Genomic DNA, 144,179 nt, shown 5'->3' with positions numbered 1-144,179 from the left:
CAGGGGTATGGAGGTTTCAGGTGGAACAGAGCGGAGGGGCTTGCCTGAGGAGAGGTCGTGGACAGATCGGTAGGATAGTGAGGGTATCCTGGCTGCTGAGCAATGTGGACATATCTTGGGAATACGTGCTGTGAGAGACCAGCCCCCCTCTAACTCAAGACCTGCTCCAGTTGAACCTGAAACCTTCCTCAGCCCTGACCCCTGGGGTGGGGAATGTACCTCTCCAATTGCTGCCAGCAGTCACAGGCTCTCCAGAGGTGCCTGGGGAGGCTTCCTCCATCACTGATGCCAGGGCTGGGGCCGGTTGGCACAGCCAGATTGGTGGCTGTTCTGGGAGGACGGGCCTGGTGTATGGAGGTGGGGCACAGATTGCACTCCATTGATGGTGAGACAATGGACTGCCTCGTGCCTAACACCGTGTCTCCACTCGCCTACCCCAACCCTAAGGGGAGCCGTGGAAAAGCCCCAATGCCTCCGACTGACTGGTCAGGTTTGTCAGGGCACCCGCAGTCTGTCCTGTCATCCTCAGGGAGAAGGGAAGGGCTGGGTGGCATCTCTTCATCTCTGAAGATCCTAACAAAGAGCAGCCAGACAGTGCGCACCGTGGAGGAGGGGATCTAGTCTCCATCAATGCCTAGCATCCATGAGGATTCAGGGGAATTCACTCAGCTTCCTTGACTTGGTGGACCTCTGTGGAGAACCTTCATCCAGTGCCTTCACCTGGAGGTCTGGAGGCTCTCAGATCAACTGTCTGTACGTCTGAGCAGTTTACATCTCCCGTGTCTCCATACGGCTAATTTCATCCACGGACCTGGTACCGGCAGAGCTCAGCCCACTGCCTCCATGTGCGGGATCCCTGTAGTAGCATCTCAATATGTGGTTGCTGAAGGACATAGAAACATAGAAAATAGGTGCAGGACAAGGCCATTCGGCCCTTCGAGCCTGCACCGCCATTTATTATGATCATGGTTGATCATCCAACTCAGAACCCCGCCCCAGCCTTCCCTCCATACCCCCTGACCCCCGTAGCCACAAGGGCCATATCTAACTCCCTCTTAAACACAGCCAATGAACTGGCCTCAACTGTTTCCTGTGGCAGAGAATTCCACAGATTCACCACTCTCTGTGTGAAGAAGTTGTTCCTAATCTCGGTCCTAAAAGGCTTCCTCTCTATCCTCAAACTGTGGCCCCTCGTTCTGGACTTCCCCAACATCGGGAACAATCTTCCTGCATCTAGCCTGTCCAATCCCTTTAGGATTTTATACGTTTCAATCAGATCCCCCCTCAATCTTCTAAATTCCAACGAGTACAAGCCCAGTTCATCCAGTCTTTCTTCATATGAAAGTCCTGCCATCCCAGGAATCAATCTGGTGAACCTTCTTTGTACTCCCTCTATGGCAAGAATGTCTTTCCTCAGATTAGGGGACCAAAACTGCACCAATACTCCAGGTGTGGTCTCACCAAGGCCTTGTACAACTGCAGTAGTACCTCCCTGCTCCTGTACTCGAATCCTCTCGCTATAAATGCCAGCATACCATTCGCCTTTTTCACCGCCTGCTGTACCTGCATGCCCACTTTCAATGACTGGTGTATAATGAAACCCAGGTCTTGTTGCACCTCCCCTTTTCCTAATCGGCCACCATTCAGATAATAATCTGTTTTCCTATTTTTGCCACCAAAGTGGATAACTTCACATTTATCCACACTAAATTGCATCTGCCATGAATTTGCCCACTCACCCAACCTATCCAAGTCACCCTGCACCCTCTTAGCATCCTCCTCACAGCTAACACTGCCACCCAGCTTCGTGTCATCCGCAAACTTGGAGATGCTGCATTTAATTCCCTCATCCAAGTCATTAATATATATTGTAAACAACTGGGGTCCCAGCACTGAGCCTTGCGGTACCCCACTAGTCACCGCCTGCCATTCTGAAAAGGTCCCGTTTATCCCCACTCTTTGCTTCCTGTCTGCTAACCAATTCTCCACCCACACCAATACCTTACCCCCAATAACGTGTGCTCTAAGTTTGCACACTAATCTCCTGTGTGGGACCTTGTCAAAAGCCTTTTGAAAATCCAAATATACCACATCCACTGGTTCTCCCCTATCCACTCTACAAGTTACATCCTCAAAAAATTCTATGAGATTCGTCAGACATGATTTTCCTTTCACAAATCCATGCTGACTTTGTCCGATGATTTCACTGCTTTCCAAAGTGCTGTTATCACATCCTTGATAACTGACTCCAGCAGTTTCCCCACCACCGACGTTAGGCTAACCGGTCTATAATTCCCCGGTTTCTCTCTCCCTCCTTTTTTAAAAAGTGGGGTTACATTAGCCACCCTCCAATCCTCAGGAACTAGTCCAGAATCTAATGAGTTTTGAAAAATTATCACTAATGCATCCAGGAGGGCTGAAGGTTCTGGGCTGATGGTTTCAACTGCTGAGCTGTAATCGATAAATGACAACCTGACGTATATTTTTCAGTTGTCCAAGTACTGGACCCGATGGACTATACCCCAGAGTTCCGAAAGAGGTGGTGGATAGATTATGGAGACATTAATAATGATATTTCAGGAATCACTAGATTCTGGAATGGTTGTGAAGGGTTGAAAAATTGCAAATGTCACCCCATTCTTTCAGCAGAGAGGGAAGGAAATCATAGGCTAGTTAGCATCTGACTTCAGTGGTTGGGAAGATGTTGGAGTCAATTATTTTAAGGATCAGGTTTGGAAGCACATGTTAAGGTAGGACAAAGTCAGCATGGTTTCCTTGGGGGGAAATCTGTTGGAGTTCTTTGAGGAAATAACAAACAGGACGGACAAAGAAGAGTCAGTGGATGTTGCTTACTTGGGTTTTCAGAAGGCCTTTGACAAGGAGGACAAAGAGTCAAGAACAGGAAAACAGATTATTATCAGAATGGTGGCCGATTAGGAAAAGGGGAGGTGCAACGAGATCTGGGTGTCATTATACACCAGTCATTGAAAGTGGGCATGCAGGTACAGCAGGTGGTGAAAAAGGCGAATGGTATGCTGGCATTCATAGCAAGAGGATTCGAGTACAGAAGCAAGGAGGTACTACTGCAGTTGTACAAGGCCTTGGTGAGACCACACCTGGAGTATTGGTGCAGTTTTGGTCCCCTAATCTGAGGAAAGACATTCTTGCCATAGAGGGAGTACAAAGAAGGTTCACCAGATTGATTCCTGGGATGGCAGGACTTTCATATGATGAAAAACTGGATCGACTAGGCTTATACTTGCTGGAATTTAGAAGATTGAGGGGGGATATTATTGAAACGTACAAAATTCTAAAGGGATTGAACAGGCTAGATGCAGGAAGATTGTTCCCGATGTTGGGGAAGTCCAGAACGAGGGGTCACAGTTTCAGGATAAAGGGGAAGCCTTTTAGGACCGAGATGAGGAAAAACTTCTTCACACAGAGAGTGGTGAATCTGTGGAATTCTCTGCCACAGGAAACAGTTGAGGCCAGTTCATTGGCTATATTTAAGAGGGAGTTAGATATGGCCCTTGTAGCTAAAGGGATCAGGGGGTATGGAGGGAAGGCTGGTACAGGGTTCTGAGTTGGATGATCAGCCATGATCGTACTGAATGGCGGTGCAGGCTCGAAGGGCCGAATGGCCTACTCCTGCACCTATTTTCTATGTTTCTATGTTTCTATAAGCCACACATGTGGCTGCTAACAATCTAGGAGCCTATGGCATTACAGGAAAGATGCTAGCATGGATAGAAGATTGGCTGATTGCAGAAAGTAAAGACTGGGAATAAAGAGGGCTTAATCTTGTTAATTGGTGTTCTGTACGGTTTGGTATTGGAACCACTTCCTTTCATGCTATTTGTAAATGTTTAGGATGATTGACTTGATGGTTTGGTGACCATCTGCAGATGATACAAAGATAGGTGGAGCGGGTAGTGTTGACAAAGCAAGGTGTCTGGGAAGGAATTAGACAGATTTGGAAAATGGGCAGAGAAGTGGCAGACAGAATATAGCATAGGGAAGTGTATGGTCATTGGAATAAAGGTGTGGACTATTTTCTAAATGGGGCTAAAATTCAAAAATTAGGTGCAAATGGACTTGAGAATCCTTGGGCAGGATTCCTTAAAGGTTAACTTGCAGGTTGAGTTGGTAGTGGGGAAAGCAAATGAAATGTTACATTCATTTTGAAAGGACTAGAATGAAGGAGAAAGTATGTGATGCTGAGGATTACATTTAGCAAGGTATTTGACAAGGTCCCCCATGAGAGACTCATCCAGAAAGTCATGAGGCATGGGATCAGTGGAGCCTTGGCTGTCTGGATAAAAAATTGGCTTGCAGGAAGAAAGCAGAGGGTAGTAGTGGAAGGAAAGTATTCTGCCTGGAGGTCGGTGACTCATGGAGTGCCGCAAGGATCTGTCCTGGGACCCCTGCTCTTTGTGATTTTTATAAATGACCTGGATGAAGAGGCAGAAGGATGGGTGAGTAAGTTTGCGGATGACATGAAGATTGGAGGAGTTGTGGATGGAGCTGTAGGTTGTTGAAGGTTACAAGAGGATATAGACAGGATGCAGAGTTGGGCAGAAAAGTGGCAGATGGAGTTCAATCTGGATAAGTGTGAGGTGATGCATTTTAGAAGGACAAACCAGAAGGCTGAGTACAGGGTTAATGGTCGGTTACTTAAGAATGTGGGTGAACAGAGGGACCTTGGGGTTCAAATCCATACATCCCTCAAGGTCACTGCACAGGTTGATAGGATAGTTAAGAAGGCCTATGGGATGCTAGGCTTCATTAATAGGGGGATTCTACAAATCTCTGGTGAAATCACACTTTAGAGTATTGTGTTCAATTCTGCTCACCTCATTATAGGAAGGATGTGGAAGCTGTGGAGAGGGTGCAGAGAAGATTTACCAGGATGTTGCCTGGATTGGAAAACAAGTCTTATGAGGCAAGGTTAGCAGAGCTGGAACTTTTCTCTTTGGAGCATAGGAGGATGAGAGGGGACTTGATAGAGGTCTACAAGATTATGAGAGGCATAGATAGGGTGGATAGCCAGTACCTGTTTCCCAGGGCACGAATAGCAAACACCAGAGGGCATATGCACAAAGTTAAGGGAGGGAGATATAGGGGAGACACCAGGGGTAAGTTTTTTTACACAGAGGGTTGTGGGTGCCTGGAATGACTTGCGAGGGATGGTGGTGGAGGCTAAAACATTCGGGGTATTTAAGAGCCTCTTGGACAGGTACATGGATGAAAGAAAAATACAAGGTTACGGGGTAGTGTGGGTTTAGTACTTTTTTTTAGGAATATATGGGTCAGCACAACATCGAGGGCCGAAGGGCCTGTACTGTGGTGTTCTAGTGTTCTGATGATTTATAAGGCATTGGTCAGACTGCACTTGGAGTATTGTGAGCAGTTCTGGGCCTCTTATCTACGAAAAGAAGTGGGGGCAGTGGAGAGGGTCCAGGAGATGTCCACGAGAATTATTCCAGAGATGAAAGAGTTAATGTATGAGGAATATTTGATGGTTCTGGGCCTGTACTCACTGGCGTTTAGAAGAATGGTGGTGATAGGGGGGGAATCTTATCGATACCTTTTGAATATTGAAATGCCTGTTTAGAGTAAGAGTGAAAAGTGGTAGAGGTGGGTATAATTATAATGTTTAAAAAGCATTTGGACAACAAATGAGCTAAGTATTGTTGAATTTGGATGAAGGGCTTCTTTCAGTGCTGCCGACCTCCATAACCATGATAGTGTTAGATGCGCCTATCACAGAGATTCGATAAGCTGAGTACAATGCTCATCTGAGGGGTATTGGCAGGGAAGGAAGATGGACTGATGTGGGGCGGGGGGGGATTGTCGGAAGGGACTGAGCGGGGATTAACGATGTGGGTATGAAGGGATGTGAGAGGTGATTGGAGGTTTTGGGGGGGGTGTTACATAAGTGCAAACAAGGATGACATTGGAGTAGTATGATTAGAAGTTTTTACTGAGTTGGTGCAACACGGGACAAATTACAATGGTGTTACGAATTACGGAGCTGTAAGCAGAGCCCGCCGAGATGACATGTGTGCTTGAAAGCCCATGTGAAAAGCGTGGGCCGTCTGCACATAGGAGGCCCGATCGATCCACAACACAATTAATCAGCTGCATGCCCACTTGTAACATTCTTGCAATCAGTTCATCCCTGCCTTCTACTGATGAGAACCGCAGGGGAAGGGGATCTCAAGCCAAGTCAAGTCGCTTTTATTGTCAGTTCAACCATAACTGCTGGTACAATACACCGTAAAAATGAAACAATGTTCCTCCAGGACCCTGGTGCTACGTGAAACAACACAAAACTACACTAGACCTCAGGCCTACACGGGACTACATAAAGTGCAAAGAACAGTGCAAGACAGTACAATAATTAATAAACAAGACAATAGGCACAATAAAGGACAAATTATAATATAATAATAAATGATGAAATGTAAATGTAAGCAATGTAAACACGAGGATGCTGGAAATTCAAGCAACACACATCAAAGTTGCTGGTGAACGCAGCAGGCCAGGCAGCATCTCTAGGAAGAGGTACAGTCGACGTTTCAGGCTGAGACCCTTCGTCAGGACTAACTGAAGGAAGAGTGAGTAAGGGATTTGAAAGTGGGAGGGGGAGGGGGAGATCCAAAATGATAGGAGAAGACAGGAGGGGGAAGGATGGAGCCAAGAGCTGGACAGGTGATTGGCAAAGGGATACGAGAGGATCATGGGACAGGAGGTCCGGGAAGAAAGAAAAGGGGGAGGGGGGCAACCCAGAGGATGCGCAAGAGGTATAGTCAGAGGGACAGAGGGAGAAAAAGGAGAGAGAGAGAAAAAAGGGAAAGTTAAAAAAAAAATCATAAAAAATAAATAAATACATACATACATACATACATAAGGAAGGGATGGGGTACGAGGGGGAGGTGGGGCATGCCATCAGGTTGGAGGCTACCCAGACGGAATATAAGGTGTTGTTCCTCCAACCTGAGTGTGGCTTCATCTTTACAGTAGAGGAGGCCGTGGATAGACATGTCAGAATGGGAATGCGATGTGGAATTAAAATGTGTGGCCACTGGGAGATCCTGCTTTCTCTGGCCGACAGAGCGTAGGTGTTGAGCAAAGCGGTCTCCCAGTCTGCATCGGGTCTCGCCAATATATAAAAGGCCACATCGGGAGCACCGGACGCAGTATATCACCCCAGCCGACTCACAGGTGAAGTGTTGCCTCACCTGGAAGGACTGTTTGGGGCCCTGAATGGTGGTGAGGGAGGAAGTGTAAGGGCATGTGTAGCAATTGTTCCGCTTACAAGGATAAGTGCCAGGAGGGAGATCAGTGGGGAGGGATGGGGGGGACAAATGGACAAGGGAGTCGCGTAGGGAGCGATCCCTGCGGAATGCAGAGAGGGGGGAGGGAAAGATGTGCTTAGTGGTGGGATCCCGTTGGAGGTGGCGGAAGTTACGGAGAATAATATGTTGGACCCGGAGGCTGGTGGGGTGGTAGGTGAGGACCAGGGGAACCCTATTCCTATTGGGGTGGCGGGAAGATGGGGTGAGAGCAGATGTGCGTGAAATGGGAGAGATGCGTTTGAGAGCAGAGTTGATGGTTGATGAACAATGTTTTAGCAGGAATTGAGAAAGAAATGAGCAAAAATTGTAAAGGAAGTGGGGTGGTGTTTAGCTGAGTGTGAGTGTGTGTGTGTGTGTGTGTGTGTGTGTGTGTGTGTATATGAGACTAGACTCTGGGAATTGAGAAGTCTAATGGCTTGGGGGAAATTCAAGCACCACACACAAAATACTGGTGGAACACAGCAGGCCAAGCAGCATCTATAGGAAGGGGTGCAGTCGACATTTCGGGCCAAGACCCTTCGTCAGGACTAACTGAAAGAAAAGACAGTAAAAGAGATGGTTAGCCAATTTCCCCCAGGATCAATAAAGTATGACTACGACCATGACTATGACTATGAAGAAACTGTTGCACAGTCTGGTTGTGAGAGCCCGAATGCTTCGGTTCCTTTTGCCAGATAGCAGGAGGGAGAAGAGTTTGTGTGAGGGGTGCTTGGGGTCCTTCACAATGCTGTTGGCTTTACGGGTGCAGCGTGTGGTGTAAGTGTCTGTGATGGCGGGAAGAGAGACCCAGATGAGCTTCTCAGCTGACCTCACTATCCGCTGCGATCCGAGACGGTGCAATTCCCAAACCAGGCAGTGATGCAGCTGCTCAGGATGCTCTCGATACAACCTCTGTAGAATGTGGTGAGGATGGGGGGTGGGAGATGGACTTTTCTCAGCCTTCGCAGGAAGTAGAGACACTGCTGGGCTTTCTTTGCTATGGAGCTGGTGTTCAGGGACCAGGTGAGATTCTCCGCCAGGTGAACACCAAGAAATTTGGTGCTCTTAACGATCTCAATGGAGGAGTCGTCGATGTTCAGCGGAGAGTGGTCACTCTGTGCTCTCCTGAAGTCAACAACCGTCTATTCCTGACGAAGGGTCTCGGCCCAAAACGTCGACTGTACCTCTTCCTAGAGATGCTGCCTGGCCTGCTGCCTTCACCAGCAACTTTGATGTGTGTTGCTTGAATTTCCAGCATCTGCAGAATTCCTCGTGTAACCATCTCTCTTATTATCTCTTCTTTCAGTTACTCCTGACGAAGGGTCTCGGCCCGAAATGTCGACTGTACCTCTTGCACCAGCATTTTATGTGTGTTGCTTGAATTTCCAGCATCTGCAGATTTCTTCGTGTTTGCATTTCTTTTGTTTTGTTCACATTCAGATACAGGTACAAGCCCTGGGGGGCCCCCCGTGCTCAGTCTGATGGTGTTGGAGATGCTGCTCCCGATCCGGACTGACTGAGGTCTCCCAGTCAGGAAGTCTAGGATCCAGTTGCAGAGAGAGGTGTTCAGGCCCAGCAGGCTCAGCTTTCCAATCAGTTTCTGAGGAATGATTGTGTTGAATGCTGAACTGAAGTCTATGAACAGCGTTCGAACGTATGTGTCTTTTTTGTCCAGGTGGGTTAGGGCCGGGTGGAGGGTGATGGCAATGGCATCATCTGTTGAATGGTTGGGACGGTACGCGAACTGCAGGGGGTCCAGTGAGGGGGGCAGCAGGGTCTTGATGTGCCTCATGATGAGCCTCTCGAAACACTTCATGGTGATGGATGTGAATGCAACGGGATGGTAGTCATTGAGGCAGGACTTTGAAGACTTCTTCGGCACGGGGACGATGGTGGCAGCCTTGAAGCACGTAGGAACGATGGCACTGCTCAGGGAGATGTTGAAGATGTTAGTGAGAATCTCTGCTAGCTGGTCTGCACATCCTCTGAGCATTCTGCCAGGAATATTGTCTGGTCCAGCAGCCTTCCGTGGGTTGACCCTGCACAGGGTTCTCCTCACATCGGCCACGGTAAGACATAGCACCTGGTCATTTGGAGGAGAGGTGGTCTTCCTCGCCGCCACGTTATTTTCTGCCTCAAAACGAGCATAGAAGGTGTTCAATGCGTCTGGGAGGGAGGCATCAACAGCACAGGCAGGTGGTGTTGTCTTGTAGTTGGTGATGACCTGAATGCCCTTCCACGTACGCCACGTGTCGCCGCTGTCCTGGAAGTGGCTGTGGATTCGCTGGGCGTGTGCACGCTTTGCCTCTCTGATGGCCCGGGACAGTCTGGCCCTCGCTGTTGTTAGGGCTGCCTTGTCGCCTGCTCTGAAGGTGGAGTCTCGGGTCCTCAGCAGCGCACACACCTCCGCGGTCATCCATGGCTTCTGGTTAGCGCATGTAGTGATGGTCTTGGCCACAATGACGTCATCGATGCACTTGCTGATGTAGCTAGTCACTGATGCCGTGTACCCCTCTAAATTGGTAGAGTCGCCATTGGTTGCAGCCTCCCTGAACATGTGCCAGTCAGTGTGCTCAAAGCAGTCTTGAAGAGCAGAGAAGGCTCCCGCTGGCCAGGTTTTCACCTGCTTCTGAACTGGTCTGGAGCGCCTGACGAGCGATCTGTATGCTGGGATTATCATAACAGAGATGTGGTCTGAGTAACCGAGGTGGGAGCAGGGCTCCATCCAGTGCGCGTCGGGGACGTTTGTATCTGTGAGGTAAGCTGAGAAATTGCTGAAATGTCGGCCCCATTTAGACCTGGTCAACTGTCTGATGTACCCTGGTGAACCGCTGCGGGGCACAGATGAAGGGCAGTCTCTCTGTGCCTTCCTGGGTAGCCGACATTGAGGGTATTGGGCTGTGAATCTCCTCTTAATGAAATGTCCATCAGTGTCGGAGCTTTAACACAATAGCCGATTGATGCAGGAACTGATTGCAATGGGCTGACTAGTGTTAGGAATGAGCATAACTGTGCCAGGTTTTGGTAACATAGGAACTCTTTTATAGCTTCTGCGGATGGAGGCCCATTTGGTGATTTTGAAGCCCAACTAATCGACTGAGTTGTAAAAAAGCATTTTTTACTCTTTAGCATAAAGCTGACACCGCGCCCCCCCCCCCCGAACAGGAAAGTACTGCGTCTGTTGCAAGGCCACAATTTATCTGATGGGCTCCGGAGGGATGGAGGGGTGATTGAAGAAGACTGAGATACAATTTTGGGGTGGCAGAGTTTCCTCTGGTCTGGATGGAGTGGATCCATCGATCCTGTGTCACTGGGAGTGTGAGTGTGCGATTAATCATGGATTCATCTCTCTCCTCATATTGCAGAGCCTGGACTGTTGAGAGCGGGTCTCAGAGCTTTAGCTGACGCCTTTAGTGCTGTCAGGCGCTTTCTGGGAAGTCTTTTCAGCTGCAGGAGATAGAAGGAGGTGAGAGGGGAGACGGGATCTGTGGGTCGAGGGGAAAGAAGGTGCAGTTAGACAGAAGGAGGGATCAGTACCGGGCAGGAAAAGGTGGCTGAGGGAGAGGGGAGAGTTGGGCTGGGTGTCAAGGGGGGGTGAAAGGTCGGGGGGGGGAGTGTAAAATAGGGGCAGGTAGGAGAAAGAGGAGAGAATCGGGAAATAGGGACGAGGGTCATGGGATTGGGTGCTGGGAGCAGGGAGGGGTTGGAGAAGATGGGCAGGGGCTGGGGACAGGATTGGCAGGGGTAAAGATGAAGAAGGTTTAGGGGACTGGAGAATGGGAGACAGATTGGGGGATAGCGTAGAGACAGGTGATGGGGAGGAGAGACGGTGGGGAGAGGGGAAAAGGTATGGAAGAACTAGGAAGAAGGTATTGGGGAGGGGGAATAGGTTAAAATGATGGGGGAGTGGGGAAATGGGGGACACAGGGGATGGGGGAGTGGGGAAAGGGGGGGACAGACAGGGGATGGGGAGTGGGGAAAGGGGGGACAGATGGGGATGGGGAGCGAGGAAAGGGGACAGACAGGGGATGGGGGAGTGGGGAAAGGGGGACAGACAGGGGATGGGGGAGCAGGGAAAGGGGGGACAGACAGGGGGTGGGGGAGCAGGGAAAGGGGGGACAGACGGGATGGGGGAGCGAGAAAGGGGGAGAGACAGGGGATGGGGAGCGAGAAAGGGGGAGAGACAGGGGGTGGGGGAGCGGGGAAAGGGGGGACAGACAGGGGGTGGGGGATCGGGGACAGACAGTATGGGGGAGCAGGGAAAGGGGGACAGACAGGGGATGGGGGAGTGGGGAAAGGGGGGAGAGACAGGGGATGGGGGAGTGGGGAAAGGCGGGACAGACAGGGGATGGGGTGTGGGGAAAGGGGGGACAGACAGGGGGATGGGAGGGATCTGGGGAGTGATTGGGGAAAAAGGGAGGGAGGAATGAAAACTTGGGAGAAAGTCTGCCTTTCTGTCATTGAGAAATGTTTGTTGGAGCGGGCAGGTGTGGTGTGACTGACAAACTCTGATCAGTAACACTCCGTGTCCCACAGGAACCTCAGCCTTTAACATTCAGGCAATTAGAACCAATTTCCCCCGCGATCAATAAAGTATGACTATGACTATGACTATGACTTAGAACAACATTGGCGATGACAGAGGGGTGAGCAGGTAGATTGGGAGAGGACCAGCAATCCCATGAGGGACAATCCAGCTCAGAGAACCACTCCACTCCCCTCTATTGAAACAACGAGGACCTCTCCACAGACCCAGTTAGTGGGGAATGGGAAATGGGAAATGGGACACATCCCAGCTGTAGAAGGAGGGATTCGGGAGTGGTTTTCTTTCCCACTGGAAATGCTGTGAGTTTTGACATTCCCATTCCCAGATTTTTGATCCACTGTATCCCACAGAATCTGGCCTCCATTCACTCCTCCCTCCCTCCCTCTCACCTCCTCTTCCTCGCCATACATTCTGACACCCCAATTCTGCAATTCCCCCTCCTGCACCTACACTCCTTCTCCTGCTACATCTGCACTCATCCACCCTCCCCTAAACTCCTCCTACAGCCTCTCTCCTCCTCCCCTATGCCCCCAGTTTTCTTCATCATCCATTCCACTACCTCTCCTCTTCCTCCATTCCACCACCTCCTCTTCCTACCCCTTCTCCCCCATTCCTCCCCTCCTGCTCCTTCATCCTCCTCCCCATTGACTTCCTGCCCCAGTCTCCTCTGTTCTCATCCATCATCTTTCTCCCCATCATCCTCCACCCCCTCATTTTCCTCCCCTCTTCCCCTTTCCTTTCCCACAATTCCACCTTCTCCCATTCCCCTCTTCACTGTCTGTCCCTCCTCCCTTTCTTCACTTGTCTGCCTCATTAACCCCTTCTCCTCGTCCCCTCTTCCTCCCCCTCATTCTCTACCTCCTCATCACTCAACTCCTTTTCTTCCCCTCCCTTCCTTCCTCTCTTCCTGAAACTTCCCCACATCACTCCCCCACAGCCCGCGTTACTCCCCCACAGCCCGCGTTACTCTCCCACACCATTTTACTTCCCAGAGGAAATTTCCAGAGATTGGAGATGAGAGAGGAACTCATGGAAAATCCAGGGAGATACCAGCCGGGTTTCGGACGTGGTGAAGGGTCCTGGGACTCCTCTTCCTGGACTGTGGGGCTGAGTTTCAGATTGTTGATATTTTACACACTTTGGCATACAGAAACCAATTAAAGTTTCACTCAATAGTTAAAGATTACTTTTTTTTTTACTTTGTAGCTGTGTCCTGCAATCATTGGCACTCACCTCCAAGCTGAAGCGACTGTGGACTCACTCTCAGGGACACAGCTGTTATATTCTGTGTATTATTTGCTTATTTTTTCACCGTTTGCATGATTTCTTTTTTTTAAACAAATTGGGTTTTTGATGGTCTTTGTTTTGTGGGTTTTTTAAGTGGGTTTCTTTGTTTCACGGCTGCCTACTGGCAGACAAATCTGAAGGTTGTATACAGTATACATATGTTTATAATGCTCTGGTTCATGTCTTTACTGTGATGCTGCAGGTATTTCATTTAGCCGCTCTGTAAGGACAGTTTGTTCTGCTTTCAGCCTGTTTGGGTTATTGTTGAAGATAAGGGACGATGAGGATTGTGTGCTGTCCAATTAGGATAGGGGAACTGGATGGGGGGAGGGTTTTTTGGTGAGGGGCATTAAGGTTGGGCTTGGGGCTGTTGTTTGGCAGGAGGTGAAGAGAGCAGATGCTGGAGAGAAGAGGTCGTAGGGTTTGACTGGGTGCAGGACCATGATTTGTCGAAGCCAGGTGCCAAAATTGATGGAGGATCGATGAATATCAGTGAAATGTTGACCTCTAACTTGTGCACGTTGGACTGTTTAATTAAAATGGGCCCTTTTCTTTCCTAACCCTCGAGTTAAGATTCATAAATATAATTCCTTTAATCTCATGCTGTGTGCTGTCTATTATTTCATGGCACTAATTTATAACAGGATAGCAAAGGACACAGCATCCACCCAAACGGGGGGTTTTGGGGTGGGAGCGAGCCGTCCCAATCTCCCAGGTTTGTCTTCCCCAGCCTTACACAGCCAAGGAAACTGGGGATTTCACGTACTTTGATAGGAAATATGCTTTGAACTTTGTACAGTACTTGAAAACATCAAGTGATACAGTGACATTCATAATTTGCGTCAATGACTAACACTGCCTGAGGATGTGCTGGGGGCAGCCCGCAAGTATCGCCATGCTGCTTTTCGACAGCATGAAACCCCTAAGCTGTTTGTCTTTGGGTGTGGGAGGAAACACACACGAGAACATTAAGGGAGTGGCGGATGTGAATCCCGGCATTGTAAACTGTTACACTCCCTGCTACACGTCCGTGCTGCCCTCTGCACCACAGTTGCCACTCCCAGTCTGAGAGCCTATTGACAGAGTGTTTGACATTAATGTGGGCACGTTACTCAGCTGTGCACTGTCACACATCAAGCGTCTCAGGCAGCATCTGTGGAGAGAGACAAAGTATTAACGTTTCAGGTTCCACACCCTTCGACTGAATCTCTTCGCACACGCTGACTGACGAGCCTCGGGCTTCCAGTGTTTCCTGCCTTAGCTTCAGATTTCCAGCTCAATCAATTGCTTGATATTTACTGACCGAGTCTGTCAGTTTTATAATAAAAATTCGAAATCGGCCTTGTCTCAAACTATTGTGTTGTTGGACAAATGTGGAGCTGGAGGGGATTACAGAGATAGGGAGGAGTGTAGGGACTGGAGGGGGTTGCAGAGACAGGGAGGGGTGTAGGGGTCAGAGGGTGTTACAGAGACAGGGAGGGGTGTAGAGGTCAGAGGGGGTTACAGAGACAGGGAGGGGTGTAGGGGCCGGAGGGGGTTACAGAGACAGGGAGGGGTGTAGGGACCGCAGGGGGTTACAGAGACAGGGAGGAGTGTAGGGGTCAGAGGGGATTACAGAGACAGGGAGGGGTGTAGGGGCTGGAAGGAGTTACAGAGACAGGGAGGGGTGTAGGGGCCGGAAGGGGTTACAGAGACAGGGAGGGGTGTAGGGGATGGAGGGGGTTACAGAGACAGGGAAGGGTGTAGGGGCCAGAGGGGGTTACAGAGACAGGGAGGAGTGTAGGGGTCAGAGGGGATTACAGAGACAGGGAGGGGTGTAGGGGCTGGAAGGAGTTACAGAGACAGGGAGGGGTGTAGGGGCCGGAAGGGGTTACAGAGACAGGGAGGGGTGTAGGGGATGGAGGGGGTTACAGAGACAGGGAAGGGTGTAGGGGCCAGAGGGGGTTACAGAGACAGGGAGGGGTGTAGGGGCCATAGGGGGTTACAGAGACAGGGAGGGGTGCAGGGACTGGAGGGGTTACAGAGACAGGGAGGGGTGTAGGGATCAGAGGGGGTTACAGAGACAGGGAGGGGTGTAGGGGTCAGAGGGGGTTGCAGAGACAGGGAGGGGTGTAGGGGTCAGAGGGGATTACAGAGACTTTGAGGGGTGTAGGGATCAGAGGGGGTTACAGAGACAGGGAGGGGTGTAGGGGTCAGAGGGGGTTACAGAGACAGGGAGGGGTGTAGGGGTCAGAGGGGATTACAGAGACAGGGAGGGGTGTAGGGGCCGGAAGGGGTTACAGAGACAGGGAGGGGTGCAGGGACTGGAGGGGGTTACAGAGACAGGGAGGGGTGCAGGGACTGGAGGGGGTTACAGAGACAGGGAGGGGTGTAGAGATCAGAGTGGGTTACAGAGACAGGGAGGGTTGTAGGGGCCGGTGGGGGTTACAGAGACAGGGAGGGGTATGGGGGCCAGAGTGGGTTACAGAGACAGGGAGGGGTGAAGGGGCCAGAAGGGGTTACAGAGACAGGGAGGGGTATGGGGGCCAGAGTGGGTTACAGAGACAGGGAGGGGTGTAGGGGCCGGAGGGGGTGCCAATCTCGCACGGTGAAGCAGATACGGACAGAGTACAGAGAAGATAGTCAGAGGACAGAGCCGGTGGGACCTGGTCAAATGGATGGTTTGCACCTGAACTGGAGCGGGACAATACCTTTGCAGAAAGGTTTGCTGCTGCATTTCTGGGACATTCGGACTAGAATCGCAGAGTTTGGGAACCAAAGGGCCAAGTCAGCGGTGAAGTAGTTATGAGTTGTAAACACAAAATAATCTGCAGATGCTGGGGTCAAAGCAACACTCACAACACGCTGGAGGAACTCAGCAGGTCAGGCAGCATCCGTGGAAACGATCAGTCAACGTTTCAGGCCGGAACCCTTCGTCAGGACTGAAGAGGGAAGGGGCAGAGGCCCTATAAAGAAGGTGGGGGAGGGTGGGAAGGAGAAGGCTGGTAGGTTCCAGGTGAAAAACCAGTAAGGGGAAAGATAAAGGGGTGGGGGAGGGGAGGCAGGGAGGTGACAGGCAGGAAAGGTGAAGAAGGAATAGGGGGAAACACAATGGGTAGTAGAAGAAGGCAGAACCATGAGGGAGGTGATAGGCAGCTGGGGGAGGGTGCAGAGTGAAATAGGGATTAGGGAAGGGAGGGGGAGGGAATTACCGGAAGTTGGAGAATTCTATGTTCATAGCAAGGGGCTGGAGACTACCTAGATGGTATATGAGGTGTTGCTCCTCCAACCTGAGTTTAGCCTCATCATGGCAGTAGAGGAGGCCATGCATGGACATATCTGAATTGGAGTGGGAAGCAGGGGTGGGGACAGGAGCAGACTGACAGCCAGGGGAAAACACACAAAAATACAGAGTTCAGCTGGAGGTACTGTCAATAACACCCCCTGCCCCCGCCACGGATGCCTCCTGGTATCACAGCAAGTAGAGCTGGGTGCTGGCGATGAAAGACCCTGACGAGGGAGGAGTCCAGGATGTTATGAGCGGGAACCCAGCACCTCTCCTCAGGACCGTAGCCCTTCCAGTCCACAAGGTACTGGAGACCATGGCGATGAACGTCCAGCAGTCAACGCATCATGAAGGCCTCTGACCCATCGATGAACCATGGCGGGTGGTTTGGAGACGGGACACAGGGGGTGGCTCATGAAAGGCTTGATGCAGGACACATGGAAGGTGGGATGAATGCAGTGGAGAGTGGAGGGGAATTTGAGATGGGTGGCACCAGGGCTGATGACTTCAGCAGTGGGAAAGGGGCCGATGAAGCAGGGGGTGAGCTTGCAGGAATCCACCTGGAGGGGCAGGTCTCGGGTTGAAAGCCACACACACTGTCCCTCATGGTAACGTGGGGTCTTGCAGCGATGGCGGTCAGCTTGACGCTTGATCCTGGCAGGGGCACGGAGAAGGGCAGAGCAAGTGTGCCTCCATGTCCACAGACAACAGCGGATGAATGCCTTGGCAGATGGAACGCCAACCTCCTCCTCCTGGGCAGGAAACAGTGGAGGTTGGTAGCCAAGGCAGCACTCGAAGGGGGACAGACCAGTGGATGAGGACGGATGAGAGTTTATGGCGTACTTGGCCCAGGGTAGCTGCTGACTCCACACGAAGGGGTTCTGCGAGTCCAGACACCACAATAGTCTTCAACTGTTGGTTGGCCCACTCGGTCTAGCCATTGTTCTGTGGGTAGAATCCTGAAGACAGATTCAGAGGCACCCAGAAGATTACAGAATGCCCTCCAGGATGTGAATTGACAGCCCCTGTCTGACACAACATCAACACGTAAACTATGTAATTTTAATTTTAAAACACACAGTACTAGTAATTGGGCTGTTTCTTTGACAGAGGGGAGTTTAGGTGAAGGAATGAAGTGTACAGACTTGGAGAAACGATCAGGTACGGTGAGAATGGTGCAAGCTGCTCGACAGAGCGAGGCAGCCCCTAGTCAATGCTCTACTAACCGTGTTTATGTTCCCAGCTCTGTCCACTCATAAGTGTTGTAGTGGGGCCATTCTTCCCATTTGAGAGATTTGAGTCTTTAGGTGAGCTGATACCGTCAATCTTCTCGTTGTCCTCCAAAATCCTTTAAAAGTCACCAACTGTGATCACAACAAAGGGGACCGTTTTTCTGTGGTGGAGCTATCAACCCAGGCAAGGGTGGACACATGGACAACTCCCCACCAGTCAATCCCTTTTCTCACTGCAAGCGCCACTGATCGATCCTCCTAAAACCCACTCTTTCTGTGGGGACAACAAAGCTCATTCAGTGTCCAAAACATATGCCTGAGGTCTGTATCATCTGACCTCCCATTTATCTCACTGTACTGGATACCAACTGTCATTCAAATTACTCCTCCTTCCTTTGTCTGTGTAAGAAATGTACAAGCAGGCAAATGTCCTTGGAAGTATAAACACGCTGCCGAAAAATCATAACATTGATTGTCATCAAATAACACTGCCCTCGGTCACCATAGCAACTTACAAGCTCCAAACTCAGCAGAAATCCAAAAGTTACTCCCAGTGTCTTAAAGTGACAGTCCAAAAGTTAATCTTTCTCTCTTTCCAAAACAACATGTTGGTGTTAAATACTTCTCTCTCTCTTTTCAAAAACACAGTTCCAAGGGTAATCCAGGACCCCATCACACCCGCTTCCTTCAGAGAAAAAAAAGTTGTTTTGATGAATGCGAAATTTTTTTTTGTCTAAATGTAAATTACAGAGTTCGAAACAATACATGTATGATCATCAGATGACAGAGCAAAATGTGTACAATTTCCAACTTAACATCAGGATAAACAGTCAGCTATAATATTGTCAATATCTTTCACATTTGATTTTTAAGTCACATTCTTGCAAGATCAGACTCCTATTAACAAGCTTCTATTCTTATCCTTCATCTTAGTTAGAAACACCGACAGATTATGATCAGTGTAAACCACAAGTGGTCTCTGGGCAACAGAAAGAGTTTGAGGTCTCTGAACATAGACCTCAAAATGTTGTAAGGCCAGAATAAGTGCTAATAATTCCTTTTCAACAGTTGAAAAATTTTTCTGGTGTACATTAAAGTTCTTTGAGAAATAAGTTACTGGATGTTCAATGTCATTCACACCCTTCTGTAACAATACCGCCCCAGCAGCTTCGTCACTATCGCCTGTTGTTATAGAAAATGGCTTTGAAAAATCAGGTGCTTTGAGCACAGGATGATAACACAGGATGGTTTCCAGATGTTCAAATGCCTCCTGGCAAAGGTCATTCCATACAAATCTTTCACATTTCCCCAGGAGTTTTGTTAGGGGGAGAGCGATGTCAGCCAAGTTCCTACAAACTTTATGATAATACCCAACCATTCCCAAAAACCTTCTCAAAGCTTTCTTGCCGGTCGGAACAGGAACCTCAGCAATAGTTTGAACCTTGGCCTGTATGGGAGCCGGTTGGCCCTGGCCTGCCACATGGCCAAGGTAAATAACTGTGGCGTGGCCAAATGCACTTTTAGTGAGGTTCACAGTAAGATTGGCCTTGGAAAGTCTGTCAAACGGTTTTTCTACCACTGCAATATGCTCTTCCCACGTGTCATTCCAGACCACTAAATCATCGTTACAAGCCCCTGTGTTTTCTCAACCTCTAATCACAGAATTGATCATTCTTTGAAATGTCCCTGGAGCAGTTTTCATCCCGAAGTGTAAAACATTTTATTCATACGGTCTAGACAGTATCACAAATGCTGATATCTCTTTAGCCCTCTCTGTTGAAGGAATACCCCAGTATCCTTTTAACAACTCAATCTTTATAGGGTATTTAGCCTACCCCACTTTATCAATACAGTCATCCATTCTCTTTCCTGGTTCTCCCTTGTTTCTAATTTCTTCTTCAACCAATTTACTTTTCTCAAAGTTCACTCTGTGAAGATGCTGTTTCATAGGCTGGGCTGAATTTATAATGACCTGATGCACTGCACCTGCACACCATTTCAAAATGTCGGAAAATAAATCTCCATGCTTGCCAATTTGTTCTTTCACTTGTTTTTTGCGGTGTAGGGACTAACTGATGGACCTTATCAGTAATATTTTTCAAAACAATGGAATTCTGACATCTTGGTGAGACTAGATTCAGTGGGTAAACATGTTTTTTCATCCCATTATCAGATTCCACGACTCCATTTTGTTCCAGCACAATTCTCCCAGGTGCCATTCTAATGAACATGTGTTTTATTTTAATTCAACCATTCTGTAAACTTTCCTTTGCAAGGTCACAAATCTTATTAAATCCTTTCCAGAGTTCTAAAACATAATTAAGCACACTGACACATGTTTCCATATCAGACCATAGTCCTCCGAGTAGGGTCAAACGTCCTTTTGGCCTGTAACTGAATACAGGTTCCAACAAACTACCCTCCAATGGCTTTTGAATCGAATCTCCAACAATAAATAAGAGGAGTGGAACCCCCTCAGCCCAATTTTTCACACCACACGTTTTAATCATGGTCTTTAGAGTGGAGTTGAACCATTCCAAGGCTCCCTTGGACTCTGTGTGATATGCAGATGACACCATGTGCTTAGCTTCCAATTCTCTATCTATCCCCTGGAATGTTCTCAAAGTAAAGTTACTGCCCTGAACAAATTGAATTTCTTTGGGCAGACATACCAGTGTGACAAACTTACTGAATGACTTCACCACAGACTTGACCCTAAGGTTTTCAAAAGACATGGCTTCAGGGAACTAGACTCAGCACACACAATTGTTAACACATACTGATAACCAGCTGCAGTCTTTGGTAATGGGCCTACACAATCCGCTAGGACTGTAGAAAAAGGTTCACCAAAAGCAGGTATCGGTTTAAGATGTGTTACCTGAAGAACCTGATTAGATTTCCCCTCAACTTGACAGGTATGGCAAGTCCTGTAAAAATTCACTTCATCCTTTCCTAAACTAGGCCAGTAAAATTCCTTCATAATCCTGTTCACTGTCTTCCTCGCTCCATAATGTCAACCTAAAGGCATACTGTGAGCCATGTTTAAAATTTCAGCCCTGTAAACTTTTGGAACCACCATGTAATGTTCAATAACCCAATCCACACTTGCAAGCACAGTGGCTGGTCGCCACTTCCTCATTAACACCCCATTTTAAAGGTAATATCCCATTGACTCTCTCTGAACCTCCTCTCCTGTGAGAGCTATCTCCTTTAAAGCCACCATTTCAGAATCTCGCTTCTGTTCCTCTATAAATTCCTTATTCAATAACGACAAACTTTCCCTATACACCTTACTCTCATCAGCATTACTACCCTCTAAGTCCTGCAAAAATCTGGAAGGTAGAAAAGTCTGTGACACATCATAATTTAAACCTCTGGTTTTCCCTTCATAGGCCCTAACAGGCTGCCTAACCATACTTTGATTATCTGTGCATGTGGAATAAACATCAGTCTTTCTGTGTGAATTCTCAGCAGCGACTTTGCTCATCAATTGAACAGCTATATCAACCTCATCTTGGAGAGGTGTCAACATTCCTCCATTGTTTACTAAACTTAGCACCATCACCAGGCTTATGAGAACCATGTATACATTGTGGAAGAGACCAAACAATCCCTCCATCTGATTGCGACCTTCACTTTGACTTGATCCATAACAACTTCCACCCCAAAACCATAATAAATCTCCTTCTTCACAACAGCATAACCTTGCAGGTGTGTACCTCCAAATGTCCAAACAAAATTCAACAGAGTAGCACATCCTTTCTCAGCAGGCCTTCATCCTGCAAGCAGGGTCAAAGGTCGTGCAACCAATCAAACCTTTTCCAGCACTTTATCCAAAAGTCCAGGGACAGCACTTTTCCCATTATTCTCAGTAACACTCACCTCACCAATTTTCACCTCATCACTAACTTTTAAAACACTGTCTAATACAAGTCACTGAGAATCCTCACATTCCACTGGTGTCAAAGTTAACCCCTTATTCACTGAACCAAGATCATCTGACACAAAAAACTGCATTCCTTTTCTACTAAGTCAGACACCTCAGACTTTAACTGAGCTTCAACACAAGGTTCAGAACCCTGTGAATTCACAGGTACTTCAACAACCTGAACACAGGCAACTGGGACAGCTGCCTCTTCTGGGCTGTCATCACTTGTCCCAGTTTCAAATTTAAGCTCACCCCGAACCTCCCAGCTATTCTCTAGGTAACTTTCATCTAGAGTAAACTCAACCTTGTGGGCTAAAACCTCTTCATCTGCTTCCTTAACAGGGTGGCGGCATCCTCTGTATCCAGGTATGCCCTTACATCATCAGGAGCACAACTTTTAAATTCATCACACAAAACAAACCCTTCCGAGCTGTAAAAATCATCAGGGTCCGACACTAAACCTCTCAGTTACCACATGTTCCCTTTAAACTGTCTCTGTCTTTCTGCTTCTCTAGCCTCACGGATCCTCCGCTCTTCTGCTTCATCAGCCTCGAGCTGTTTTAATTGCAATTTCAATTTCCACTGAACCTCAGCATGTACCTTACCTTCAGCAAACAACTCTAACGCCTCCTCATCAAATGTTCCCTTATCTATAAAATGCTGGGGTGTTATCGTCTGTATCTGGGCTCTCCTCATTATAGTGTCACCTCTAGTCTAACTTTTGATCAATTCCCAACAGCACAACCCTCGTAGCATCATCCAACGCTTCCGGAACTGGTTCCAACATAACCTCCTCAACACTAACATCCATTTCTGCTGTATTTCCACACAACCAAATCAAAAGGGATTTTCCCCCAATCAATTCAAACCAGTCTCCCACAATTTGTTCATATCACGGACACAGGCCCCAATTTTATCACGTACCCCATGATGGGTTAAAGAACCAGCAGAGATAGAAAACACTTTGGAGTCCAATATTGCTATAAACTAATAATATTTATTAGTAACTACACAATACAGTAATATAAATGTAGATACATCAAACAGGTTAGCAATAATTATATATACAAGTAAGTGTGGAAAAATATATGAAAAACCAAGCTTCTTCAAGTCTAGGGATAAATAGATAGTCTTACGATGATGAGTAAAGTTCAGTTCAGTTCTTGGTGTTGAGTTGAGTAGTGATAGAGAGAAAGAGGGGGAGAGATTTGAGTCTTCAGGTGAGCTGACGCAGTCGATCTTCTCGTTGTCCTCCAAAATCCTTTAAAAGTCACTGACTCTGATCACAACAAAGGGGACCATTTTTGTGGTGGAGCTATCAACCCAGGCAAGGGTGGACACATGGACAGCTCCCCACCAGTCAATCCCTTTTCTCACTGCAAGAGCCACTGATCGATCCTCCAAAAACCCACTCTTTCTGTGGGCATAACAATGCTCATTCAGTGTCCAAAACATGTGTCTGAGGTCTATATCATCTGACCTCCTATTTATCTCACCATACTGAGTACGAACTGTCATTCAAATAACTCCTCCTTCCTTTGTCTGTGTAAGAAATGTACAAGCAGGCAAATGTCCTTGGAAGTATAAACACGCTGCCGAAAAATCATAACATTGATTGTCCATCAAATAACACTGCCCTCGGTCACCATAGCAACTTACGAGCTCCAAACTCAACAGAAATCCAAAAGTTACTCCCAGTGTCTTAAAGTGACAGTCCAAAAGTTAGTTTTCGTCTCTCTCTCTCTTTTTCCAAAACAACATGTCAGTGTTAAATACCTCTCCCTCCCTCTTTTCGAAAGCAGTTCATAGGGGTAATCCAGGACCCCATCATAGGCATTCCGGAGAGCAAGTTTGGTGAAAATTGAAGCTCCTTGCAGTAGTTCAAATGTTGAGGTCATGAGTGGAAGAGGGAAACGGTTCTTTAACAGTGACTTCATTCAGTCCCCGGTAATCAATGCATGGATGCAAGGAGCTGTCCTTCTTTTCAACAAAGAACAAACCGGCACCAGCAGGGGAGGAAGACGGCCGGATGATGCCTGCAGCCAGAGACTCTTGAATGTACTTATTCATGGCTTCTGTTTCAGGTACAGACAGGGAATACAGGCAACCCCTTAAAGGAGATGTGCCAGGCAAGAGGTCAATGACACAATCATATGGACGATGAGGTGGCAGGGAAGTGGCCTGGGACTTGCTGAACACAGCCTTGAGGTTTATGTATTCAGGAAGGATGGCACTAAGGTCTTGATTTCCTTGGGGGGATCTGGGCTTGGGCCCGCCGGCTGGTAGCATAGTGGCATCAGCACCAGACTTCAGAGCGAAGGCTCCCGAGTTCAAATCCAGTCAGCTCCTGGGTTGAGCGTCGAGCTAGCAACTCGACCTCATAAAAATAAGAAAGTCTACTCAAAACAACGCCATCAAGACAGCATCCCGATGACTCCACTCGGAGTTAAGGTCTTTCTTTTTCTTCTCCTTCTGGGCTTGGAGACAAGGGAATCGGAGCATGGCGGAAGCAGCGGGAGTGACAGAATGAGCTCCAGCCTACAAACTTGTGGCTGAGCCAGTCAATGTGGGGATTGTGTCTGACTAACCAGGGATGGTCCAGGACAATGGGAGCTTGAAGAGAGTCAATAACATAAAGGGTTAACTGTTCATGATGGTTGCTGAATAAACTGAGACTCACATGGGGTGATGTTAGCCAGTCTTTGACCATTCAAGGTGTTGGGCATTAATGGTGACTTGAGAGCAGATGTGGGTAGTCCCCACTGGGCAGCCAAGTTGGAATCGATAAAACACCCCTCCGCACCGGAATCAACCAAGACAAAGTCTGCTCGCCAGTGGACGCCCCACTCCGGAGGAGGAGATATGACAGTGAGTGGTATCAAGGAGGCCGGAAAAAGGATCACACCCACCTGAATAATTTTCTGGAGGCGGCAGATGGGGCTCTTGGACAGGAGGAGCATGTGAGGACATAGAGGGCAGGGCAGAAGATGCAGTCGCAGAATGTTGATGGGTGCTCTGGGACAGCTGGAGTGACTGAGTCTGGGCCACAAGATTGGCAGAAAGTGACTCCACTGCCCTGAACACGGAGTCCAGCTGGTTCTGGTGTCTCCCCAGCATCACTACCTGTTGTTCCAGGCAGCTGTCAGACGATCAGGGTCTGTTGGATCCATTCTGGCCAGATTGTACTGTCAGGACACTGGAGCAGGGATCCAATTGCAGACTCAATGATATTAATTGAGTAACAAATCCCAAGGTGCAAACAAAGTCACATCAAAGTTCAGACAGAGATCAAAACATCCACAGAAATCCAAAAATCAGAATCAAGAAACAGGCAGAGGCGATATTCAGACAGACAGAGTCCAGATACCAATTCTGGAAAGCCTCAGGAAACTTCACTGGTACAATCTGGCCATAAACAGGTGAAAACACAAGACTGAAATACACTGAGCAATAAACAGAGAGGCAGATGATAGGTGGAGCACAATGAGACACGTTCCATCAAGACAGGTAATAATGAGAAACAGGTGAGAGACGGAGTACTCAGTAATACAGGGGCCGGAGTAGAGCAGGAGCAGGGACAGGAGCACATAGCAATACAAAACCACAGACTGACAGCTAGGGGGAAACACACAGAAAGACAGAGTTCAACTGGAGGTACTGACAACTTTGTAGGTGGGAGGCCATCAAAAGTGAAATATTGAGAGTACAGAATCTAAATGTTCCTGTTGGAATAATGGCAGGGCTACCAGGTTTAGGAAACCTTGGTGGTTGGTGGATATTGAGGATCTGGTAAAGAAAAAGAAGTAGATGCCTATCAGGTTAAGGCATTTATAATCAAATGAGGCACTTTAGAATAAGAGTCTATTTGATCTGAGCTCTTAAGGGAGAAAACTTACGAGAATCTTCAGGAGGGGTAAATCTGGACATGAGGCTGTTGTTGCAGACAAGTTGAATGAGAATCCTAAGGGTTTCTGTGGCTACCATCAACTTCATCATGATGTGCTGTGTCACATCACGTGGGACCCGTGATCATGGCTGTTTGACCATGATTGTTCTTGGGAAATTTTTCTACCAAAGTGGTTTGCCATTGCCTTCTTCCTGGCAGTGTCTTTACAAGACTGATGGTCCCAGCCATTATCAGTACTCTTCAGCGACTGTCTGCCTGGAGTAAGTGGCCGTATAACCAGGACTTGTGATATGCACCAGTTGCTCATACGACCATCCACCACCTTCTCCCGTCGCTTCACCTGACCCTGATCGGAGTCTAAGCACGTGCTACATCTTGCCCAAGATTGACATGCAGACTAGCAGAGGGAAGGAATCTTACATCTCCTTTGGGAGAGATGTGGATCCACTCCACCACTCGTCTCCACCCTATCCACCCATCTAAAGCCAAATTAAGAGCAAAAAGATATCAAGGGATTACATCTATGCATAGAGCCAAAAGAGAGCATGGCAATCTTATATGTTTTTTTTTCAACTGCATTTACTGAGGAGACAGACGCAGAGCTGATAGAACTGAAGCAAAAGAGTCGTGAAGTCTTGGACCATATCCGGATTACCAAAGAGGAGGCTCTGGCAGGCTTGGGGAGAAGTAAGGTGGATAAATTCTCAGGGCTTAACCAGGTGTCTCTTGGACCATGTCAGAGGAAGTGCTGAAATTGCAGGACCTTAGCAGAGGTTTAAAACATCTTTAGCAATGGGTCTGGGCCATAGACGAGAGGATAGCTAATGTCCCATTGTTCAAGAACGGCTCTAGGAATAAGTTAGGATAATTACAGGCTGGTGAGCCAGAAGTGAGTTTTGGATTAATTATTGTTTGGGATTCTACAGAACAGGATCTTAAAGTGTATAGAAAGGCAGAAACTGAATAGGGGTAATCAATGTGGCTTTGTGCATGGTAGGGTGTGTCGAAGCAGTCAATCAATCTAATAGAGTTTTAAGATGATTGATGAACGAAAGATGGTAGGTATTGTCTACATGGACTTTAGCAAGACCCTTGACAAAGTCCTGTGTGGGAGGCTGCTCAAGAAGGTTCAGTCGCTTGGCATTCAGGATGAGGTAGTAAATTTGATTTGGCTTTAGCTTCGCAGGAGAAGCCAGAGAGTTGTGGTAGATGGATGCCTCTCTGATGGAGGCTGGTGACTAGTGGAGTGCTGGGTCCTTTGTTGTTTGTCATACGTGTCAATGATCTGGATGATAATGTAGTTAACTGGATCAGCAAATTTATAGATGACACCAACAAGAGGCACAGTGGACCGCAAAGATTGCTACCAAAGCTTGCAAAGTCATCAGGCAAATGGACTGAAAATGACAATGCAGACAAGTGTAAGGTGTTACACTCTGACAGGACAAACCAGGGAGACTTACACGGTGAATGGTGGGGCACTGAGGAAGGTGGTAGAACAGAGGGATCAAGGAATACAGATCCATAATTCCTTAAGAGTGGCGTCACAGGCAGATAGGTTTGTAAGTAGAGCTTTCAGCACATTGGCCTTCATAAATCAATGTATTCTGAGTACAGCAGTTGGGGTGTTAGTTGAGGTTGTATAAGATTACCTACCTTCAAGAAGGATACCAATAAATAAGAGAGTACAAAGACAAGTTACAAGGATGTTGCTGGGACCAGAGGAGCTGAGTTATAGCTTCAGTTTGAATAGGTTAGAATTTGATCCACTGGAGTGCAAGGGAATGAGGGGAGGTATCATAGACATATACACAATTATGAGGAACAGAGATAGAGTGAATGCATTCAAGCTATTTCCCCAGAGGATGGGTGAAACTAAAACTAGAGGTCAGGTTTGAGGTGAAAGATAAAATGTTTAAGGGGATACGGAGGAGGCGCTTCTCCACTCGGAGGGTGGAGCGAGAGTGGAACCATCTACCAGTAGAAATGTTAGATGCAAGAGTAATTGTCACATTCAGGAGAAATTTTGATAGGTGCATGGACACAAAAGGTTGGAGAGGTCCTGGTGCAGATAGATGGGACTGGACAGAGAACAGGCTGGCATCTACTAGAAGGGTCAAAGGGCCTGTTTCTGTACTGTAGTGCTCTATAACTCCATCATGTTGGAGAGTATGAGCAGTGAGTAAGATGTGCAAGTCGTCCAGCCTGTGCAGACTGAACTGGAAATACAACAAGGAGCCACCTGCCAGCAGAGGAAGATGCAGTGGAGCCCTTGCAAACCCACGCCATGGAGTTTTGAATTGTATTAATTCCTCAGTGTTACTAACTAATGGGAAAATACTTCATGGTGGTTGGCATCGATCTATCTTGAAGGATAATGGGTGATGATGACCATCATCATCATCGCAAGCCTGGGTGGAAGACATAGAGGTATGAACTGTTGAGTGAACTTGCCTTTTCTCCTTGGAGAGATGAAGGATGAGAGCATTGATCATGTGGATAGTCAGAGGCTTTTTCCCAGGGCTGAAATGGTTAACATGAGGGGGGCATTGTTTTAAGGTGCTTGGACGTAGGTACAGAGGGGATGGCAAAGACAAGTTTTTCCACGCAGAGAGTGGTGAGTACGTGGAATGCACTGCCAGCAAAGGTGGTGGAGGCGGATACAATAGTGTCTTTTAAGAGACTCTTAAATAAGTACATGGCACTTAGAAAAATAGAGGGCTATGCAGTAAGGAAATTCTAGGCGGTTTCTAGAGTGGGTTACATGGTTGGCACAACATTGTGGGCTGAAGGGCCTGTAATGTTCTATGTTCTAAGAGTCAGAAATGACAAGTAGTCTTAATTCCAAGATTTCAGTTAATTCTAAGAACATACAAATACTAAGTAAACTGAATAAACAGCTGAGGAATGATGCTAGAAGGTAAATTAACATACAAAGACAAAAGATAGAAACGAAGCCAAGGTGGCGCCTCTGAAAAGCCAACAGACAAGATGAGGAGATTTCCTTAGATACAGAATAAACTAGCTAATAGGATATAATAAATCAGCTTCTCTGAGATTGGAAAGTTCCCAGTGGTGACATAGGTCCCCCTATTACTGCTGTGTCTTTGCAAATACATATCATACGTGGTGCCAAGGGGATTCATTGCTCTAGAATGAATAGATCCATAATTCACACTTCCTCTCCCTTTAGATTAATGTAATATCAAACTCTATATGTACAAGACATTCGATTTCCCTTTCATAAACCCATACTCAAATAAACACGCTTTCACAATAGCAGTCCATATCTAACTTCACAGTTCTAAAGATTCAGTCTTTTGGGTGGTGCTGGACTGTGCAGTGGCATCAGGTCTGGCAGGTGTCCTGTCAAAAACAGCGTTCTCTGTTATCGGTGTCATGTTGCTTTCAGTGACATCATCATCACTGAGAGATAAGTCTGATGGCTCTAAAGTGTCCACCTTGTTGGATGAGTGGACTCAGGTGTGTTCTCTGGCTGAAAATCCAGTATCTAGTTTATATGACATCTCCATATCTCATCTCCAACATCCACTGTGGTCCAGTTCTTGTAGCTATCCTACTGAGTGTCCACTTGTTTTCTCAGTAATCACCCATCCAACCGCAAAGCTCCTTGCTGAGTCACTTGGCAACTGGTTGAACTGTTTATTCTGCACTTCCTTCCATAGATCTGGTTTCAGCAGGTCTACGCGAGATCTTAGATTCCTGCTCAGAAACAGCATTGCAGGTGTTTGATTTGTCATTGCATGAACGGAGTTCCGATACACAAAAAAGGAAGTTGTCCACTTTGTGCTGTAGAGAAATGTCCTCCTTGTCCATCATTTATTGGACTTCTTGAATAAGCCTTTCAGCTAAACCATTTGTTGCTGGATGGCGAGGAGCTGACCTGAAATGTCTGATAGAGTTTTCTTCATGAACATTCGGATCTCGAGAGAGAATTTGTAGAATGTCTGCGAGATGGCTTTTTAGAACAGCTTGTTGTTGAGCCCACTAGGGGATCGGCTGTACTGGATTGGGTATTGTGTAATGAACCGGAGGTGATTAGAGAGATTGAGGTGAAGGAACCCTTAGGAGGCAGTGATCATAACATGATTGAGTTCACTGTGAAATTTGAAAAAGAGAAGCTGAAATCTGATGTGTCGGTATTTCAGTGGAGTAAAGCAGATTATAGTGGCATGAGAGAGGAACTGGCCAAAGTTGACTGGAAAGAGACACTGGTGGGAAAGACGGCAGAGCAGCAGTGGCTGGAGTTCATGCGAGAAGTGAGGAAGGTGCAAGACAGGTATATTCCAAAAAAGAAGAAATTTTCGAATGGAAAAAGGATGCAACTGTGGTTGACAAGAGAAGTCAAAGCCAAAGTTAAAGCAAAGGAGAGGGCATACAAGGAAGCAAAAATAAGTGGGAAGACAGAGGATTGAGAAGTTTTTAAAAGCTTACAAAAGGAAACTAAGAAGGTCATTAAGAGGGAAAATATTAACTATGAAAGGAAGCTAGCAAATAATATCAAAGAGGATACTAAAAGTTTTTTCAAGTATATAAAGAGTAAAAGACAGGTGAGAGTAGATATAGAACCAATAGAGGCTGGAGAAATTGTAATGGCAGATAAGGAGATGGCAGAGAAACTGAACAAGTATTTTGCATCAGTCTTCACTGAGAAAAACATCAGCAGTAGACCGGACACTCAAGGGTGGCAGGGAAGAGAAGTGCGCGCAGTCACAATTACGACAGAGAAAGTACTCAGGAAGCTGAATAGTCTAAAGGTAGATAAATCTCCTGGACCAGATGGAATGCACCCGCGTGTTCTGAAGGAAGTAGCTGTGGAGATTGCGGAGGCATTAGCGATGATCTTTCAAAAGTCGATAGATTCTGGCATGGTTCCGGAGGACTGGAAGATTGCAAATGTCACTCCGCTATTTAAGAAGGGGGAAAGGAAGCAAAAAGGAAATTATAGACCTGTTAGCCTCTCATCGGTGGTTGGGAAGTTGTTGGAGTCGATTGTCAAGGATGAGGTTACGGAGTACCTGGAGGCATATGACAAGATAGGCAGAACTCAGCATGGTTTCCTTAAAGGAAAATCCTGCCTGACAAACCTTGTTTCTTTTTGTATCTCCGAATTTGTTACTAGCAACTGGTCCACCAATGCCGTGTGAATCACAGTATGAAGACTTGTATTCTTCAGTTGCCAACAGTGGAAAATGAGACAAGCCATCAGCATTGCTATGTTTCTATGTAGTAAGAGTGGGCTCCGAGGAACCGTGCCCAACATTGTAATTGGGTAGCAGTCACCACTGGAATCCCTTCCAGGGATTGAAAATGGACGCAAGGTGCTGCTGGTCTGTCACTAGTGTAAACTTTTGTCCATAGGGGTAATGGTGGAACTTCTTCATTCCCCATAATAGACTACAGGCCTCTTGGTTAATCTATGCGTTAATCTTGGTTAATCTAGGCATTCTGTGCCAGTAACTGAGTGTGTGAAGGGACAGTGTACCCCATGACTGGGTGTGGGGGACAGTGTACCCCAGTGACTGGGTGTGTGGGGGTCAGTGTACCCCGGTGACTGGGTGTGTGAGAGACAGTGTACCCCGGTGACCGGGTGTGTGGGGGTCAGTGTACCTCAGTTACAGTGTGTTTGGGGATACAGTGGGTGGGGACTCTGGCATTACCACCTTCTTTTTCTGTTTGTGTTTTGGGCTGTATGCCCTGTTCCGGCTCAGCTCTAGGTTTCCATATGTGGGTTCTGTTGCCATCAGGGCTGTCAATCTCACCATTCCTTCTTCACTCTCGACAGACTCTCTCTCCTCTCTCCAACATCCCGTTCCTTCCTTTGTCCAGGATCCATCGCACCCACCAGGCTATCTCTCTCAAATTCCATAGCCCCCTGGCCCACTCAACACCCACACTTGCTGGACCCCCACTCCCCTTAATATTGTCCCTTCGGGCTCCATCTCCCTCCTTTCACATCCTCCCGACTTCTGTTCAAACTTTCTTCCCCACAGAATGCTTATTCCCCTTCTCCCCTTTTCTACGTAACCCATGCCCTCCCCAGGTGCTTCCACATCCTCCTGCCCCATCACACCTCTTCTCTTCCGCCTCCTCAGGCCTGCTGTTCTCGCTCAACACACCCCACCCAAGCTTCCACCATTCATTCCCCCACCTCCTTAAAATTCTATCTTTCACCAACACTCACCATTCCCAAACTCGATCAATCATTCCGCACCAGTGCCTCCTCTAATCTCCCCACACTCATCCCACTCTGGGACACCTACACAAGCCTCAGTCTCCACCTCTGCATCCCTCATTCGCCCTCACCCCACACTCAACTTCTCTGCCCCTATCCTGAGACTTTCCCCTTGCCCCTCAGCTACCCACCAAATTGTTTCTCCCTTTGTCATTCCCTCCCCTACTCTTTTTCCTCCCCTCCACCTCGCTCCCACTTCCATCCCCATTGACTCTTCCACCCTCCTGATCACCCCTCCCCCTCACACGCTCTTCATTCCTCATAAACCCTCCTACTGTCCTTAGATCTCTCCCCTCACACTCACACAATCTTCCCTCTTCATAGACCCTGCACCGACATAGTCCCTGAACATTCTTCCCTCATAGACCCTCCTACCCTCCTCGCCTCCTCTCCCCTCGTCATCTCTTCCCTCTTCATAGGCTCTCCTACCATCCACACAATCTTCTCCATGGACCTCTTACCCTCCACACCACCTCTCCCCTTATCATTCCTTTCCTCTTCATAGACTCTCCTACCGCCACAGCACCTCTCCTCTCACACACTCCTCTCACTACCCTCCTCACCATCTATCCCCCTTGCACACCCAGAGACCTCATACCCTCTTTATTCTATCCAACTGCCCAGCGATTCAACCGTTGCTAACCCCCACACAGGACCTTTTCTATTCAGCTCCTGCCTCCACCTCTCACCCTGCTGCCCTCTGCCCCTCTACCCTCTACCCCATCATCGCCTGCTCTCTTATCAATCCTCTCCTCTCAAACTAACCTCCTTCTCTGTCAGACCCCTCTCCCGCCTTAAGCTATCCTCAGCCCTCATGTGCGGCACCTTGTCAAAGGCCTTCTGAAAATACACACCCTGATCTTCGTTTACCCACCCTGATCTTCATCGTTTACCCACCCTGATCTTCATTGTTTACCCACCATGAACTTCATCATTTACCCACCCTGAACTTCATTGTTTACCCAACCTGATCTTCATTGTTTGCCCACCCTGATCTTCATCGTTTATCTGCCCTGTACTTCATCGCTGCCCTGCCCTGTACTTTATCAATTCGTTACCTGCCCTGCACTCTCTGGGTAGATTTTATACTTTATTCTGCATTCTGTAATTGTTTTGCCTTATTCTACCCCAGTCCACTGAGTAATGATTTGATCTGTGTGAACAGTGTGCAAGAGAAACTTTTCACTATGACAACAATAAATCCTTTCCTCACCCTTCAGGTCAGACAGTTTCTGCTGCAGGAAGTTCCCACATGTGCTTTCCCCTCTTTCCCAACCACTGCCTGTGCTCCTCTACAACTCTTCGCCGTGTCCTGTTTACGGCCTTGTATCCCGTAAGTTCTCTCCAGTTCCATGTCTTTTGTCACCCCTGTGAGTGTTCGCCTGTACTTTCTACACCTGAGCGAGACCCAGTCCAGACCGGCTCTGAATCTGGCCCATTCTATTCAGTCAGTCCCTCCATCTCCATTCACCTCCCAGATAACCACTCCCCAGTGCTCGAGATATCTTCCTTTCCCTTATTCATGGTTCCCCTCCACCACAGCTGATGGGACCCTCATTTCTGTCTGTTACATTTCCTCCACGTGCCCTTTCCCACATGGAAGTAATTCTGCACATCAGCCTCACCAACTCCACAGAGAGGGTGGGGGTGGGGGTGTGGGGACATATAATATGGGTTGAATCGCTTCTCTGTGGAGGCAGTGTGGCTGATGTGCAGAATTACTTCCAACCCATATTATATGTCCCCACACCCATCCTCTCCTCTTCAAACAACCTCTCCCCACACCACACACACCACCCTGTCCTCTCCCCACACCCCACACACCTTGTTTCTCCCAGCACCTTCTCTCCTTGCCTCCTGTTTATGTCTGTCCCACTGTTACATTCTGGCTATTTAGTCAGTGTGTACCCAAGCCTGGTGCTGCCACGTCACACCAGACTGAGACCAGGAGACCAGCTCTGGACACAGGCAGTCAGTGGTGTTCAGCAAACAGGGACCTCTGTCTGTCCTTGGCCATTAATTGGGGGTATTTCAGGAACCGGTGAAACCCCGGCCCCTCCATGGTGCCTCACTCACTGTACACCCCCAGTTGCACTATTTTTGTATTTTCAATTGCTGAACCTGTTGCTTTGAAAATCGCAGTATCATAACCAGAGTCCTCTGGGATGTGTGGGGTCCATAACTAGATCACAGATTTCCAGACTGAAGTTCTCGAGATCCGTCGCTTGAACTCCTCAGTACTGAAGTAGGTAACTTCCCCCTTCGAGTATGTCACTATCTCACTGCTGGGCAATATCTATCTCCACACAAGCAGACCAGTGTCCGGTCCAAATGGGATCCCGAGATGAAAGGAGACCAAATGTCCCCGAGCTCCGTTCACAGTGGTAGGGGAATGCCCAGACCCAGCTGAGGAGACAGTCAGCAGATCAGCTCAGTGACCGGTGGATAGTCATAGTCATAGTCATAGTCATAGTCATAGTCATAGTCATATTTTATTGATCCCAAGGGAAATTGGCTTTCGTTACAGTTCCACCAACCAAGAATATAGCAATATAAAACCATAAATAATTAAATAGTAATATGTAAATTATGCCAGGAAATAAGTCCAGGACCAGCCTATTGGCTCAGGGTGTCTGACCCTCCAAGGGAGGAGTTGTAAAGTTTGATGGCCACAGGCAGGAATGACTTCCTATGATGCTCTGTGTTGCACCTCGGTGGAATGAGTCTCTGGCTGAATGTACTCCTGTGCCCAACCAGTACATTATGTAGTGGATGGGAGACATTGTCCAAGATGGCATGCAACTTGGACAGCATCCTCTTTTCAGACACCACAGTCAGAGAGTCCAGTTCCATCCCCACAACATCACTGGCCTTACGAATGAGTTTGTTGATTCAGCTGGTGTCTGCTACCCTCAGCCTGCTGCCCCAGCACACAACAGCAAACATGATAGCACTGGCCACTACAGACTCATAAAACATCCTCAGCATTGTCAGACAGATGTTAAAGGACCTCAGTCTCCTCAGGAAATAGAGACGGTTCTGACCCTTCTTGTAGACAGCCTCAGTATTCTTTGACCAGTCCAGTTTATTGCCAATTCGTATCCCCAAGTATCTGTAATCCTCCACCATGTCCATACTGACCCCCTGGATGGAAACAGGGGTCACCGGTGCCTTAGCTCTCCTCAGGTCCACCACCAGCTCCTTAGTCTTTTTCACATTAAGCTGCAGATAATTCTACTCACACCATGTGACAAAGTTTCCTACCGTAGCCCTGTACTCAACCTCATCTCCCTTGCTGATGCATCCAACTGTGGCAGAGTCATCAGAAAACTTCTGAAGATAGCAAGACTCTGTGCTGTAGTTGAAGTCCGAGGTGTAAATGGTAAAGAGAAAGGGAGACAAGACAGTCCCCTGTGGAGCCCCAGTGCTGCTGATCACTCTGTCGGACACACAGTGTTGCAAACACACGTACTGTGGTCTGCCAGTCAGGTAATCAAGAATCCATGACACCAGGAAAGCATCCACCTGCATCGCTGTCAGCTTCTCCCCCAGCAGAGCAGGGCGGATGGTGCTGAAGGCACTGGAGAAGTCAAAAAACATGACACTCACAGTGCTCGCTGGCTTGTCCAGGTGGGCGTAGACACGGTTCAGCAGGTAGACGATGCCATCCTCAACTCCTAGTCGGGGCTGGTAGGCGAACTGGAGGGGATCTAAGTGTGGCCTAACCATAGGCCGGAGCAGCTCCAGAACAAGTCTCTCCAGCGTCTTCATGATGAATCGGAGCCAAGACAATCATTGTTTCAGGAGCAGGCCATGCAGTCCATCATCTGGCTCCCGTCCCTGTGAGAGACCTGGTCCACATTTCCTACAAGTCTTCCTAACCCAGACCACATCCTCCCTCCCAAGGTGACTTGCTATATTGTTTGACTCATGTCTCCTACCTCCTGTGACAGGCTGTGAAGGGGTCCCAGTGAATGTCTTGTTGTGAGTCCTCATCGCTACCTCAGGACCCAGTGTGGAGAAGGTGCATGCAACAGCCCAGTGTAGAAAATTTTATGCAGGTTTCTGGTGTCCCAACAGAGTTGGTTTTCACTGTATGCAGAGTACGAGAGGTTTGTGGAGATTTGATGGTGGAGGCTATCGACCATTGAGCCCTGTTACAGTCCTTGAACTATTAGTGAAGGCTGTCTTCTTCCTAGAGTCTAAGCAGGTGGTGTCCCTAGTCCTGAGCAAGAAGCTCACTGTGGGCAGAACCTTACTGCCAGTGGATCCAGTGGAGGCCCCCATGCTGTGTGTTATCTCTTCCATTGGCACCCTCTTCCTTCCCGGTGAGCTCAGCCCCACAACCCATCTCTCAAGTCCAGGTTGCCATATCCACGAGAGCATCCCACCATGTCGCGCCTTCCTCACCTCACCCTTCCACTCAGTGGAGAAGGAGAGGGTTCAGTGAGAAGCATGGAGCTGATGGCCTCTGTCACAGATCCGGAGGGAACAGGCTACTCCATCTGTGCCTGCTACTTGGCTCTTATTCTCACCATGGGAGGACCAACCAAAGGTCAGCCCAGAAGGAGGCCATCGACTGGACCTTCCACCAACATTCACAGGGCTAGCAGCTACCCTACTCTACACCTCGAGAGGCAAGACCCCAGAGACGGATTTGCTGATCATGGCTCAGAGATTTCTTTGGTAGTCTATTATCACATCTTGGGAACAGCTCTGCTGTGTGAGACGGTCATTGATAACTTTGTGCAGCTGACACCAGCTCGCTATCCTATGCACCAATTACAAGATGTTTGCCTGTGCTCACTGCTGATCCACATGAGCTGCTACAACCAGCTCATACACAGTCCTAGAACAACATTCTTCTGAGCTGGAACCTAACCCCACCACTTCCCCAGAACCTACCCACCCCACACCACTTCCACCTTCTCCACAGCCTGATTCTCCTTCCCCAGAGAGCTGCTGTGCCTGTTCACTTTCTTTTCTTTGACCCAGGAAACTCATGGAAAGCTTAACTCATGGAGTAGTGAAGGCACTGGATTCAAATCAATTGGGGGTTCGAACCATGTTCACAGGGGATTCCCACTACCTCAGCTGTTACTCACAGGATAGGCTGAAAGGCACCAACTTGGGGGCACCATGGACGTCTTGCAATTAGCGTAATGCTATTATAGTTCAGGGTGTTGGAGTTCGGAATTCAATCCCACTGTCCTCTGTAAGGAATCTGTACATCCTCCTCTTGGGATGTGTAGGCTTCCTCCAGCTGCCCTGGTTTCCTCCCAAACAGGTACCAGTAGGTGAAATGGTCATTGTAAATTGTGCCATGATTGGTTCGGGTTAGATCAGGGGTTGTTGGGGTTTTCCTGGGCTGGCAGGGACGGTTCTGCATTGTACCTCAGTCAGTAAACTGAACAACTACATCACAACTACCTGATTGGGTTCCTGCCGACATTCGGATTTGGGCAGACTTTGTGGCCGCGTTTTGTACCCATTTTCAGATCATGTTTCTCACAACATAGGAAGTGGCTATTCGGCCCATCGAGTCTGTGCCAAATGTCAGGGGAAATCCTATTATTTACATTCTTGCTGTTATTTCTATTTAATTCTGTTAAATCTGAATGAGCTCACTGGAAAAGTTATAAAACTATTGTGGAACACCTAAAGGAAGTGAAATAAAACTGTGTTTATTTTTTACTTATTTAATGGTACAGTGTGGAGTCCGCCCTTTGAGCGATGCCACCCCAGGAATTCCAGTACCCCAATTAACCCCCGCCTAATGACAGGACAATTGACAATGACCAACTAACCTAGCCAGTTCATCTTCGGACTGTGGGAGGAAACCAGAGCAGACAAGGAAAATCCACAGGGACTCATGTGGGGACCTACAAACTCTGGAGCTGTAATCCTTGAAGGGCAGTGGTGCAGGGACATATAGAGCTGAGGTCACAGCCATGATTATATTAAATTGGCCAGCTGGTTTGAAGGGTCGAGTTGCCTGCTCTATGAAGCTTAGTCAGAGTTTCACAAGGACGACTGGGCTCCAGACCGCATCTCCTCCTTGCTGATGATCAACAAGGGTGCACCTCAGGGGTGTGTGCTTAGCCCTCTGCTCTACTCTCTCTATACCCATGACAGTGTGGCTAGGCATAGCTCAAACACCATCTATAAACTTGCTGATGATACAACCATTGTTGTTAGAATCTCAGATGGAGATGAGAGGGTGTACAGGAGTGAGATGTGCCAACTGGTGAAGTGGCTTCGCAGCAACAACCTGGCACTCAACGTCATTAAGATGAAGGAGCTGATTGTGGACTTCAGGAAGGGTAAGATGAAGGAACACATACCAATCCTCACAGAGGGATCAGAAGTGGGGAGAGTGAGCAACTTCAAGTTCCTGGGTGTCAAGATCTCCGAGGACCTAATCTGGTCCCAACATATTGATGCAGCTATAAAGAAGGCAAGACAGTGACTATACTTCATCAGGAGTTTGAAGAGATTTGGTATGTCAACAAAAACATTCAAAATCTTCTATAGATGTACCATAGAGAGCATTCTGACAGGTTGCATCACTCTCTGGTATGGAGGGGCTACTTCACAGGGCCAAAAGAAGCTGCAGAAGGTTGCAAATCTAGTCAGCTCCAACTTGGGTACTAGCCTACAAAGTAAGGTAGGGACATGTTTGGCACAGCTTTGTGGGCCGAAGGGCCTGCATAGTGTTGTATGTTTTCTGTTTCTATGTTTCTATCTTCAAGGAACGGTGTCTCAGAAAGGCAACGCCCATTATTAAGGACCTCCAGCACCCAGGGCATGCCCTTTTCTCACCATCAGAATCCTGAAGGCACACACTCATCGATTCAGAAGCAGCTTTTTCCCCTCTGCATTGAATCAATGAACAATACCTCACTTTTTAAATATAATTTCTGTTTTGCGTGAATTTTAATCTATTGAATATACATATACTATAAAGTTATTTATTTATTTAATCTTCTATATTATCATTGATTGCAGTAACCTGCTGCTGCTAAGTTAACACACTTCACAACACATGCCAGTGATAATAAACCTGATTCTGATTTTGAATTTGACTTCTACATGGAGATGTGGCATACCTAGCCAATCTGTATGACATAATGAACATTCTCAATATGAAATGCAGGAGAGAATTTCAATTTAATCCAGGCAAAATATGTGGTGTCCAGTTTCATAAGAAAATTGGAAATATATAAGCAAAACATTGATGAATGTTCTCTCAGTTTCCCTGCATGGAAAGTATGCCACTCTCTTTCACAGATGGTGATTTGCAAGAGTACTGCTTACACCTGCAGTCACCAAAGAAGGATTTTCAGATTCATTTCAAGAACTTGAATGATCTGAAAATTCTAGACTGGGTAATTAACCCATTTCTTTGCAAGGTGGAAGAACAAGAAGAGAGCTTGCAAGAAGAAATTAATGAAATTCAGAATGATGAAAAAGCAAAAATGCATTTCAAAAATGTCAGCTTTTCTCATATGTGGGTCACAGTCATACGAAGTTTCCTGGTCTTTGGAAAAGAGCCAAACTGCTCTTCATTGCATTTCCATCCTCCTACCTTGTTGAAAGAGGCTTCAGTGCAGTGAATTACATAGTCACAGAAAACAGAAAAAGGCTTGAACATTGCTATGCCAAGGGCATAGGGCTGCACAACTTGAACCAAATATTTCAACTCTCACTAAAAACCATTAAGGTCAATGATCATATTGATATAGAAGCTGCTGTACAGCACACAGTACTGTGTAAGCTAGGTTTAGGGACAAATAAAAAATTAAAACTGAATTTTTTTTTCACGTTAGAAGAAGGTAGACATGTTTTTACACTATGGGGGCACCAGAAAGTATTCTTGCCTCAGAGGGGCATTGGTGAGTATGAGGTGCTTTAGGGGGATGTTGGCACATATGAAAGTTCTTTAGGGGAGCATTAAGCTAAAAAAGGTTGGAAACACTGCTCTATACTGTTGGGTCTTAGTTATTTTCGATCCCTGGTTTATTTTAGGAGTTCAAGAATGAACGATTGTTCATTTTAAAGTTTAAACAATGAGACAAAGCACATGAAACGGATTGAGGAGCTGAGAAGCAAAGCAGAGACTAAAGAGATTTTATAGGTTCAATATCCTCCGAGAGGACCACAAGCACCTCGTCATTTGGAGGTTTGTGTGCCTCATTGTCTCACAGTCCTCCAGGTTCAGAGGTTCAGCTCAGGACTGACAGTGGTACAGAAACAGCAATGAAGAATCCTTCTACAACTGTGTGCAACAGTATTCCTGACTCTGCACCTGGGACTTGCAAAACTGACAGTAGTGAAAACCGAGCTACTGACAACATGAAGGAAGCCCTGAACACCGCCACAGATGAAGAATCTTCATTGCACTCAAAATGCCGGTGACATAATGGGCAGTAGAGAGGTAGATTCAACATAAAGGTGGTGCCTTTGAACAAATCTATCACCTTTATACTCCAGGTTGCAGAAGTTCCTTAGATAAAAATAAGCCAACACAATTACCTCACGTGGGTAATGTGTCAACATTTAACCAATTTCAAAGGTTTCAAAGGTACATTTAATGTCAGAGAAATGTATACAATGTACATCCTGAAATGCTTTTTCTTCGCAAACATCCACGAAAACAGAGGAGTGTCCCAAAGAATGAGCAACAGTTAAATATTAGAACCCCAAAGCCCCCCACAGTTCTCCTCCCTCCCGTCCATAAGCGGCAGCAAGCAACAATCCCCCTCCCCCCACCAGCAAAAAAATGTATCAGCACCCTTATACAAAAATGTGATTAAAAATTGTTGAAGGGTTTCAGCCTGAAACATCCACTGCACTCCTAGATGCTGCCTGGCCTGCTGAATTCCGGCAGCATTTTGTGTGTGTTGTTCAGATTTCCAGCATTTGCAGATTTTCTCTTGTTTGTAAAAATTAAAAGGTGTGGTGGTGGTATCCGTTAGTCTCGCGAGACCATGGATCTGCGCCTGGAAAGTCTTGTTTCAGTCTGTGTTAGAGCAGCGTCTGTTGTGGCTGTAGAGGCCCACACGGGAGTGACAGTCTCGGCTGCAGTGACTGCACTTGAAGGCGCTGACCTCCAGTGTTGTCTTGGTGCTGTTTTTCTGACGAGTGCGCTTTTCTTCAGCAGCAAGCCTCAGCTTCTCTTCTCCTCTTTTCAGACCTCTGCGCAGTTCCAGCCTCCAGTGAGAGTGATCGCTTGCGATGTCCTCCCACCTCTCGACGTTCATTTTCAGTGACTTCATGTCTCTCTTGTAAGCGTCTTTGAAACGAAGATGGAGCCGCCCTTGTGCTCTCTTACCGGAGGCCAGTTCCCCGTACAGCAGGTCTTTTGGGATCCTCCTATCTGACATGCGGTGTACGTGGCCCAGCCAGCGGAGACGGCGTTGTTGGAGCAGGGTGAAGAGGCTGGGTATCTGGGTGCGGGCCAGGACCTCATTGTTGGTGACTCGGTCAGTCCACGTAATGTCCAGGATGCGTCTCAGGCTGCCAAGGTGGAAGGCGTTGAGACGCTGCTCTTGTCTGTAGTAGAGGCTCCAGGTCTCGCTGCCGTAAAGCAGTGTGCTGAGGACACAGGCCCTGTAGACTGCAACCTTGGTGTGCGTCATCAACTTTCTGTTCTCCCAGACTCTCTGTGTCAGCCTGGCGAATGTTGAGGCTGCTCGTCCAATCCATCTGTTGATCTCGGGGTCTAGGGAGAGACTGTCCATGATGGTGGAGCCAAGGTATGTAAACTTGTGAACTACCTTCAGCTCGTAGTTTTTGATGGTAATGGCAGGGGGGTGCTCAATGCCCTGGCCCAACACGTTGGTCTTCTTCAGGCTGATGGTCAAGCTGAAGTCCTGGCAGGCTCTTGAGAAGCTGTCCATGAGGTATTGCAGTTGCTCTTCAGAGTGTGTTGCCAGTGCCGCGTCATCTGCAAACAACATGTCCCTGATGAGTACTTCACAAACTTTGGTTTTCACCCTCAGCCGGGACAGACTGAACAGCCTCCCGTCCGATCTGGTGTGGAGGTAGACACCACCAATTGATGTTCCAAAGGCGTGCTTCAGCATGACTGTGAAGAAGATGCCAAACAGGGTGGGGCAAGCACACAGCCCTGCTTCACACCGCTGCGGATGTTGAAGGCCTCCGAAGAAGAGCCGTCGAACTGAACAACACCCTTCATGTCTGTGTGGAATGATCGAACTATCCTGAGGAGCCTCGCGGGACAACCAATCCTGGCGAGGATTTTGGACAGGCCACCTCTGCTCACAAGGTCGCAGGCCTTCGTGAGGTCAATGAAAGCGATATAGAGTGGTTGTCTTTGCTCTCTGCATTTCTCTTGTAGCTGTCGAAGGGAGAAGATCATGTCGATTGTGGAGCGTTCTGACCTGAAACCGCACTGAGACTCGGGATATACCCTTTCGGCTATTTTCTGCAGACTGTTCAGGACCACGTGGGCGAAGACCTTCCCAACGATGCTCAGCAAGGAGATTCCCCTGTAGCTGATACAGTCGCTTCTGTCCCCTTTGTTCTTATATATGGTGACAATGTTGCAGTCTCTCATGTCTTGCAGCACTGCCCCCTCTATCCAGCACTGGCACAGTAGTTCATACAGGTGGTTTAGCAGGACGCTCTTTGTGCATTTGATGGCCTCTGGTGGAATGCCATCCAATCCTGGTGCCTTCCCAGTGGGCAGGCTGTCGATGGCTTTACTCAGCTCTTCAGCAGTTGGCAATGCATCAAGTTCCTCCATGACAGGCAGACATTCCACGGCGTCTAGCGCGCTGTCCGAGATGCTGTTTTCTCTGGAGAAGAGTTCAGAGTAATGCTCCCCCCATCTCTCCACCTGCTTGCCTTTGTCATTGATGGTCTCGCCTGTTGTGGTTTTCAATGGTGCTGTCTTGCTCTGGGTTGGCCCGATGGCTTTCTTGATCCCCTGGTACACTCCCTGGATGTTGCCTGTGTCAAATGATGACTGAATGTTTTCGCATAGTTGTAGCCAGTAGTCATTTGCACAGCGTCTGGCTGTTTCCTGGGCCTTACTTCTCGCTGTCCTTAGCGCTGGCAGTGTTGCCTGGGTGGGGTGGCGTTTGTGCTCTAGTAGTGCAACACGCGTCACCTCGATGACTTCACCTCGATGAGCTTACTTGAGCTCGCTTCAAACCAGTCCTGTTTCTTGCCCCTTTTCTTCCCGAAGGTCTTGAGTGCAGTGCTGTGGATAGTGTCCCTGAGAGAGTCCCATCTCTGCTGAGCATCTCCTTCTGGTGGGTCTGCAAGGAGACCACCCTCCAGTGACTCGATGAACTCTGCAGCTTTGTCTGGGTGTTGTGTCTTACTGGCATCGATGCGCTGCTTGCCTGGAGGCATCTTCTTCAGCCGAAGTCTGATCTTGCAGCAAACGCAGAGTGACCCATGTCGCAGTCGGCACTCTGAAAGGAGCGAGTCATGAGCACGTTTCTCAGGTGACGGTGTCCTGTGACTAGCTGGTGCCAGTGTTTGGAGCGGGAATGCCGTCAGGACACTTTGTGCTGAGCTTTGGTCTGGAAGTAGGTGTTGGTGACACACAACTCAAGGAGCATGCAAAGCTCGAGCAGTTGTTGCCCGTCGTCATTAATGTTGCCAATCCCTTACCGCCCCCGGCAGCTTGGCCAGGAGTCGTGGTCGGCACCCACTCTGGCATTGAAGTCGCCAAGTAGCAGCAACTGTTCCTGACTTGGGATCTCCAAGGTATATGAAACTGCTATACTTCCTTCTGTCAGTGTGTGGAGACAAACCACCACAAACTGCAACAAATATGACTGTTAAAGATACAAATTGTTAAAAATGTAAAATTATGATCGTATAAAAGATACTATTAAAACTATTGGTGAACGCAGCAGGCCAAGCAGCATCTATAGGAAGAGGCGCAGTCGACGTTTCAGGCCGAGACCCTTCGTCAGGACTAACTGAAGGAAGAGTGAGTAAGGGATTTGAAAGCTGGAGGGGGAGGGGGAGGGATGGAGCCAAGAGCTGGACAGGTGATAGGCAAAAGGGATATGAGAGGATCATGGGACAGGAGGTCCGGGAAGAAAGAGAAGTGGGGGGCGACCCAGAGGATGGGCAAGGGGTATATTCAGAGGGACAGAAGGAGAAAAAGGAGAGTGAGAGAAAGAATGTGTGCATAAAAATGAGTAACAGATGGGGTACGAGGGGGAGGTGGGGCCTTAGCGGAAGTTAGAGAAGTCGATGTTCATGCCATCAGGTTGGAGGCTACCCAGACGGAATATAAGGTGCTGTTCCTCCAACCTGAGTGTGGCTTCATCTTTACAGTAGAGGAGGCCGTGGATAGACATGTCAGAATGGGAATGGGATGTGGAATTAAAATGTGTGGCCACTGGGAGATCCTGCTTTCTCTGGCCGACAGAGCGTAGGTGTTCAGCAAAGCGGTATCCCAGTCTGCGTCGGGTCTCGCCAATATATAGAAGGCCACGTCAGGAGCACCGGACACAGTATATCACCCCAGCCGACTCACAGGTGAAGTGTTGCCTCACCTGGAAGGACTGTTTGGGGCCCTGAATGGTGGTGAGGGAGGAAGTGTAAGGGCATGTGTAGCACTTGTTCCGCTTACACGGATAAGTGCCAGGAGGGAGATCAGTGGGGAGGGATGGGGGGGACGAATGGACAAGGGAGTCGCGTAGGGAGCGATCCCTGCGGAATGCAGAGAGAGGGGTGGAGGGAAAGATGTGCTTAGTGGTGGGATCCGGTTGGAGGTGGCGGAAGTTACGGAGAATAATATGTTGGACCCGGAGGCTGGTGGGGTGGTAGGTGAGGACCAGGGGAACCCTATTCCTAGTGGGGATGCCCTTACGTGCACTTACACTTCCTCCCTTACCCCCATTCAGGGCCCCAAACAGTCCTTCCAGGTGAGGCATCACTTCACCTGTGAGTCGGCTGGGGTGATATACTGCGTCCGGTGCTCCCGATATGGCCTTTTATATATTGGCGACCCGACGCAGACTGGGAGATCGTTTCGCTGAACACCTACCCTCTGTCGGCCAGAGAAAGCAGGATCTCCGAGTGGCCACACATTTTAATTCCACATCCCATTCCCATTCTGACATGTCTATCCACGGCCTCCTCTACTGTAAAGATGAAGCCACACTCAGGTTGGAGGAACAACACCTTATATTCCGTCTGGGTAGCCTCCAACCTGATGGCATGAACATTGACTTCTCTAACTTCCGCTAAGGCCCCACCTCCCCCTCGTACCCCATCTGTTACTCATTTTTATGCACACATTCTTTCTCTCACTCTCCTTTTTCTCCCTCTGTCCCTCTGAATATACCTCTTGCCCATCCTCTGGGTCACCCCCCGCCCCCGTCTTTCTTCCCGGACCTCCTGTCCCATGATCCCCTCGTATCCCCTTTTGCCTATCACCTGTCCAGCTCTTGGCTCTATCCCTCCCCCTCCTGTCTTCTCCTATCATTTTGCATCTCCCCCTCCCCCTCCAGCTTTCAAATCCCTTACTCACTCTTCCTTCAGTTAGTCCTGACGAAGGGTCTCGGCCTGAAACGTCGACTGCGCCTCTTCCTATAGATGCTGCTTGGCCTGCTGCGTTCACCAGCAACTTTGATGTATGTTGCTTGAATTTCCAGCATCTGCAGAATTCCTGTTGTTTGCTATTAAAACTATTATTTTAGTCTTTCATTAAATCAACCAATATTTTATAAATGTATAAGTATATTAAAAAAAAGATTCCAACAACACATACCAATGTCTCTCAGTCTCTCTCTCTTCTCTCATCTCTCTCTCTCAGGGAGATAGAGTCATAGAGTCATATATTCATGGAAAAATACTGCACAGAAACAGCCCCTTGGCCCATCTACTCCATGCTGTACAATTTAAGTTGCCTACTCCCATCAACCTGTTGCCGGACCACAGCCCTACATACCCCTACCATCGTGTACCGAAACAAAATTCTGTTAAATGTTGAAATCAAGCTCACATGCACTAGTTGTGTTGGCCACTCGTTCCACACTCTCACAACCCTCTGAGTGAAGAAGTTTCTCCTCCTGTCCCCCTTATACTTTTCACCTTTTACCTTTGACCCACGACCTCCAGTTGCAGTCCCACCCAACTCAGTGAAAAAAGCCTACTTGCGTTTACCCTAGATGTATCACTCAGAATTGTGTATACCACTGTCAAATCTCCGCTTAATCTTCTATGTTCCAAGGAATAAAGTCCTAACCTATTCAATCTTCCTTTTCATCTCAGGTCTTCCAGACCTGCCAGTCTCCTTGTAAATTTTCTCTGCACTCTTTCAACCTTGTTTACATCTTTCCTGTAGGTAGGTGACCAAAACTGTGCACAATACTCCAAATTAGGCCTCACCAATGTCTTACACAACTTCAACATAATATCCCATCTCCTGTACTCAATACTTTGATCTATAAAGGCCAAAGTTCCAAAAGCTTTCTTTATGACCCAATTAGCCTGTGATGCCACTTTCAATGAATTATAGACCTGTATTGCTAGATCTCGTTGTTCTACCACACTGTGCAGTCCCTATCGCTCACTCTGTAAGACCTATTCTCATCTGTCCTACTGAAGTGTAAAACCTCGCACTTGTCTGCATTAAATTCCATCTGCCAATTTTCAACCCATTTTTCCAGCTGGTCCAGATCCTGTTGCAAGCCATGATAGCCTTCCTCACTGTCCACTACACCCCAAATCTTAGTGTCATCTGAAAATGTGCTGATCCAGTTGACCTCATTATCATCCAGATCATTGATACAGATGACAAACAATAAAGGACTCAGCACTGATCCCTCTGGCATTCCACTAATCAAAGGCCTCCACTCTGTGGCTTCTCCCACAAAGCCAATGTCTCGTTTAATTTACTACCTCATCTTAAATATCAAGTGACTGAACCTTCTTAACCAACCCCCCACGTGGGACCTTGTCAAATGCCTTACTTAAGTCCATGCTGGCAACATCCATTGCGTTTCCTTCATCAATTTTCCTGGTAACCTCCTCAAAATACTCAATAAGTGTGTCTAGGGACCAAGGCGAGGATAGTTGAAACCCAAGTGCTGGAGTGTCCAAGAAATGAATGGAGACTGAAATAAAGACTGGGCTCTAAACTAGATGAAAATCCAAAACTGAGCTGAAAATTAAGCACCAAACTTCAGTAAATATTAAAACCTTGGCACCAAAACGTTGCTGTCAGTTAGCGAGGTGGATCTTTAAGAGGCTGTACTAACTATTTATATTTAGAGTGAGAGCTTCTAAACCCCAGGAGCTGGTGTGGTCGGTGCACGTCTTAACAACGTCTGGTTAGACACGATCTACCACGCACAAAGCTTTGCTGACTATCCTTAATCAGTCCATGTCTATCTAAATACTTATATATCTGGTCCATTGGAATACCTTGCAATAACTTTCCCACTACTGAATGTCAGACTCACTGGCCTAAAATTTCATGGTTATTTTTAGAACCTTTCTTAAACAGCAGAACAACACTGGCTTGCATCTAATCCTTGGATATGTCACCTGTCACTAAAGATGTTTTAAATATATCTACTAGGATGCCAGTAATTTCTGAATCATCCAGCCTGGATTGATTCTGTATCAGGGTCCAGATATTCTCATTGTAACATGTCATCCCACCTTTTTCAGTGCCTCTGGCAAACTTAGAGTGCTACAGGTGAGATATCACTGGAACAGGGTGCTGCAGGTGAGATATCACTGGAACAGGGTGCTACAGGTGAGATATCACTGGAACAGAGTGCTACATGTGAGATATCACTGGAACAGGGTGCTACAGGTGAGATATCACTGGAACAGAGTGCTACATGTGAGATACCACTGGAACAGAGTGCTACAGGTGAGATACCACTGGAAGAGAGTGCTCCAGGTGAGATATCACTGGAACAGGGTGCTACAGGTGAGATATCACTGGAATAGAGTGTTACACATGAGATATCACTGGAACAGAGTGCTACAGGTGAGCTATCACTGGAACAGAGTGCTACAGGTGAGATACCACTGGAACAGAGTTCTACAGGTGAGATACCACTAGAAGAGAGTGCTACAGGTGAGATATCACTGGAACAGGGTGCTACAGGTGAGATACCACTGGAACAGAGTTCTACAGGTGAGATATCACTGGAACAGGGTGCTACAGGTGACCGTGAGCGTGTTAAGGAACTGGATTGCAGCTGGATGACCTTTGACTTGTTAGGGAAAGTGAAGCAGTGATTGACAGGAGCTACAGGGAGGTAGTCATCCCTTGGCTACAAGAGAGAGAAAAGGAAGGGCATAGTTAGAAGTTTAACATCAAAGGGTATACTTTGTATTGGAAGGACAGGTGGGAAGGCAAAGGCGGTGCTGTGGCTCTGTTGGTAAGAGATGGAATTACATCTTTAGAAAGAGGTGACATTGGGTCAGAGAATGTTGAATCTTTGTGGGTGGAGTTAAGAAACTGCAAGGGTAAAAGAAAATTAAAGTAATCATATATAGGCTTCCAAATAGTAGCCAATATGTGGGTTGAGATTGCAAAGGGAGCTGGAAAAGGCATGTAATAAGGGTAATGACACAGTTGTGATGGTGGACTTCAATATGCAAGGGCATTGGAAAATCAGGTTGGTGTTGGATCACAAAAGAGGGAATTTATTGAATGCCTATGAAATGGCTTTTGCAAGCAGCTTGTGCTTGAGCCTACTCGGGGAAAGGTTATCTTAGATTGGGTGTTGTGTAATAACCCAAGTCTTATTAGCGAACTTAATGTAAAGGAACCCTTAGGAGACAGTGATCATAACACGATTGAAATCATTCTGCAGTTTGAGAGGGAGAAGCATCAGTTACATGTATCTGTATCGCAATGGAATAAAGGGAATTACAGAGGCATGAGAGAGGAGCTTGCCCAAGTGGATTGGAGGAGGATACTGATTGCGGAATAGAGATGGCTGAAGTTTCTGGGAATATTTCATAAAGCACAGGATAGATTTGTCCCATAGAAGAAGTTCTCAAATGGCAGAGCTAGACAACTGTGGCTGACAAAGGAAGTTAAGGACTGCATAAAAGTCAAGGAAAGGGCATATAAGGCAGCAAAAGTAAGTGGGAAGTTGGATGGTTGGGAAGTTTTTAAATTCCAACAGAAAGGAACTAGAAAAGCAGTAAGAAGAGAAAAGATGAAATATGAGGTCAAACTAGCCAATAATATAAAGCAGGATTCCTGCGTGTATAAAAAGTAAAAGGAAGGTGAGAGGAAAAGGAAGAAGAGTAATGGATGCCTCCAGTCTGTCCCACAATCTCTCTGACCCCCGACCATCAGGCAAGAGGCACCATAGCTTAAGAACAAGGACAGTTAGGATGGGAAACAGCTTCTTCCTCCAGAACTCCCTGCCACCACTTTATGCTACATGTCAATCTTCTGGAACATTACCTCTTATTTGTTGATTTATCAGTGGTAATACTACTTTTTATATTTTATGTCAGTTATATGTATTATGTTGTGCCCCTTGATCTGGAGGAACATTGTTTTGTGTGTCTGCATGCATGTATAGGATTGAAGGACAATAAACTTGAACTTGAGAAATGGCAGATGGAGTTCAAGTGTTTTATTTGGAAAGTCAAATCTGAAGGAAGAATACAAGGGCAATGGCAGTGTGGAGGAGAGAGGAATCTTGGGGACCACAGATCCCTCAAAGTTCTGCGTAAGTTGATAGGTTTGTTAAGAGTGCATATGGTGTGTTAGCAGATTGAGCTCAACAGCTGCAAGGTATCGTAGCAGCTCTATAAAACCCTGGTTAGAGCACACGTGGAATATTGTGTTCAGTTCTGGTCGCCTCATTATGGGAAGGATGTGGAAGCTTTAGAGAGGGTGCAGAGGAGATTTACCAGGATGCTGTTTGGATTAGAGAGCATATTTTATGAGGATAGGTTAAGTGAGCTAGGGCCTCTCTCTTTGGGATGAAGGATGATGGAAAGTGGCTTAACAGAGATGTACAAGATGATAAAAGGCATTGATTGAGTGGATAGCTAGGGACTTTATCCCAGTGCAGAAATGGCTAATACAGGAAGGTGTAATTTGAAGGTGATTTGGAGAAAAGTGGTGTATAGGGAGCAATATCAGAGAGTAATGGGGGCATGGAAAATTACTTCAGGGATGGTAGTGGAAACAGGTACATGAGGGGCAGTTAAGAATCTTTTTAATGGGCGCATGGATGACAGAAAAATGGAGGATTTTGTAGGAGGGAATGGTTAGATTGATTGCGGAATAGGTTAAAGGTTTGGCACAATAGCTTGGGCCAAAGGGCATGTCATTATCCAATCCTCATTGAGGATCAGAGCTGGAGAGAGTGAGTAATTTCAAGCTCCTGGCTGCCAATCTCTGAGGATCTAATCTGGTCCCAGCACATCGATGCAGCTATAAAGAAGGTAAGACAGTGGCTATATTCCATTAGGACTTTGAGGAAATTTGGTTTGTCACCTAAAACACTGAAAACTTCTATAGTTGTACCTTGGAGAGCATTCTGACAGGCTGCATCACTGTCTGGTATGGGGGGGGTGTGGGGAAGTACTGCACAGGATCAAAAGAATTTACAAATTGGTCATCTCCATCTTGGATACTAGCTTCTGTACTTTCCAAGACATATTCAGAAAGTTGCATCCATTATTAAGGATACCCATCACCCCAAACAGGCCCTTTTCTCACTGTTACCATCAGGTAGGAGGTACAGAAGCCTGAAGCCACACACTCAGTGATTCAGGAACAGCTTCTTTTCTTCTGCCATCTGATTTGTGAGTGGACATTCAACCCATGAACATTACCTCACTTTTTTATTATTTCTGTTTTTGCACTATTTTTGATCTAACTATTTAATATATATATATATATATATATATATATATATATATAAAATACAGTGTTGGCACATGGTCAAATGGTTAAGGCATTCGTCTAGCGATCTGAAGGTCGCTAGTTCGAGCCTTGGCTGAGGCAGCGTGTTGTGTCCCTGAGCAAGGCACTTATTCACACATTGCTCTGTGACGACACCAGTTCCAAGCTGTATGGGTCTTAATGCCCTTCCCTTGGACAACATCGGTGGCGTGGAGAGGGGAGACTTGCAGCATGGGCAAATGCTGGTCTTCCATACAACCTTGCCCAGGCCTGTGCACTGGAAACCTTCCAAGGCGCAAATCCATGGTCTCATGAGACTAATGGATGTCTATATATATATATATTATACCTACCTTAATTGATTTACATCTTTCTTTTTCTCTCTATTTTATCGTGTATTGCATTGTACTGCTGCTGCTAAGTTAGCATGTTTTACAACTCATGCCAGTGATAGTAAACCTGATTTTGGTTATCGACATCAACATCGACATCACCATCATCATGATGAACCATGTCGTATAACATTGCCAATCATGGTGTTACATTTGCTGACCAGGATTGTCCTTGGCAAATATTTTGACCTAAACGGTTTGCCATTGCCTTCTTCTAAGTAGTGTCTTTACAAGTTGGGTGAACTCAGCCATTATCAATGCCCTTCAGAGATTGTCTGCCCAGTGTCAGTGGTCGCATAGTCAGGACTTGTGATATACACCAGCTGCTCATATGATCATCCACAACCTCCTCCCAGAGCTTCACGTGACCCTGACTGAGGGCTGAACAGGTGCTACACCTTGCCCAAGGGTGATCTATAGGCTTGCAGATGAAAGTGGCACCTTACATCTCCTTTGGTAGAGCCATAGCTCCAACCTGCCACCCTAAAGGATCTGCACTGTGCTGTAATATTCTATGATCTATGACATGGAGGATCTGTGGTTCCCCGTGGAAAGCTCATACAGAAAGTCATGAGGCATAGAGCCCACTGAAACCTGAATTGCAGAAGGTGCTTGGGAAACTGAAAGATCTGAAGGTAGATATGTCACCTGCACCGGATAGTCTACACTCCAGGGTCCTGAAAGAGGTGGGTCAAGAGATTGTGAAGGCATTAGTAATGATCGTTTCAGGATTGAGAGATTCTAGCATGGTTGCAGAGGACTGGAAAATTGCAAATGTCTTTCCACTCTTCAAAAAGGGAGAGAGGCAGAGGAAATACTGTGTACGTCAGTGCTCTAGTTCTTGTAGCTATCCTACCAGATGTCCACTTGTCTTCTTGGTAACCACGTGCTAGGGCTTCCTATCCAAACTCAAAGCTACTAGCTGATTCACTTGATAACTGGCTAAATTTTTTATTCTGTACTTCCTTCTGCAAATCTGGTTTCAGGTGATCTATGCGAGATCTCAGTTTCCTGCTCATGAACAGCATTGCAGTTATTTGACTTGTTAGATAGATAGCTAGATAGATAGACTGATCCTGAGGGAAATTGGGTTTCATTACAGTTGCACCAACCAAGAATAGAGTATAAATATAGCAATATAAAATCATAAATAATTAAATAATAATATGTTTATGCCAGATGGAAATAAGTCCAGGACCAGCCTATTAGCTCAAAGTGTCTGACCCTCCAAGGGAGGAGTTGTAAAGTTTGATAGCCACAGGCAGGAATGACTTCCTATGACGCTCTGTGCTGCATCTCGGTGGAATGAGTCTCTGGCTGAATGTACTCCTGTGCCCAACCGGTCCATTATGTGGTGGATGGGAGACATTGTACAAGATGGCATGCAACTTGGACAGCATCCTCTTTTCAGACACCACCGTCAGAGAGTCCAGTTCCATCCCCGCAACATCACTGGCCTTACGAATGAGTTTGTTGATTCTGTTGGTGTCTGCTGCCCTCAGCCTGCTGCCCCAGCACACAACAGCAAACATGATCGCACTGACCACCACGGACTCGTAGAGCATTCTCAGCATCGTCCAGCAGATGTTAAAGGACCTCAGTCTCCTCAGGAAATAGAGACGGCTCTGACCCTTCTTGTAGACAGCCTCAGTGTTCTTTGACCAGTCCGGTTTATTATCAATTCGTATCCCCAGGTATTTGTAATCCTCCACCATGTCCACACTGACCCCCTGGATGGAAACAGGGGTCACCACCTTAGCTCTCCTCAGGTCTACCACCAGCTCCTTAGTCTTTTTCACATTAAGCTGCAGATAATTCTGCTCACACCATGTGACAAAGTTTCCTACCGTAGCCCTGTACTCAGCCTCATCTCCCTTGCTGATGCATCCAACTGTGGCAGAGTCATGAGAAAACTTCTGAAGATGACAAGACTCTGTGCAGTAGCTGAAGTAGTTGTTGTGGCATGTATAGAGTTCTGATACACAAAAAAGAAGTTGTCCACCTCATGCTGTAGAGGAATGTCTTCCTTGTCCATTGCTTTAATGGACTTCTTGAGGGTTTTGATAAACCTTTCAGCTAACCCATTCATTGCTGGGTGGTGAGGAGCTGACTTTCAATGTTTGATGCCATTTTTCTTCATGAACAGTCCAAACTTTTCTGACAGGTATTGTGGTCTGTGTCACTCACAGTTTGTTCTGGTATTCAATTTCTGGTGAATATAGTCTTCAAAGTCTTCTCCGTGGATTGTCACATTGTTGCGATGGAGAAGCTTGTGTGGTCCTGAGATCCCAAGAGGAAGAAATCTCAGGAAATCCAACAACTAGCAGACGCCAATGACACTCAAGGCTTTTTCAATGCAACTAAAGCTATTTTTGGCCCAACCACTTACGGTCATGCCCCTCTCATGTTCAACCATCCTGAAGAACAATGCTGATATCAATTCTAGATGGAGGGAGCACTTTGAAGATCTTCTAAATCAAACCGTCTCATTTGACAGGAATGTGATTAACAACATTCCAAAACAGCCCGTTGATGACTCCCTAAGCAAAATACCAACACTTGAAGAAGTCAAGGAAACAATCAAAACCTTAAAAACCAACAAGGCCTCTGGACACAATGGAATACCAGCCAGGGTCTACAAAATTGGAGGTTACCCGCTTCATTATCAACTGCATCAACTTCTCATCAAGATCTGGATAAATGAAGACGTACCAGCAGACTTTAGAGACTCAGCAATCGTTACCATCTACAAAAGGAAAGGCGATCAATCCGAATGTGGAAACTATCATGGAATTTCCCTGTTAGCAACAGCAGGAAAGATCCTCACCCGCATCATGAATAGCTGGCTCAAGCCTTTAGCTGAGAAGATCCTTCCAGAGACACAAGCCAGTTTTAGACCATCACATGAAGCAATCGACATGATCTTCACAATGCGACAACTACAAGAAAAATGTCGTGAACAACTTCAACCTTTGTACATGGCATTCATCGACCTCATCAAAGCCTTTGACTTGGGATCAAGGGAACTCCTATGGGATGTCCTATCCACCTATGGATGCCCTGAAAAGTACATTCGAATTCTGAGACTCCTCCACGATGGCATGCTTGCCGCAGTCATGGTCAGCAATAGTAACTGTGAGACTTTTCAAGTTAGATCAGGAGTAAAACAGGGATGCATGATTGCCCCAACTTCGTTCACCATCTTCATTGCGAAAATCATCCACAGTACCAAGGATGATCTGTGCCCAGGAATTGAAATTGTCTGCAGACAAATGGCAGACTTTTCAACCTTGCCCGTCTCAAGTCCAAAAACAAGACATCCATGAGTTCCCTCATCGAGTTCCAATACGCAGATGACAACAGTGTTGCAGCTCTCTCAGAAAACCACCGACAACAGATTCTGACTGCCTTCAACCATGCGTACACGAAACTTGGACTTGCCATCAAATCCAAGAAGACTCACGTCATCTACCAACCATCACCAATTGAGACAAATCGGATAGAACCATCAATTCAACTTGGTGACACCGCCCTGGAAAACGTGGACCATTTTCCATATCTTGGAAGTCACCTCTCCTCCGATGTCGACCTTAATGACGAGATCCAACATCGTCTTACATGCAACACTCACAACACGCTGGAGGAACTCAGCAGGTCGGGCAGCATCCGTGGAAACAATCAGTCAATGTTTTGGACTGGAACCCTCGTCAGGACTGAAGAGGGAAGGGGCAGAGGCCCTATAAAGAAGGTGGGGGGAGGGTGAGAAGGAGAAGGCTGGTAGGTTCCAGGTGAAAAACCAGTAAGGGGAAAGATAAAGGGGTGGGGGAGGGGAGGCAGGGAGGTGATAGGCAGGAAAGGTGAAGAAGGAATAGGGGAAACACAATGGGTTGTAGAAGGAGGCAGAACCATGAGGGAGGTGACAGGCAGCTGGGGGAGGGGGCAGAGAGAAATAGGGATTGGGGAAGGGAGGGGGAGGGAATTACCGGAAGTTGGAGAATTCAATGTTCATACCAAAGGGCTGGAGACTACCTAAACGGTATATGAGGTGTTGCTCCTCCAACCGGAGTTTAGCCTCATCATGGCAGTAGAGGAGGCCATGTATGGACATACCTGAATGGGAATGGGAAGCAGAGTTGAAGTGGGTGGCAACAGGGAGACCCTGTCTGTTGTGGGGACGGAGCGGAGGTGCTCGACGAAGCGGTCCCCCAATCTGCGTTGGGTTTCACCGATGTACAAGAGGCTGCACCGGGAGCACCAGATGCAAAAGGACATCTCATTTCCAAGGCATCTCAAATGTCCTCCTTCTTTAAGGATCATGGTTTCCCTTCTACCATCATCTCCCTTCTGATCATTTCCACGGATGCTGCCTGACCTTCTGAGTTCCTCCAGCGTGTTGTGAGTGTTGCTTTGACCCCATCATCTGCAGAGTATTTTGTGTAAACGATCGTCTTAAATGCGCTGGAACAGCTTTTGGACGTCTCCAAACAAGAGTCTTTCATGACTGTGACATCCGAACAGACAGCAAAATGTTAGTGTACAAAGCAGTGGTAATCCCAACACTCCTGTATGTATTAGAAACCTGGACAACATACCGACGACATCTGAAGGCACTTGAAGAGTTCCATCAATGCTGTCTTCGAAATATCTTAAATATCAGCTGGTAAGATAGAAGAACCAACGTCAGCGTGCTAAATGAAGCAAAGACAGCAAGCATTGAAGCCTACGTCATCAAGAACCAACTAAGATGGAGCAGTCATGTTGTTGGATGAAAGATGAGCGTCTGCCGAAACAAATCTTCTACTCCCAGCTTAAAGAAGGCAAACGTAAAAGAGGCGGACAACAGAAGAGATTCAAAGACGTCTTAAAAGCCAACATGAAGAAATGTAACATCGACATCAACAGTTGGGAAACCAATGCCAAGGACAGGAAACTCCGGCAAGCCATCATCTGAGAAGGAACAGCAACTTTCCAAGTCAGCAGATGTGCAGAATTAGAAGAAAATGGAAAGAGAGGCAGCAACAACCAAAGCACGATCTGCCATCTGGAACTACCTGTCCTGAATGCGGAAGAACTTTCAAAGCCAAGATTGGACTCATAAGCCACTTGAGAGCCCATAAATAGATCAATGGAATGAAGACCACCAACTCGACCTCGAGGGATAGCCACGACGATGAGTCTTCAAAGTGGACGCAGTTTTTTCTGAGGTGTTTGACTTAATTGAAATAAACTCCAGCCACTCCAAATGAGCATCCACTGCAATCAGAAACACGGAGTCCATGAATGGCCCAGCAAAGTCAATATGTACTCTTTGCCATGGTGATGATGGCCACTCCCACAGGTGTTAACAGTGGTCTGGAATAGGTCAGTACTGAGGATCTGTTCCGAGGTGAAAACATCAGTCAAAGTTCCATGCAGGGGTGGAAGTGTTGAGGCCTGGGTTAGGTCAGCTATGATTCTATTCAGCATCAGAATAGGGTTAAGGTGCCTGGTGGCCAAAGCCTGTTCCTATTTCCAACTGTGTTCCTTCGTGTGAGAAAGACAAGAGAACAAAGAGAGAGACAGACAGACAGAAGAGGGAGAGACAGCAGAGAGAGAGAGAGCCGGAGGTGGACAGAAGTGGACAGAGAGATCTTGGAAGCAAATTAAAGACAGAAAGAGAGACATGAGAGATGCCGGCAGAAACTGGGTGCATGAGGAAGACTGAGAAAGAGAGAGCAAGATGGACAGAGAGGTTAACGCAAATAGTAAGAGTGTGTCACTGCGATGCATTTCTGACATTCCTGGATGTGTACTTGCCATGTGTGGAAGTGTTGCCCAAATCCCCCATCCCAGAGTATTACATGGGTTTGAACTGGGACAGGGAGAGTGTGTGTGTCACTGCGTGGGCATGTGTAACACTCATGTGATAGGTAGCTGACTTCTAGAGCCCGCACCCCGGCAGGGCCTGTGAGGCTGTGTTACTCTGCTTGTGTGTGACTGTTACCTGTATATTTTGCGAGCACCCACCTTGTTGGTGTCTCATCACAGTGACTCCTGATGCCTCCTGGCCCATGGAACCAAGACGTCTCAGGATCCCAAAACTACAAACTGTACGGGGATCTGACTGTAATTTGGTAAATTGGTTTATTATTATTACGTGCACTGAGATGCATTGAAAGGTTTGTTTTGCTTGCCATCTAGACAGATCTTTTCATTACAGAATTGCACTGATATAGTCCAAGAGAAAGCAATAATTGAGCGCAGAATCAAGTGTTACACTTACAGAGAAAGTGCAGTGTAGGCAGATAACAGCTGCAAACCCATTCTGAGGTGAAGAGTCCATCTTATCACAGTAGGGACCATTCAATAGTTTGATAACAGTGGGATAGAAACTGTCTTTGAGCCTGATGGTATACACATCATGAAAATGATTCTGGGATCATCAGGAAAACGATTCCAGGATTGAAGGGCTCATCATGTGAGGAGCATGTGATGGCTCTGGGCCAGTACTCACTAGGATCCAGAAGAATGAGGGGTGACCTCATTGAAACCTATCTAATGTTGAAAGGCCTTGATAGAGCGGATGTGGAGAGGATGTTTCCTTTGGTGTAAGAACAGATGTTTCATTTGGTGTATTCAGCCTCAGAATAGGGGAACATACTTTATACTTTATACTTTATTGTCACCAAACAATTGATACTAGAACGTACAATCATCACAACGATATTTGATTCCGCGCTTCACACTCCCTGGATTACAAATATTAAATATTGAAGATATTAAAAATAGTTAAGATTAGTAAATATTAAAAATTTAACTTATAAATCATAAATAGAAAATAGAAAAATGGGAAGTAAGGTAGTGCAAAAAAACCGAGAGGCAGGTCCAGATATTTGGAGGGTACGGCCCAGATCCGGGTCAGGATCCGTTCAGCAGTCTTATCACAGTTGGAAAGAAGCTGTTCCCAGATCTGGCCGTACGAGTCTTCAAGCTCCTGAGCCTTCTCCCGGAGGGAAGAGGGACGAAAAGTGTGTTGGCTGGGTGGGTCGTGTCCTTGGTTATGCTGGCAGCACTGTTCCGACAGTGAGTCCACAGATGGAAGATTGGTTTGTGTGATGTGCTGCGCCATGTTCACGATCTTCTGCAGCTTCTTTCGGTCTTGGACAGGACAACTTCCATACCAGGTTATGATGCACCCTAGAAGAATGCTTTCTACGGTCATCTACAAAAATCAGTGAGGGTTTTAGAGGACAGGCCAAATTTCTTTAGTTTTCTCAGTCTGGTGGGCCTTCTTGGCAGGGAACTCTGCTTGGTTGGACCAAGTCAGGTCATTTGTGATATTGACCCTGAGGAACTTAAAGCTTTTGACCTGTTCCACTTGTGCACCACCGATGTAAATTGGATCATGTGGTCCGCTACTCCTTCTGAAGTCAACAACCAATTCCTTCGTCTTGCTGATGTTGAGGGATAGGTTACTGTCTTCGCATTATGTCACCAGGTTCTTAATTTCCTCTCTGTACTCAAACTCATCATTACCCGAGATACGGCCTACAATTGTTGTGTCATCAGCAAACTTATATATTGAGTTTGATGGAAACTTGGCTACACAATCATGGGTGTACAGTGAGTACAGCAGGGGGCTGAGTACACAGCCTTGTCGGGCACTAGTGCTCCGAGTGATTGTAGAGGAGAGCTTGTCCCCTATTTTTACAGCCTGGGTCCTGTCTGTGAGGAAGTTGAAGATCCAACTGCAGATCTGAGTGCTAAGGCCCAGGTTCAGGAGCTTAGGAATCAGATTATTTGGAACGATGGTATTAAAGACAGAGCTGTAGTCAATGAAAAGGAACCTTACATATGCGTCTTTATTCTCCAGGTGTTCTAAGGAGGAACGTAGGGCCAGAGAGATGGCATCTGCCATTGACCTGTTGCTCCGGTAGGCGAATTGCGAAGAGTTGAGGTTGACCGGTAGGCTGTGGTTGATGTGTGCATTAACCAATCTCTCGAAGCACTTCATAGCAATTGATGTCAGAGCCACAGGTCGATAGTCATTCAGACATGCCACCTTGCTCTTCTTCGGTACTGGGATTATTGTTGCCTTCTTAAAACACGTGGGGATCTTAGACTAAAGCAAGGAGCAGCTGAAGATGTCAGAAAACACTCCAGCTAGCTCGCTTGCACAGGCCCGTAGAACCCGTCCTGGGACGCCATCTGGGCCCGTCGCCTTCCTGGATTTATCTTTAGGAAGGCCCTTCTAACGTCCTCCTCGGTGACGATGAATCTCGATGCCACCAGGTCCGGTTCATCCGGAGGGAGCGGGACGCTCCTCTTCTGTTTGAATCTTGCGCAGAATACATTAAGTTCGTCAGGAAGAGAAGCGCCACAGTTATTGATATTCCCAGCCTTTTCTCTGCACCCAGTGATCTCATTTAGACCCTGCCATAGTCTACTGGCATCACTTTGGTTAGCCTGGGCTTCCAACTTGGCTCGATATTGCCTCTTGGCGCCCTTAATGGCTTTCCGGAGTTCACGCCTTGATTTCATGTAGAACTGGTATCCCCGGACTGAAAGGGACTTGACCTCATAATTCATCCAAGGTTTCCGGTTAGGGAATACCCAGATTGTCTTGCGAGACACACAGTCCTCTGTGCATTTCCAGATAAAGTCCGTGACAGCTGAGGCATACTCATTGAGGTTAGCTGCTGAGTCCTTGAATACTAACCAGTCCACCGATTCAAAGCAGTCACGGAGGACCTCATCCGTTTCCTCCATCCAACGCGACACCACTTTTGACACCGTGACCTCCCGCTTCAGTTTCTGTTTGTAAGCCGGGAGGAGGAGTACAGCCTGATGGTCCGATTTTCCGAAGTGAGGTCGTGGGACGGAACAGTAGGCATCCTTGACTGCTGTGTAGCAATGGTCAAGTATATTCGGGCCTCTAGTGGGGCAGGAGACATGTTGGTATAACTTTGGGAGCGCCTTTCTGAGGTTGGCCTGGTTAAAGTCCCCGGCTGTAATGAGCAAATCCTCCGGCTGCCTGGTCTCAAGTTCACTGATGATGGTGTACAGTATGTTCAGAGCACACTCCACATCCGCCTGGGGGGAATGTAGACCGCTGTCAGTATGACCGAGGTGAATTCCCGTGGCAGATAGTAGGGACGACACTTCACCGACAGGTGTTCCAGGTCTGGGCTGCAGGAGCTTGTCAGTGCCACTGTGTCCGAGCACCACGCAGTATTGATCAGTAGGCAGACACCACCTCCCCTCGTCTTGCCCGAAGATGCCGTGCGGTCCATCCGATGGATTGAAAATCCCTCCGGTCGGATGGCACAGTCGGGGGTGGCGGGGAGAGCCAGGTCTCGGTGAAACAGAATACACAGCAGTTCTGCATCTCCCTGCAGTAGGTGAGTCTCCCTTTAAGATCATCCACCTTGTTCTCTATGGCTTTCACATTAGCTAGTAGGATGGTGGGCATAGGGACCCTGAAGCCCCTCAGCTTCAATCTGATCAGCAGCCCAGCTAGAATGGAGATAAGGAGGAATTTTTATAACCAGAGAATGGTGAATCTGTGGAATTCGTTGCCACAGGCAGCTGTGGAGCCCAGGTCATTAGTTATATTGAAGGCAGAGGTTGATAAATTCTTGATTAGTCAGGGTATGAAGGGTTACTGGGAGAAGGCAGGGGATTGGGGCTGGAAGGATAATAGATGAAATGATGGAGCAGACTTGATGGGCCAAATGGCCTAATTCTGATCCTTTATCTTATGATCTTATGCTTTCAGGCTTTTGTATCTTCTCTCTGGTGGGAGGAGGGAGAAGGAAGAATGCTTGGGTGGGAGGGACTTTGATTATGCTAGCTGCATTATGGAGGCAGTGTGAAGTGTAGAAAGTGTCCGTGGAGGGGAAGCTGGTTTCTGAAATGTGCTAAGCTGTGACCACAATTCTTTGCAGTTTCTTGTGGTCAGGAACAGTTGCCATACATAGCTGTGGTGCTTCTAGATCAGATGTTCTTGATGGTGCCTTGATAAACACTGCAGAAGGTCAAAGGCAACGTGGTCAGTTTCTTCAGCCTCCTGAGGAAATGTCTTTTTCTGACCATGGTGTATATGTGGTTGGACCAGGGCAATGAGTAATGTTCACTCCTAGGACAAGGGGATCCCAATCCTCTCAACTTCAACCATATTGTTATAAAGAGGAGCGTGTGCAATTCCCAACGTCCATGACCAACTTATTTATTTTGATGACATGGTGGAAAAGTCTGTTGTCATGACAGCAGGTGACCAGACTTTTCTCTTATCCCTATCTAGCCCTTCTCTAATCCAGCCTCATGGTGTCACAGGTCCTTTAACAGCAAATGAAAGATGACAGGCAATGGGTAGAACAAGGAGCTACAGCCAGTAGTGCCGGAGTTCTCAGTTAGTCTCTCCCGGTGACGCTGTCCCATAAGGAGAGATGAAGCAAACTGGAACTGTCCCCTCTGCAGTTTTAGAGGAATGAGAGGTGATCTCACTGAGACTCCTTACAGAGCTTAACAGGCTGGGTGAGGGGAGGATGTTTCCTCTGGCTGAGATGTCGAGAGCCAGTGGTCTCACTCTCAGAATGAGTGCCTGCCCATTCAGGGCAGAAAATGGGAAGAAAGCTCTTCACTGGTGGGTGGGGGAGAAGAGAATTCGGTTCTCCAGGAATGATGCGTCAAATGACCTTTTCCTGTTTGCAATGTTCTTATTTGGGGTTGTGGTGGTCCTTTCACAGAAGTACTGTGATCAGAGAGCTCTCTCATTTTCAGCATTGTGGTTTTCCGATTGAGTCTGCTGCTGAACACTGGCTCTAGCTGCACTGCCCCACCATACACTGAACTCAGGAGCAGGCTTCACACCAACACAACATGAAATCCAGTCCTCGAGAAAGATGAACACTGGGCAACTGCTAATATGTTTTGTTGGCTGACTCGTGTTACGAGAATACACATAAAATTAAGATGTTTGCTGGCCTGGGCTAGCATCAGTGGCATCAGCAGTTGGTCTGCCACCTGCCCTCAGGGGAAGGAGAGATAAGGAACAATGGAGCAGCGTCTGGAGATGTGTAATGAAGGGACGGGGGAGAGAGAGCTGTCTGGAGCGGCTCCCCCTTTGAACCCTGAACTGTTTGAAGTGATGGACGGGCGATACCCCAGCAGGGGGATAAAAAGGGACAGGTTCGCTAAGGCAGGACACACACGCCACCCGAGGTAACGAGACCCTGGAAGCGGTGCGCCTCTCACGAGTGGGTGAGAAGTATCAGATAACCACAAGGGTGTGAAGGTACGATCAGCGGGAACCCGGTGTGTGTCCGCCCTGCCTGGGTGCCGGGTTCACTGCAGAGGATCGACCGCATCTGGAGGAGGAGTCACAGTCGGTGACCTCAGGTGACATCACCAAGGACCCGCCCAAATGCTGTTTGTGAGCCATCTCGCTGGTCTGTGAGTGAAGCCGTTCTGAATGATCAGTTGTTCCTATTCGATCTTTCTCTTCCCCCACGTTGTCCATCGCCATGGCAACGATTACTGCAAATTGAACTACTAAACTGGACTGAACTTTGGGTCACTTTGAAATTTGGTCATTTACCCCTAGACAACGATAGAGCTTGATTGATGCTGTTATCTTAATTCTGTGCACATGTGTGTTTATCATCGCTGAACTGTTGCATTTATTATCCTTTCGATTACTGTGTTGCTTGTTTCTTTAATAAAACTTTCTTAGTTCTAGTACTCCAGACTCCAACTCAGTGATCCATTTCTGCTGGTTTGGCAACCCAGTTACGGGGTACGTAACACTCGCTTAACCTCTGCCGGTGAGTTTTAATAAGAGAGAATCTTTGTGTCTTACCTCTGTCTCGCCAAAGCCTCTGTTACTTTACGAAATGGAACATTTCTGGACTCCTCATTCAGGGAGAACAGAGGTTAGAGTGAAGCCACCTCTACACTGTCCCATCGCACACTCCTGGGGTCAGATACAGAGTGAAACTCCCACTACACTGTCCCATCACACACTCCTGGGGTCAGATACAGAGTGAAACTCCCTCTACACTGTCCCATCACACACTCCTGGGGTCAGATACAGAGTGAATCTCCCTCTACACTGTCCCATCACACATCTAGCATACACTGCATGTGAGCAAAATAGGTTTTTGGACGTGATAAATGACAAGAGGATCCGTCTGTAAACACAGAACTAGCTAGACTACTGTTAGTTTAACTCAGGAAACAGATGCACACTGTTGAAGTGGTAGAGAAGGCGGCCTTTAACCCTCCAGAACGTAGGAAATTAATTGATCCAGAGATGTTACAAAGGAAAGGATCATGATGTTGGACTCGAAGGTCGGAGGAATAAACTGTGGACCAGGGGTTGTGGGGCAAGAGCAGGAGGAGATGGGATAATAGGCAACTCCCTGTCACTGGTCTCTCTGTCTCACCTCCCCCTCTCCCACTCTCCCCTTTTCCCCCGTCTCCTCACCACCCATCCCTCTCTCTCTGCCTCCACTCTCTCTCTCTCTCTATCTCCCCTCCCCGGCTCCCACTCTCCCTCTCCCCCTTCCCCTTCCCCTCTCCCCCTCCCCCTCCCTCTCCCTCTGCCACTCTCCCCTTCCCCTTTCCCCCTCTCCTCCTCTCCCATCCCTCCCTCCCTCCCCCCTCTCTCTCTTTATCTCTCTCTTTCTCACTCACTCCCTCTCCCTTTCTCTCCCTTCCCCACTCCCCTCTCCACATCTCCCCTGCTCCGCCTCTCCCCCTTTGGTGTTTTTCTCCAGGAAGGAAGGTACAACTTCAGTTTTCGTTCTTCAAATGTTAACCACTTCCGGCTCACTTCCTTAACCCTCAGAGCCAGCTCATGCCATAAACCTTCAGTAGCTTGTTCAGATTTAGAATGGTTTCATTTTGAAATATTTCTTGCGTTAAAGAAGAATTCTGTCAAGTTATGGTCACTCTTTTGAAAGGAGCTTACACAAGATTTTTAATGGATCCTTCTGGAAGATCATATCCCGAGCTTGGTCCTCAATATACAGTTCCAAAAAGCCACACTGCACACACTCCAGGAATTCTCCTTCTACACATTTAATTTGAGCAGATTACAGTCACCTTCAGTCCAGGGTATGACTCTAAACTGCAACCGGTGATGAGGCTCTGATTGGGAACTTTCAGAGCTTTGGGGAAAGTGGAGTTACCCCTCAGTCATTCATTGCTCCCAGGGCCGCTCTGACCCAGAACGGTAGCACCTGCAAGAGTTCCTGCTCAGGATACGAGCGAAGGCCAACGGCAAATCCAGCAGGTTCAATAACTGAACTTATGACAGAGAAGCTACGACCTCAAATGTCAACGGCTATAGTATAGGGGGATGAACATTTGGGAAGAGAAATGGCAATTTCTTTAGTTCGCCCAACAGTAGGCAATAGCAAACCACCGTTGCTAGCTATTAGGTTTTCTAGAATCTATTTGCTAAGAAAACCATGGTCAAACTCACAAAATGTATCACACAACAACAGCGTCAAGAGGATCTTCAAGACAATTCTGAAGATGCTTCGCTCGGTAGGGTTGATTCTGGTCAGCTGGGGATCCCCGACCGTTATCAAGCTACTGCTCATAAAATTAAAGTAACACAAAAGAACATTATTGCCACTTGGAATGTAAGAACCCTGTATCAAGCAGGAAGATTGGACAATGTGATAAATGAAATGGAAAGACTAAAAATTAATATCATGGGAATTAGCGAAGTTCGTTGGATAGCTACTGGAACATGGCAGATTAGAAATAAAACACTGGTTTATTCTTGTGGAACATCCCATACTAATGAAGTAGGAATTCTTATGGATGAAAACATGGCAAAAAGTATTTTAGGACATTGGGCAATATCAGAAAGAATGCTTCTTGTTAGATTCAGAGGACAACCATTTGATTTAGCAATTATACAGGTATATGCACCAACAACAGATGGAACAAATGAAGATATAGATAAATTCTATGAAGAGCTTGAACAAGCAAAGAATGGATGCAAATCTCAAGATATTGCTATTGTCATGGGAGATCTAAATGCTGAAGTAGGACAAGGTGCTGATGGAAATACCACAGGAAAATTTGGACTAGGGGAAAGAAATGAAAGAGGTGAGAAATGGGTAGAATGGTGCAAAATGAATAATCAGGTCATTATGAATACCTACTTTAAAAACCATCCAAGATGCTTGTGGACCTGGAAAAGTCCAGGTGATAACACCAGAAATCAAATTGACTTTATTACTATAAACCAAAGATTTAGAAACTCAGTGACTCAATGCAAAACATATCCAGGTGCAGACTGTAATAGTGACCATAGCCCAGTAGTATGTCATGTAAAAGTAAAACTTTAAAAAACTAAAGAAGCAAAAACCTGAACAATCTCTTGACTACCGGCAATTAATTAAAGAAGAAAACTTAAGACAAAAATTTACAATTGAAGTAAGTAATAGATTTCAAAGTCTAGAAATAGAATCTGTTGAAGATGATAGTAATCATGTAGAAATGAAATTTAACTCTCTAAAGGATGCCTTGGTAGAATCAGCAAAGTCAGTGATTCCTAAAAAAGGAAAAAGCACAAAGAATAAATGGATAACAGATGAAACCAAAAATCTAATGGAAGAAAGGAGACGGAAGAAAGCAAATCCTATAGAATATAAGTCCTTAGATAAAAAAGTTAGAAGCTTATGTCAAAAAGCCAAAGAAGAATGGTTAACCCAGGAATGTGAGCAAATAGAAAGAATCCCTACTACTGATCCAAAAAGGTTACATCAACAAATCAAGAAGATCACTGGTAAAAGCTCCTCTGTTCTTCAGGTGGATGTTTGAAAGCAAAGGACGGTACCATTATCATGGAAAAAAATAAGATTATGAACAGATGGACTGAGTATATTCAGGAATTGTTTGAAGATAATCAAGGCGAAAAACCAGAAATTAAGAAAAACACTGAAGGTCCAAGTATTTTAAAATCTGAAGTTTCTAATGCAATAAATAAGATGAAGAAAGGAAAGGCAGCAGGTCCTGATGAATTAGTAACAGAACAAATTATTGTTCTTGAAGATGGAATTGAAAAACTTACTGATTTAATCAATAACATTTACGAGACTGGAATAATACCAGAAGAGATTAAAAAATCAGTATTTATCACTCCTCCTAAGAAACCTGGAGCAATAGAATGTGAAATACATAGGACCATAAGTTTAATGAGTCATAGCACCAAGATACTTCTAAGAATTTTGATGACAAGAGCTGGAAGTAAGATACAAGCTGAAATAGGCAAAGAACAATGTGGTTTTATGAAAGACAAAGGTACAAGAAACACAATATTGATGTTAAGGATACTATCAGAACAAGCTATTCAAGTGCAAAAAGATTTGTTTGTTTGTTTTATCGACTACACAAAAACATTTGATAAAGTGAAGCACAATAAGTTATTTGAAATATTACAGAAAACTCTAGATCTAGATTCAAAAGACCTCCGCATAACCTGAAATCTGTACTGGGAACAAACTGCCGCTGTAAGAATAGATGGAGAAGTGAGTCAGTTTATGAAAATCAAGAGAGGCGTTAGACAAGGGTGTGTTTTCTCCCCGGATTTATTTAATGTGTACAGTGAAACAATATTACAAAAAATGAGAGACATCTTGGGAATCAAAGTTGGCAGTGAAAACATCAATAATTTCAGATATGCAGATGACACTGTGTTAATTGCAAGTACAGAGGAAGAACTACAAAACTTAATTGATATAATTGTTGAAGAAAGTGCAAAAATGGGTTTATCTATCAATTGCAAAAAGACAGAATGTACGGTGATATCCAAAAAGTAGGAGAATCCCATCTGCAGACTGGGAATGAACGGGAAAGACATAAAACAAGTAAAGAACTTTTGCTACTTAGGAAGCTGGGTGACATCAGATGGCAGGTGTGACATGGACATCAAAAGAAGAATAGGGATGGCAAAAAACACCTTTATGAGAATGAAGAGTATACTGACCAATATTAAATTAGGAACGACAACTCGCCTCAGAGTACTGAAATGTTACGTTTATCCAGTAATGTTATATGGCTCAGAATGTCGGACAATATCTAATAACATGAGGAAACGAATTGTAGCAGCAGAAATGTGTTTTTTAAGGAGGATGCAAAGATTATCATGGATGAAATGAATATCTAACGAGGATGTCATGAACAGAGCAAACACAAAAAGAGAAATTATGTATGAGATCATGAAAAGGCAAAGTAACTTCATTGGACATGTGATTAGGAAAGAGGAATTAGAAAGCACTGTAGTTATGGGAAAGATTGAAGGGAAGAAAGCAAGAGGAAGACAAAGACAAATGATGATGGAGACAACAGCCAGAGAACTGGAAATGAATTCCAATGAATTGATCCACTTGACCCGATACAGGAGTGTGTGGGCCATGGCAGTCAAAACTCAAACTGGGCACGGCACCTGACGATGATGATGATGACAGTCACTTTGGATTGCTGGAATACCATAGTTACTTGCATCGTTAACTTCCTGTGTGATCCTGACCCTTACATTCCCATTCCTGTTTGGAAGCCTGAAAGCAATTCCCGCTGAAAACTTCTGCTCCTGAGAGCATCTCTGTTCCCTCTTGACTGATTCCACACCGTCATTTTCTACCTTATCATCCTGTCTCAGTTACACAGACTTCATTCTTCATTAGCAAAGCTTCTCTGTCTCCTTGTGCATTTTTCCTGCCCTTTCTGAATAACAAATACCTTGAATATTCATCTTTCAGCTGTGACCATCGAGTGCCCATGTTTCTGTAAAAGGATTCATGCTGTAGGTGTTCACACCTATCTTGTTTCAAAGCTTCTCTGCATTTGCTTGCAACGTCTGTACAATTATATCAATTTTCTTTTGTCCTATGGACTAATTTACCCCCTCTCACATTCTCTTTTCCAGAGCTTCATGTTTCTGCATTCCTTTTTTACATTTTATCATAAATGATGGCAGAGGGGAAGAAGCTATTGCTGAATCGTTGTGTGTGTGTCTTCGGGCTCCTGTGCCTCCTCCCTGATGGTAGCAACGAGAAGAGGGCATGTCCTGGGTGGCACTGTTCTTTTATGATGGATTCCGTCTCTTTGAGGCATCACTCCTTAAAGGTGTCCTGGACACTGGGGAGGCTGGTGTCCATGATGGAGATGACTGCATCTGCAACTTTCTGCAGCTTTTTCTGATCCTGTGCAGACAGCCCCACCCACCATAGCTGATGGTGCTGCAACCCGTTAGAATGATCTCCAACGGTACATCTGCGAATAGAAATTTGTGAGTGCCTTTGGGGACATCTCCTACCCAATGGGACTTAGAGTCTATGTGGGTTAGATAGTAATCCAGGACATCTCCAACCTGATGGGATTTAGAGCCTATGTGGGTTAGATAGTAATCCAGGACATCTCCAACCTGATGGGATTTAGAGTGTATGTGGGTTAAATAGTAATCCAGGACATCTCCAACCTGATGGGATTTAGAGTGTATGTGGGTTAAATAGTAATCCAGGACATCTCCAACCTGATGGGATTTAGAGTGTATGTGGATTAGATAGTAATCCAGAGGTTAATACCTCTCTGGATCTGCTTCATCTTTTAGGGTCTTTAGCTCCCAGTGGAGTATACGCCATTGATGACTTCCCTTCTCCGTCATCTAAAGTTGATGGTATGGGTGAAGTGTATCAATGTTTCTGAGATTGACTATATGGGAGATTGGCCTACACAGCTCTGCTACTGGCCTATCCCATTTCCACATCATGATGGTGACATATGCTTAGACTTTGAGAGGTCCTTTATGGTACCCCTAATTACTGACGCTATCTGGGCAGAATTGATATCTAACTCCCACGTGGTTGCTGCAAACACATCCCCACAGTGTGTCCAGTTATCGGCACCTGAGGTCCTGTCCACTACAGCAAAAGCAGAAGCCACCTGAAGTGAGACATTGAGAGATGCAGGAGAGGTACAGGCTGTTCAAGCCACAGAGTCAACACCATACCCCTCACTACATACTACACAATACGACCACCCAACAGAGGAGCTGTGGAGGTATCAACCACTACTCAGACCATTGGACAACATAACCCGCAACGGAGGAGCTGTGAAGATATCACCCACTACTCAGATCATCAGACAACACAATACCCAACTAATGATCCAATTATACAGAAAACACTTCCTGCCCACATCCACCACTATAGCCACTGTAAAACAGGATTCTGCTCTCCACAGGCATGTGCTCATCCTCCCCTATTGCTCATTAGTGGGCTTCTAAACTGATGACCATGAGTTGAAACCCTCTCCGACCCAATCCCTCTCCAACCCTTTCACTTTCTTGCTACTAAACTTTAACATCAAAGATATTCCAAGGCACACATTAAGTCTAGAGTGAGGTTCCCTCTACACTGTCCCATCACACACTCACAGGACACGGGTCAGACACAGCGTGAAGCTCCCTCTACACTGTCCCATCACACACTCCCAGGACACGGGTCAGACACAGAGTGAAACTCCCTCTACACTGTCCCATCACACACTCCCAGGGTCAGACACAGAGTGAAGCTCCCTCTACACTGTCCCATCACACACTCCCAGGACACGGGTCAGACACAGAGTGAAACTCCCTCTACGCTGTCCCATCACACACTCCAAGGGCACGGGTCAGACACAGAGTGAGACTCCCTCTACGCTGTCCCATCACATACTTCCAAGGTATGATTAGATACCAAGTGGACTTACTGATAAGGATTCTGAGAGACAGGACTTTTTGCATTTGACAGGCAAGAACCAATTAAGGATTAACAGTGTGGTATTTTGCATGTGAAAGCATATCTCAAAAATGTGATTTCCTTTTGCAAAGGTAACCAATATAATTGACAAGGACAGAGTCGTAGATGCTCTCTACGGAAACTTTCACAAGGTCCAATATGCTAGGCTAATCCGGAAGCTTAAATTACCTGGGACCCACGGTGAGCTAGCTCATTACATAACACATTGAACTAGCGACAGGAGTCAGCGTGTGGTATTAGAGGATGTGCTGCAGGGATCAATACTGGATCTTGTGTTGTTTGTCATCTATCGGATGAGTATGTATTTGGCACAGTTAGTAAGTTTGCAACTAACACATAAAACTGATAGTGGGGTAAACAGTGATGAGGTAGTCTAAGGTCACAACATGATTTAAATCAACTGCAAAAGTGGTCAAAAAAATGGCAGATGGAGTTTGACTATAGGTGCAAAGTAATACATGTTGGGAAGTTAAAGCAGAGCAGGTCTTATCAGACAGACAGATCTTATCAGGGCCCTGAGTGTGGTGTCAAACAGACAGATATTTGGGTATAAATGCATAGTTCCCTGAAAATAAGAACTCATGTTGACAGGATAGCCAGGAAGTGTGGCATGCTTGTCTTCATCAGCCAAGGCACTCATATAAGAGTTAGGTTGTTATATTACAGTTGTACAAGATGTTTATTAAGACCATAAGATCATAAGATATAGGAGCAGGATTAGGTCATTTGCGCATTAAGCCTGCTCCGCCATTTCAACATGCCTGATCCAAATTTCCTCTCAGCCCCAATCTCCTGCCCTTGCCTCATATCCCTTCATGCCCCAATCCAATCAAGAATCTAGCAACCTCTGCCTCAAATATACATAAAGACTGCCTCCACGGCTGCCTGTGGCAAAGAATTCCACAGATTCACCACCCTCTGGCTAAATAAATTCCTCCTCATCTGCGTTCTAGAAGGACACCCCTCTATACTGAGGCTGTATCCTCTGGTCTCAGACTATTCCCATCACAGGAAACATTCTCTCCATGTCCAGTCTATCAAGGCCTTTCACCATTTGATAGGTTTCAATGAGGCCACCCTTATTCTTCTGAATTCCAGAGAATACAGGCCTAGAGCTATCAAATGTTCTTCATATGACATGCCATTCAATCCTGGAATCATCTTCATGAACCTCCTTTGAACCCTGTCCAGTTTCAACACATACTTTCTAAGATAAGGGGCCCAACACTGCCCACATACTCCAAGTGAGGCCTCGCTAGTGCTTTATAAGTTTCAACATTACATCACTGTTTATATTCTAGTCCTCTAGAAATGAATGCTAACATTCAATTTTCCTTCCTCACCACAGACTCAACCTACTAATTAACTTTTAGGGAAGGCTGCACTAGGACCCCCAGGTCTCTTTGCACCTCAGCTTTTTATATTTTCTCACCATTTAGAACATAATCATCCCTTTCACCTCTTCTACCAAAACGCATGACTATACACTTCTTGACACTGTATTCCATCTGCCATTTCTTTGTCTAGTCTCCTAATCTGTCTAAGTTCTTCTGTAGCATCCCTACTTCCTGAAAACTCCCTGCCCTTCCACCTTTCTTCATATCATCTTCAGACTTTACAACAAAGCCATCAATTCCATCATCTAAATCATTCACAAATAACGTAAAAAGAATCGGTCCAAACAACCCTGGAACACCACTAGTCACTGGCAGCCAACCAGAAAAGGTTCCCTTTATTCCCTCTCATTGCCTCCTGCCAATCATCTACAGCTTTATCCATGCTCAAATCTTTCCTGTATTAGCATGGGCTCGTAGCTTGTTAAACAGCCTTATGAGTGGCACCATGTCAGTGGCCTTCTGAAAATCCAAGTACACAACATCAATCAATTCTTCTTTGTCTATCCTGCTTGTTATTACTTCAAAGCATTCCAACAGATTAGTCAGACCAGATTTCCTCTTGAGGAAACCATGCTGGCTATGGTCTATTTTATCATGTGCCTCCAAGTATCCTGAGATCTTATCCTTCATAATCAGCTCCAACATCTTCCCAACCACTGAGGTCAGACTAACTGGCTTCTCTCCTCTTTTGAAGAGTGGAGTGATATTTACAATTTTCCAGTCTTGTAGAACCGTTCCAGAATCTAGTGATTCTTGAAAGATCATTACTAATGCCTTCACAGTCTCTTCAGCTACCTCTTTCAGAGTCCTGGGATGTACACCATCTTGTCCAGGTGACTTACTCATCTTCAAACCTTTCAGTTTTCCAAGAACCTTCTCTCTAGTTATGGTAGTTTCATAAACTTCATGAGCCTTGACACCTGGAACTTCCATCATACTGCTAGTGTCTTCCTCAGAGAAAACTTTTACAAAATACTTATTCAGTTCATTTCTCATTCCCTGGTCACCCATTACTACCTCTCTATCATTGTTTTCCTGCAGTCTGGTATCCACTCTCACCTTTCTTTTACACCTTATGTATCTGAAGAAACGTTTGGTAACTTCTTTAACATTATTGGCTAGTTTACTTTCATATTCCATCTTTACCTTCTAAATTACTTTTTAGTTGCTGAACTTCCCATTAATTTTTGCTCTATTATACGCCTTCTCATTTGCTTTTTTATTGGCTTTAACTTCTCTTTTAGGCATGGTTGTGTCATCTTTCCTTTGGAATACTTCTTCCCCTTTGTGATGTGTATATCATACGCCTTCCAAATTGCCTGCAGAAATTCCAGCCACTGCTGCTCTGCCATCATCCCTGCCAGTGCTCTTACTCAATCAATTCCTCTCTTATGCTCTTTTACCCCACCGTTATACTGATACATCTGAATTTAGCTTCTCTTTCTCAGATTTCAGGGTTAATTTGGTCATATTATGATCACTTCCCCGAAGGGTTCTTTTACCTCAAGTTCTCTAATCAGTTCCCATTCATCGCACAACACCTAATTCAGAATAGCTGATCCCTAGTGGGCTCAACTGCGAGCTGCTCTAAAAGCCCATCTCATAGGCATTCTGGAAATCCTCCTTCCCTTCCTAAGGAGCTGGTGGTAGACCTGAGGAGAGCTAAGGTACCGGTGACCCCTGTTTCCATCCAGGGGGTCAGTGTGGACATGGTGGAGGATTACAAATACCTGGGAATATGAACTGACAATAAACTGGATTGGTCAAAGAACACTGAGGCTGTCTACAAGAAGGGTCAGAGCTGTCGCTATTTCCTAAGGAGACTGAGGTCCTTTAACATCTGCCGGACGATGCTGAGGATGTTCTGCGAGTCTGTGGTGGCCAGTGCGATCATGTTTGCTGTTGTGTGCTGGGGCAGCAGGCTGAGGGTAGCAGACACCAACAGAATCAACAAACTCATTCGTAAGGCCAGTGATGATGTGGGGATGGAACTGGACTCTCTGACGGTGGTGTCTGAAAAGAGGATGCTGTCCAAGTTGCATGCCATCTTGGACAATGTCTCCCATCCACTATATAATGGACTGGTTGGGCACAGAGTACATTCAGCCAGAGACTCATTCCACCGAGGTGCAACACTGAGCATCATAGGAAGTCATTCCTGCCTGTGGCCATCAAACTTTACAACTCCTCCCTTGGAGGGTCAGACACCCTGAGCCAATAGGCTGGTCCTGGGCTTATTTCCTGGAACAATTTACATATTACTATTTAACTCTTTATGGTTTTATTACTATTTATTATTTATGGTGCAACTGTAACGAAAACCAATTTCCCCCGGGATCAATAAAGTATGTCTATGACTATGACAATGACTACATTGAAATCCGCCATGACTATTGTAACATTGCCCCTTTGGCATGCATTTTCTCTCTCCCATTGTAATTTGTAGACCACATCCTTACTACTGTTTGGGGATCTATATACAACTCTCATCGGGGTCTTTTTACCCTTGCAGTTCCTTAGCTCTATCCACAATGATTCAACACATTCCAACCCTATGTCATCTCTTTCTAATGATTTAATTTCATTTTTTACCCTTTCAACACAATGTGTATCCTTGGACATTGGGCTCCCAGCTGTAATCTTCTTTCAGCCATCATTCAGAGATTCCTACCAGACCGTACCTGCAATCTGCAACTGTCTTGAAAGCTCATCTACCTTATTCTGTACACTGTGCGCATTCCGATACAACATCTTCAGTCCTGTATTCACCCTTTTCTATTTTGTCCACTTTTTACATTGGAACTCATCCTGTTGACTGCAATTTTGCCCTGTGAAGAGCCCCTCCTCACCACACATTGCCTCTGCTTGTAAAGCAGCTACCTCATCTTCAGCACTATTATCCGCGTTTCCTACGATACTTCTCCCTATGCAGGGCCTCATCACTCGTCCTACCCATGTCATTGATACCTACATGGACCACAATTTCTGGCTGTTCACCCTCCCACTTACAAATACTGACAACTTGATCTGAAATGTCTTGGATCCTGGAACCCAGGAGGCAACATACCATCCAAGAATCTCATTCTTGGCCACAGAACCTCCTGTCCATTCCCCTAACTAATGAGTCCCCTATCACCACAGTGTGCCTCTTCTCCCTCCCTTCCCTTCTGAGTCACAGAGGCAAACTCAATGCCAGAGACACAGACCCAGTGACTTTCATCTGTTAGGTCATCTCTCCCAACTGTATCCAAAGTGATATACCTGTTGTTGATGGGGACAGCCACAGGGGTACTCTGCACTGGCTCCATAACCCCTTTCCCCTTCCTGACTGTCACCCAGTTTCCTGTGTCCTGCATCTTGGGTGTAACTACCTCTCTATATGTCTTATCTATCACCCTGCAGTTTACTGAATAATCCGGAGTTCATCCAGTTCCAGCTCCAACTCCCTAACGCAGTTTGTTAGAAGCTGCAGCTGGATGCACTTCTTGCTGTTGTAGTCGTCTGGGACACTGGACGTCTCCCTGTCTTCCCACATCCCGCAAGAGGAGCATTGCACTCTCCTGCCTGGCATCTCTACTGTCCTAGCTGAGCAGATATAAGGAAGAGAAGGAAAATTCTTGAGCTTTTCTTTTCTTTTGCGTTCTCAGACTGAAGCTTCTTTTTGCAGAAGCCTCAAGATCACTAGGCTGCTCTTGGAGTAGTGTGTGCACATTTCTGGTCACCATTCTGTAGAAGGGATATGATTAAGCTGGTGGGGGTGCAGAGAGGATTCACAGTGACAATGCCAGCATTGGGGGGCTTGAATTACCAGCAGAGGGTGGATAGGCTGCAACGAAGGAGGATGAGAGCTTCTGTGATAGACAAAGGTTCAACAATGAGAAACTTGGATAGGGAAGATGGCCAATGTCAGTTCCCCGGGTTAGAGGTGACTTAAACCCAAAAATGTGGATTGAAGGTGAGAAGGGAAAGATTAAAATGTTCCTGAAGGGCATATTTTTCCAGACAGAGGGCTGTAAGTATGGAATGACCTGCCCGAGGAGGTGTCACGGGTAAATGCAATCACGTTATTTTATATAATGTGATATAAGAATGTTTCAGGATATTGGCCGAACTCAGGCAAATGATCATAAAGACAGAATTAACCATTCAGCCCACTGAGTCTGCTGCATCATTCCATCATCCATCATCCCTCTCAACCCCATTCTCCTGCCTTCACCCCACGAACTTTGACGGCCTGATTAATCTTGTACAGAGAAACCTCCACCTTAAATGTACCCAGTGGCTTGGCCTGCACAGACGACTGTGCCAATGAATTCCACAGATTCACCACTCTCTGGTTAAGAAATTCCTCATTTTCTCCATTCTAAATGGATGTTCCTCTATTCTGAGGCTGAACCCTCTGGTCCTAGACTCACCCACTAAACATCCTCTCAACATCCGGCCTGTCTAGGCTTTTCAATATTTTATAGGGGACCCTCTCCAGTGCCAGCACATCTTTTTTTTTACATGAGGGGCCCAAAACTGCTCAAATACTCAAAATGCAATCTGATCAATGCCTTATAAATTTTCAGCATTATATCTCTGCTTTTGTGTGTAGTCCTCTGAAAATGAATGCTAACATCACATTTTCAGTCCTCATCACTGACTCCTGCAGGAAGACTCCCAAGTCCCTTTGCACCACAAGACCACACACTTCTCGACACTATGTTCCATCTGCCGCTCTTTGCCTATTCTTCCAATCTGTCTAAGTCCTTCTGCAGCCTTTCTACTTCCTCAATGCTACCTGCCCCTCCACCTTCCTTTGTATCATCCGCAAACTTGACCACAAAGCCATCCAGAAAGGTCCCTTTATCCAAATTATTGACATATAATGTGAGAAGAATCGGTCCCTACACAAACCCCTGTAGAGCACCACTAGTCACAAGCAGCCAACCTGAAAAGATCCCACTCTTTGCCCCCTGCCAGTGAGCCAATCTTCTATCCATGTGTGTGTCTTTCTTGTAACACCATGGCTCTTATCTTGTTAAGCAGCCTCATGTGCGGCACCTTGTCGAAGACCTGAAAGCCCAAATAAACAACATGCAGTAACTCCCCTTTGTCTATCCTGCCTGTAATTTCCTCAAATAGGATAAGGGTAGATGGGCACGTTAATCAGTATGGACATGATGGGCCGAAGGGCCTGTTTTCCTGCTGTTTAAGTATATTACTCTATGAATCTAGATCATCATCATTATGAGTTGGGAAGAATCCAGAGGAAGAAGAGAATTTGTTTGCAGTGAAATTAGTCCAGAAATGCCCCCTCACAGTCACATCTGAAGAGTGAATTCAGAAAACAACCATGTTACTTCAGACACTGGGATGTAGGGGCCAGCAAATATTCAGATGCACATCTTGTAGCTGGTGTATGTTCCAAACCAGGGGACAGTCTATTGCCAAGGACAGGAACTGAACCACACAGGGCAAAACCGTGAGATTAAAAGCTGATTTCATTATCCATGCTCATCCTCACCCACCTTAGGACAACATAGTCCTGCTATCCTTCCATACCTGTGGCACAAGCATTGCGAAAACATCTATCTGGGTGGGATCTGGGTGCTGGGTAGGATTGTCCTCCATCTGTCTCGCACACCTCTCAGATCTTCCACAGAGGAAAAGAACTTGGAAGCAGAGCAATGAACTGGCCCTGTCCTCCTGGGCCTGTCTGGGTGATAAGCTGCTGTTGGATGCAGTGATACTGCCACGCTAGTCCCCATCGAAAGCACATTGAACAGGATCCCCTCTGCCCCACTCCTCTCCAATATCCCTTTCCATCCCACCCACCTGTTTTCCAAGCAATTTTCTTCCTGTGAGAATGCAGGGAACAGGACTTTTCCAGGGAGGTCCCACCCTGCAGTGATGTTTTGGAAGGCAGCTATTTGGCCCCTCGACCCGACTCTTCCATTCACCACAGCTGGTTTCTACCTCAGTGCATCATTCCCATGTCCACACACCATAAAATTTCCAAACCCCTTTATCATTTGTGACACAGACAGGCAGAGCGGCCTCTTGCAACCACTGCCATTCTGTGAAAAGGGGCACAGAGCTCTCGGCATGTGACAGGGAGAGAGGCCTCTTTCAACCACTGCTATTCTCTGAAAAGGGTCCCGTGAACTGACAAGGAAAAGGGAAATTAACATAGAACATGAGAACACTCAGTCCTCTTTTATTGTCATTTAGAAACTGAAGGGCAATCTCACAGGAAGCTATTAACCATTTTCAATAATGTGAGAAGGAAAGGAATAGTGATCAGTCGCTGACAGATTGAAGCACGAGAAAGTGATCGGGAAATGAGGAAAAAGCAGAATCACCGAACGCATGTTTTGAGTCAGTGCTAACATAAAACCAACGTGAAATCCTTGCAAAATACAGTGGCAAGCAGTTAAGAATTAATGAGGAAATTGGCATCTATTAGTAATGCTGAAAGTAAAACAGGTAGGGAATTACAAGATTATCACACCAACGACCCAGGAAAGATATCCTACTGAGAGAGAGGGACTGAGAGACACAGGTCAGTGTACAGATAACCCCTGAGAGAGGGACTGAGAGACACCGGTCAGTGTACAGATATCCCTTGAGAGAGAGGGACTGAGAGACACCGGTCAGCGTACAGATATCCCCCTGAGAGAGAGGGACTGAGAGACACCGGTCAGTGTACAGATATCCCCCTGAGAGAGAGGGACTGAGAGACACCGGTCAGTGTACAGATATCCCCCTGAGAGAGAGGGACTGAGAGACACCGGTCAGTGTACAGATATCCCCTGAGAGAGAGGGACTGAGAGACACCGGTCAGTGTACAGATATCCCCTGAGAGAGAGGGACTGAGAGACACCGGTCAGTGTACAGATATCCCCTGAGAGAGAGGGACTGAGAGACACCGGTCAGTGTACAGATATGCCCTGAAAGAGAGGGACTGAGAGACACCGGTCAGCGTACAGATATCCCGCTGAGAGAGAGGGACTGAGAGACACCGGTCAGTGTACAGATATCCCCTGAGAGAGAGGGACTGAGAGACACCGGTGAGTGTACAGATATCCCCCTGAGAGAGAGGGACTGACAGTCACCGGTCAGTGTACAGATATCCCCTGAGAGAGAGGGACTGAGAGACACCGGTCAGCGTACAGATATCCCGCTGAGACAGAGGGACTGAGAAACACCAGTCAGTGTACAGATATCCCCTGAGAGAGAGGGACTGTGAGACACCGGTCAGTGTACAGATATCCCCTGAGAGAGAGGGACTGAGAGACACCGGTCAGTGTACAGATATCCCCTGAGAGAGAGGGACTGAGAGACACCGGTCAGTGTACAGATATCCCCTGAGAGAGAGGGACTGAGAGACACTGGTCAGTGTACAGATATCCCCTGAGAGAGAGGGACTGAGAGACACCGGTCAGTGTACAGATATCCCGCTGAGAGAGAGGGACTGAGAGACACCGGTCAGTGTACAGACATCCCCTGAGAGAGAGGGACTGAGAGACACCGGTCAGTGTACAGATATCCAGCTGAGAGAGAGGGACTGAGAGACACCGGGCAGTGTACAGATATCCCCTGAGAGAGAGGGACTGAGAGACACCGGTCAGTGTACAAATATCCCGCTGAGAGAGAGGGACTGAGAGACACCGGTCAGTGTACAGATATTCCCTGAGAGAGAGGGACTGAGAGACACCGGTCAGTGTACAGATATCCCCCTGAGAGAGAGGGACTGAGAGACACCGGTCAGTGTACAGACATCCCCTGAGAGAGAGGGACTGAGAGACACCGGTCAGTGTACAGATATCCAGCTGAGAGAGAGGGACTGAGAGACACCGGGCAGTGTACAGATATCCCCTGAGAGAGAGGGACTGAGAGACACCGGTCAGTGTACAAATATCCCGCTGAGAGAGAGGGACTGAGAGACACCGGTCAGTGTACAGATATTCCCTGAGAGAGAGGGACTGAGAGACACCAGTCAGTGTACAGATATCCCCTGAGAGAGAGGGACTGAGAGACACCGGTCAGTGTACAGATATCCCGCTGAGAAAGAGGGACTGAGAGACACCGGTCAGTGTACAGATATCCCCTGAGAGAGAGGGACTGAGAGACACCGGTCAGTGTACAGATATTCTCTGCCAGAGGGGGACTGAGAGACACCGGTCAGTGTACAGATATGCCCCTGAGAGAGAGGGACTGAGAGACACCGGTCAGTGTACAGATATCCCCTGAGAGAGAGGGACTGAGAGACACCGGTCAGTGTACAGATATCCCGCTGAGAGAGAGGGACTGAGAGACACCGGTCAGTGTACAGATATCCCCTGGGAGAGAGGGACTGAGAGACACCGGTCAGACTACAGATATCCCGCTGAGAGAGAGGGACTGAGAGACACCGGTCAGTGTACAGATATCCCCTGAGAGAGAAGGACTGAGAGACACTGGTCAGTGTACAGATATCCCCTGAGAGAGAGGGACTGAGAGACACCGGTCAGTGTACAGATATCCCGCTGAGAGAGAGGGACTGAGAGACACCGGTCAGTGTACAGATATCCCCTGAGAGAGAGGGACTGAGAGACACCGGTCAGTGTACAGATATCCAGCTGAGAGAGAGGGACTGAGAGACACCGGGCAGTGTACAGATATCCCCTGAGAGAGAGGGACTGAGCGACACCGGTCAGTGTACAGATAACCCCTGAGAGAGGGACCAAGAGACAACGGTCAGTGTACAGATATCCCCCTGAGAGAGAGGGACTGAGAGACACCGGTCTGTGTACAGATATCCCGCTGAGAGAGAGGGACTGAGAGACACCGGTTAGTGTACAGATATCCCCTGAGAGAGAGGGACTGAGAGACACCGGTCAGTGTACAGATATCCCGCTGAGAGAGAGGGAGTGAGAGACAACGGTCAGTGTACAGATATCGCCTGAGAGAGAGGGACTGAGAGACACCGGTCAGTGTACAGATATCCCCCTGAGAGAGAGGGACTGAGAGACACCGGTCAGTGTACAGATATCGCCTGAGAGAGAGGGACTGAGAGACACCGGTCAGTGTACAGATATCCCCTGAGAGAGAGGGACTGAGAGACACCGGTCAGTGTACAGATATCCCCTGAGAGAGAGGGACTGAGAGACACCGGTCAGTGTACAGATATCCCCCTGAGAGAGAGGGACTGAGAGACACTGGTCAGTGTACAGATATCCCCTGAGAGAGAGGGACTGAGAGACACCGGTCAGTGTACAGATATCCCCTGAGAGAGAGGGACAGAGAGACACCGGTCAGTGTACAGATATCCCCTGAGAGAGAGGGTCTGAGAGACACCGGTCAGTGTAGAGATATCCCCTGAGAGAGAGGGACTGCGAGACACTGGTCAGTGTACAGATATCCCCCTGAGGGAGAGGGACTGAGAGACACCGGTCAGTGTACAGATATCCCCTGAGAGAGAGGGACTGAGAGACACCAGTCAGTGTACAGATATCCCCTGAGAGAGAGTGACTGAGAGACACCGGTTAGTGTACAGATATCCCCTGAGAGAGAGGGACTGAGAGACACCGGTCAGTGTACAGATATCCTCTGAGAGAGAGGGACTGAGAGACACCAGTCAGTGTACAGATATCCCCTGAGAGAGAGGGACTGTGAGACACCGGTCAGTGTACAGATATCCCTTGAGAGAAAGGGACTGAGAGACACTGGTCACTGTACAGATATCCCCTGAGAGAGAGGGACTGCGAGACACCGGTCATTGTACAGATATCCCCTGAGAGAGAGGGACTGAGAGACACCGGTCAGTGTACAGATATCCCGCTGAGAGAGGGGGACTGAGAGACACCGGTCAGTGTACAGATATCCCCTGAGAGAGAGGGACTGAGAGACACCGGTCAGTGTACAGATATCCCGCTGAGAGAGAGGGACTGAGAGACACCGGTCAGTGTACAGATATCCCCTGAGAGAGAGGGACTGAGAGACACCGGTCAGTGTACAGATATCCCCTGAGAGAGTGGGAGTGAGAGACACCGGTCAGTTTACAGATATCCCCCTGAGAGAGAGGCACTGAGAGACACCGGTCAGTGTACGGATATCCCCTGAGAGAGAGGGACTGAGAGACACTGGTCACTGTACAGATATCCCCTGAGAGAGAGGGACTGAGAGACAGCAGCAATCTCCTGAGAGTATAGGATATTTCTGAGGAATTCTCTGTGTCGGTCCATCATATCCTGTCCCCCCATCTCGCACACCCCGTTCCACTTTGGCTACTTCTGCTTCTCCAGTCCTGACTCCAGAACCGAGTTGTATCTGGAAGTAGCTGAAAGCATCTGATGTGAGGGATAGGGGTGGGACTGTGCGGGAAGAAAATACTGATAGCTGCGAGGAGCTGTACATGGGTCGCCCCGAAGGATAGTTTTCTGGGATCAGGTACTGCCTTCTCCCTGTCACGTTGTTTTGCTCTTCGCACCATGGTTGGTGTCTTTCTGCCTGTGAACACACCTCCTCCCAGCTCAGTTTCTTGTTTCACTCTGAGACTCTGCACTTCTACCAGCAGACTGGACTGCTCACCTTCAGGAACTCAGGCAGTGTCGAAGACATCTCTACCCCAGCACCCCATCCATCCATCCTGGAGAGAGATGGGCGCCGGGCAGCTGCTGACAATCTGTCTGACTCTCTCCGTCACTATCGGTGAGTGCTGTTCGAAACCATAATTTATATTTTGCTTCCCTTCCAACAGTTGCTCACTCTGGCCTGTTCTGTATGCGATTGTCCCAGGGCACAGTCAATCGTGAGCTGGTGTGACACAGGCTGTCAGATTGCAGTTTCGGACATTTCTGGATTATTCTCCTTTTATAAATTTTTGCTTACCAGATATTAATTAAAATAAGAACTGGTTTTCAGGAAATTAAGCCTGTTCACAGTTTAAATTTGACGCTTTGTGGTTGTTGAAGCTAGCTGCTGAGCTTTGGACATTTATTGTGAACCTTTGAAACTACACTGGGGAAGGCAATAGATTATGTTCCAATGAGACAGGGAAGTTATGCTAGGGTACAGGAACCGTAGTGTACAAAGGCAGTAATAAATCTCGTCAAGAAGAAAAGAAAAGCTTACAAATAGTTCAGAGAGCTAGGTAATGGTAGAGATCTAGAAGATTATAAGGCTAACAGGAAGGAGCTTAGAAAGGAAATTAGGAAAGCCAGAAGGGGCCATGAGAAAGCCTTGGAGGGCAGGATTAATGAAAACCCCAAGGCATTCTACAAGTATGTGAAGAGCAAGAGGATAAGTTATGAAAGAATAGGACCAATCAAGTGAGACAGTGGGAAAGTGTGTATGGAACCGGAGGAAATAACAGAGGTACTTAATGAATACTTTACTTCAGTATTCACTATGGAAAAGGATCTTGGTGATTGTAGTGATCACTTGCAGCAGACTGAAAAGCTTGAGCATGTAGATATTAAGAAAGAGGATGTGCTGGAGCTTTGGGAAAGCATCAAGTTGGATAAGTCGCTGGGACCCGATGAGATGTATCCCAGGCTACTGAGGGAGGCGAGGGAGGAGATTGCTGAGCTTCTGGCGATGATCTTTGCATCATCAATGGGGACGGGAGAGGTTCCGGAGGATTGGAGGGTTGCGGATGTTGTCCCTTTATTCAAGAAAGGGAGTAGAGATAGTCCAGGAAATTATAGACCAGTGAGTCTTACTTGAGTTGTTGGTAAATTGATGGAGAAGATCCTGAGAGGCAGGATTTATGAACATTTGGAGAGACATAATATGATTGGGAATAGTCAGCATGGCTTTGTCAAGGGCAGGTCATGCCTTACGAGCCTGATTGAATTTTTTGAGGATGTGACTAAACACATTGATGAAGGTAGAGCAGTAGATGTAGTGTATATGGATTTCAGCAAGGCATTTGATAAGGTACCCCATGCAAGGCTTATTGAGAAAGTAAGGAAACATGAGATCCAAGGGGACATTGCTTTGTGGATCCAGAACTGGCTTGCCCACAGAAGGCAAAGAGTGGTTGTAGATGGGTCATGTTCTTCATGGAGGTCTGTGACCAGTGGTGTGCCTCAGGGATCTGTTCTGGTTCCCCTTCTCTTCGTGATTTTTATAAATGACCTGGATGAGGAAGTGGAGGGATGGGTTAATAAGTTTGTTGATGACACAAATGTTGGGGGTGTTGTGGATAGTGTGGAGGGCTGTCAGGGGTTACAGCCGGACATTGATAGGATGCAAAACTGGGCTGAGAAGTGGCAGATGGAGTTCAACCCAGATAAGTGTGAAGTTGTTCATTTTGGTAGGTCAAATATGATGGCAGAATATAGCATTAATAGTAAGTCTCTTGGCAATGTGGAGGATCAGAGGGATCTTGGGGTCCGAGTCCATAAGACTCTCAAAGCAGCTGCACAGGTTGAATCTGTGGTTAAGAAGGCACATGGTGTATTGGCCTTTATTAATCGTGGAATTGAAATTTAAGAGCCGAGTGGTAATGTTACAGCTATATAGGACCCTGGTCAGACCCCACTTGGAGTACTGTGCTCAGTTCTGGTCGCCTCACTACAGGAAGGATATGGAAGCCATAGAAAGGGTGCAGAGGAGATTTACAAGGATGTTTCCTGGTTTGGGGAGCATGCCTTATGAAAACAGGTTGAGTGAACTCGGCCTTTTCTCCTTAGAGCAACAGAGGATGAGAGATGACCTGATAGAGGTGTGTAAGATGATGAGAGGCATTGATCATGTGGATAGTCAGAGGCTTTTTCCCAGGGCTGAAATGGTTGCCACAAGAGGACACAGGTTTGAGGTGCTGGGGAGTAGGTACAGAGGAGATGTCAGGGGTAATTTTTTACGCAGAGAGTGGTGAGTGTGTGGAATGGGCTGCCGGCAACGGTGGTGGAGGCAGATACAATAGGGTTTTTTAAGAGACTTTTGGATAGGTACATGGAGCTTAGAAAAATAGAGGGCTGTGGGTAAGCCTGGTAATTTCTAAGGTAGGGCATGTTCAGCTCAGCTTTGTGGGCTGAAGGGCCTGTATTGTGCTGTAGGTTCTCTATGTTTCCATGTTTCTATGAATATTCGTGACTTTTACATGACCTGTTAAATGTAACTATTGAACCTGTTGATGCTCAAAGTTCAAAGTAAATTTATTATCTCACTATACATATGTCACCACATAAAACCCTGAGATCTGTTTTCTTGCGGGCATACTCAATAAATCCAAGAACCATAATAGAACCAATGAAAGATGGAACCCAAGAGGACGGACAAATTACCAATGCACAAAAGACAACGAACTACAAATCAAAAGAAAAAAACAGAAATAGAAATAAATAAATAAGAAATTAATATTAAGAACATGAGATGAAGTGTGTAGGTTGTGGGAATATTTCAATGATGGGGTGAGTGAAGATGAGTGAAGTTATCCCTTTTGGTTCAAGAGCCTGATGTTTGAAGGGTAACTGTTGCTGAACCTGGTGTTGTGAGTCCTGAGGCTCCTGTACCTTCTTCCTGATGGCAGCAGTGAGAAAAGAGCATAGCCTGGGTGGTGAGGGCCCCTGATAATGGATGTTGCTTTCCTGCAACAGCACTCCTATAGATGTGCACAATGGTGATGGACTGGGCTCTACCCATTACTTTTTGTAGGTGCTCATTGGAAACCTTGGGATGGCATTCCAGAAAGAATTGAGTAGCCATACCCTGTAGTACACATTGATAAAGATGTATTCCTGCTACTTAAAGCAGAGTTCCTTGCCATTTAATAGTCCAGCTAGTTGTTAAAGTCAGGACACTGTCCCTCAGCACTGTAAAAACAAGTCTATTTGCAGTGTCTGGAGTTTGTGCTCAGGAACTTTCAGACTAGCCACCAGCAATGAATATTCCAAGGAGCTCTGCTCAATGCGATGCTTCACCATTGTAAATATGTAATTCTGCAGAGATACCTGCAGACATTAAGAATATGAGGAGGTTGATAACAAAATTCCCAATCCGCAATTTCTGGATTGGACTGTAATTCACTTGAACTCTCAGTTTTATGTTTTTATATTCTGCGTTTTCACCCATTCTTTCTTGTTGCAATTTGTCTTTTGTGTAAGCGGGGATTTGGGGCTTGTTGTTCTTGTTGCTGTTTGCGTGATTTGTTTGTTTTTTATGTGAGAAGGAGGGGGGATTTGGGATTTGATATTCTTGTTGCGGTTTGCGTGATTTGTTTGATTTTTGTGTGGGGGTGGTGGGGTTTGATGTTCTTGTTGCTGTTTGCGTGATTTGTTTGTTTTTTATGTGAGGGGAGGGGGGATTTGGGGTTTGATGTTCTGTTGTGGTTTGTGTGATTTGTTTGTATTTTTGTGTGGGGGATTTGGGGTCTGATGTTCTTGTTGCTGTTTGTGTGATTTGTTTGTATTTTTGTGTGGGAGGATTTGGGGTTTGATGTTTTGCTGCTGTTTGTGTGATCTGTTGGTATTTTTGTGTGGGGGATTTGGGGTTTGATGTTCTTGTTACTGTTTGTGTGATTTGTTTGTATTTTTGTGTGGGGGATTTGGGGTTTGATGTTCTGTTGCGGTTTGTGTGATTTGCTTGTTTTTTGTGTGGGGGATTTGGGGTTTGATGTTCTCGTTACTGTTTGTGTGATTTGCTTGTTTTTTTGTGTGGGGGATTTGGGGTTTGATGTTCTTGTTACTGTTTGTGTGATTTGCTTGTTTTTTGTGTGGGGGATTTGGGGTTTGATGTTCTGTTGCGGTTTGTGTGATTTGTTTGTATTTTTGTGTGGGGGATTTGGGGTTTGATGTTCTTGTTACTGTTTGTGTGATTTGCTTGTTTTTTGTGTGGGGGATTTGGGGTTTGATGTTCTTGTTACTGTTTGTGTGATTTGCTTGTTTTTTGTGTGGGGGATTTGGGGTTTGATGTTCTCGTTACTGTTTGTGTGATTTGCTTGTTTTTTGTGTGGGGGATTTGGGGTTTGATGTTTTGTTGCTGTTTGCGTGATTTGTTTGTATTTTTGTGTGGGGGATTTGGGGTTTGATGTTCTCGTTACTGTTTGTGTGATTTGCTTGTTTTTTGTGTGGGGGATTTGGGGTTTGATGTTCTCGTTACTGTTTGTGTGATTTGTTTGTATTTTTGTGTGGGGGATTTGGGGTTTGATGTTTTGTTGCTGTTTGCGTGATTTGCTTGTTTTTTGTGTGGGGGATTTGGTGTGGATGATGTTACTGGGGTCAGAGTGCAGTGTGCTTCCTAACAGCGGGTGATGGCCTTGGACATTTCTCTTGCTATCACAAGATCCTGTTGAACACTGGTAATGTAAATGCTGCAAGTCTGGTTCCCTTGTTTACTGGGGAGACAGGTGGCGTGGGAGCTGTGTGACCTTGGTTGTAGCAAGGACTAGGCTTCAAGCTGTGGGCTTCCATGCTGTGGCAGTCCAAGAGGGGTGACGCTGGAGGCGGGTGTAGTGTGGTGTCCATGCTGGGTTGGGGGATGACCACTCCTGTTGGTACTGTTTTCTAGTGGTCATTTGGTGGAAGACAAGCTGGACTGTGTGCATGCATGCATATGCTCATCTGCCAGCTGCAGAGAGCATGATTTTTCTTGTAGTTAACACCCACAAACCACCAATTTAGAGGAAATGTCACTCAAAGACTTGGGCTAAATATATATTTTTGTGTAACTGTACAGTACTGTGCAATGATCACACACATATCTAAATTCTGCACCCTTTTTTCTCCAAACATACTTTTGCTCATTGCAGCCAAAAATTTCTATTCAAAAGGTCCAAAGGAACATCTAAACAAGCCTGATGCATTTTGGAAACAAGTCCTGTGGACTGATGAAGTTAAAATAGAACTTTTTGGCTGCAATGAGCAAAGGTATATTTGGAGAAAAAAAGGGTGCAGAATTTCTTGAAAAGAACTCCTCTCCAACTGTTAAGCACGGGGGTGGATCGATCATGCTTTGGGCTTGTGTTGCAGCCAGTGGCACAGGGAACATTTCACTGGTAGAGGGAAGAATGAATTCAATTAAACACCAGCAAATTCTGGAAGCAAACATCACACTGTCTGTAAAAAAGCTGAAGATGAAAAGAGGATGGCTTCTACAACAGGATAATGAACCTAAACACACCTCAAAATCCACAATGGATCAATGAAGAGGTGCAAGCTGAAGGTTTTGCCATGGCCCTCACAGTCCCCTGACCTAAACATCATCGAGAATCTGTGGATAGACCTCAAAAGAGTAGTGCATGCAAGACGGCCCAAGAATCTCACAGAACCAGAAGCCTTTTGCAAGGAAGAATAGGTGAAAATCCCCCAAACAAGAATTGAAAGACTCTTAGCTGGCTACAGAGAGCGTTTACAAGCTGTGATACTTGCCAAAGGGGGTGTTACTAAGTACTGACCATGCAGGGTGCCCAAACTTTTGCTTCAGGCCCTTTTCCTTTTTTGTTATTTTGAAACTGTAAAAGATGGAAATAAAAAAAATTTCTTGATTAAAATACTAAAGAAATGTGTCATCTTTAACTTTATACCTTTTGGAAATCAGGTCATCTTTTACTCGCTTAGGTATTCACAGTAACAGAAATTTTGACCAGGGGTGCCCAGACTTTTGCATGCTACCTATGGTTTTTACACACACACACAGCCCTAGGACCTTTGCACAGTACTGTATGGTTACTCGCTATCTTTTATATGCCATGCATGGAGACAGTTTGAACTGTGTTCTGCACATTGGCCCCGGTTTCACTTGGCTATATTCATGTATGGTTGGATGAACTGGATCAAGAGCAGTCAGATGTGGAGCTGCAGATCAGTGTTCACCACTGTAAAGGTGTTGTTAATGTGTGTAGTTGGTCTCTTGATCTGCCTGTGAGGGTGAGTGATACCGTTTCAGCACCGTTTTCATATACACCTGGGAGTTCCCTCACCATGACTTAGTCACCTGGCTGTACAAGGATTATCTTGTCTCCCTCTGGTTCGTTCTGATAAGCAATGTATTACATTTCTGGTTACAAGAGTCCCTCAGATCTCCAGCTAATATCACTAAGTTGGTTTCAGTTATTTCTTTCTCTGCAGTGGCATGTTCAGGCATCTCTTACCCTACCACTGCAATTTTTGCCCAAAGTCCTTCAACTCGTAGAAACATAGAAACCTGGAAATCTACAGCACATTACAGGCCCTTCGGCCCACAATGTTGTGCTGACCATGTAACCTACTCTAGAAGCTGCCTCAAATTTCCCTACCGCATAGCTCCATGCACCTATCTAAGAACATCTTAAAAGACTCTATTGTATACACCTCTACAACCTTCACTGGCAGTGCACCCACCACTCTCTGTGTGAAAAACTTACCTCTGACATCCCCTCTGTACCTGCTTCCAAGCACCTTAAAACTATGCCACCTCATGCTAGTCATTTCAGCCCTGGGAAAAAGCTTCTGACTGTCCACATGATCAATGCCTCTATAGTGAGGCAACCAGAACTGGACACAGTACTCCAAGTGCGGCTTAACCAGAATTTTATAGAGCTGCATAATTACATCGCGACTCTTAAACTCTATCTTTCGACTTATGAAAGCTAACACCCCATAAGCTTTCTCAACTACCCTATCCACCTGTGAGGCAACTTTCAGGAATCTGTGGACATGTACCCCCAGATCCCTCTGCTCCTCCACACTACCAAGTATCCTGCCATTTACTTTGTACTCTGCCTTGGGGTTTGTCCTTCCAAAGTGTACCACCTCACACTTCTCCGGGTTGAACTCCATCATTGATAGGATGCAGAAGTGGGCTGAGAAGTGGTAGCTAGGACCCATACGGGTGCCCATAGCTACACCTTTAGTTTGGAGGAAGTGGGAGGAGCCAAAGGAGAAATTATTAAGAGTAAGGACTAATTCCGCTAGACGGAGCAGAGTGGTGGTAGGGGGAGCCAAAGGAGAAATATTCCTAGCTATGCCTGCCTTTTTGTTGGCTTTGTGGAACAATCTATGTTCCGTGCCTATTCTGGTATCTGTCCCCCACTTTTCCTTCGCTACATCGACGACTGCATTGGCGCTGCTTCCTGCACGCATGCAGAGCTCGTTGACTTTATTAACTTTGCCTCCAACTTTCACCCTGCCCTCAAGTTTACCTGATCCATTTCCGACACCTCCCTTCCCTTTCTAGATCTTTCTGTCTCTGTCTCTGGAGACAGCTCATCTACTGATGTCTACTATTAGCCTACTGACTCTCACAGCTATCTGAACTATTCCTCTTCTCACCCTGTCTCTTGCAAAAAGGCCATCCCCTTCTCGCAATTCCTCCGTCTCCGCCGCATCTGCTCTCAGGATGAGGCTTTTCACTCCAGGACGAGGGAGATGTCTTCCTTTTTTAAAGAAAGGGGCTTCCCTTCCTCCACTATCAACTCTGCTCTTAAACGCATCTCCCCCATTTCACGTACATCTGCTCTCACTCCATCCTCCCGCCACCCCACTAGGAATAGGGTTCCCCTGGTCCTCACCTACCACCCCACCAGCCTCCGGGTCCAACATATTATTCTCCGTAACTTCCGCCACCTCCAACGGGATCCCACCACTAAGCACATCTTTCCCTCCCCCGCCCCCCTGCATTCCACAGGGATCGCTCCCTAAGCAACTCCCTTGTCCATTCGTCCCCCCCCCCATCCCTCCCCACTGATCTCCCTCCTGGCACTTATCCATGTAAGCGGAACAAGTGCTACACATGCCCTTACACTTCCTCCCTTACCATCATTCAGGGCCCCAAACAGTCCTTCCAGGTGAGGCGACACTTCACCTGTGAGTCGGCTGGGGTGATATACTGCGTCCGGTGCTCCCGATGTGGCCTTTTATACATTGGCGAGACCCGACGCAGACCGGGAGACCGCTTTGCTGAACATCTACGCTCTGTCCGCCAGAGAAAGCAAGATCTCCCAGTGGCCACACATTTTAATTCCACATCCCATTCCCATTCTGACATGTCTATCCACGGCCTCCTCTACTGTAAAGATGAAGCCACACTCAGGTTGGAGGAACAACACCTTATATTCCGTCTGGGTAGCCTCCAACCTGATGGCATGAACACTCACTTCTCTAACTTCCGTTAATGCCCCACCTCCCCTTTGTACCCCATCCGTTATTTATTTATCTTTTATTATTATATATATATATTTTTTTTCTCTCTCTCCTTTTTTCCCTCTGTCCCTCTCACTATACCCCTTGCCCATTCTCTGGGCTTCCCCCCCTCCCCCTTTCTTTCTGTCCCGCGACCTGTCCAGCTCTTGGCTCCATCCCTCCCCCTCCTGTCTTCTCCTATCATTTTGGATCTCCCCCTCCCCCTCCCACTTTCAAATCCCTTACTCACTCTTCCTTCAGTTAGTCCTGACGAAGGGTCTCGGCCTGAAACGTCGACTGTCCCTCTTCCTAGAGATGCTGCCTGGCCTGCTGCGTTCACCAGCAACTTTGATGTGTGTTGCTTGAATTTCCAGCATCTGCAGAATTCCTGTTGTTTGTGTCTTTGTACACCATGGTTCTTTTACTCTACCATCCTTTCCCTGCCTCAATGCAACATGCCTATGCAGAACGCCACGCAAATATTCCCTGAACATTTGCCACGTTTCTGCTGTGCATTTCCCTGAGAACGTCTGCTCCCAATTTATGTTCCCAAATTCCAACCTAATAGCATCATACTTCCCCCTACTCCAATTAAATGTTTTCCCAAATTGTCTGATCCTGTCCCTCTCCAGCACTATGGTAAAGGAGACAGAGTTGTGATCATGACCCCCAAAATGCTCTCCCATTGAGAGATCTGACACCTGCCCAGGTTCATTTCCCAATACCAGATCATGTACAGTCTCTCCTCTAGTTGGCTTATTTACATATTATGTCAGGAAACCTTCCTGACCACATCTAACAAACTCCACCCCATCTAAACCTCTTTCTTTGATGCCAGTCAATATTAGGAAAGTTAAAATCACCCATCACAACAACCCTGTTATTATTTCACTGTTCCAGAAACTGGTCCTCAACGAGTCTGTTACTTTTGGGGGATCTATAAAAAAATTCAGTAGAGTTATTGCCCCTTTCCTGTTTCTGACTTCCACCCACACTGACTCCGTAGACAATCCCTCCATGACTTCCTCCTTTTCTGCAGCCGTGACACTACCCCTGATCAACAGTGCCACGCCCCCGCCTCTTTTGCCTTCCTCCATATCCTTTCTGAAACATCTAAAGCCCAGTATACTCAGCAACCATTCCTCTCCTGAGACATCCAAGACTCTGTAATCGCGACAACATTAGTTTCACGTGCAGGAGTGAGATTTGCCAACTAGTGGAACGGTGCCACAGCAACAACCTGGAACTCAACGTCAATAAGATGAAAGAGCTGATTGTGGACTTCAGGAAGGGTAAGGCGAAGGAGCACATACAAACCACAAATCCTCACAGAGGGATCAGAATTGGAGAGAGTGAGCAGTTTCAAGTTCCTGGGTGTCAAGATCTCTGAAGATATAATCTGGTCCCAACATATCGATGTAGTTAAAATAAGGCAAGACAGATGCCATACTTCATTAGGAGTTTGAAGAGATTTGGCATGTCAACAAATACACACAAAAACTTCTATAGTTGTACTGTGGAGAGCATTCTGACAGGCTGCATCACTGTCTGGTATGGGGAGGCTACTGCACAGGACCGAAAGAAGCTGCAGAGGGTTGTAAATCTAGTCAGCTCCATCTTGGGTACAAAGTACCCAGGACATCTTTAGGGAGCAGTGTCTCAGAAAGGCAGCGTCCATTATTAAGGACCCCCAGCACCCAGGGCATGCCCTTTTCTCACTGTTACCATCACGTAGGAGGTACAGAAGCCTGAAGGCACACACTCAGCGATTCAGGAACAGCTTCTTCCCCTCTGCCACCCGATTCCTAAATGGACTTTGAACCCTTGGACACTATCTCCCTTCCTCTAATATACAGTATTTTTGTTTTTTGCATGTATTTAAAAAATCTATTCAATATACGTATACTGTAATTAATTTACTTGTTTCTTTATCAATATTATTATAATTTTATTTTATTTATTATTATACTTTTCTCTCTGCTTGATTATGTATTGCATTGAACTGCTGCTGCTAAGTTAAGAAACTTTACGTCACACGCTGGTGCTAATAAACCGGAATCTGATTCGGATTCTGAATCACTATAAGTTCATCCGCCTTGCTCATGATACTCCGTGCATTAAATAGACACATGTCAAAGCATCTGGCTGAGTGCTTCTTTGTTCTATCATCTGCCTGTCCTTCCTCATAAATTCCCCACAAGCTGTTACTACTTGTGCGCCAACCGCACCATCACTTCACTTCGATTCCCACCTCCTAGAAAATCTAGTTCAAACCCTTCCCAACGGCACTAGCAAACCTCCCTCCCAGGATATTGGTTCCCCTCCAGTTCAGGTGCAACCCATCCCACTTGTACAGGCCACCCCTTCCCCGGGAAAGCTTCCAATGATCTCCTCAGGCACCCATTCATCTGTGCTATCTTCCTGTTCTGACCTCCCCCAGCGCGTGGCATTGGGAGTAATCCGGAGATGACCACCTCGGAGATCCAGCCCTTCAGCCTCCTTCCCAACTCCCGAACCCTACTGCACAGGACCTCTATCCCTCTCCTGCCTATGTCATTGGTACCAACATGTACCACAACCCCTGGCTGCTTACCCTTCCCTTCAAGGATATTCTGCAACCACTCAGAGATGTCCTGGGACCTGGCACCCAGGAGGCAACACACTATTGTGACGTCTTTTTTGCTGCCACAGAATCTCCTAGCTGTCCCTCCTATCTATCGAGTCCCCCATGATTATTACTCCATCTGACTTCACCCTTCCCTTCTGAGGGTCACAGCCGACCACAGTGCTATTGGTCTGGCTGCTGCTGCCTCGCCCAGATAGGTCACCCCCACAGCAGTATCCAAAGGGGAGAGAGGGGAATGGCCACTTGGAGACCCTGTTGCTGAGGGGAATGGCCATGGGGGGTGGGGGGGGGTACTGTTTATCTCTCCTGGTGTTCACCCAGCTACTCCCTGAATTCTGCACTCTGGGTGTAGCCTCCTGCTTTACCATAGTGCTAGAGAGGGATAGGAACAGAACATTCTGGAAAACATTTAATTGATGTAGGGGGAAATATGATTCTATTAGGCAGGAACTTGGGAGCATAAACTGGGAGCAGATGTTTTCAGGGAAATGCACAGCAGAAATGTAGCAAATGTACAGGGAACATTTGCACGGCGTTCTGCCTCGGCATGTCCACTGAGGCAGGGAAAGGATGGTAAGGTAGAACAACCATGGTATAGAAAGGATGTAGAAAATCCAGTTAAAAAGAAAAGAAAAGCTCATGAAAGGCTGCCAGGAAGGAGCTCAAGATTGAAATTAGGAGAGCTAGAAGGGCCATGAGAAGGCCTTGGAGAGCAGGATTATGTAAACCCCAAGGCATTCTGCAAGTGTGTGAAGAGCAAGAGGATGAGCTGTGTGAGGATAGGGCCAGTCAGGAGTGAGAGTGGAAACGTGCGCATGGAGCCGGAGGAGGTAGTATTCACCAGTGAAAAGGACCTTGGCAGTTGTAGGGATGATGTACAGAGGACTGAAACGTTTGAGCATATAGACATTAAGAAAGGGGATGTGCTGGAGCTTTTGAAAAGTATTAAGTTAGATAAGTTGCTGGGACCGGACAAGATATACCCCCAGGCTACTGGGTAGTGAGGGAGGAGAATGCTGAGCCTCTTGCAATGATCTTTGCATCTTCAATAGGGACGGGAGAAGTACCAGAGGATTGGAAGGTTGCAAATGTTGTTCCCTTGTTCAAGAAAGGGAGTAGATATAATCCAGGAAAATATAGAGCAATGAGTCTTACTTCAGTGGTGGGAAAGTTGATGGAGAAGATCCTGGGAGAAAGGATTTATGAGGATTTGGAGAAACATAATCCAATTACGGATAGTCAGCATGGCTTTGTCAAGGGCAGGTCATGCCTTAGGAGCCTGATTGCATTTATTGAGGATGTAAGAAAACACATTGATGAAGGTAGAGCAATAGATGTAGTGTATATGGATTTCAGTAAGGCATTTGATAAGGTTCCCCATGCAAAGCTCATTCAGAAAGTAATTGAGGTGTAGGATCCAAGGAGACCTTGCTTTGTGGATCCAGAACTAGCTTGCCCACGGAAGGCAAAGGGTGGTTGTAGATGGTTTGTATTCTGCACAGAGGTCAGTGACCAGTGGAATTCCACAGTGATCTGTTCTGGGAACCCTTCTCTTTGTGATTTTTATAAATGACTCGGATGAGGAAGTAGAAAGATGAGTTAGTAAGTTTGCTGATGATACAAAAGTTAGCGGTGTTGTGGATAGTCTAGAGAGTTGTCAGAGGTTATAGCGGGACATTGATAGGATGCAAAACTGGGCTGAGAAGTGGCAGATGGAGTTCAACCCAGAGAAGTGTGAGGTGGTTCATTTCAGTAGGTCAAATTTGCAGACAAATAGAATATTAATGGTAACGTGCTCCGCAGTATGGAAGGTCAGTGAGATCTTGGGGTCTGTGCCCATAGGAAACTAAAAGGTGCTGCGCAGGTTGACAGTGTTGCTAAGAAGGTGTTTGGTGTGATAGCCTTCATCAACCATGGGATTCAGTTCAAGAGCCATGAGGTAATGTGGTTAGGGCGTTGGGCTCACGATCATGGGTTCGAGTCTCGGCCAAGGCAGCATGTTGTGTCCTTGAGCGAGGCACTTAACCACACGCTGCTCCAGTCCACCCAGCTGAAAGTGGGTACCGGCAAATGCTGGGGGTTAACCTCGCGATAGACTGGTATCCTATCCAGGGGGGAATCTCGTACTCTCAGTCGCTTCACGCCACGGAAACCGGCATAAGCACTGGCCTGATGGGCCACAAGGCTCGGGACAGACTTTGACTCTGATACCTTAGTCAGACCCCACTTGGAGTACTGTGTTCAGTTCTTGTCGCCTCACTACAGAAGGATGTGGAAACTATAAAAAGGGTGCAGAGGAGGTTTACAAGGATATTAGAAACATAAAAACGTAGAAGACCTACAGCACAGTACAGGCCCTTCAGCCCACAAAGTTGTGCCGAACATGTCCCTACCTTAGAAATTATCCCATAGCCCTCTATTTTGCTAAGCTCCATGTACCTAACCAAAACTCTCTTAAAAGACCCTATCGTATCCACCAGCAGCTCATTCCACACACTCACCACTCTCTGCGTAAAAAAACTTACCCCTGACATCTCCTCTGTACCTACTCACAAGCACCTTAAACTTGTGCCCTCTTGTGGCAACCATTTCAGCCCTGGGGAAAAGCCTCTGACTATCCATACGATCAATACCTCTCATTATTTTAAACCCTCTATCAGGTCACCTCTCATGCTCCGTCACTCCAAGGAGAAAAGGCCGAGTTCACTCAACAGACAAGTGTGAGGTATTGCACGTTGGAAGGACAAACCAAGGTAGAACATACAGGGTTAATGGTAAGGCACTGAGGAGTGCAGTAGAACAGAGGGATCTGGGAATACAGATACAAAATTCCCTAAAAGTGGCGTCACAAGTAGATAGGGTCATAAAGAGAGCTTTTGGTACATTGGCCTTTATTAATCGAAGTATTGAATATAAGAGCTGGAATGTTATGATGAGGTTGTATAAGGCATTGGTGAGGCCGAATCTGGAGTATTGTGTTCAGTTTTGGTCACCAAATTACAGGAAGGATATAAATAAGGTTGAAAGAGTGCAGAGAAGGTTTACAAGGATGTTGCCGGGACTTGAGAAACTCAGTTACAGAGAAAGGTTGAATAGGTTAGGACTTTACTCCCTGGAGCGTAGAAGAATGAGGGGAGATTTGACAGAGGTATATAAAATTATGATGGGTATAGATAGAGTGAATGCAAGCAGGCTTTTTCCACTGAGGCAAGGGGAGAAAAAAACCAGAGGACATGGGTTAAGGGTGATGGGGGGAAAAGTTTAAAGGGAACATTAGGTGGGGCTTCTTCACACAGAGAGTGGTGGGAGTGTGGAATGAGCTGCCAGACGAGGTGGTAAATGCGGGTTCTTTTTTAACATTTAAGAATAAATTGGACAGATACATGGATGGGAGGTGTATGGAGGGATATGGTTCGTGTGCAGGTCAGTGGGACTAGGCAGAAAATGGTTCGGCACAGCCAAGAAGGGCCAAAAGGCCTGTTTCTGTGCTGTAGTTTTTCTATAGTTTTCTATGGTTTCTGTTCTCATAAGGCATGCTCCCCAATCCAGGCAACATCCTTGTAAATCTCCTCTGCACCCTTTCTATGGTTTCCATATCCTTCCTGTAGTGAGGCGACCAGAACTGAGCACAGTACTCCAAGTGAGGTCTGACCAGGGTCCTATATAGCTGCAACATTACCTCTCGGCTCCTAAATTCAATTCCACGATTAATAAAGGCCAATACACCGTATGCCTTCTTAACCACAGAGTCAAACTGTGCAGCTGCTTTGAGCGTCCTATGGACTCGAACCCCAAGATCCCTCTGATCCTCCACACTGCCAAGAGTCTTACTATTAATACTATATTCTGCCATCATATTTGACCTACCAAAATGATCCACTTCACACTTATCTGGGTTGAACTCCATTTGCCACTTCTCAGCCCAGTTTTACATTCTATCAATGTCCCGCTGTAACCTCTGACAGCCCTCCACACTATCCACAACACCCCCAACCTTTGTGTCATCAGCAAACTTACTAACCCATTTCTCCACTTCCTCATCCAGGTGATTTATAAAAGTCACAAAGAGTAAGGGACCCAGAACAGATCCTTGAGGCACTCCACTGGTCACTGACCTCCATGCAGAGTATGACCCATCTACAACCACTCCTTGCCATCTGTGGGCAAGCCAGTTCTGGATCCACAAAGCAATGTCCCCTTGGATCCCATGCCTCCTTACTTTCTCAATAAGCCTTGCATGGACTACCTGGATTGGAGAGCATGTCTTATGAGAAAAGGTTGAGTGAATTTGATCGTTTCTCTTTGGAGCAACGGAGGATGAGAGGTGACCTGATAGACGGTGAGAGGCATTGATCGTGTGGATAGCCAGAGGCTTTTCCCCAGGGCTAAAATGGCTAACACGAGAGGGCATAGTTTTAAGGTGCTTGGAAGTAGTTACAAGGGGGATGTCAGAGGTAATTTTTTACACACGGAGTGGTTGGTGCATGGAATGTACTGCCAGTGATGGTGGTAGAAGTAGATACAATAGGGTCTTTTAATAGACTCTTACATAGGTACATGGAGCTTAGAAAAGTAGAGGGATATGTGGTAGAGAAATTCTCAACAGTTTCTAGAGTCAGTTACATGGTCAGCATAACATTGTAGGCCGAAGGGCCCGTAATGTTCTATAGATTTCTATGTTCTATGAAAGGGAGATTGAGGGGGACGGGTCATTTTTCAATTCCTCTGCAGATAAGAGTTCTTTTTGTGCTCTGTCAGATTCCTCCAAACAACTGAAAATGTGCTGCTGGAAATCCGAGCAACACACACAAAATGCTGGAGGAACTCAGTAGGCCAGCAGCCTCTGTGGAAAACAGTATAGTCGACGTTTCGGGCTGAAACACTTCAGCATTCTGTGTGTGTTCCTCACATTCCATTCAGGGTTTCTGCAAAGGATATGGGCTAACGTTCGCCAGCAGTGCGTTTCGGAGGGAGGAGAGAGGGGGTTGTTAGCTTATTCGCGCCTCGTTGTAGGGAGAGTCATAGCCACATGCATCAGTTATGTGTGTGTTGTGAGGCTTTTAAAGTCACTGTGAATGTATTGGGTCCCACCCAGTTGCTTTTTCCTTATCAGTTGTTCTTTATTAAGTGCTGTTTCTCTGTGAGTAGTTAGCTGTCTATTTTAAGTTTTTTGCAGTTTCATAAAAAGTTTTAAAGTGTACAGCCCAGATTTTGTGATTTGGGCTTTGTGTTTAGTCAGTTACTTTGTTTCTTGATTTTGCTTAATCAGTTACTTTGCTTCTTGCTTTCTAAATCCGTTTCATGTTTATTGTGCAGTAATATGTTACTTTGTTACTTATTTCCCCATGGCTTTTGTAATTGGTTTTATGGATGACTCGTTTTTCATAGTGGCGATATGAAATTTGAGTTGAAATTTGGTAGAAATTAAGGGGACTTTATTCTGGATAGAAGATGCCCACATTTCAGAGAGAATTGAGCATTTGGGGAGCAATTCTTGCAGTTCTATTCTTTTTGTGTTTTCTAAATATCCGGTAACTAATCAAGAACAAGTGCATTTGTATCTCCCTGCATTACAGAATGACAAAGTGGTGGAAGACGCCGTTACACATTGCTGTGGGTGGCATTTGAATGTGCACATTGGACCAATGAGACGACTGCTGAATTTGTATGAAGACTCTTTACTATATCACGGAAGTGATGCCACTGATATCGATCCCTTTGATGACAAAAAAGACTTTTGGGGGAAATTATTGGGCCTCTCAGATTTAGGGGAGCTGGGAAGGGGTAGTCTAATCCAGCCAACCTCAACGCAGAGTACGATAACTGTCTTAGGGAGCCTGAGACTTAATAGCTCTGCGGGAGTGAGTGCTTTAAGGAATGGCATTGTTCTGCATACAATTTGTATAATTGGAAGACCCTAACTCTTAGTGATACCCCCCCTGACTAAGGGTGCTGGTGTAGGTGGTGTGTTGAGTACAGGTACAAGGTGCAAGGTGAATGGCAAGTGTGAGCAGGAACAGTATTCTGGGACAACTGTGTCACTGCCGAATGGTGTTGTGAGGCTGGGCACTTGTTGGAATCTTAATGGCGCTTGCTGGATGTCCAGTTCTGCCACCCCAGTGCACTGAATAGACACCTTGCCCATGTTGGTCAGTAAGATGGCTATTACAAAGGGAGGATTTTTGTATGATAGCCTTTCTCAGCATGGTATGCCAGGCTGTCCCAGGAACTGATGCCTTGGATTACCTGCTCACAAAGGAAGGTGGCACTTGTACTGTCGCTGGTTAAGAATGCTGTGCCTACGTTCCTGACTGGTTGGTGAACATCACCATTTCTCAGAGTCAGTGCATAAAATTACACGTGGGACCAGCTCATTGGCAATCACACTCCAGGGTGGGGCTGGTGGCCTTTTGGGGCACAGGGAGGCTGCTGGACTACTATAGTACACTGGGAGGTGACCATTGGGTTTACAGTACTGGGTATTGGACCTTTGTCTTTTACGTATAACTCAGTTGGGAGTTTGTGAGAGTCATACTAGTCTGAAGATTAGATCACACATTTGCTACTTTCGAGGGGTGGAGTGTCCTGTAGGGGTGTGTCTTATTCTGATTGTTGAAAGTCGCTTCCATTGTGATTGGTCAGTTTAGAAGCTGCAGCTGCTTTTCCCATTGGATAACTGCCTGGTGTCCACAACAGAGGGACAACCATCTAGAACAGAGATAAGGAGGAACTTCTTTTTGTTAGATTATGAGGACACTCAGTCCTCGTTTATTGTCATTTAGAAATGCATGCATTAAAAAATGATACAATGTTCCTCCAGAATGATATCACAAGAAAACACAGGACAAACCAAGACTAAAACTGACAAAACCACATAATTAAAACATATAGTTACAACAGTGCAAAGCAATACCATAATTTGATAAAGAGCAGACCATGGGCACGGTAAAAATAAGTCTCGGTGTCCTGATAGCCTCATCATCTCACGCAGACGGTAGAAGGGAGAAACTCTCCCTGCCATGAACCTCCAAGCGCTGCAAACTTGTCGATGCAGCACCATTGGAAGCACCCGACCGCAGCGGACTCTGCGTCCGTCCGAAAACTTTGAGCCTCCGACCAGCCCCTCCGACACAGCCTCTCCGAGCACCATCCTCTGCCAAGCACTTCGACCCCGCCCCGGCCGCCGAGCAACAAGCAAAGCCGAGGACTCGGGGCCTTCCCCTCCGGAGATTCTGGACCACACAGTAGCAGCAACAGCGAAGCAGGCATTTCAGAAGTTTCACTAGATGTTTCTCCGTGCTCTCACGTCCGTCTCCATCAAATCAGCATTGTGCACGGCACCCTACTTGACAAATAACAGACATCACCACCGGAGTGGCCGCTGCGAGCTGCGTCACGTCGCCATCTTCCTCTCCCTCTTCCTCCTTTCACCAGAGGGTGATGAATCTGTGGAATTCATTGCCAGGTGTGACTGTGGAGGCCAAGTCATTGGGTATATTTAAGGCAGAGATTGATAGATTCTTGATTAGTCAGGGCATAAAGAAATACGGGGAGAAGGCAGGAGACTGGGGCTGAGACGGAAATGCTTTAGCAATCACGAGATGGCAGAGCAGACTCAATGGGCCAAATGGCCTATTTCTGCTCCGATATCTTATGGTCTTTCTTTCTGTCAAAATGTTTGGATATGGCCCAAGTGCAGAGAGATAGGGAAAGATATATATATATATATAGAGAGAGAGAGAGAGAGAAAAGGAGAAGTGGGTCAACTGTTCACTGACTTCGATGAGAACTTTGTAGAACTGCAAGGAAAAGAAAAATAATAGGCCTACAGGGTGGTTAACTAAACCTGTCAAATTGAAAGTTAATGTCATCACTGTGTTTGGAAGCAGTGACTAAATATCAAATGAATATCGCCCCTTTACAGCATCAGTCAAAATGGTAGTCTTCTTTCCCAGACAGGGACAAGGGTAACTGGGCATGTAGATATTGCTGAGATTTTGGTCCAGTCTCAACAATGAAAAGAAGGGAGTTAAATCCCGCCATAATGAAACAGTAATTACCTGGAACGTGCGTACTCATGAGCGCAGTTGGCAAACCTCTCGCTCAGCCTGCCTGTGTGTGTGTGTAGACCCTACATCTGAACCTGTGGTTGTGACACTATCAGGAAGACCGGATTATCTTTTCTGGGATCATTCCGCCCTCAGTATTCCTCACATGCCTGATACTTATGCTGGTGAGTCCATGGAGGTTTCACCAGCTCTCTGAACCACTGACATTATAATTCCTCAATTATTCTTATTGCCCCCCACCCCCCAGTCCCTTATAGAAGACATATCTCTCCTCGTAAATGGTACTCCCAGTAGTTGCTCATGTCACATCCACTACTCTGGGCAATACTGTCCCGCTTATCAATGTTCAGGTTTAATTGTCTTTCTGTACACGAATTCCAGTTTAAAATGTCGCTACTGGTGATGTGCAACAGCTTTCTGGTAAATCATAAGTCAAGAGATTCTACTAAAGACATTATTTATAACATCTTTTCTGAAGAAATTTGTGATGAACTATCACCGCGGACAGCGAGGAGGCAGACGGAGGTGAGGCAGGTTCGGGGAATGAGCCTTGCAGGGACATTCCAACGTGTTCATGTTCGAGCCAGGGTAGCAGACAGAGTTCGTATCACCCTCAGAGATGGAGTGGGCAATTTGGAGACGAGACAAGGTGGAAGAGTTTTGATGCTCATCCACCTAACCCGGGTGCGAGGTTACATTGCTCCAAGTGCCAAGCCGGTTTGGTGAGATCAAGAAAGGCTTCGGGCTGGGTGACCCGGGTGTGTCAGGGTGTGATCCGGGTCCTAGAACATGGGACTACCTGCTGCATGGACAAATTAAATGTCGACTGGAAGCCAAAGTCTCGGGAATGGAGGTGAGGGTCAGGCAGATTTCACTCTCTCTCCTGTGAATGTTTACCCCTTTCTCCACAGCACTGAGGCTGTCAACCGCTTTGCCTGCTCTGTGCTCCTGCCCCACAATTGGGGACCGAGACTCCGGGAGCAGAGCTAGGACTCAGTCTGGTTTGGGATGCCCTTGGCTTGCTTCTGTCGTTTGCATGATGTGTGTTTTTTTTCTCTCTCTCTCTTTCTCTGGGCAGTGGTTTTGGTCTTTTTTAAAATTGGGTTATTTGTGTTTCTTGCTTTGTGGCTGCCTGTAAGCAGACAAATTTCAAGGAGTATAATTTATACATTTTTGATGATAAATGTGCTTTGAATATGCATGAATACAGCCAGATGATCAGCATTACTCTGGGGTCAAGGCATAACTCACAGTACAACACTCACACAAGCAACATCATCATCATCGTCATCATGTGCCCTACTCTGCCAGAGCCTCAGTGACCACTTGCTTCCACTGCGATCCGTCGGCAGTCAAACCTCTTGCATCTCTGGCGGGGAGGCTGCTCCACTTCTCGATGTTGTCGATCCAGGTTGTCCTCTGTCTGCCTCGAGAGCGGCTTCCTTCTGCTCTGCCCTCAAGCACGGTGCATTCCAGTGTGTCATCAGTTCTTGAGATGTGTCCAAAATAGCGAAGTTTTCTTTGGATAACGGTTTCCAGAAGTATTGGTTTCATGCCAGTCTTTTCCAGGATGAAATTATTGGATCTTCTTTCAATGTATGATACCCTGAGGATCCGTCAGTATGTCCACATCTCAAATGCTGTCAACTTCTTTTCATCAGCTGCTTTTAAGCACAAGCACAAGACACATATAAGTTACCAGTAAAATACAGTCACATAGCCTGAGTCTGTGAATAATGCAGCAGTCTGCAATCAAGCACAATGTGGCTTGTCTTCTGCTGGCTGAACACTGGGTGGCAGCACTGACTGCAGATTGGACGCCACGCCACCTCCGGCGGAGCACACTGACTCCAAAGCCCCTGTCCTGGGTGTAAACAGGTGACACCACAGCGTGACGCCCAATCCTCGCGACAGCCAAGGCCACGCAACTCCCACCACTGTCCGATCCAGCCATCCACCAATAAATCAGTGAATCGGACATGCAGCATTCCACATTAACAACGTCCAACAGGGTCTTGCGGTCACAAAAAAAAAGTGACTAGAACTGCACCCCATTTTACGCACCTACTCCATTGACATCTCTCTGATGCAGGCAGCAACGCGATCAGCACCAAGTCCCACCTCCTTCGGTCTCTCCTCCAATGAGCAACTCACTGATGGGGTACTTTAAGTTCTTGCAACACACATCAAAGTTGCTGGTGAACGCAGCAGGCCAGGCAGCATCTCTAGGAAGAGGCGCAGTCGACGTTTCAGGCCGAGACCCTTCGTCAGGACTAACTGAAGGAAGAGTTCTTAATGTCCAGCAGGGCCTTGTGATTCTAAAGAATACTCTTAAAAGGACAAGAACCCCTCTGGTTGACCCCGTTAAGTTGTGGCGATCGAATGCCATTTCCTCGGGCATTTAGGGTTTTTTACTGGGTACGGGAATGGGGCATGGTGTGGTCTATTGTTGCTGTAGCCCATTCACTTTCGTGTTTAATGCGCTGTCTGTTTGGAGATCTTCTGCACACCACTATGGCAATGTGTGTGTATTTGAGTTACTGTTACCTTCCTGCCAGCTTTACCCAGTCCCCTCTCATTAACAGGACATTTTCTGCCTCAGAATTGCCACTCACTGGATGTTATTTTTCATTTTACACTATTCTCTGTAAACTCCAGACACTCTAGTGCATGAGAGTCCCAGGAGATCAGATACTCTAACCACCCCAAATAGCACCAACACTTATTCCACAGTTAAAAGTCACTTAGATCACATTTCCTTCCATTCTGATGTTTAGTTTGAACAACAACCGAACCCCTTGCAACACACACAAAATGCTGGAGGAACTCAGCAGGCCAGGCAGCATCTATGGAAAGGAGTACAGTCGACGTTTTGGGCCGAAACCCTTCGGCAGGACTCCAGTGGCTCGGATTTCCAGCATCTGCAGATTTTCACTTGTTTTTTTTACTGAACCTCTTGACCATGTCTGAGTGCTTTTATGTATTGAGTTGCTAACACATGATACCTTACTCAATTTTCACATTCTCAATGTTTGCAGGTAACTCTGCAGAATTATATATTTACAGTGGAAGAATATCCCAATCAGCAGAACCCCTTAGAATATTCTGTACAGGTGACTGGTCTGAAAGCTTCTGAGTACAAACTCTTTTGTTAGTAAACGTAGAAACACAGAAAACATAGAAAACCGACAGCACAATACAGGCCCTTCGGCCCACAATGCTGTGCCGAACATGTACTTACTTCAGAAATTACCTAGGGTTACCCATAGCCCTCTATTTTTCTAAGCTCCATGTACCTATCCAGGAATCTCTTAAAAGACCCTATCGTATCCGCCACCATCAACGTTGCCAGCAACCTGTTCCACACACTCACCACTCTCTGAGTAAAATAACTTATACCTGACATCCCCTCTGTACCTATTTCCAAGCAACTTAAAACTGTGCCCCATCGTGCTAGCCATTTCATCCCTGGGAAAAAGCCTCTGACTATCCACACGATCAATGCCTCTCATCATCTTATACACCTCTATCAGGTCACCTCTCATCTTCCGCCGCTCCAAGGAGAAAAGGGCAAGTTCACTCAACCTATTCTCATAAGGCATGCTCCCCAATCCAGGCAATATCCTTGTAAATCTCCTCTGCACCCTTTCTATAGTTTCCACATCCTTCCTGTAGTGAGGTGACCAGAAACGAACACAGTACTCCAAGTGGGGTCTAGCTAGGGTCTTATATAGCTGTAACATTACCTCTTGGCTCTTGAACTCAATCCCACGGTTGATGAAGGCCAACACACCATATGCCTTCTTAACAACACCATCAACCTGTGCAGCAGCTTTGAGTGTCCTATAGACTCAGACCCCAAGATCCCTCTGATCCTCCACACTGCCAGGAGTCTTACCATTAATGTTATATTCTGCCATCATATTTGACCTACCAAAATGAACCACCTCACACTTATCTGGGTTGAACTCCACCTGACACAAACAACATCTGCAACCCCCTCATACTCTGCAACCTGTCCTGTCCCCATTGATGATGCAAAGATCATTGCCAGAGTGTTGAGGGATGACTCCCTGAATACACAGATAGCCAGAGTGACATGGCAGAGTTGTCCTGGACTTCAAATTAACTAGCAGGGATATGTCTTTATCAGTGTACTACAATGGCCACTTCAAAGTTCAAAGTAAATTTATTATCGAAGTACAGATATTCACCATATACAACCCTGAGATTCATTTTCTTGTGGGCATTCATAGTAAGTCTGAGAACCATGATATTATCCATGATAGACCACACAGACCAGGACAAGCAACCAATGTGCAAAAGACCACAAATTGTACGAATTGGATGGATGGACGGACAAATAAGTAAGTAAGTAAGTAAATAAATGAATGAATGAATGAATGAATGAAGAAAGAAAGAAAGAAAGAGGACATGAGATGAAGAGTCCTTGAAAGTGGGTCCTTTGGTTGTGGGAACATTTCAAAGATGGGGAAGTGAAGTTGTCTGAAGTTATCCCCACTGGTTCAAGAGTCTGATGGTTGGGGGGTAATACTGTAACTGTTGCTGAACCTTATGTTGTGGGTCCTGAGGCTCCAGTACCATCTTCCTGACAGCAGCAGTGAATAGAGAGCATGACCTTTGTGGTGGGAGTCCCTGATGATGGATGCTGCTTTCCCCTGCCTTCCCTGGTCTAATTCTGCACATTTCAATGTGAACCAATCGTCATGAATGTTCATATATTGTCTTCTCGGGTGCCTAAGACTTTTGCACAGTACTGTAGTAATTTTATGTATTGCAAAGTACTGCTGGAAAAAAAAACAAATTTCACGACATAAACCTGATTCTGATTTGGGTCTCTATTGTGGATTGAGAGTGGGAAAGGGGCAGGGAGAGTGTATTCATGGTTGGGAAAAGGGGAAGGGAGAGGGGAGGGAGCAGGAAGAACTAGAGGGACATTCTGTAATGATCAATAAACCAACTGTTTGGAATCAAATGATCTTGCCTGGTGTCTCAGGGCTGGGTGTGTCTGCACTGGTACCACCCCCCACCCCAGCACTCCTTCTCCGCCACCTGTCCCACACCCTCCCATGGCACTCCACCCTCACCATTCCCGGTATCCTTTGGTCCCACCAGATTTATAAACTCGCTCTCCACTCTATGTTGGCAAATACAGTGTGCAAAGATCTTAGGGACCCTGGCTATATCCATATGTAGATATGTGTGTGTATATAGAATAATCCCTAAGAGGAGAAATGGACTCCCAGTCAGTGAGCTGGCTGTATCCATCAGTCTGGTAGAGACTATGGAACAGAGAGAAAATGGGGAGTTCTTTTTGGAAGAGGAAACGATTGTAAAACAGCTGTATAGGACCCTGGTCAGACCCCACTTGGAATACTGTGCTCAGTTCTGGTCTCCTCATTACAGGAAGGATGTGGATACTATAGAAAGAGTGCAGAGGAGATTTTATGAGAAGGTCGAGTGAACTTGGCCTTTTCTCCTCAGAGCAACGGAGGATGAGAGATGACCTGATAGAGGTGAATAAGATGACGGGAGGCATTGATCATGTGGATAGGCAGATGCTTTTTCCCAGAGCTGAAATAGCTAACACGAGGGGGTAGAGTTTTATGGTGGTTGGAAATAAGTAGCGAGGGGATGCCAGGGGTGACTTTTTCACACAGAGAGTGGTGGGTGCATGGAATGCGCTGCCAGTGAAGGTGGTGGAGGCAGATACAATAGGGTCTTTTAAAAGACTCTGAGGTAGGTACATGGAGCTTAAAAAATAGAGGGCTATGCGGTAGGAAATTCTAGGCATTTCCTAGAGTAGGTTACATGATCAGCATAACACTGTGGGCCGAAGGGCCTGTAATGTGCTGTAAATTTCTGTCTACTATGTTCTATCTTTGTGATGTAAGACATTGCAGGAGGACGGGAACCAGAATGCCAGAACAATTAGCGGAGAGGTTGTGGAGGCAGATGTTGGTAAGACCTCAGACAAAGTTAGGAAACAAAAGATTGAGCTTGGTGCGACTAGTGTCCTGAGCTGCCTATATTTCAATGCAAGAAGCATCATCGGACAGGTGGATGATAATGCTGGAGATGAGGTAGCTGGTTCACAAACAGAGACAATGTGTGGTGAGGAGAGGCTGTTCATAGGCAATAGTGCAGTCAGTGGAATAAGTGCAACATAAAAGGCAGACAAAATCGAAAAGGATGAATACAGGATTGAAGGGCGTATTTGAATGCACACAGTACACGGAATAAGGTAGATGAACTTGCAGGTTACAGGTATGATGTTGTAGGCATCACTGAATCATGGCTGAAAGATTATAGCTGGGAGCTTAATGTCCAAGGATACACGTTGTATCGAAAGGACAGCCAGGAAAGCAGAGGGGGCAGCGTTGCTCCACTGGTAAAAAAATGAAATCAAATTATCAGAAAGAGATGACATAAGGTCTGCAAGTGTAGAATCATTGTGCATAGAGCTAAGGAACTACAAGGGTTAAAAAGACCCTGATGAGAGTTGGATACAGACTCCCAAACCGTAGTAAGGATGTGGTCTACAAATCATAACGGGAGATAGAAATGCATGCCAGAAGGGCAATGTTACAATAGTCATGGGGGATTTCAATACACAGATAGATTGGGAAAATCAGGTTGGTGCTCAATTCCAGGAGGGGAATTTCCAGAAAGCCTACAAGATAACGTTTTAGAGTAGCTTGTTGATAAGCCCGCTAGAGGATCAGCTAATTTGGATCGGGTGTTGTGCAATGAACTGGAACTGATTAGAGAGCTTAAAGAAAGTAAAAGAACCCTTAGCGGCAAGTGATCATAATATGACTGAATTCACCCTGAAATTTGAGAAGAAGCTGAAGTCAGATGTATCAGTATTACAGTGGAGTAAAGGGAATTACAGAGGCATGAGGGAGGAGTTGGCCAGAACCGATTGGAAAAGAACACTGGCAGGGATGATGGCACAGCAGCAATGACTGGAACTGCTGGAAGCAATGCGGAAGACACAGAATATACACATCCCAAAGAGGATCAAGTATTCTAAAGGAGAGATGGCACAACCGTGACTAACAAGTGAAGTCAAAAACAACATGAAAGACAGAGAGAGGGCATATAATAGAGCAAAGACTAGTGGGAAGTTAGAGGATTGAGAAGCTTATAAAAACCATCAGAAGGCAATGAAAAAAGGCATTAAGGAGGTAAAGATGGAATGCAAAAGTACAAGCCAATAATATTAAAGAGGATACCAAAAGTTTCTTCAGATACATAAAGTGTAAAAGAGAGGCAAGAGGGGATATCGGACCGCTGGAAAACTATGCTGGGAGGAAGTGATGGGGAGAACAAAATGGCAGATGCACTGAGTAAGTATTTTGCATCATGGTGGAAGTTCCAGGTGTCTGGGGTCATGAAGTGTGTGAAGTTACCATAACTAGACAGAAGGTTCATGGGAAACTGAAAGGTCTGACGATATATAAGTCACCTGGGCCAGATGGTGCACTCCCCAGGGTTCTGAAAGAGGTGGCTGGAGAGATCGTGGAGGCATTAGTAATGATCTTTCAAGAATCACTAGATTCTAGAAAGGTACCGGAAGACTGGAAAATTGCAAATGTCACTCCACTCTTCAAGAAGGGAGAGAGGGAGAAGAAAGGAAACTATAGGCCAGTTAGTCTGACCTCAGTGGTTGGGAAGATGTTGGAGTCATCCAGCCTTAGTGGCCTCAGTGGTTGGAGATATCACAAAGTTTGCAGACGATACAACGATAGGTGGAGAGGCAGGTAGAGAGGCTGCAAAAGGATTTAGACAGATTAGGAGAATGGGCAAAGAAATGGCAGATGGAATAAAGTGTCGGGAAGCATATGGCCATGCTCTTTGGTAGAAGAAATGAAAGGATTAACTATTTTCTAAATGAAGAGAAAATACAAAAACTGAGATGCAAAGGGATTTGGGAGTCCTTGTGCAGGATTCCCCAAAGGTTAGTTTGCAGGTTGAGCCTGTGCTGAGGAAGGCAAATGTAATGTTAGGTTTCATTTCAAGAGGACTAGAATATAAAAGCAAGGATGTAATGTTGAAACTTTATAAAGCACTGGTGAGGCCTCACCTGGAGTACTGTGAGCAGGTTTGGGCACCTTATTTTAGATATGATGTGATGAAGCTGAGGACGGTTCAAAGGAGTTTCACAAAAATGATTCCAGGGTTCTTATCATATGATGTCCTATCATATAAAGAGCATTTGACCAATCAGTGCCTGTATTCACTAGAATTTGGAAGAATGAGGGGTGGTCTAATTGAAACCTATCGAACGATGAAAGCCTTTGATAGAGTGGATGTTGAGAGGATCTTTCCGATGTGGGAGAGTCTAAGACCAGAGCACACCACCTCAGAACAGAGGTGCGTCATTTTAGAACGGAGATGAAGAGGAATTTCTTCAGCCAGGGAGTGGTGAATCTGTGGAATTCTTTGCCACAGGCAGCTGTGGAGGCCAAGTCTTTATGTATATTTACATAGAACATAGAAATTTACGGCACATTACAGGCCCTTCGGCCCACAATGTTGTGCCAACCATGTAATCTACCGTAGAAACTGCCTAGAACTTCCCTACCGCACAGCCCTCTATTTTTCTAAGCTTCATGTACCTATCTAAGTCTCTTAAAAGATCCTATTGTATTCATCCGTACCACCATCACTGGCAGTGCATTCCACACCCCCACCACTCTCTGTGTGAGAAACTTACCCCTGACATCCCCCTTGTACCTACTTCCAAGCACCTTAAAACTATGCCCCCTCGTGTTAGCCATTTCAGCCCTGGGAAGAAGCCTCTACGCAGAGGTTGATAGGAATGCAGATACACATTTGGGCCAGGGATTCTGATTTCTGGATAATTGGTTCCTTTTCTGGGGCAGGTGTGACCTGTACAAAAGGGATGGGTTGCACTTGAATCGGCGGGGGGGGGGGGCAGGGGAAACCAAAATTCTTGTGAGCAGGTTTACTAGAGCTGTTGGGAGTGGTTTAAACTAATATGGCAGAGGGATGGGGACCCGAATGATAGAGCTGCAGATGAGCCAGCAGGATTACACGTAGACGATGGGCATAATATGAATGTAAGTAAGGACAAGCCAAGGACTGGGTACAAATGCAGACAGAGCAGAGCTAAATGGTACCACAGAGACAAAATTCAAAAGGGCAGGCAGGAAGGCACAGGCGGTGGTGTGGCTCTGTTGATAAGAGATGGAATTACGTCTTTAGAAAGAGGTAGGTGGAGTTAAGAAACTGCAAGGGTAAAAAAAAGTTATGGGAATCATATATAGGCCACCAAACAGTAGCAACGATGTAGGGTTAAGATTGCAAAAGGAGAAGAAAATGGCTCTTGGTTACCAGATGTTGTGGGGAAATTCTCCCTTTCAAAGTGTGCATAACCAGATTGATCTTGTTGATTTATGTGTTTAGGTTTGCCTTGCAAACTGCCCCACAACTATTGTGCAACCGTTTGTGCCCTCTAGCTACACATGAAGTTGCCTTTCCATTCTCACAATTGCCTTTCATATGTCATACCTGGACTTTTTGTAGGGTCCTACAGCCCTCAACAGACTGTCTATCTCCTGGTTTATCCAGTGCTTCTGGTTTGGGTATGTCCAATATGCTCTCAAAGGCACATGTTCACCCACACAGGATTTGATGAAGTCAGATCTGAAGATAAATCCCTGAAAATGGTCCGGTCCTCCACTTCCCTTGACCAGACTTTGGTCTCTCCCTTTCCAGATTATTCTCCTTAATTTGAAGATGATGTCAGACAGGATTGGTATCACTGGTGGTGAGGACCACCACATCAATCACCTCAATCAAAACTGCTCAAAAGCAGTACCCAGAATCCAGGACCATATGCAACATGAACCCCTAATCCCTCAAAATGAGTCCTCAGCCTCACCGATCAATCCTTGTAACGTAGATTCTAAGACTCCCGCGCTTTGCTCCGACAGCAGTGAGCGTGAGGGAGAGAAAGTACGGTCAAACACAGGCAGACAGCGCTGAACACCTCCCCATCCTCAGCTTTCACCCTTGTAGGACTTCAACCTTGTTCAGTCTGTCAGTGGCAGAGAAGAAGTGGACTGGATGGTGGGCTGGCACCCCATCTCCAGGGTTCCAGGACCCCAGGCCACACACTCACCGCTCCAAACCTCGTAAGCTGCAGAGAGTTGTAAACTTCAGCTCTATCATGGGCACCATCCAGAACATCTCCAAGGTGCAGCGCTTCAGAAAAGTGGCATCCATCATTAAGAACCCCCACCACCCAGGACACGCCCTCTTCTCACTGTTAGCATCAGGAAGGAGGTACAGGAGTCTGAAGGCCCACGCTCAGCGATTCAGGAACAGCTGCTTCCCCTCTGCCATCCGATTTATGAAAGGACAATGAACCCATCAACACTTCCTCACCACTTTTTTATTAAATTTAACTATGTAACATATATATATCTTTCTTACCCCTTACGGGTGGCGTGTCTGTGTATTTTTTCCTCAGTCTCAGGTCCTCTACCAGAGGCCTGGGAGATTAAGGGTTTGGCCCAGTACCCTCGCTGTTCCTAGTAGAGCGCTCGTCTGGACCGAGATCTCAGGCGTTGTTCCCGGGATTTGTTGGAGCCACTCTCCCAGTTCAGGTGTGACAGCTCCAAGTGCTCCCACCACCACCGGGATTACTCTGGCTTTAACCTTCCACATCCTTTCTATCTGCTCTTTCAAGCGCTGGTATCTCTCCAGCTTCTCATATTCTTTCTTCCTGATACTGACATTCGGGATTGCCACATCTACCACTACTCTGCTTTCTTCTGTTCCTTGTCCAGTATTACTATGTCTGGTTAGGTGGCCAGTACCTGCTTATCAGTCTGTATGTGGAAGCCCATTGGAGCTAAGACCCACTACACTACCTTCCAGGGTGTTTTCCATTTGGACTTGGGAGTGTCCAAAAAAACTGAATTACAGTTTTATACATTTTATATATATATATATATGTCCTCTTCTTGAAGGCTCAGTAGGCAGTGTCCCTGGTCCTGAGCATGCTTTTTACCTGTAGATCTCCTGATCTGTGCAGCATTGGAACAAACCCTCCTGCCCGACTCGTCTCTGCCAGCCGCCAAGCATCTCGTTTATCTGTACAAATCCCTCTGTCCTGCATGGATTCTATTTCCTTGCACACTTTAAATGCCCGCCCAAATCCCTCGTAAATGTTTTATACTGTTCCTTCAACTCATCTGGCAGCTCACTCCAGAGCTGCAAAAACTTTACCCCCTTTAAACCTCCTCCCACCTTAAACCTCGCCCTTTAGTTTTAGACACCTCTACCAGGGGAAACAGACTCTGTTAAAGCCTCTCATAATTTTATATCCCTCTAGCCTGTCACCTCTCAGCTTCCTTCATCCCAGGGAAAGCAGTCCCAGTTAATCTTCTCTGTCCTAGTAACTCGAGTTCTCTAATCCAGGCAATGTCCTTGTGAATCTTTTCTGCATCCTCTCAAGTTTCATTCCCTTGTTTCTAGCTCATTTCCGAGCTGAGGATTTTGTCCTTTCAGGAACAGCTAAAGAGGCTGGAGCTGCCTTCTCGGGAGTTCAGAAGAGCTAGGGGTGCCTGTTCCTGTAATGCTGAAGACTGAAGGATCATCAGGTGGTAGAGGTTGAAATGTTTCCACTAGCGGCAGAATGAGGTGGCAGAGGTACAAGGCTAGGGGATGTGTTACAACTGAGGTGCTTAGGAATTTCTTCCCACAGAGAGTGATGTCTCTCCTGTCTGGCGTTCCTATCCCAGCTGGCTGTGGAGACTGGATCACAGGGGGATTTAAAGAGGAAGTGGACACATTTGTGAAAGATGGGAGATTTGAGGCTGTGGGGAACTGGCAAAGAAGAAAGTTGGTGCCTGGACTATATTGAATGATCATTTCAGTTTGAGGAGCTGAGTGGCTTACTCTTATGTTGTCTATGGGAGGTTTCAGCCATTGTATAGAGCAGTCCTGTTACACTGAGGATCTACGGATACGCACTTCATTCTCCCACTGTCCCTCCCCACATCCCACGTTCACCCCCCACCCTTTCTCCAATCCAGTCTGAGTCCCATCTGACATGTCCGTGTCTAGCCCCACCTTCCCCCCCCCACCCCCCACCCCGCCTACGGTACTTCCATCAATTCCTGTCTGCAGGCTGCAATTTCTTGCTCAGGGTGGGGTACAGAGAGTCTTCACTCTGTTCCCCCACCACCCCCATGGGCTCACTGTGTGATGGAGGATCTGTGGGCCAGCTGTCTCACAGGGCTGGGAGACAGACAATGGGCTGTACGGCCTGTTGCTATATCAGTGATTCTCACAGCTCTGATTCCTCCACCAGTCACTGAGCTGATCTGCTGACTGTCTCCTCTTGTCTCCTCAGCTGGGACTGGGGCTCCCCCGACCACCGTGAACGGAACTCGGGGACACTCGGTCTCCTTACCTACTGGGATCCCAGTCAGACCGGATGATGCTGAGGTTGTGTGGAGTCGGGTATCACCCAGAGTCATGATAGTTAAGTACTTGAAGGGTAACATTACCTACTTCGGTCCTGAGGAGTACAAGCGAAGGATAACCTTTCAGCGTGGGGACTTCAGTCTGGAAATCCGTGATCTACGGAGAGAGGACTCTGGTGATTACGAGGTGACTGTTGCAGCAGCAGGTTCAGGAGCTGAAAGTAAAACAACAATGCGACTGGAGGTGCATGGTGAGTGAGACACCGCGGGGGGGGGGGGTGGTCCAGGTTTCATCAGTTCCTGAAACACCCCAAAGAATGGGTGCAGGCAGATCCTGTGTGTTCCCCTGTTCACTGAACCCCACTGACTGCCCGTGTCCAGAGCTGGGCTCACGGTCCCAATGAAGTGAGGCTGAGTCAGTGCCAGGCTGGGGGACACACACAAAATGCTGGAGGAACTCCACAGGCCAGGCAGCCTGTAGTAAAAGAGTACAATCGACGTTTCAGGCCAAAACCCTTCAGATTTCCAGCATCCGTAGATTTTCTCTTGTTTGTGAGGGGGACACACACCGCACCCGAAGACTGGACCAATCAGTGGGGATCCTTGTGGCTCCGAGGCTGGAGGAGCTGAACAGATGGGGAAGGGGGAACGGGAGATAGGCCAATCTGGTGGAAGGGGCTGATGGATCGGCTGAACAGTCTATATCTGTGGGTCAGTTAAACTATCCCTCTGTATCCCCAGGTCAAAGGCCTGGCCTGTCATGTTCAGGGATCCCAGTTATAGATAGATAGATATACTTTATTGATCCCGAGGGAAAATGGGTTTCATTACAGCCGCACCAACCAAGAATAGAGCATAAATATAGCAATACAGAAACCACAAACAATCAAACAACAAAATGCAAACTCTGCCAGATGGAAAAAAGTCTAGGACCAGTCTATTGGCTCAGGGTGTCTGACCCTCCACAGGGGGAGCTGCACGTCCGATGGCCACAGGCAGGAACGACCTCCCGTGCCGCCCAGTGTTGTATCTCGGTAGAATGTGGCCGAAGTCCAACAGTAAAAAGTTCAACTGTATACGACTGTTTTGCCAGAACAATGCTTGTTAATTGGCAGCTAAGGTCTGAACTCAGCAAGGTCTCATTCCTCATCCGTCATGCTGTGTTGTGCCCTGTGAAATTCCTCATGGTCTCCATGTGAAACGGGCAGCACCTCACTTGCAATCGTTCCCCATGCTCAACATCTATCTCCCTGAGGCTCTAAGAATCTGATGACCACTACCCGTCCCCCATCACTGGAACCGTCCTGTTCCCCTCTCCCTCATGTGCTTGTAGCAACTTCCCTCCATCATGGGGAGGTGGGGGTGGAAGAGGCGAGAAAGAGAGAGGAGAGAGGAGGGGAGGGGAGGGGAGAAAGAAAGAGGCAGGGAGAGAGGGAGAGAGAGGTGGAGAGGAGGGAGGGGGTGGGAGGGGAGAGAGACAGACAGACAGAGCGAGAGAGAGATAGTTAGAGTTCTCGGGCAACTAGGATGTTTTCCTGACCTGCTCAAGGAGGATGTTTTACAGTGGAACTGGAGGGGAACCACAATCCTGGCAGGGACATTTGCTGGAGTTTCTAAGAAGGGTTTATATTCACCGGACGGGAAAGTAGCAGATGAGAAAGGTGAAGCAAACATAGTTAAAATGAGCCAGACCTGTAGGCAGGATAGTCAGGGTGAGGACAGGAGCAACAAGGCATGGACAGGAACATGGGGCTGGTACGTTACAGTTCTTACAGGAACAAGGTTCAGGTTTCAATCCACTGCCGCCTGTAAGCAGCTTCCGTGTTCTCCCTGTGACCGTATGGGTTTCCTCCGGGTGCTCCAGTTCCCTCCCACAGTCCAAAAACGTTGGTAGGTTAGTTGGTCATCGTAAATTGTCCCATGATCAGGCTGGGATTAAATTGGGGGACAGCTGGACAGCACGGCTCTAGGAGCTGGAAGGGCCTATTCTGCATTGCATCTTAAATAAATAAATGATATTAATCAGGGCAAACATCTTAGCAATGTCCCAGGGAGAATGGACAGTGAGGCTACATATGTAAACTTAAGAATAGAAAAGGGGTGATTACATTGAGGGGATTATACAATTGGCCTCTCAATATTAGAGAATTAACGGCGTGTCCACTTTATTAGGTACATATGAGTGTGTGTTTGTGTTCTTCTACTGCTGTAGCCCGTCCACAAGCCCTGGGCCACTGGGCCACACTGTCCCACATATTCCTTGGCATTTCCCAATGCACGTACAGTCTGTGGCCACATTATTAGGTACAGGAGTTGAATGGGGTGTTGTTCTCTGCTGCAGTAGCCCGCTCACTTCGAGGTTCGATGTGCTGTGTGCTCAGAGATGCTCTTCCGCACACCACTGTAGTAACTCATAGTTATCTGAGTTATTGTCACCTTCCTCTCAGTTTGAACCAGTCTGGCTATTCCGCTCCAAGTTCTAACCCATTGAATGTGAGGGATAGAATCAGAGGAATGCGGCAGGTGGGGTATGTCCCGTTGTGTTTAAGGGGGTGGAGAGCAGAGTCCTTAGGGAGTGAGAAACGGGCTCCTGGTGAGTTTCAAGGGGGCAGAATCCAGATTCCCGGTGTGCTGAGATGGAACAGGAATGGGGAGTGCTGAGTTTAAAGGGACAAAGGAAGAGAGCATCGAGAGGAACATTTAGAACAGAAAGAGAGTGTTACGTACCCCGTAACTGGGTTGCCAAACCAGCAGAAATGGATCACTCAGTTGGAGTCTGGATTACTGGAACTAAGAAAGTTTTATTAAAAAAACAAGCAACACAGTACTCTAATCAAAAGGATAATAAATGCAACAGTTCAGCAGTGATAAACACACATGTACACAGAACTAGGATAACAGGATCAATCAAGCTCTAATCGTCGTCTAGGGGTAAATGACCAGTTTCAAAGTGACGCAAAGTTCAGTTTAATTGAGTTCAGTTCAGTTCACAGTAATCACTGCCGTGGCGGTGGACGGGGGGGGGGGGGGCGCGGAAGGAGAGAGAGAACGAAAGCGAATGAATATTCAAAACGGCTTCCACACAGACCTTCGATATTCTTCGCAGTCAGCTTTCGGGCGAGCCCTTTTGTAATGTCTTCTGAGGTCACCGACTGTGACCCCTCCTTTTCAGATACGGTCGTTCCTCTGCAGTGAACCTGGCACCCAGGCAAGGGCGGACACATACCAGGTTCCCGCCGATCGTACCTTTCCACCCTGTGCGTCGACGGCTTGGTCCCGCGACCAGCCCTTCAAAAATTCCCACCGACTTGTGGGAGACGCACCGCTTCCAGGGTCTCGTTACCTCGTGGTGTCGTGTGTGTCCTGCCTTAGCGAACCTGTCCCTTTTTATCCCCCTGCTGGGGTATCGCCTGTCCATCACACTTCGAACAGTTCAGGGTTCAAAAAGGAGCCGATCTTGACAAATACTCAGTTCTCAGTTCTCCTTCCGTTAAACTCTCTCGTCTCTTCATGAACATTTCCAAATGCTGCTCCATTGTCTTCCTTATCTCTCTTTCTCCTGAAGACAGGTGGCAGATCAACTGTTGATCCCACTGGTGCCAGCACAGGACAGTTAACATCTTAGTCTATGTGTACTTTTTGTAACCCTCTCTCGTCACACCCCTCTCCTTTAAGGATTTTTACCGGGGTAAAAATTACAAACATGAATACATTATTAGATACACACAAATATACATCTTCATCAGCTATTTGGCTAATACAGAGAATTTTAAGTTGTCAACACCTTGACAGACAGTCAGCAATCACATTTTCCGTTCCTTTTATATGTGTAATTTTTAATAATCCCCTAAACCAGGCTCCAATTTAGCCACTTCATATTGGCCGAAAACACTGATGAATTGTGATCAGTGTCACCTCTCACTGGGTTTTGTCCCGGACCAAGATAACAAGGGTCGTCCCATCCCGACTTAGTTTTCTTTCGCAAGGGCTTAGTAAGAGGGGGAGGGGTAGTACCCGCAAAGTTATTGCAAAACTTCCTACAGTACCCCACCATCTCCAAGAGCCTTCTGAGGGCCCTCTTGTCTGTCGGGGTTGGGATGTCAGAGATAGCCCGCACCTTAGCTTGCATCGCTGCCAGCTGCCCCTGTGTCACCACAATTCCCAGATAAGTGACCTTCGTGTGGCCAAACTCATTTTTTTCAAGGTTCACTATCAAGCTGGCTTCAGACAGCCGTATTACATTGCCAATACACACCTCTGTGTTCGTCAGCCCTTTCGTCACTGAATTACTCATTCCATAGGGCTGTTGTTCATTAGGCTAACCTAGCGTGACAAACACCACCCAACGTCCCAGTTCTTTGCATCGCCTCAGGACAATCAAACACACGTGTGCGAGCCATTTAATTAATTCTCCTAAAAAGTCACTTTGTTCGGGGATAAAGGGAGAGACCTTATCAGCAGAGCTGGCCAAAACAATAGCCTTCTCCCATCTGGTTGATACCATACTCATCTTTTCAAAATGTTCTTTTTTATCAGGGGGACCATAGCTTCATTGATTTCCGCGCTAATACCGACTAGGTTCGTTAGCATATCAAAAGCCTGTGACCGTCTCAGTTCGCGTCTGCCATAATCAATAACATCCTTCCTCGGGTGCAGCCAGTAAACCTCTTTCATGATTCCGCCGACTGTTTCCTTCAGCACCTCAAAATGTCCACCGAGGGGTATCTTGTGGGCCAGGTTAAAAATCTCATCCCCAGAGATTTTTGGCACCATCCTCCATTCCTCATCTGCGGTACTTGGTCTCCCTTCCTTCCTTAGCACCTCCCCCTTCACACCATAGCCTACTGGCTCTCTTCCTAACTCTGTTTCGCAGCGAGCTGTTTCCTCGTCTCACTCCTGTGCCTGTATAAAGTCCTTCTTTTCTAATGATAAATCTACCTTAATTTCCCCACTTCCTCCTGTTTCATTACGTTCCTTCTTTTCACTTTCTACCCCCTCCTCGTACAAGGCTGGCAGAAATGTCTCAGCTAACTTTATATCAGCCTCTGAAGCCTTCCTCGACATCCGCCGAGTTACTGCGCGAACGGGATAAACCTGCGAGTCCATGGGCGGGGTCTCAATGCTGGCAGGCTGACTTGTCAATCTCACGGCTGGGAACACAATTCCCCCCGTGAGGTCATTACCGAGTAAGACTTCCACACCTTTCATCGGTAATTTGGACCTCACCCCGATCGTGACTAGTCCAGAGACCAGGTTGCTTTTTAAGTGTATCTGGTGCAAAGGGACGGCCTCTGTCCCTTCCCCAATACCTTTTACCTTGACCTCCCCAATCTGGGTCTCTGAGCTAAACTCTAATACACTCTTCAATATCAATGATTGACACGCTCCCGTGTCTCTCCAGATCCGCACTGGAACTGGGTTTAACCCCTCCTTCACCGACACCAATCCGGCCGAGATAAACTTCTCGCGCCCTTCCTGAACTTTGGCAGACCTGTCCTCTCCTAGCGGTTCGTTTACCAGCTCGATACAGCCAGTAAAAATCGCCGTTTTTCCTTTTCCCGTCTCCTTCTTTGGGGCAAAGCACCTGGACGCAAAGTGTCCGACTTTCCCACAATTATAACAGACGACCCCAGGAGACTTCCTACCAGACTGCTCCCGGTCTACCTTATCCTTCTCACTAGTCCCCGGCTTACTTACTGACTTTTCTGGCAGACTCTCCCCGCCGTCCTGACTACCCTTCTGGTAGCCTTGACTCGGAACAAACTTCATTTTATGCGTCAACACGTACTCATCCGCTAATTTAGCAGTTGCGGCTAACGTGGCTGCCTCTTTCTCATCTAGGTAGGGTCTCATACCTTCAGGGACACAACCTTTAAACTGCTCAATCAGGATCAGCTGTAGCAGTCTGTCATAATCCCCATCTACCCCCTTTGAGGCACACCAACGCTCACAATATGTCTGCATCTCACGGGCAAACTCTAAATACATGCGGTCCCACGGCTTCCTCGCATTCCAGAACCTCTGCCGGTATGCCTCCGGGACCAACTCATAAATCCTGAGGATGGTCTCTTTCACCACCTCATACCTCTGGGCATCTTCCGCGGACAAAGCTGAGTAAGCTTGTTGGGCTTTTCCTTTAAGTACACTCTGAAGCAAAACAGCCCACTTATCCCTCGGCCAGTCCTGACTTGTAGCAACTTTTTCGAAATGGAGAAAGTACCGATCCACATCGGTATTGTCAAATGGGGGAACCAGCCTAACCTCCTGGGTCGCCCGGAACCCTCCACCTTGGTTCGGCATGGGCCCCTGCTCTGCCCTTATCTTTAACTTCTCCAGCTCAAATTCCCTTTCCCTCTGTTTCTCCTCTCGCTCCAACTGCCTTTCTTCTCACTCCAACTGTTTCTCTCTCTCTTACCCTTGTAACTATCTCTCTCTCTCCTGCCTTTCTAACTGTTTCTCTTTCTCTTCTCACTCCCATTGCCTCTCTTTCTCTTCGTGTTCTAGCTGCCGTACCCGGAACTCCTGCTCGAGTCTCAGTTTTTCAAGCTGCACCTGTACTGCGTCTCCAGCAGGTTTTTCAATAGACACCACCTCCAGCTCCCCTTGGGGAAACACACCTTTAGATACATAGTGCTCTACGATAGCTCTGTGTATCTCCTCTCTCCTCATTGTCGACTTCCCCTTAACGAGATTCAACTGTTTGGCCACAGCTGCCAATTTTGTTTTCCTGGCATCCTCTAATGCCTCCAAGGTCAGCGCCTTTATAAATTCCTCAACCTCCATTTCTGCTGTTTGCCTTTTTCTTCTTTCGGGAATTTTAACCCAATCAATTTACTCCGCCCCAAATTTAGCATTCAAAATCCCGGACGAGCCCCCACTTATGTTACGTACCCCGTAACTGGGTTGCCAAACCAGCAGAAATGGATCACTCAGTTGGAGTCTGGATTACTGGAACTAAGAAAGTTTTATTAAAGAAATAAGCAACACTGTACTCTAATCAAAAGGATAATAAATGCAACAGTTCAGCAATGATAAACACACATGTACACAGAACTAGGATAACAGGATCAATCAAGCTCTATCGTTGTCTAGGGATAAATGACCAGTTTCAAAGTGACGCAAAGTTCAGTTCAATTGAGTTCAGTTCAGTTCACAGTAATCACTGCCGTGCCGGTGGATGGGGGGGGAGGAAGGAGAGAGAGAGCGAAAGCAAATGAATATTCAAAACGGCTTCCACACAGACCTTCGATGTTCTTCGCAGTCAGCTTTCGGGCGAGCCCTTTTGTAATGTCTTCTGAGGTCACTGACTGTGACTCCTCCGTTTCAGATACGATCATTCCTCTGCAGTGAACCTGGCACCCAGGCAAGGGCGGACACACACCAAGTTCCCGCCGATCGTACCTTTCCACCCTGTGCGTCTACGGCTTGGGCCCGCGACCAGCCCTCCAAAGATTCCCACCGACTTGTGGGAGGCGCACCGCTTCCAGGGTTTCGTACCTTGGGGTGCCGTGTGTGTCCAACCTTAGCGAACCTGTCCCTTTTTATTCCCCTGCTGGGATATCACCTGCCCATGACACTTCAAACAGTTCAGGGTTCAAAGAGGAGCCGGTCTTGACAAATACTCAGACCGGTGTCTCCTTCCGTTAAACTCTCTCGTCTCTTCATTAACATTTCCAAATGCTGCTCCATTGTCTTATTTATCTCCCTTTCTCCTGAAGACAGGTGGCAGATCAACTGTTGATCCCACTGGTGCCAGCACAGGACAGTTAACATCTTAATCTATGTGTACTCTTTGTAACCCTCTCTCATCACAAGAGATATAAACGAGAGGCGGCAGATGTAGAGAGAGCAACACTGTTAATGTTCCTGTTGGGGGGCCATGAGGAGAAATGTACTGATCTGGAGATTGTGGTGGAACCATTGTCAGATTACTGAGAAATCTGACCTGTGGGGTATAACGGGAAATCGATAGGATGAGAAATGGCAGATGGAATTCATTACCGAACAGTCTGAAGATTGTCACTTATGAAGAGGAGGGAGAGTGTGGGGTGTGGGGAGAGGGGTGAGGGGAGAGGGTGTGGAGTGAGGGGAGAGAGTGCGTGTGGTCAGGGGAAAGTGTGTGGGGTGAGGGGGGAGGGTGTGTGGGGTGAGGGGAGAGTGTGTGGGGAGAGGGGAGAGTGTGTGGGGTGAGGGGAGAGAGTGTGGGGTGAGGGGAGAGTGTGAGAGGGGAGAGGAGGGAGTGTGTGAGGGGGAAGCAAACATAGAAACATAGAAAATAGGTGCAGGAGTAGGCCATTCGGCCCTTCGAGCCTGCACCGCCCTTCAGTACGATCATGGCTGATCATCCAACTCAGAACCCTGTACCAGCCTTCCCTCCATACCCCCGATCCCTTTAGCCACAAGGGCTATATCTAACTCCCTCTTAAATATAGCCAATGAACTGGCCTCAACTGTTTCCTGTGGCAGAGAATTCCACAGATTCACCACTCTCTGTGTGAAGAAGTTTTTCCTAATCTCGGTCCTAAAAGGCTTCCCCTTTATCCTCAAACTGTGACCCCTCGTTCTGGATTTCCCCAACATCGGGAACAATCTTCCTGCATCTAGCCTGTCCAATCCCTCTAGGATTTTATACGTTTCAATAAGATCCCCCCTCAATCTTCTAAATTCCAACGAGTATAAGCCTAGTTCATCCAGTCTTTCATCATATGAAAGTCCTGCCATCCCAGGAAACAATCTGGTGAATCTTCTTTGTACTCCCTCTATAGCAAGAATGTCTTTCCTCAAATCAGGGGACCAAAACTGCACACAATACTCCAGACGTAACAACAGGAATTCTGCAGATGCTGGAAATTCAAGCAACACACATCAAAGTTGCTGGTAAACGCAGCAGGCCAGGCAGCATCTATTGGAAGAGGTGCAGTCGACGTTCTGAAACGTTGACTGAAACTCTTCCAATAGATGCTGCCTGGCCTGCTGCGTTTACCAGCAACTTTGATGTGTGTTACACAATACTCCAGGTGTGGTCTCACCAAGGCCTTGTACAACTGCAGTAGTTCCTCCCTGCTCCTGTACTCGAATCCTCTCGCTATAAATGCCAGCATACCATTCACCTTTTTCACCGCCTGCTGTACCTGCATGCCCACTTTCAATGACTGGTGTATAATGACACCCAGGTCTCGTTGCACCTCCCCTTTTCCTAATCGGCCACCATTCAGATAATAATCTGTTTTCCTGTTTTTGCCACCAAAGTGGATAACGTCACATTTATCCACATTAAATTGCCATCTGCCATTAATTTGCCCACTCACCTAACCTATCCAAGTCACCCTGCATCCTCTTAGCATCTCCTCACAGCTAACACTGCCACCCAGTTTCGCGTCATTTGCAAACTTGGAGATGCTGCATTTAATTCCCTCATCTAAGTCATTAATATATATTGTAAACAACTGGGGTCCCAGCACTGAGCCTTGCGGTACCCCACTAGTCACCACCTGCCATTCTGAAAAGGTCCCGTTTATTCCCACTCTTTGCTTCCTGTCTGCCCACCAATTCTCTATCCACATCAATACCTTATCCCCAATACCGTATGCTTTAAGTTTGCACACTAATCTCCTGTGTGGGACCTTGTCAAAAGCCTTTTGAAAATCCAAATATACCACATCCACTGGTTCTCCCCTATCCACTCTACTAGTTACATCCTCAAAAAATTCTATGAGATTCGTCAGACATGATTTTCCTTTCACAAATCCATGCTGACTTTGTCCGATGATTTCACTGCTTTCCCAATGTGCTGTTATCACATCTCTGATAACTGACTGTAACATTTTCCCAACCACCGATGTCAGGCTAACCGGTCTATAATTCCCTGGTTTCTCTCTCCCTCCTTTTATAAAAAGTGGGGTTACATTAGCCACCCTCCAATCCTCAGGAACTGGTACAGAATCTAAAGAGTTTTGAAAAATTATCACTAATGCATCCACTATTTCTTGGGCTACTTCCTTAAGCACTCTGGGATGCAGACCATCTGACCCTGGGGATTTATCTGCCCTTAATCCCTTCAATTTACCTAACACCACTTCCCTACTAACATGTATTTCGCTCAGTTCTTCCATCTCAGTAGTCCTTCTGTCCCCTACTATTTCCGGAAGATTATTTATGTCCTCCTTAGTGAAGACAGAACCAAAGTAGTTATTCAATTGGTCTGCCATGTCCTTGCTCCCCATAATCAATTCACCTGTTTCTGTCTGTAGGGTCCTACATTTGTCTTAACCAATCTTCTTCTTTTCATATATCTATAAAAGCTTTTACAGTCAGTTTTTATGTTCCCTGCCAGTTTTCTCTCATAATCTTTTTACCCTTTCCTAATTAAGCCCTTTGTCCTCCTCTGCTGAACTCTGAATTTCTCCCAGTCCTCAGGTGAGCCACTTTCTCTGGCTAATTTGTATGCTGCTTCTTTGGAATTGATACTATCCCTAATTTCCCTTGTCAGCCACGGGTGCACTACCTTCCTTGATTTATTCTTTTGCCAAACTGGGATGAACAATTGTTGTAGTTCATCCATGCAACCTTTAAATGCTTGCCATTGCATATCCACTGTCAACCCTTTAAGTATCATTTGCCAGTCTACCTTAGCTAATTCACGTCTCATACCTTCAAAGTTACCCTTCTTTAAGTTCAGAACCTTTGTTTCTGAATTAACTACGTCACTCTCCATCTTAATGAAGAATTCCACCATATTATGGTCACTCTTACCCAAGGGGCCTCTCATGACAAGATTGCTAATTAACCCTTCCTCATTGTTCAATACCCAGTCTAGAATAGCCTGCTCTCTAGTTGGTTCCTCTACATGTTGGTTCAAAAAACCATCCCGCATACATTCCAAGAAATCCTCTTCCTCAGCACCCTTACCAATTTGGTTCACCCGATCTATATGTAAATTGAAGTCTCCCATTACAACTGCTGTTCCTTTATTGCACACATTTCTAATTTCCTGTTTAATACCATCCCCGACCTCACTACTACTGTTAGGTGGCCTGTACACAACTCCCACCAGTGTTTCCTGCCCCTTAGTGCTATGCAGCTCTACCCATATCGATTCCACATCTTCCCGGCTAATGTCCTTCCTTTCTATTGTGTTAATCTCCTCTTTAACCAGCAACGCCACCCCACCTCCTTTTCTTTCATGTCTATCCCTCCTGAATATTGAATATCCCTGAACGTTGAGCTCCCATCCTTGGTCACCCTGGAGCCATGTCTCTGTGATCCCAACTATATCATAATCATTAATACCAATCTGCACTTTCAATTCATGCACCTTGTTACGAATGCTCCTTGCATTGACACCCAAAGCCTTCAGGCTCGCTTTTAACAACACTCTTAGCCCTTATACAATTATGTTGAAAAGTGGCCCTTTTTGATTTTTGCCCTGGATTTGCCAGCCTGCCACTTTTACTTTTCACCTTACTACTTTTTCCTTCTACCCTCATTTTACACCCCTCTGTCTCTCTGCACTGCTTCCCATCCCCCTGTCGTGAACTAACCTCCTCTCGCCTAGTCTCTTTAATTTGATTCCCACTCCCCAACCATTCTAGTTTAAAATCACCTCAGTGGCCCTTGCAAACCTCCCTGCCAGGATATTGGTCCCCCTAGGATTCAAGTGTAACCCGTCCTTTTTGTACAGGTCACGCCTGCGCCTAAAGAGGTCCCAATGATCCAAAAACTTGAATCCCTGCCCCCCTGCTCCAATCCCTCAGCCACGCATTTATCCTCCACCTCATCTCATTCCTACTCTCACTGTGGCGTGGCACAGGCAGTAATCCCGAGATTACTACCTTTGCAGTCCTTTTTCTCAACTCCCTTCCTAACTCCCGATAATCTCTTTTCAGGACCTCTTCTTTTTTCCTACCTATATCATTGGTACCTATACGTACCTCGACCTCTGGCTCCTCACCCTCCTACTTCAGGATATCTTGGACGCGAACAGAAATATCCCAGGAGGAGGGAATGTGTGAGGGGAGAGGAGGGAGTGTGTGAGGGAGGAGGAGGGAGTGTGTGGCGAGAGGAGGGAGTGTGTGAGGGGGAGGAGGGAATGTGTGAAGGGAGAGGAGGGAGTGTGAGGGGAGAGGGGAGAGGAAGGAGTGTGTGAGGGAGGAGAGGAGGGAGTGTGTGAGGGAAGAGGAGGGAGTGTGTGAGAGGAGAGGAGGGAGTCTGCATGGGGAGAGGAGAGAGTGTGTGAGGGAGGAGAGGAGGGAGTGTGTGAGAGAGGAGGAGGGAGTGTGTGAGGGAGAAGGAGGGAGTGTGTGAGGGGAGAGGAGGGAGTGTTTGAGGGAGGAGAGGAGGGAGTGTGTGAGGGGGAGGAGGGAATGTGTGAAGGGAGAGGAGGGAGTGTGAGGGGAGAAGGGGAGCGTGTGAGGGGAGAGAAGGGAGTATGTGAGGGAGGAGGAGGGAGTGTGTGAGGGGAGAGGAGGGAGTGTGTGAGGGAGGAGAGGAGGGAGTGTGTGAGGGAGGAGAGGAGGGAGTGTGTGTGGGAAGAGGAGGGAGTGTGTGAGAGGAGAGGAGGGAGTCTGCATGGGGAGAGGAGAGAGTGTGTGAGGGAGGAGAGGAGGGAGTGTGTGAGAGAGGAGGAGGGAGTGTGTGAGGGAGAAGGAGGGAGTGTGTGAGGGGAGAGGAGGGAGTGTTTGAGGGAGGAGAGGAGGGAGTGTGTGGGGAGAGGAGGGAGTGTGTGGGGGGAGGAGGGAGTGTGTGAGGGGAGAGGAGGGAGTGTGTGAGGGGAGAGGGGGAGTGTGTGAGGGGGAGGAGGGAGTGTGTGAGGGAGGAGGAGGGAGTGTGTGAGGGGAGAGGAGGGTGTGTGTGAGGGAAGAGAAGGGAGTGTGTGAGGGAGGAGGAGTGAGTGTGTGAGGGGAGTGGAGGGAGTGTGTGAGGGGAGAGGAGGGAGTCTGCGTGGGGAGAGGAGGGAGTGTGTGAGGGAAGAGGGGAGTGAAGGGAGTGTGTGAGGGGAGAGGAGGGAGTGTGTGAGGGAAGAGGGGAGTGGAGGGAGTGTCTGAGGGGAGAGGGTGAGTGTGTGAGGGGAGAGGAGGGAGTGTGTGAGGGAGGAGCAGGGAGTGTGTGAGGGGAGAAGAGGGTGTGTGTGAGGGAAGAGAAGGGAGTGTGTGAGGGAGGAGGAGGGAGTGTGTGAGGGGAGAGGAGGGAGTGTGAGGGGAGAGGGGAGAGGAAGGAGTGTCTGAGGGAGGAGAGGAGGGAGTGTGTGAGGGGAGTGGAGGGAGTGTGTGAGGGGAGAGGAGGGAGTGTGTGAGGGGAGAAGAGGGACTGTGTGAGGGGTGAGGAGGGAGTGTGTGAGGGAGGCGGAGGGAGTTTGTGTGTGATGGGAGAGAGGAGGGAGTGTGTAAGGGGAGAAGAGGGAGTGTGTGAGGGGAGAAGAGGGAGTCTGTGAGGGGAGAGGAGGGGGTGTGTGAGGGGAGAGGGGAGTGAAGGGAGATGTGAGAGGAGAGGAGGGAGTCTGCATGGGGAGAGGAGAGACTGTGTGAGGGGAGAGCAGGGAGAGTGTGAGGGAGAAGGAGGGAATGTGTGAGGGGAGAGGAGGGAGTGTGTGAGGGGAGAGGAGGGAGCCTGCGTGGGAAGAGGAGGGAGTGTGTGTGAGAGAGGAGGAGGGAGAGTGTGAGGGAGAAGGAGGGAGTGTGTGAGGGGAGAGGAGGGAGTGTTTGAGGGATGAGAGGAGGGAGTGTGTGGGGAGAGGAGAGAGTGTGTGAGGGAGGAGAGGAGGGAGTGGGTGTGGGAAGAGGAGGGATTGTGTGAGAGGAGAGGAAGGAGTCTGCATGGGGAGAGGAGAGACTGTGTGAGGGGAGAGCAGGGAGTGTGTGAGGGAGAAGGAGGGAATGTGTGAGGGGAGAGGAGGGAGTGTGTGAGGGGAGAGGAGGGAGCCTGCGTGGGAAGAGGAGGGAGTGTGTGTGAGAGAGGAGGAGGGAGAGTGTGAGGGAGAAGGAGGGAGTGTGTGAAGGGAGAGGAGGGAGTGTTTGAGGGATGAGAGGAGGGAGTGTGTGGGGAGAGGAGAGAGTGTGTGAGGGAGGAGAGGAGGGAGTGGGTGTGGGAAGAGGAGGGATTGTGTGAGAGGAGAGGAAGGAGTCTGCATGGGGAGAGGAGAGACTGTGTGAGGGGAGAGCAGGGAGTGTGTGAGGGAGAAGGAGGGAATGTGTGAGGGGAGAGGAGGGAGTGTGTGAGGGGAGAGGAGGGAGCCTGCGTGGGAAGAGGAGGGAGTGTGTGTGAGAGAGGAGGAGGGAGAGTGTGAGGGAGAAGGAGGGAGTGTGTGAGGGGAGAGGAGGGAGTGTTTGAGGGATGAGAGGAGGGAGTGTGTGGGGAGAGGAGGGAGTGTGTGAGGGAGAGGAGGGAATGTGTGAAGGGAGAGGAGGGAGTGTGAGGGGAGAAGGGGAGCAAGTGAGGGGAGAGAAGGGAGTATGTGAGGGAGGAGGAGGGAGTGTGTGAGGGAGGGGAGGAGGGAGTGTGTGAGGGGAGAGGAGGGAGTCTGCATGGGGAGAGGAGAGAGTGTGTGAGGGAGGAGAAGAGGGAGTGTGTGAGAGAGGAGGAGGGAGTGTGTGAGGGAGAAGGAGCGAGTGAGTGAGGGGAGAGGAGGGAGTGTGCGAGGGAGGAGGAGGGAGTGTGTGAGGGGAGAGGAGGGAGTGTGTGAGGGGAGAGGGGAGAGGAGTGACTGTCTGAGGGAGGAGAGGAGGGAGTGTGTGAGGGCGGAGGAGGGAGTGTGTGAGGGAGGAGAGGAGGGAGTGTGTGAGGGGAGTGGTGGGAGTGTGTGAGGGGAGAGGAGGGATTGTGTGAGGGGAGAGCAGGGAGTGTGTGAGGGAGGAGGAGGGAGTGTGTGGGGAGAGGAGGGAGTGTGTGAGGAGGAGGAGGGAATGTGTGAAGGGAGAGGAGGGAGTGTGAGGGGAGAAGGGGAGCGTGTGAGGGGAGAGAAGGGAGTATCTGAGGGAGGAGGAGGGAGTGTGTGAGGGGAGAGGGGAGAGGAAGGAGTGTGTGAGGGAGGAGAAGAGGGAGTGTGTGAGGGAGGAGAGGAGGGAGTGGGTGTGGGAAGAGGAGGGATTGTGTGAGAGAAGAGGAAGGAGTCTGCATGGGGAGAGGAGAGACTGTGTGAGGGGAGAGCAGGGAGTGTGTGAGGGAGAAGGAGGGAATGTGTGAGGGGAGAGGAGGGAGTGTGTGAGGAGAGAGGAGGGAGTGTGTGGGGAGAGGAGGGAGTGTGTGAGGGGGAGGAGGGAATGTGTGAAGGGAGAGGAGGGAGTGTGAGGGGAGAAGGGGAGCGAGTGAGGGGAGAGAAGGGAGTATGTGAGGGAGGAGGAGGGAGTCTGTGAGGGGAGAGGAGGGAGTGGGAGAGGGGAGAGGAAGGAGTGTGTGAGGGAGGAGAGGAGGGAGTGTGTGAGGGAGGAGAGGAGGGAGTGTGTGAGGGGAGAGGGGGAGTGAGTGAGGGGAGACGAGGGAGTGTGTGAGGGAGGAGGAGGCAGTGTGTGAGGGGAGAGGAGGGTGTGTGTGAGGGAAGAGAAGGGAGTGTGTGAGGGAGGAGGAGGGAGTGTGTGAGGGGCGAGGAGGGAGTGTGTGAGGGGAGAGGGGAGAGGAAGGAGTGTCTGAGGGAGGAGAGGAGGGAGTGTGTGAGCGAGGAGGAGGAGGGAGTGTGTGCGGGGAGTGGAGGGAGTGTGTGAGGGGATAGGAGGGATTGTGTGAGGGGAGAGGAGGGAGTGTGTGAGGGAGGCGGAGGGAGTTTGTGTGTGATGAGGGGAGAGGAGGGAGTGTGTGAGGGGAGAAGAGGGAGTGTGTGAGGGGGAGGAGGGAATGTATGAGGGGAGAGGAGGGAGTGTGTGAGGGGAGAGGGGGAGTGTGTGAGGGGAGAGGAAGGAGTGTGTGAGGGAGGAGGAGGGAGTGTGTGAGGGGTGAGGAGGGAGTGTGTGAGGGGAGAGGAGGGAGTGTGTGAGGGGAGAGGGGGAGTGTGTGAGGGGAGAAGAGGGAGTGTGTGAGGGGAGAAGAGGGAGTCTGTGAGGGGAGAGGACGGAGTGTGTGAGGGGAGAGGGGAGTGGAGGGAGTGTGTGAGGGGAGAGGAGGGGGTGTGGGAGGGGAGTGGAGGGAGTGTTTGAGGGGAGGAGTGTGTGAGGGGAGAGGAGGGGGTGTGTGAGGGGAGAGGAGGAAGTGTGTGAGGGGAGAAGAGGGAGTCTGTGAGGGGAGAGGACGGAGTGTGTGAGGGGAGAGGGGAGTGGAGGGAGTGTGTGAGGGGAGAGTAGGGAGTGTGTGAGGGGAGAGGAGGGGGTGTGTGAGGGGTGAGGAGGGAGTGTGTGAGGGGTGAGGAGGGAGTGTGTGAGGGAGGCGGAGGGAGTTTGTGTGTGATGAGGGGAGAGGAGGGAGTGTGTTAGGGGAGAAGAGGGAGTGTGTGAGGGGAGAAGAGGGAGTCTGAGAGGGGAGAGGAGGAGGCGTGTGAGGTGAGAGAGGAGTGGAGGGAGATGTGAGAGGAGAGGAGGGAGTCTGCATGGGGAGGAGAGAGAGTGTGTGATGGAGGAGAGGAGGGAGTGTGTGTGGGGAGAGGAGAGAGTGTGTGAGGGGAGAGGAGGGATTGTGTGAGGGGAGAGGAGGGAGTGTGTGAGGGGAGAGGAGGAAGTCTGCGTGGGGAGAGGAGGGAGTGTGTGAGTGGAGAGGAGGGAGTGTTTGAGGGAGGAGAGGAGGGACTGTGTGGGGAGAGGAGGGAGTGTGTGAGGTGGAGGAGGGAATGTATGGGGGAGAGGAGGGAGTGTGTGAGGGGAGAGGGGGAGTGTGTGAGGGGAGAAGAGGGAGTGTGTGAGGGGAGAAGAGGGAGTGTGTGAGGGGAGAGGAGGGAGTGTGTGAGGGGAGAGGGGAGTGGAGGGAGTGGGTGAGGGGAGAGGAGGGGGTGTGTGAGGGGAGTGGAGGGAGTGTGTGAGGGGTGAGGAGGGAGTGTGTGAGGGAGGTGGAGGGAGTTTGTGTGTGATGAGGGGAGAGGAGGGAGTGTGTAAGGGGAGAAGAGGGAGTGTGTGAGGGGAGAAGAGGGAGTCTGTGAGGGGAGAGGAGGGGGTGTGTGAGGGGAGAGGGGAGTGAAGGGAGATGTGAGAGGAGAGGAGGGAGTCTGCATGGGGAGAGGAGAGAGTGTGTGAGGGAGAAGGAGGGAATGTGTGAGGGGAGAGGAGGGAGTGTGTGAGTGGAGAGGAGGGAGTGTGTGAGGGGAGAGGAGGGAGCCTGCGTGGGAAGGGGAGGGAGTGTGTGTGAGAGAGGAGGAGGGAGAGTGTGAGGGAGAAGGAGGGAGTGTGTGAGGGGAGAGGAGGGAGCCTGCGTGGGAAGAGGAGGGAGTGTGTGTGAGAGAGGAGGAGGGAGTGTGAGGGAGAAGGAGGGAGTGTGTGAGGGGAGAGGAGGGAGTGTTTGAGGGATGAGAGGAGGGAGTGTGTGGGGAGAGGAGGGAGTGTGTGAGGGAGAGGAGGGAATGTGTGAAGGGAGAGGAGGGAGTGTGAGGGGAGAAGGGGAGCGAGGGGAGAGAAGGGAGTATGTGAGGGAGGAGGAGGGAGTGTGTGAGGGGAGAGGAGGGAGTGTGTGAGGGAGGAGGAGGGAGTGTGTGAGGGAGGAGAAGAAGGAGTGTGTGAGGGGAGAGGAGGGAGTCTGCATGGGGAGAGGAGAGAGTGTGTGAGGGAGGAGAAGAGGGAGTGTGTGAGAGAGGAGGAGGGAGTGTGTGAGGGAGAAGGAGCGAGTGAGTGAGGGGAGAGGAGGGAGTGTGCGAGGGGAGAGGAGGGAGTGTGTGAGGGGAGAGGGGAGAGGAGTGACTGTCTGAGGGAGGAGAGGAGGGAGTGTGTGAGGGCGGAGGAGGGAGTGTGTGAGGGAGGAGAGGAGGGAGTGTGTGAGGGGAGTGGAGGGAGTGTGTGAGGGGAGAGGAGGGATTGTGTGAGGGGAGAGCAGGGAGTGTGTGAGGGAGGAGGAGGGAGTGTGTGTGGGGAGAGGAGGGAGTGTGTGAGGAGGAGGAGGGAATGTGTGAAGGGAGAGGAGGGAGTGTGAGGGGAGAAGGGGAGCGTGTGAGGGGAGAGAAGGGAGTATCTGAGGGAGGAGGAGGGAGTGTGTGAGGGGAGAGGGGAGAGGAAGGAGTGTGTGAGGGAGGAGAGGAGGGAGTGTGTGAGGGAGGAGAGGAGGGAGTGGGTGTGGGAAGAGGAGGGATTGTGTGAGAGGAGAGGAAGGAGTCTGCATGGGGAGAGGAGAGACTGTGTGAGGGGAGAGCAGGGAGTGTGTGAGGGGGAAGGAGGGAATGTGTGAGGGGAGAGGAGGGAGTGTGAGGGGAGAAGGGGAGCGAGTGAGGGGAGAGAAGGGAGTATGTGAGGGAGGAGGAGGGAGTGTGTGAGGGGAGAGGAGGGAGTGGGAGAGGGGAGAGGAAGGAGTGTGTGAGGGAGGAGAGGAGGGAGTGTGTGAGGGAGGAGAGGAGGGAGTGTGTGAGGGGAGAGGGGGAGTGAGTGAGGGGAGAGGAGGGAGTGTGTGAGGGAGGAGGAGGGAGTGTGTGAGGGGAGAGGAGGGTGTGTGTGAGGGAAGAGGAGGGAGTGTGTGAGGGAGGAGGAGGGAGTGTGTGAAGGGAGAGGAGGGAGTGTGTGAGGGGAGAGGGGAGAGGAAGGAGTGTCTGAGGGAGGAGAGGAGGGAGTGTGTGAGCGAGGAGGAGGAGGGAGTGGGTGAGGGGAGAGGAGGGAGTGTGTGAGGGGAGTGGAGGGAGTGTGTGAGGGGATAGGAGGGATTGTGTGAGGGGAGAGGAGGGAGTGTGTGAGGGAGGCGGAGGGAGTTTGTGTGTGATGAGGGGAGAGCAGGGAGTGTGTGAGGGGAGAAGAGGGTGTGTGTGAGGGAAGAGAAGGGAGTGTGTGAGGGAGGAAAGGAGGGAGTGTGTGAGGGGGAGGAGGGAATGTATGAGGGGAGAGGAGGGAGTGTGTGAGGGGAGAGGGGGAGTGTGTGAGGGGTGAGGAGGGAGTGTGTGAGGGAGGAGGAGGGAGTGTGTGAGGGGAGAGGAGAGAGTGTGTGAGGGGAGAGGGGAGAGGAATGAGTGTCTGAGGGAGGAGAGAAGGGAGTGTGTGAGGGAGGAGGAGGGAGTGTGTGAGGGAGGAGAGGAGGGAGTGTGTGAGGGGAGTGGAGGGAGTGTGTGAGGGGAGAGGAGGGAGTGTGTGAGGGGAGAAGAGGGGGTGTGTGAGGGGAGAAGACAGAGTCTGTGAGGGGAGAGGAGGGAGTGTGTGAGGGGAGAGGGGAGTGGAGAGAGTGGGTGAGGGGGGAGGAGGGGGTGTGTGAGGGGAGTGGAGGGAGTGTGTGAGGGGTGAGGAGGGAGTGTGTGAGGGAGGCGGAGGGAGTTTGTGTGTGATGAAGGGAGAAGAGGGAGTGTGTAAGGGGAGAAGAGGGAGTGTGTGAGGGGAGAAGAGGGAGTCTGTGAGGGGAGAGGAGGGAGTGTGTGAGGGGAGAGGGGAGTGGAGAGAGTGGGTGAGGGGAGAAGAGGGGGTGTGTGAGGGGAGAAGACAGAGTCTGTGAGGGGAGAGGAGGGAGTGTGTGAGGGGAGAGGGGAGTGGAGAGAGTGGGTGAGGGGAGAAGAGGGGGTGTGTGAGGGGAGAAGACAGAGTCTGTGAGGGGAGAGGAGGGAGTGTGTGAGGGGAGAGGGGAGTGGAGAGAGTGGGTGAGGGGGGAGGAGGGGGTGTGTGAGGGGAGTGGAGGGAGTGTGTGAGGGGTGAGGAGGGAGTGTGTGAGGGAGGCGGAGGGAGTTTGTGTGTGATGAAGGGAGAAGAGGGAGTGTGTAAGGGGAGAAGAGGGAGTGTGTGAGGGGAGAAGAGGGAGTCTGTGAGGGGAGAGGAGGGAGTGTGTGAGGGGAGAGGGGAGTGGAGAGAGTGGGTGAGGGGAGAGGAGGGGGTGTGTGAGGGGAGAGGAGGGTGTGAGTGGAGAAGAGGGAGTCTGTGAGGGGAGAGGACGGAGTGTGTGAGGGGAGAGGGGATTGGAGGGAGTGTGTGAGGGGAGAGTAGGGAGTGTGTGAGGGGAGAGGAGGGGGTGTGTGAGGGGTGAGGAGGGAGTGTGTGAGGGAGGCGGAGAGAGTTTGTGTGTGATGAGGGGAGAGGAGGGAGTGTGTAAGGGGAGAGGAGGGAGTGTGTGAGGGGAGAAGAGGGAGTCTGAGAGGGGAGAGGAGGGGGTGTGTGAGGTGAGAGAGGAGTGGAGGGAGATGTGAGAGGAGAGGAGGGAGTCTGCATGGGGAGAGGAGAGAGTGTGTGATGGAGGAGAGGAGGGAGTGTGTGTTGGGAGAGGAGAGAGTGTGTGAGGGGAGAGGAGGGAATGTGTGAGGGGAGAGGAGGGAGTGTGTGAGGGGAGAGGAGGGAGTCTGCGCGGGGAGAGGAGGGAGTGTGTGAGGGAAGAGGGGAGTGGAGGGAGTGTGTGAGTGGAGAGGAGGGAGTGTGTGAGGCAAGAGGGGAGTGGAGGGAGTGTGTGAGGGGAGAGGAGGGAGTGTTTGAGGGAGGAGAGGATGGACTGTGTGGGGAGAGGAGGGAGTGTGTGAGGTGGAGGAGGGAATGTATGAGGGGAGAGGAGGGAGTGTGTGAGGGGAGAGGGGGAGTGTGTGAGGGGAGAGGAAGGAGTGTGTGAGGGAGGAGGAGGAAGTGTGTGAGGGGAGAGGAGGGAGTGTGTGAGGGGAGAGGGGAGAGGAATGAGTGTCTGAGGGAGGAGAGGAGGGAGTGTGTGAGGGAGGAGGAGGGAGTGTGTGTGGGAGGAGAGGAGGGAGTGTGTGAGGGGAGAGGAGGGAGTGTGTGACGGGAGAAGAGGGAGTGTGTGAGGGGAGAAGAGGGAGTCTGTGAGGGGAGAGGAGGGAGTGTGTGAGGGGATAGGGGAGTGGAGAGATTGGGTGAGGGGAGAGGAGGGGGTGTGTGAGGGGAGTGGAAGGAGTGTGTGAGGGGTGAGGAGGGAGTGTGTGAGGGAGGCGGAGGGAGTTTGTGTGTGATGAGGGGAGAAGAGGGAGTGTGTAAGGGGAGAAGAGGGAGTGTGTGAGGGGAGAAGAGGGGGTGTGTGAGGGGAGAGGACAGAGTGTGTGAGGGGAGAGGGGAGTGGAGGGAGTGTGTGAGGGGAGAAGAGGGAGTGTGTGAGGGGAGAGGACTGAGTGTGTGAGGGGAGAGGAGGGAGTGTGTGAGTGGAGTGGAGGGGGTGTGTGAGGTGAGAGGAGGGAGTCAGTGAGGGGAGAAGAGGGAGTGTGTGAGGGGAGAGGGGAGTGGAGGGAGTGTGTGAGGGGAGAGGACAGAGTGTGTGAGGGGTGAGGGGAGAGGAGGGAGTGTGTGAGGCGAGAGGGGAGTGGAGGGAGTGTGTGAGGGGAGAGGGGAGTGGAGGGAGTGTGTGAGGGGAGAAGAGGGAGTGTGTGAGGGGAGAGGAGGGAGTGTGTGATGGGAGAAGAGGGAGTGTGTGAGGGGAGAGGAGGGAGTGTGTGAGGGGAGTGGAGGGGGTGTGTGAGGGGAGAGGAGGGAGTGTGTGAGGGGAGAGGAGGGAGTGTGTGAGGGGAGAGGATGGAGTGTGTGAGGGGAGAGGGGATAGGAGGGAGTGTGTGAGGGGAGAAGAGGGAGTGTGTGAGGGGAGAGGAGGGAGTGTGTGATGGGAGAAGAAGGAGTGTGTGAGGGGAGAGGAGGGAGTGTGTGAGGGGAGAAAAGGGAGTGTGTGAGGGGAGAGGAGGGAGTGTGTGAGGGGAGAAGAGGGAGTGTGTGAGGGGAGAGGAGGGAGTGTGTGAGGGGAGAAGAAGGAGTGTGTGAGGGGAGAGGAGGGAGTGTGTGAGGGGAGAAAAGGGAGTGTGTGAGGGGAGAGGAGGGAGTGTTTGAGGGGAGAAGAGGGAGTCTGTGAGGGGAGAAGAGGGAGTGTGTGAGGGGAGTGGAGGGGGTGTGTGAGGGGAGAGGAGAGATTGCGTGAGGGGTGAGGAGGGACTGTGAGGGAAGAGGAGCGAGTGTGGGGTTTGTTTCGAGGAGAGTGTGTGGGGGGGATGTGGGAGGGATTACATGGGAAGAGGCAGGGTGTAGTTATCTCAGGGTGATCAGAGGTATGGTGTTGATGTAAACGGGAATTTTCTGCAGCCTGAGGTGGGATGAAGGGGACCCATTCATTTCATGGTATTAATGATGGGATCTTCTCTCTTCCCCTGGTGCAGCACCCGATACAACAGCAGCAAAACCGCCAACAACAACGACAACAAAAACAACAGCAACAGGATCTGGGCTTCAGAAAATAGCCCTGACGATCGGACTGCTTGTTCTGGGGGTCATCCTGATCTCCCCCCTCGTTGTGATTCTCATCGTCAAATGCAGAAGGAGAGCAGCAGGGAGGGAAGGGTCTTCAAACACTGAAGGCAAGTACATCGGACAATGACTCTGGAGGGTGTGGAAGGGGAGGACTGGGGAAATAGGAATGCAAAGAGGGTTTAGCAGGGGTAGAGTGGGGAAGGACTGATGGAAGGAAGGGTTAATAGACAATAGGTGCAAGCGTAGGCCATTCGGCCCGTCGAGCCAGCACTGCCATTCACTGTGATCATGGCTGATCATCCACAATCAGTATCCAGTTCCTGCCTTATTCCCATAACCTTTGATTCCGCTATCTTTAAGAGCTCTATCCATCTCTTTCTTGAAAGCATCCAGAGACTTGGCCTCCACAGCCTTCTGGGGCAGAGCATTCCACATATCCACCACTCTCAGGGTGAAAAAGTTTTTCCTGAACTCTGTTCTAAATGGCCTACCCCGTATTCTTAAACTGTGGCCTCTGGGTCTGGACTCACCCATCAGCGGGAATATGCTTCCTGCTTCCTGCCTCCAGCGGGTCCAATCCCTTAATAATCTTATATGTTTCAATAAGATCCCCTCTCAGCCTTCTAAATTCCAGAGTATACAAGCCCAGTCACTCCAATCTTTCAACATATGACAGTCCCACCATCCCGGGAATTAACCTTGTGAACCTACGCTGCACTCCCTCAATAGCAAGAATGTCCTTCCTCAAATTTCGAGGCCAAAACTGCACACAGTACTCCAGGTGTGGTCTCACCTGGGCCCTGTACAGCTGCAGAAGGACCTCTTTGCTCTTATACTCAACTGTCCTTCTTATAAAGGCCAGCGTGCCATTAGGTACACTGGGTAAGTGTTGATGCAGTGAGGGGTTAGCTGAGGTACACTGGGTAAGGGTTGATGGAGTGATGTGTAAGCTGGGGTAGAGAGGGGAAGGATTGATGGAGAGGGGGTTAGCGACGGTAGAGTGCGGAAGGGTTGATGGAGTGATGTGTCAGCTGGGGTAGAGTGTGGAAGGGTTAATGGAAAGACGGGTTACATGGGATAGATGGGGAACAAGTTGAAAGTACAGACCCTGTCAACTCACTGCTCTGTTCCACAGACCCAGAAGGATCAGAGACTATTTATGCAAATGTGGTGCGAAGAGAGGACCGTCAGTTTGACAGGAGGCACGATCAGGAGAACAACAGGGTAATGGCAGAAACAGTACCTCAGGGAAGTGGGACGGTTGTGAGAAAAGACCTCCAGTGAGTCTGGGACAAAATTCAGAAACGTGGCACAATTGACCATAAACTTCACAGTCGCAGAACATTGAGCAATTTGTCAGACATGTCCACACATCCAGGCACTGCAGTATAGAGTAACACTATAGTCACTGAGTCACACTGACCCCCCCCCCGACACAGTCACTGTGTCAACCTGACCCCCCCATACAGTCACTAAGTCACACTGACACCCCCACACAGTCACTGTCACACTGACCCCCCCACACACACAGTCACTGAGTCACACTGACCCCCCCCACACACACTGTCAGTGAGTCACACTGACCCACCCCACACACACAGTCACTGAGTCACACTGAACCCCCCCCACACACACACAGTCAATGAGTCACACAGACCCCCCACACACACACTGTCACTGAGTCAACCTGATCCCCCCCCCCACACACACACTGTCACTGAGTCAACCTGATCCCCCCCCCACACACACACAGTCACTGAGTCACACTGATCCCCCCCCAACACACACACAGTCACTGAGTCACACTGACCCCCCCCCACACACACAGGCACTGAGTCACACTGACCCCCCGACACACACACACAGTCACTGAGTCACACTGACCCCCCCCCCACACACACACACACACACACACACACTGAGTCACACTGACCCCCTCCACACTGACCCCCTCCACACACACACAGTCACTGAGTCACACTGACCCCCCACACACACACACACATACACACACTGAGTCACACTGACACCCCCAAACACACACAGTCACTGAGTCACACTGATCCCCCCCCACACACACACAGTCACTGAGTCACACTGACCCTCCCCCACACACACAGTCACTGAGTCACACTGACCCCCCCCCCACACACACACACACACACACACACACTGAGTCACACTGACCCCCTCCACACACACACAGTCACTGAGTCACACTGACCCCCCCACACACACACACACACATACACACACTGAGTCACACTGACACGCCCACACACACACAGTCACTGAGTCACACTGACCCTCCCACACACACACACACACTGAGTCACACTGACCCCCCCCACACACACACAGTCACTGAGTCACACTGACCCCCACACGCACACACACAGTCACTGAGTCACACTGACTCCCCCACACACCCAGTCACTGAGTCACACTGACCCCCCCCACACACACAGTCACTGAGTCACACTGACCCCCCCACACACACACAGTCACTGAGTCACACTGACCCCCCCACACACACACACAGTCACTGAGTCACACTGACCCCCCCACACACTCAGTCACATAGTCACACTGACCCCCCCCACACACAGTCACTGTGTCACACTGACCCCCCACACACACACACAGTCACTGAGTCACACTGACCCCCCCCCACACACACAGTCACTGAGTCACAGTGACCCCCCCACACACACACTGTCACTGAGTCACACTGACACCCCCCACACACACACACAGTCACTGAGTCACAGTGACCCCCTCCCCACACATACACACTGTGTCACACAGAACCCCCCGCACACACACAGTCACTGAGTCACACTGACCCCCCCCAAACACACAGTCACTGAGTCACATTGACCCCCCCCACACACACAGTCACTGAGTCACACTGACCCCCCACACACAGTCACTGAGTCACACTGACCCCCCCCACACACACACAGTCACTCAGTCACACTGACCCCCCCACACACACACACAGTCACTGAGCCACACTGACACCCCCACACACACACACAGTCACTGAGTCACATTGACCCCCCCCACACACACAGTCACTGAGTCAGACTGACCCCCCACACACACACAGTCACTGAGTCACACTGACCCCCCACACACACACAGTCACTGAGTCACACTGACCCCCCCCCCACACACACACAGTCACTGTGTCACACTGACCCCCCCCCACACACACACAGTCACTGAGTCACACTGACACCCCCCACACACACAGTCACTGAGTCACAGTGACCCCCCCACACACACACACAGTCACTGAGTCACACTGACCCCCCCCCCACACACACAGTCACTGAGTCACAGTGACCCCCCCCACACACACACACAGTCACTGAGTCACACTGACACCCCCCCACACACACACAGTCACTGAGTCACAGTGACCCCCTCCCCACACATACACAGTCACTGTGTCACACAGAACCCCCCACACACACACACTGTCACTGTGTCACACTGACCCCCCCACACACACAGTCACTGAGTCACATTGACCCCCCCCCCACACACACACACTCACTGAATCACAGTGACCCCCCCACACACACAGTCACTGAGTCACACTGACCCCCCCACACACATAGTCACTGAGTCACACTGACCCCCCACACACAGTCACTGAGTCACACTGACCCCCCCACACACACACACAGTCACTGAGTCACACTGACCCCCCACACACAGTCACTGAGTCACACTGACCCCCCACACACACACACATTCACTGAGTCACAGTGACCACCCACACACACACAGTCACTGAGTCACACTGACCCCCCCCCACACATACACACAGTCACTGAGACACACTGACCCCCCTCCACACACACACATTCACTGAGTCACACTGACCCCCCCCCACACACACACACTGAGTCACTGACCCCCCCCACACACACAGTCAGAGTCACAGTGACCCCCCCCACACACACAGTCACTGAGTCACACTGACCCCCCCACACACACACAGTCACTGTGTCACACTGACCCCCCACACACACACAGTCACTGAGTCACACTGACCCCCCCCACACACACACAGTCACTCAGTCACACTGACCCCCCCCACACACACACACAGTCACTAAGTCACACTGACCCCCCCACACACACACACAGTCACTGAGTCACACTGACCCCCCCCACACACACACAGTCACTGAGTCACACTGACCCCCCCCACACACACACAGTCACTGAGTCACACTGACCCCCCCCAAACACACAGTCACTGAGTCACACTGACCCCCCCCACACACACAGAGTCACTGAGTCACACTGACCCCCCCCACACACATTCACACAGTCACTGAGTCACACTGACCCCCCCACACACAGTCACTGAGTCACACTGACCCCCCCACACACACACAGTCACTGAGTCACACTGACCCCCCCACACACACACACACAGTCACTGAGTCACACTGACCCCCCCACACACACACACAGTCACTGAGTCACACTGACCCCCCCCCACACACACAGTCACTGAGTCACACTGACCCCCCCACACACACACACAGTCACTGAGTCACACTGACCCCCCCACACACACACACAGTCACTGAGTCACACTGTGACCAGCCCACATGCCCCCCACACACACACACAGTCACTGTGTCACACTGACCCCCCCCCACACACACAGTCACTGAGTCACACTGACCCCCCACACACACACAGTCACTGAGTCACACTGACCCCCCCCACACACACACAGTCACTCAGTCACACTGACCCCCCCCACACACACACACAGTCACTGAGTCACACTGAACCCCCCCACACACACACACAGTCACTGAGTCACACTGACCCCCCCACACACACACAGTCACTGTGTCACACTGACCCCCCCACACACACACACATTCACTGAGTCACACTGACCCCCCCCACACACACACACAGTCACTGAGTCACACTGACCCCCCCACACACAAACAGTCACTGAGTCACACTGACCCCCCCCACACACACAGTCACTGAGTCACACTGACCCCCCCCACACACACACAGTCACTGAGTCACACTGACCCCCCCCACACACACACACTGAGTCACTGAGTCACACTGACCCCCCCCCACACACACAGTCACTAATCACACTGACCCCCCCACACACACACAGTCACTGAGTCACACTGACCCCCCCACACACACACAGTCACTGAGTCACACTGACCCCCCCACACACACACACATTCACTGAGTCACACTGACCCCCCCCACACACACACACACAGTCACTGAATCACACTGACCCCCCCACACACACACACAGTCACTGAGTCACATGACACTGACCCCCCCCCCACACACACACATCACTGAGTCACACTGACCCCCCCCACAACACACACACTGTCACTACCCCCCCAGTCACTGGTCACACTGACCCCCCCACACACACACACAGTCACTGAGTCACACTCACATGACCCCCCCAACACACATCACTGTCACACACACACATCACTGAGTCACACTGACCCCCCCACACACCTGACCCCCCCCACACAGTCACTGGTCACACTGACCCCCCCCACACACAATCACTGAGTCACATGACCCCCCACACACACAGTCACTGAGTCACACTGACCCCCCCCACACACACAGTCACTGAGTCACACTGACCCCCCCACACACACACAGTCACTGAGTCACACTGACCCCCCCACACACACACACAGTCACTGAGTCACACTGACCCCCCCCACACACACACACAGTCACTGAGTCACACTGACCCCCCCACACACACACACAGTCACTGAGTCACACTGACCCCCCCACACACACACACAGTCACTGAGTCACAGTGACCCCCCCACACACACAGTCACTGAGTCACACTGACACCCCCCCACACACACACAGTCACTGAGTCACACTGACCCCCCCACACACACACATCACTGAGTCACACTGACCCCCCCCACACACACATTCACACAGTCACTGAGTCACACTGACCCCCCCACACACACACTGAGTCACACTGACCCCCCAACACATCACTGACCTGACTCCCCCACACACAGTCACTGTGCAACTGACCCCCCCACACACACACACATTCACTGAGTCACACTGACCCCCCCACACACACAGTCACTGAGTCACATTGACCCCCCCCACACACACACAGTCACTGATACATGACCCCCCACACATCCACACCCCCCCACACACACAGTCACTGAGTCACTATCACTAGTCACTGACCCCCCCCACACACCACAGTCACTGAGTCACATGACCCCCCCACACACACCACTGAGTCACACTGACCCCCCCACACACACACACAGTCACTGAGTCACACTGACCCCCCCACACACACAGTCACTGAGTCACACTGACCCCCCCACACACACACAGTCACTGAGTCACAGTGACCCCTCCCCCACACACACACAGTCACTGAGTCACACTGACCCCCCCACACACACACACAGTCACTGAGTCACACTGACCCCCCCACACACACAGTCACTGAGTCACACTGACCCCCCCACACACACACACAGTCACTGAGTCACACTGACCCCCCCCACACACACAGTCACTGAGTCACACTGACCCCCCCACACACACACAGTCACTGAGTCACACTGACTCCCCCCCACACACAGTCACTGAGTCACACTGACCCACCCACACACAGTCACTGAGTCACAGTGACCCCCCACACACAGTCACTGAGTCACACTGACCCCCCCCCACACACACAGTCACTGAGTCACACTGACCCCCCACACAGTCACTGAGTCACCCCCCCACACACACAGTCACTGAGTCACACTGACCCACACAAAGTCACTGAGTCACACTGACCCCCCCACCACACAGTCACTGAGTCACACTGACCCCCCCCACACACACACAGTCACTGAGTCACACTGACCCCCACCCACACACACAGTCACTGAGTCACACTGACCCCCCCCACACACACACAGTCACTGAGTCACACTGACCCCCCCACACACACAGTCACTGAGTCACACTGACCCCCCCCACACACACACACAGTCACTGAGTCACACTGACCCCCCCCACACACACAGTCACTGAGTCACACTGACCCCCCCACACAGTCACTGAGTCACACTGACCCCCCCACACACACAGTCACTGAGTCACACTGACTCCCCCCCACACACACAGTCACTGAGTCACACTGACCCCCCCCACACACACACAGTCACTGAGTCACACTGACCCCCCCACACACACAGTCACTGAGTCACACTGACCCCCCCACACACACACACAGTCACTGAGTCACACTGACCCCCCACACACACACACAGTCACTGAGTCACACTGACCCCCCCCACACACACAGTCACTGAGTCACACTGACCCCCCCACACACACAGTCACTGAGTCACACTGACCCCCCACACACACACACACAGTCACTGAGTCACACTGACTCCCCCCACACACACAGTCACTGAGTCACACTGACCCCCCCACACACACACACATTCACTGAGTCACACTGACCCGCCCACACACACAGTCACTGAGTCACACTGACCCCCCCCACACACACAGTCACTGAGTCACACTGACCCCCGACACACACACACAGCCACTGAGTCACAGTGACCCCCCACACACACACACACACCCCCCCCACACACAGTCACTGAGTCACACTGACCCCCCCCACACACACAGTCACTGAGTCACACTGACCCCCCCACACACAACAGTCACTGAGTCACACTGACCCCCCCCACACACACAGACACTGAGTCACACTGACCCCCCCACACACACAGTCACTGAGTCACACTGACCCCCCCCACACACACACAGCCACTGAGTCACAGTGACCCCCCACACACACACACACAGTCACTGAGTCACACTGACCCCCCCCCACACACACAGTCACTGAGTCACACTGACCCCCCCACACAAACAGTCACTGAGTCACACTGACCCCCCCACACACACACACAGTCACTGAGTCACACTGACCCCCCCACACACACAGTCACTGAGTCACAGTGACCCCCCCCCCACACACACACAGTCACTGAGTCACACTGACCCCCCCACACACACAGTCACTGAGTCACACTGACCCCCCCACACACACACAGTCACTGAGTCACACTGACCCCCCCCCACACACACACAGTCACTGAGTCACACTGACCCCCCCACACACAGTCACTGAGTCACACTGACCCCCCCACACACACACAGTCACTGAGTCACACTGACCCCCCCACACACATACAGTCACTGAGTCACAGTGACCCCCCCACACACACAGTCACTGAGTCACACTGACCCCCCACACACACACAGTCACTGAGTCACACTGACCCCCCCCACACACACAGTCACTGAGTCACAC

The 144,179-nt window shown here is 48.3% G+C and overlaps 2 protein-coding genes across 2 annotated transcripts in view; both read left to right on the top strand.

Moving 5' to 3' along the window:
• The window catches only part of LOC134355867 (uncharacterized), a 37,239-nt gene extending 22,732 nt beyond the window's left edge, over positions 1–14,507 (top strand). The window contains exons 6-7 of the mRNA XM_063066371.1: positions 10,706–10,806; positions 13,093–14,507. Coding sequence (XP_062922441.1) covers positions 10,706–10,800 — 95 coding nt within the window. The 3' untranslated portion in view covers positions 10,801–10,806; positions 13,093–14,507. The remainder of the gene's footprint in view (positions 1–10,705; positions 10,807–13,092) is intronic.
• Positions 14,508–81,607: 67,100 nt separating this feature from the next.
• Positions 81,608–137,026, top strand: LOC134355847 (uncharacterized). The gene is made up of 4 exons (XM_063066351.1): positions 81,608–81,928; positions 113,432–113,755; positions 135,652–135,849; positions 136,878–137,026. Exons 1-4 carry the CDS (start codon positions 81,709–81,711, stop codon positions 137,024–137,026), a joined length of 891 nt encoding a protein of 296 aa, XP_062922421.1. The 5' UTR covers positions 81,608–81,708.
• The last annotated feature ends 7,153 nt before the right edge of the window (positions 137,027–144,179 follow it).

Source organism: Mobula hypostoma, chromosome 13 (genome assembly GCF_963921235.1).
Source record: "Mobula hypostoma chromosome 13, sMobHyp1.1, whole genome shotgun sequence".
In the NCBI taxonomy this organism is placed as follows: domain Eukaryota; kingdom Metazoa; phylum Chordata; class Chondrichthyes; order Myliobatiformes; family Myliobatidae; genus Mobula; species Mobula hypostoma.
The sequence above is the reverse complement of the archived record's forward strand: the minus strand, read 5'-3'. Positions and strand labels throughout refer to the sequence as shown.

Coding starts and splice junctions, on each gene's coding strand:
- LOC134355847 (XM_063066351.1), top strand. CDS start 81,709: ATGGTTGGTGTCTTTCTGCCTGTGAACACACCTCCTCCCAGCTCAGTT. Junction 81,929..113,431: donor GACTCTCTCCGTCACTATCG/GTGAGTGCTGTT, acceptor TTGTCTCCTCAG/CTGGGACTGGGGCTCCCCCG. Junction 113,756..135,651: donor AATGCGACTGGAGGTGCATG/GTGAGTGAGACA, acceptor CCCCTGGTGCAG/CACCCGATACAACAGCAGCA.